The sequence below is a fragment of the Neolamprologus brichardi genome, chromosome 7 (assembly GCF_056152115.1).
Source record: "Neolamprologus brichardi isolate AB-2024 chromosome 7, ASM5615211v1, whole genome shotgun sequence".
NCBI lineage: Eukaryota > Metazoa > Chordata > Actinopteri > Cichliformes > Cichlidae > Neolamprologus > Neolamprologus brichardi.
In genome coordinates this window covers 58,620,214-58,742,298 of record NC_142110.1, presented here as the reverse complement: position 1 = coordinate 58,742,298, position 122,085 = coordinate 58,620,214, and the positions used below count along the sequence as shown (strand labels likewise).

At 39.0% G+C, this 122,085-nt stretch overlaps 5 protein-coding genes across 11 annotated transcripts; 4 read left to right on the top strand and 1 right to left on the bottom strand.

Annotated features, from left to right (window-relative positions):
• Window positions 1–3,119: 3,119 nt before the first annotated feature.
• LOC102786487 (thyrotropin receptor-like) lies at window positions 3,120–26,459 on the top strand. The gene is made up of 14 exons (XM_087842722.1): window positions 3,120–3,283; window positions 3,362–3,433; window positions 6,081–6,155; window positions 6,734–6,808; window positions 6,925–6,999; window positions 7,093–7,170; window positions 8,438–8,506; window positions 8,973–9,050; window positions 9,235–9,423; window positions 10,907–11,990; window positions 12,074–12,229; window positions 17,273–17,367; window positions 25,968–26,144; window positions 26,288–26,459. Exons 1-14 carry the CDS (start codon window positions 3,120–3,122, stop codon window positions 26,457–26,459), a joined length of 2,559 nt encoding a protein of 852 aa, XP_087698848.1.
• Window positions 12,313–27,999, bottom strand: pomk (protein O-mannose kinase). Its single transcript, XM_006797297.3, has 3 exons — window positions 27,921–27,999; window positions 15,333–15,614; window positions 12,313–14,397 (listed from the first exon to the last, which is right to left on the bottom strand). The coding sequence occupies exons 2-3, from the start codon at window positions 15,612–15,614 to the stop codon at window positions 13,627–13,629; spliced, it is 1,053 nt and encodes a 350-aa protein (XP_006797360.1). The 5' UTR covers window positions 27,921–27,999; the 3' UTR covers window positions 12,313–13,626.
• Window positions 28,000–28,212: 213 nt separating this feature from the next.
• pam (peptidylglycine alpha-amidating monooxygenase) lies at window positions 28,213–81,550 on the top strand. Of its 3 annotated transcripts, none has more exons than XM_087843966.1 (25): window positions 28,213–28,295; window positions 35,556–35,680; window positions 35,867–35,987; window positions 42,993–43,050; window positions 43,517–43,604; window positions 46,502–46,593; window positions 46,805–46,888; window positions 52,982–53,030; window positions 53,233–53,300; window positions 54,043–54,123; window positions 54,212–54,288; window positions 55,777–55,880; window positions 56,667–56,860; window positions 57,074–57,130; window positions 58,623–58,752; window positions 59,337–59,453; window positions 59,582–59,654; window positions 59,882–60,092; window positions 60,475–60,678; window positions 61,112–61,227; window positions 69,527–69,623; window positions 69,850–69,900; window positions 77,721–77,960; window positions 78,178–78,237; window positions 78,940–81,550. In XM_087843966.1, the coding sequence occupies exons 2-25, from the start codon at window positions 35,586–35,588 to the stop codon at window positions 79,116–79,118; spliced, it is 2,646 nt and encodes an 881-aa protein (XP_087700092.1). In that variant the 5' UTR covers window positions 28,213–28,295; window positions 35,556–35,585; the 3' UTR covers window positions 79,119–81,550. The 3 variants fall into 3 exon arrangements, with proteins under 3 accessions (XP_087700092.1, XP_087700093.1, XP_087700091.1); XM_087843967.1 differs by having other exon boundaries at window positions 28,214–28,295; window positions 35,500–35,680; window positions 35,909–35,987; XM_087843965.1 differs by having other exon boundaries at window positions 28,214–28,295; window positions 35,500–35,680.
• Window positions 81,551–83,790: 2,240 nt separating this feature from the next.
• Window positions 83,791–96,659, top strand: marveld2a (MARVEL domain containing 2a). Of its 5 annotated transcripts, none has more exons than XM_006797293.3 (9): window positions 83,791–83,866; window positions 85,212–85,270; window positions 86,063–87,025; window positions 88,271–88,491; window positions 89,550–89,585; window positions 89,711–89,874; window positions 92,491–92,662; window positions 93,261–93,311; window positions 94,969–96,659. In XM_006797293.3, the coding sequence occupies exons 3-9, from the start codon at window positions 86,080–86,082 to the stop codon at window positions 95,086–95,088; spliced, it is 1,710 nt and encodes a 569-aa protein (XP_006797356.1). In that variant the 5' UTR covers window positions 83,791–83,866; window positions 85,212–85,270; window positions 86,063–86,079; the 3' UTR covers window positions 95,089–96,659. The 5 variants fall into 5 exon arrangements, with proteins under 5 accessions (XP_006797356.1, XP_035766489.1, XP_087700097.1 ...); XM_035910596.2 differs by having other exon boundaries at window positions 85,212–85,303; XM_087843971.1 differs by adding an exon at window positions 84,999–85,064 and having other exon boundaries at window positions 85,212–87,025.
• Window positions 96,660–100,624: 3,965 nt separating this feature from the next.
• Window positions 100,625–108,513, top strand: oclna (occludin a). The gene is made up of 9 exons (XM_006797291.3): window positions 100,625–100,749; window positions 101,257–101,334; window positions 101,821–102,472; window positions 102,556–102,723; window positions 104,135–104,265; window positions 105,092–105,274; window positions 105,484–105,655; window positions 106,176–106,217; window positions 107,840–108,513. Exons 2-9 carry the CDS (start codon window positions 101,282–101,284, stop codon window positions 107,936–107,938), a joined length of 1,500 nt encoding a protein of 499 aa, XP_006797354.2. The 5' UTR covers window positions 100,625–100,749; window positions 101,257–101,281; the 3' UTR covers window positions 107,939–108,513.
• The last annotated feature ends 13,572 nt before the right edge of the window (window positions 108,514–122,085 follow it).

Here is a 122,085-nt window from a genome sequence, read left to right as displayed (position 1 = left end):
GAGAGTCTCAAAGGTGATAGAGGGTTTTCTGTTTAGAACCAAGGTGTGAACTGCAACTGTAAAAGCCTTTTGTTCTATGACTGTGTTTTAAAAGGGACCTGAACTGTTCATTGTCAGAGACAACTCTCAGTGCCGCCTGACTGACGTCTCTCCTCGTGCATGGGAAATAAAGTGTTGGGTTTTAACTGCTCATCGTGTCTGCAGGCTTTGTTAATAAATTTCCACGACAACACACACATACATAAAGAGAGAGAGAGTATGCATAGTATGCAAACGGTGTCACAAAACGGCCGGAGGCCGAGCACCAAAAATCAAACCCACGTGCAGGAAACCCAAGGCGGAGGCAGAGTAAAGGGTTTAACAAAGGTTTATTAACTAACACCAAAATGACGTTACTGTTACTATTTTTACCATTTATTTTTGGAGCAACTGTATCCTACATAATTTCCTTAGGGATTAATAAAGTATTCTGATTCTGATTGTTTCAGTATACATGACCTGCCATGATCCAATGACACATCTGCTTGCCTGTATCTTTTGCTCATTTCTCCTCCACTTATTTTCTCTATTTTCTAAACTGAGGACCTGACGGCTTTGAACTTTTCTGTCCATCTTAAAAATGTGGTTTCCCAGCTGGACTTTTGTCAAAGCTGGGAAGGCTCCTAAAGAAAGCTCCAGCCAATCCAGGAGAGAAGGACAACCACTGCCCAAGCGAAAACCTGTAGTGATCCCGTATGTATCAGGAGCGTCTCTGTGGCTTTTAAACCCCAAAACACGCTGCGCCAAAAATTGGTCCACGGATCGGGTCCCCCGACACAAACAGAGTAACATAGTGTACGCTGTTAAGTGCCAGGAGGATTGCCAGGATTTATACATCGGGGAAACCAAACAACCTCTGGCAAAGCGGATGGCACAACACAGAAGAGCTACCTCGTCAGGCCAGTACTCTGCAGTCTATTTACACCTACAGGCCAGTGGATACTCTTTCAATGATGAGGATGTACACATTCTGGACAGGGAGGAACGCTGGTTTGAGCGCAGAGTCAAAGAGGCCATTTACGTGAAAAGGGAAAGACCATCTCTGAATCGAGGAGGGCCTAAGGGTACATCTGTCACCATCTTACAATGCTGTGATTGCAGCCATTCCCCAACTCTCTGTGAATGGGACTCATGGCCATTGATCAGTGGGTTTTGGTCAGTGGTTGTTGATCAATGGTCATGAGAATTTGCGTAATTATGATTAAGGAACTGGCCTCACTGCCCATTGTTCCTTCAGGGGGCTGGTTTCAGTCATTATGCAAATGTACTGTTTATAAGATTGGGGAAACCTGCAGTCAGCTGAGACTGAAGAAGTCACTTGGATGAGTGACAAAACATTTCTCCCACAAAACGCTACGTCCAGATGAACAGATTCAACTTTTGGAGATTCCCCCTCCCTAAACAACTAAATGCCATGTTGCCATATCATTTTTTGATTGGTCGACATGGTACATTTTTCAACCAATAGGAAAGGGTGGGTTTTTTTGTTGTCGTTTTTGCTCACAGGCGGAGAGTGCTTTCAAGCGCTTTCCTTATAAAACACAGTTTTTACCGTTTCTTCCCGCAGTAAATATAAACAACGATAGTATCCAGGAAGAAATCCAAACATTGCATATATTTTTATCATAACTTTGGTTTTACAAGGCCTATCAACACAATTTAAAAACTGGTATAAAGTCCACACTTTTTCCGTCAATTGTTCCGTCTGTCCTGCTCACATCTCCAATGGTTGTAAACGTTGTCATTAATGTGGCTTCACTCCACATCAGCCACGCCGCTTTGCTAGCTAAAACACCGGTGTGTGTGACAGGATACTGTCATAGCCTGTCAACGACGTTGATTATCTGCGTATATACGAATGTGAATCGCATTATTGGCTGGACTATGGGATAAGGTGGCATCGTTCTAATGCCATACGGGAGCAGCCAGTCACTTACTGACTAACACTGCAAAACAGAATTGTTAAAGTATTAATTTTAATTTCAATTCAGGTTAGATTTTTTTTGGGCGCAACGCAGATTTTTTTTTGCGCAGAGACCATGCCAGCAGTGCGCAATTGCGCACGCGCGCAGCTAACAGGGAACATTGGTCATGTGTATTATGTTTAGTTCTGCTTCCTCTTTCTTGCCAGTCTGATTATGTTACTCAAGTATGAAACTGCATATCAAGATGCTGAGTTCACCCTGTCACCAGCATCTGATCAGTCACAAATATAGATAATTTTATTAATTTATTAATACATGGGAGAATCTGGTAGTTTATAATCGAATATTTCATTGAATTAATGTTTAAAAGACAGTCTTGTTTTATTTGTTCCACAGTAGCCTCAGTGGTCTTTAAAGGCCTTGGAGTAAGTAAAGAATTAATAATACAAATGTAGGGTTAGGCAGTATTCTCCATATAAAGTCAGCAAGTAGAAATATGTGCTCCATTTTAGAAGCTTTAGTGAAGCTTGTCTCCTTTTCTCTGTGTTTGCACTCCTTGTCCCTAAAACAAAACGTACATTTTTTTTTCCTGTGCGCATTCCTTTGAAGAAACTTTCCTTGCTGTGGTGAGGTAATCAGGGCTCATGATGAAATTTCTGTGGAATGATTTGAACCTGTGGAATAACCCTGTGGTACCGGAACTTTCATAATGCTAATCTTGTGTTTGGATTATTGATTCACGTTCGTGTTTTAAATAAACACCTAAATAAACTTTAGTACTAGAAATAGTATAAGTTCTGCCTGCCTCAGTGGTCCGTTGACAGCAAGTTTTTATTTTAATTTTATTTCAGATGAAATAAGAAATGAACAGCCTAGGTAAAAAAAAAAAAAGTGCCTTTAGGGTTTAATGAAAGTATTAAAAGTATCAAAAGAATAATGATGATAAAAGATTTAATAAGATTTAAACTCTTAATACTGATCAAATATATACCTAACATATTTACTGTATAATCTGCATTATACAAGTAGAAAATTATATTCAAAATCTTATTTTGAAGGGCAGTTGTGGAGCACTTGCAATTGGCCAAAATCCAGGACAGCCCAGTAGCTTTGAAAACTCAAATGAGCAGAGTCTTCACAAGTACTGCTTTTGCAATGAATTCTGTTTTTCATATTACTATTTTAATTTTTATCCTTGTCAAGACTACTATTCATCTGGAGTATTGTCCACCTCATTGCCAGTGTGAGTGGGAAATCCACAGTGTGTCGTGCTTTGGAGTTGAGGTTATTCCTGTTTTCCATTCCAGCACAAAGGAAGTGTAAGTAACCACAGTCCTTAACCGCTGATTTCAGTGACTGTTGTGGTTAGACTGAAATGCCTTCAATTTCTCTTTTAGATGGCTTCTGGGGACAAGAATGTATTCCATTCCTGAGAATGCATTTGCAAACTTGGCCAATATTTCACAAATGTAAGATACTTTTTACAAAACTATCCTCTTTCTTTCAACCTAGTAGATTACTACTCAACAAAATAAATAAACAATATTGACAGTAAACTAGTGCTTAACCAATTACCTTCATGATCTTCTATTGCAAGTACTGACTGAAGACAAAAATTACAGTTATTGTAATAAAAATAAACCTCTTATTATATATTATATTTTATATGAGACTTAAAGGCACTGTTATCTCTTAGTATGTGTTTCCTATATGCTTAATAAAAATGAGACTTTCAACAAAACTTTTAACTATTCTAACTATTAACATTACGGGCATTTTTTTTTCCTTCCCCTCCAGTAAAAGTTAAAGCAGAACTGAAGTATATACTGCCCTGGGTCTTATAGATGACATGATGGTTGATGCAGAAATGAAAATCAGTGTATGTTGCTAATGCATCAGCTGATTGAGGTGGAATGTATGGTTCAGAAGGGGTAGAGTATTCATAGCTCACTGGTCTGGTTAAACGCAGAGAGCTCTGCTTTTGGTAGAAGGAGTTTGCAAAGTATGTAGCCTGTGGACTACTCTTGTTTGTTTTATTTTTGGTCCTCTAGTCAGAGAAATGTATTCCTTAACCAGCTATTGTGGTTTGAACAGCCTTTTAATAGAATATAGAATAGAATAGAATAGAATAGAATAGAATAGAATAGAATAGAATAGAATAGAATAATCCTTTAATTGTCCCACAAGGGGAAATTTGGTTGTAACAGCAGCAAGAAAAACACATATACAAACAAACAGTATACAGGACACAGAACAGAAACATACACTTTTTTTTTTACATATTTACATCAAGGACAATAGTTACCAAAAACAGAGTACTGCACAGTTATTAGTACTGTACCGAATATGTGTTAAAAATGGCATCTAGTGGAACAGGTTATATGTTCAACAACTTACCACTGTGATCAAAAAAAGAGACATCCTTGTCACATTGACATAAACTCTGATTTAAATTCAAAATACCTTACTAACCCATTAGTCTTCTGTTGTGCCTTGCTCTTCTGGACATTTTCATTTCTAAAATGTAGTCTTTCATTTCATAACATCGCTGTCATGTTTAGTAATAACAGCTTCATTTGTGTAGCACATTTCAAAAAACAGAAAACAAAGTGCATCACAGTTTTAATAAAATCCACACATTAAAGATTAGGTTAAAACATATTGAGTTATGGATTCATAATAGACAAAAAATCATCCATACAACCATAGATTCATTCAACTCGAACCTCAGTTTTTGCCGGAATCAGATAAAAGACATTTGAATACATGCAATTGGTTAATTTCAATTCGATTAAATTTAATTAATGCAGTGTCAAATCACAAGAACAGTTGCCTCAGGTTGCTTTATTACTACAGTAGAGAAAAAATCTCAACAATCAAAGAAAAACCCTGAGCCCGTACTTGGTCACGGAGGGAAGGAAAAGCTCAGTTTTAGCAGGAAGAAACCTTTGGAAGAACCAGGCTCAGGGAGAGCCAGCTATTTTCTGTGACTAAAAGAGGAAAGCAATTTATTAAAAGCATACACCTGTTTCTGTCTGAAGTTGTCAACACTATCACTCTTCAGTGATAGTGCGGACCATATAATACACAAGACAAGCTAACTAGAAATAAACTCTAGAATGGTAGAAACTAGACTAAGAAACATAGGTCGCACAGAGAATAAAAATTAATGAATAAACAACATTCAAAAAACACATGGACACAAAACACTTCAGTCAGTGACGCAGGTACCCTGACAGCCTTTGTCAGGGTACCTGACAACGTGGAGCAACCAACTAATTGGTTAAGCCTGTAGCTTAACCAATTAGTTAAGACTTAACTAATTGGTTTCTGTTATCTGCCTTCATGCATAAATAAAGCTGGTATCATCTGCATAGCAGTGAAAATGTATGGTATGTCATCTAATAATATTATCTAAGGAAAGCATGTCTTATTTAAATTGAACTGGTTACTGCATAGAACCCCCTGGAACTTAGCAAATTTTGTGTGGTGAGGAGTATCAGGTGCTGTACTAAGGTGTAGCAGGACAAGCAAACGATGCACTGTCAGAGAACATTAGTAACCTTCACTAGTGCTGTTTCTGTGTTACGATGAACTCTAAATCCTGACTGAAACTCTTCAAATAACCCATTCTTCTGGGAATTATACTGTGCTGTTTTACAACTGTTCTTTCAAGAATGTTTAAAATAAAAAGAAGTTTAGAAATCAGCCTATGATTAGTTAAGATAGCTGAATAGTAATGTATTTTAAGTAAAGGTTCATATGTTGCTGGGAGGTTGCAGTAGAGCTGCAGTGGTGAGTTTTAAGTTTTGGTGAACAAGCCATTTATTGTCTTGTCAATAAATGGCTTCGGCCCATACATCAGAGTTGTGAGTTTCTAGAGCTTTATTATCAGCTATATATTTTTTTTTTCATTCTTATTCATAGTTGTGCTTCTTATCCATCCAGGATCTGTATCTAATAATGTTCTTATCAGAAGATATCAAATTTGATTCAGTGACCATCATTTTTGTCTTTAAAAGTTGTTCAGACAATTAACAGTATTTCTCTCTCTATTTCTTTCTAAATCTCTCAATCTTCAAATCAGAAGTTGTACTTTGTTTGTGTGTTTTTCAGATACATATCTGATGACAGTACATTAAGATATCTTGAAACGCATTCTTTCTACAACCTGTCCAGGGTCACACACATGTATGTAAATTTCATGCACAAAAATTTAACATGTAATTGAAATTAATCATCAAATGAATGGATTTATGCTTCAGTAAATACAAATAAGTCTTGTATCATGTTGCCTCTGTCCTGCAGTAGTACTGGCAAAATGATTTTCAAAGACCTGGCTTTTTTAAATGTTGGAGATGGCTTCGTTAGATGTAAAACATAATTGTACAGTAATGTACAGATTATTTCAGCAGATCATTCAATCCTTACATGGTTCTTCTCAGTTCCTAAATCCCACCAGCTTCTCCTTTCAAGTACAGGGTTACTGTGCTATTAAAACCTTGTCATTAGCTTTGCATTTTTATATAACAAGCCCCAATATGACAAGCCCCCTTTCCTGTCAGATACTCATATACTCAAACACATGTATAACAGGTTGAAAGTGTTACAGCAAATAACTTGTGAAAAGATTTCTATGGATGTTTCTATAATTAAAACAGTTTTGGAGATATCTTAGACTGAAAAACATTTTTAGGCAAAAAAGCATTACATGAAAAAATGCAAATATTTTGTGTTTGTGCCTCTGTGTATGTTTTCATGTCCAACAGACAACTAAATGGCATCAAAACACTGTCATATATTGATCAAGACGCTTTTAAGAATCTGCCTAATTTAAAATATCTGTAAGTATGATTTTATTTGTTTATTTATATTATGACTGTATTGTTTATTTTACAAATAAGCAACATAAAAGTTATGTACATTTATTGGTTCTTGACTCAGCTTTCTTTTAATACAGTGGGATCACAAACACAGGTCTCACCACCTTTCCTGGGCTACAGCATATTCACTCCAGCCAAGACCATTTTATATTGTATGTAGCATTTAGTCATAAATATTCTGCTGCTCGGTGTTCTCTAATAATTTGACTGAAGCCTTTGTGTGTGTGTGTGCTCCTTTTTAACAGAGAGATGGTGGAGAATGTTTTTATCCAAGTCATACCTGCTAATTCCTTTACTGGAATATCTCTGAATACTTTGACTATGTGAGTTTAATTTAATGTCAATGACTAATAATGCAACACATTTTATTTCTTAATTTGCCATGTTAATGGAGCTTGGTGATGGACTCTTCATACTTGCTGGCATATGGTTATTGGTTAGGTCTAGAAAGACGGTCATGGTTTGGGATAAAATTCCTTCCTTCCTTCCTTCCTTCCTTCCTTCCTTCCTTCCTTCCTTCCTTCCTTCCTTCCATGATACGTTATCACTTCAACCTCCTCAAAGCATGGAAAGAGGCTCAAACTGCTTCTCTGGTGAGCTATAGTGATGGAAAGAGATAAGTTGGGGCTGGAGGTGCTAAATTCAACCATTCCCACCTCCCTCCATTGTGATGACCACCTCACAGAGGCCCAGAGAGTGGATGTTACTGCATTGCAACAGTGTTTTGCAGATTTGTTCTCCCCAGTAGCAGCTCGCTCATAGGGCACCATTTTGAAACAGTTCCTCAGATGGATAAGACAACACCCATCGCATCCTGCCTGCCTCCCATGACCAAAAAAAAGGGCAGTTCTTGGGGCTGGCTGGTTATTGCCACTTGTTTATCCTGAACTTTGTGGATCTGACCAGCCCCTTGAAGGATCTCCTTCCAGTGGACGGAGCAGTGCCAGGTGGCATTTGTACAGGTGAAGAAGGCTCTCTGTGAGGAACCCCAGCTTCACACTCCTGACTTTTCCCTCCCCTTTGGTTTTGCAGACCCACGCCTCAAACTGAGGGCTGGGGACCGTTTGTCACAGCAACTGTAAATAGACTTCATGAGTAAATGAGTAATTGGAACTGTAAGCTTACTGTAAGCTTTTTTCCATCCAATCAAACAGACAAACATACAGCAATTGTTTTCTATGACTAAGTGTTTTGTCAAACAGCAGCACACACTCCCACTCAGATGAATGTTTCAAGGACAACTGGGGGTTCAGTATCTTGCCCAAAGATATTACAACATGCAGACTGGAGGAGTTACCACACCTGACCAGAGATTGTAGCCCAGTATATTTAAGAACTCTACCAAATACAATACTTTTGGTTGTACGCCTTATGTTAAAGATGCAGGTTTGCACATCAGTCATATCTTGATGGCTTGATTTAAAATCGTTTTCCAATATGCATACCCTGCAGATTATGACAACAGAATGTATTTAATGTTGTTTCCAATGGCATACATGTCAGTGTGAAACATAGAGATGGAACTAACGTTTAACAACAAATTTAATTATGAAGATTTAAGATTTACAGGGTTTTCTTCCCCTTTTTTAGTGTGCTGAATAGCAATGGTGTGAAAGAGATCCAGGACTATGCTTTCAATGGAACCAAACTGGAGGAAGTGTATGAACTTTTGATTTATTCACTAAACTGATAAGACACAAGATTCAATTCACATCTTGTATTTATTTATTTCTTGTCTATATAGTTTGTGTCTGAACTTTACTAACGTGCTTGATAGATGGGATAAGTCATAGGTAGATTATAGCCTCAAATGAACAAGCAATTTTAATGACTAAAATTTCTGGGCAGGGTCAAATAATGTTGGCCCCTTTGGTACTTGTAGGTATACTGTTTCAGATACTTTAAAATGTTCTAATGTCATTGATTATGGTTTTCAACCTTGTTGTTGTTTAATTCAAAATGGACATGAAACATTGTACAACAGTTCATTTCTTTGTTATTCTTGTCAGTTTCATTTTATTAAACACACTTTTCAGAAAAAAATACATTTTAAAACTGAAGGTTTGGTAAAACTAAATAGTTTTTATCATGTCATTTTGTTCCCCATCTCTTCCCAAATATTCAGGTATCTTGATAGGAATTTGGATTTAGAACAAATAGAAGAATTTGCATTTTATGGTGTGATTCAAGGCCCAACTCACCTGTGAGTACAGAATTCACAAAAGACAAAGTGTTCTTGACAAAAATATCTCTCTCGCTCGCTCTTTTATTCTCTCTCCCACCCTTCCTTTATATAAAGACAGAGAAAGACAGAGAGAGAGAGAGAGGGAGAGAGAGAGCTCTGTAGCCCAATGAATTAATTCTTAACTATTTGTCTGTCAATCCAGAGATCTTTCAGATACCAAAGTACACTCTTTACCATCAAAAGGTATGAAGAACATTGAAAAGCTCCAAGCTAAAAACACATGGGCCTTAAAAATGCTGCCCCCCTTAAGAGCTTTTGTTCACTTACAAAGCGCTGAATTGACCTTCCCAAGCCATTGCTGTGGTCTTAAAATGCTGAAAAGAGGGCAAGGGTAAGTCTTGGGAAAATATTCCCTGTTATTCTTTTACTTGTGTACTCCTTTCTCCTTTCTGTTGTAATGTCCATAGTATTAGGCCTTGGTTATTCTCAAAAGCTGTAACTAGCTACTAGCTAAAAAATTTTAGTGTATGAAAAAATAGTTACTTAGAACATGGCAATAATTTAGCATTTAAACATTTGACAGTTGAAAAAAGATGCACTGTAGATTGCAGCTTTTGTTTTGTCTGTTTCCATCTTTAGCCAAACATTACATATAATTTATACTGACTTAACATTCACTATGCTGTCCTATATAACCTGCTTAATGACTGCTATAAATTTACAGAAACAAAGAAGTGAGCTAATTGTTACATCAAACCCTACATAAGGTCATAACAACTTGCAATGTGCGTTGTTTATATATTGTTGTGATTAATTGCTGTTTTTTGACTATTGCGATTGCTATCACAATGTGGTTATAATACTACATATTATGTTATACTTTTTAAGACTATTTTAGTCTTTAGGTGGAAACTATTGTCGAGTACTGTCTGTATCTCAGACAAGATCCAACACTCTGACATCACAAAGTGACAAGTGAAAACCATTGTGGGTTTTTACTTTTTACACTTTGCATCACATGTAGTAATTCATGGTGTAATAAACACATTTCCAAAAAAGGAAAAAAAATATTATTTGCAACTTTACATTCTATTTAAAATAGTGCAAAGACAACATAATAAATGTTCATATTGATATTCTAATTATAACTTTAAATGTAATACAACAGCAAGTTTAAATTAAAGTGAGTTAAAAAAAAAATTGGAAAAGTTGTATAATGACAAAAATCAGGCTTTATTTCAAATTCATTGCATGACTTCCACAAAAGAAATCATGGACATCACATCCTCTGGCTTAAGAGGAGAGAGACATGTTATTAGTGCACAGTTTAAAAGTCAACATCTATGGGGATTCATTAATGTACATATCTTGTGCATCTCCGTATCCCCATTAATGTTGAGTGTGGCTTTGGAGAAACACATGTTTATTTGAATGATAGCCAAACCAAATTCTGAATGTATAACAACAGTCCAGAGTAAAGCGTGTAGGTGCTAACTTGACCTGCCTGTGTTCCAAACCTCTTAAAAATTCAAAAGATATTTTATGAAATAGAAAAATATGACAAAAATCACAGGAATAGTTAATGTAAAAAGACTTTAATTTACAGTGTTCTTAAAAGAAGAGATAATGAAACTCAGTGGTAAACATAGACTATGTCCTAACTGTTTTAATAGTAACAAAAAAAGCACATATGGTCACTTGCCTTTGCATTTTTAATTAAAAATAGGCTTTAAATTATTTGAAGATTATTGCATTGTTTTTATTTACAATTTAAATGTGGTTAAACAACAACCCACTTTCGTCACAAAATTTGTATTTGAAAATATGCTTGTAATTCATTTCCTGAAAAATAACTCTTTTCATTTCTGTGCAAGACACTCTGAGGCAGTTATCTGCAACCTGACATGGGCTACTTCAGGAAAGCTGCAGCTGTCTTCTGCAATGCTCTCTCAGAGGTATCTGGAGTACAACATCTCACAACATCTGAAATCTAAAAAGTTTGGTATTCCAACTCATGGCAGTGCAAATAGCAATCCCAACAGCCTGATTTGCCCAACCAAGAAGTCTCAGGATGATACTTTGTTCTATGTAAAAACATATTCAGAGCATCTCAGTGAAGTTTTTGACTTTTCGCTGTGTAATGAACTTGACGCAGATGATGGACCCTCATGCACCCCCCTGCCTGATGCTTTGAACCCCTGTGAAGATGTGATGAGTAAAGACATCCTGAGGATATTGGTCTGGGTCATCAGTTTATTTGCCATTTCAGCAAACCTATTAGTGCTCTTCATCCTGTTGACCAGTCGACAGAAAATGTCTGTTACCCGTTTTCTTATAGGTCACCTGGCATTTGCAGATTGCTGTATGGGGTTCTACTTGCTGGTCATTGCATTTGTGGATTTCTACACACGCTCCAATTATCATCACTATGCGATTACCTGGCAAACAGGAAGTGGCTGCAATATAGTAGGAACATTATCTGTGTTTGCCAGTGAGTTATCTGTGTTCACATTAACTCTAATCAGTCTTCAGCGCTGGAATGCCATCTTCTCAGCTATCAGGCCAGACAGAAAAATGAGGTTGCGTCATGCATCTGTGCTAATGCTTGTTGGCTGGTTGTTGTGTGCGTTTCTTGCACTGCTGCCAGTAGTTGGTGTGAGCAGTTACCAGAAAGTAAGCATCTGCTTACCTATAGACACTGGGACAACTGCTGCACGGACATACATTATTTCTGTCTTGATTGTTAATGTCACTGCTTTTATGGTTGTATGCTTATGTTACATCCACATCTATTTTATGGTACACAATCCCAATCATAACTCCAGCAGATACGACGCGAGCATGGCCAAACGCATGGCTGTTATTATTTTCACCAACTTTTTATGTCTGGCTCCCATTTGTTTCTACGGCCTGTCTGCAGCTTTCCACCATCCGATGATAACTGTCACAGATTCCAAGGTATAACTTGACATACTTGTAATATTTAATGCACCCCCCCACCTCCCCCATTTATAATAAGGGTTTTGTCTTTTTCTCCACAGGTGCTGCTTGTTCTTTTCTATCCTCTCAACTCTTGCACCAACCCATTTTTTTATGCTATCTTGACAAAGGCATTTCACAGAGATATCCTGATGATGCTGAGTCAGATGGGTCTTTGTCAACGGCAAGCACACCTCTATCGAAGCCAACTAGTCAGTATTACTCCCTACATATAAAGAAAATGTCTACCCCAAAGCCCAGCATCCATATCCCAAAACAAATAAGACTCAAAAACAAAAAATGGCTTTTTAAATTTGATTAATGTCCATTTCTTATAGTAATAGTCATAAATGGTTACATATTCACAGACCTGATCAATCAATGTATCAATCAGTGTACTATGTCACCTAAACGGAGAAGTAACCATGAGGTTGAATTTCAATATTTAATGTATATGTCTTTGATGCGGTTACAAATAAATAAATAATGTCTGAATATTATACTATTCCAGCCATAAGGTGGAATAAGAAAACAGAACAGTTCAAATCACGAGAAAACAAACATTGCATTTTCTATTTGCTTTTAGAACCAGGTAACAAACCTTGGTCCATATGGAACTTAAATTATCAACCAAAGGGGAAAAATATCTAAACAATGGGAAATGTAAATAGCAGGTTTGTCCTAACTTTTTGTGATCTACCACTTATTCTAAACATTCTAAACTGCTAATTTAAATGAACAACAAGTGAGACCCAGGTAGGCTGCAGATTGTTGGTTATTCTGTATAATTAACTGCTCTTTTCTCTGTAAAAAAAAAAAGAGCTACTTATTAGATTGTTTTAATTTTTTTTATGCTTCTTGCCTTGAAAGCAATGTCTTGTTCACTGATAAAGCCACTGATAAGTGATTATGATCCACTGTAGCAGACTAATTCAACCTCTAATAAATCTATTTATAATCAAACTGGATCCTTGCCATTAGTATATGTAAATAAATAAAATGAAATAAAATAGCTCCATTTGGGACCACATCTTATCTGTTCATCTGGACGTAGCACTTACACATCCTGGATAGTGAGACACACTGGTTTGAGTGTGGAGTCAAGGAGGCTATTTATGTGAAAACGTTTTTTTTCTTGGTTTGTGTTCCAACATGCACTATCAACTATGGGACCTTACACAGACAGGTGTGTACCTTTCCAAATCATGTCTAATCAACTGAAATCACCACAGGTGGACCTCAGTCAAGTTGTAGAAACAGCTGACAAATGATCAATGAAAATAGAATGCAGCTAAAATCAATTTTGATTAATACTGCAAAGGCTGTGAATACTTATACACTCCAAGAATTTCAAGGAAACTTTTTTTTTTTTTTTTTAATAAACTGCCCTTATGGGGTATTATGTATAGAATTTCAAGGTGGAAATTCCATGGTATGCCCTGGTTAATATTATTAAGAACTCCAGCTCTATCATCATTTCTAGACATACAGAAATATTTGCTGAAAGATTGACAGACAGAACAAGTGAAGTGCATTTATTAAAGTACATGAGATAGCCAAACCATAGCTTGGATAGTTCTTGTATATTGATAGTCTCTTCAAATGAGGCATTACTCTACAGCATATCTCTAAACCCAGCACTGTCTCGTACCATGCTGCTGTAGACTGATTTGTAAACCTTCAAAACATCAAAAGCTGAAGGGCGGTCGGTGGGATCCTTCTTCTTGCACTTCTCATGGATCTGAAAAAGATGGAAATGGACTAAATCCCCGCCAGGTACCTTTCCCATAAGGAACCACGTCACATCTGGGATCTTCCAAATATCGGTCTTCTCATCATACTCTGGCATGAGATTGTCTGAAAAAGGCTTTCCATTGTTTCTGAATGGCCATAGCTGCTCTGGGGCAACAAAATCTCCAGTGAGCTCCCGATGGCCACATTTCACTGACAAGTTTCTGGACATATCCACTTCAGGAAGTGCATCAAGGTCATTCACTACTAGATGAAAGTCATTTGTCAGTAGAAATTGGGACAGAGTTTTCTCAAGGCTGTTTGAATCGCACATAACTCGTCGCCCAACTGGGCTGTTATGAAGGTAATGGAGGATGGTGACGTAATCTATAGCTAGCCTCAGCCGCATCTCCCAATTGTTGTGTTGCTGGTGCTGCTCTTTTTCAAGAACATCATCCAGATTAAGCAATGAGCCAAATGGGTGGTGTTCTGTCAAAATGATGTGCTCTTCAAGGCAAAACCCCACCAACTGAACCACCTGGGGGCTCTGCAGGGCCTGTAACATTGACAATCCATGGAGAAAATCCTCCAAGTAATTGAGAGATGATAGCCTTGACAGAGCTACCTTCTGGCCTCTCCACTCTGCCAAATAAACCTGAGGAAAGAAAACCAAATAGATGAGATTCACAAGGTCTACTGACTGTTGCCAATGATAAAAATTAATATTTTTAACAAAATCTGTATTTTTAACTGTACTAACCTGCCATGTATTACTTTATGACATAATCAATTATTTTAGCTTTATTTATGCTTTTTTTCTTCTTCTTTTTGTATGTCCCGTCTGACACTGTAGCAATTAGAATCAGAGTTATTGTCTAAAGGCCAAGAAAAATGCCCAACAGATTTATTTTACCAAGTAGACCATTACGGCTTTTGCTATACTGGTCCACTTGAATGTCATATTTCATTCAATCTTATTGTTATTATCATCAATTTTATTTTATTAATTTACAATAAAATCAAATATTAGCTCCCTTGTTGACCCCCATAGTCACCCTCATTCCCCAGAAGCCATCAAAAGCAGGGGGGCCCAGGCGACTCAGACACGGGCCCACAGCAGTAGCACCACCACCACAGAGCATGGGGCGACCCACCCGACTCCATTGCAGAGGTAAATTACACCCACTCTGGCATTTAGTGAATTCAGTAAAAGACTACATGAGACAATAGACATCCGGGTTGAGTTCATCGTCCACCTCTGCACCTCCTCAAGAGGCACTCTCAAGAGAGATTTTTTTTTTCATGGCAACGAATGTGAATGTTACTATTAAGTTACAAGCAATTTGCCCTAAAACTTTCTTTTTTGAACATTAAACAATGTGGGACCTGTATAACATCAGTGTGCTTTGTATTTTGTTGTGACATGTTGTCCAGTGTCACAACTATGATAAGTTGCTAAAGTTACAATGGGAAATTAACATGGAATCTCTTGACATTACATTTATTTGATACACATACAAACTTAGCCAATACACACACACACACACACACACACACACACACACACATATATATATAAAATCTGTCTACCTTCTTCACTGCTCCCTGGCCAATCAGCTTCAGCTCGTGTACTTCAGTGTTTATTTGTAAACACTGGAGCCAGGCGGTGCAGTCTTTCATGGTTGGCATTTTAAAGTGTTGAGGCACACAGCCCACCAGAGGTGAAACTTGCTGCAAACCAGGCTGATACACAGAGTCCAGATAGAGGTAAATGAAGATATTGGTAAGAAGGAAAGCAGCAGCACATATTCCAACTATTGGAACAATGTAGGCCACAGTAGTCCTGCTGCGCTGACCCACTGTGCTCTGCATCTAAAATAAAAAGAGGAATGACAAAAGGGATATTGTAAGTGTACTAATTACAGGTACAGATATTAAAGAGTAGCACAACACGAGGCTGAAAAGCAGTATTTTCCTGCCTTATTCTCACACCCTTTGGCCATTGTGGTCAGAGGTATATTGTGTGGTCAGCTGTACCTGCTGTGTAGCCTTAACACTGGTGTGTGGTGGTCCTGTGGTACCATCCTGGTTAAAGTAGTAAATGTTGGAAAATAGTTTTTCTTTAAAGATTTTCAGGAAAAATATCCACTAGCCTATCTATTTTCTTATTCTCCCAGTATTAACAAATGTAACGAAGTAACAAATTACTTACTTTAAAATGGTGAACACACCTTCATTCATTTTGGTGTGCTCAACTTTATTACTGGGAATAAATCCAAAACAAATCTATACCAGGGATAAAGGTAATGTTTTTGATAACTGTACATCTACTTTTGTGCCAGCCACTCACAGTCACTATTTTTCAAATCTCAGCTGTGTTTCATCATGAGTGACTGGCTGTCCCTGTCAATTCCTGTCATGTCTTAAAACCAGTGATGGGAATAACGGCGTAACAAGTAATGGCGTTACTAACGACGACTACGTAAGTAATCTGGACGCTACAGCTTTAAGCAGCTGTGTGCGCTCCCGATCACTGTCTAGCACAACAGCTGGAGCTCAGGGGGCAAAACAATCGCATGAGTGCTGCTGTGGTCATGTGATTGGTAAGCCAATCACATGACCACTTAAAGACAAAGCAACAAGGTGATATATACCATTTTTTAAATTGTGTTAGTAGGCCACGAGTCATGATAAACAATATATGCTGCGTTTTTTTCCTGAATAGTTTCGTGACGTTTACCGTCTAACGACTGCACTAGCAAGCACTCTCTGCTTATGAGCAAAAAAACAGGGGACGTTTTAGGAGTGACGGAGGGAGAGAATGAGAGAGAGAGAAAGAGAGAGAGAGTGAGTGAGAAAGACAGCAGAAAAAGAGAGTCAGTGTTGGGAAGGTTACTTCTAAAATGTATTCCATTACAGATTACAGATTACATGCCCCAAAATGTATTCTGTAACGTATTCCGTTACGTTACTCAATGAGAGTAACGTATTCTGAATACTTTGGATTACTTAATATATTATCATGCTGTTTACAACTACATGAATGTACTATTGCTGTGATTTATTACTGTTACTGAAGGTCTGCGGCTCCGAACCGTAGTAAAGGGACCTCTGGCTAATACGGTGGGTTCTGTGTCGGGCTCGTAGCTGAAAACTAGCTTTACTTTGTTGTCTGGGTCAACTTTGCTAGCGAGAGACAGAGAGAGGCGTTGAAAGGCTGCTCCAACTGAACTTATTGTTTCAGAGGAAAACATGAACACGGTGTACAGTCGAGTCTTAATAGCTTACTTACAACTGGGCTCGTCAGGCACTCTTCTTGGCTGCAGTGGTTATTATTATATTTACATGCTTCCAGCTCCCGTTTTTGCTCGATGACAGCTCGTACTTTTCCTTTTTCTCCCTCCCTCGCTCACAGACACATAACGTGTATGGCAGTCCATTCTCCCTGCAGCACGGACTACACTGCCCATGAAGCTACATTCTTTAGAGCTATACCTGTAGCATTCTGCCTATTAGCTTAGCACAACAACAATAAAAAGGCCTCTCTCACCCAGGAAACACGCAGAGAGAGAGCGTCATCCTGTAACCATGGCAACCGTAATGCTGCCGCCTGGAACAACAGAACGTAGCTGTCAAACAAAACCCAAACAGGCCTGACCCGCCACAATATGAAACAGGGAAGTACCGCCGTGTAATCCATTTATTTCAACAAAGTAATTGTATTCTAAATACCACCTTTTTAAATGGTAACTGTAACGGAATACAGTTACTCATATTTTGTATTTTAAATACGTAACGGCGGTACATGTATTCCGTTACTCCCCAACACTGAAGAGAGTGAGTGAGTTTTGAGATGTGAGAGATTTGTGACGTTTAGCGTGTTTGGAGTGTGTAGTTAATGTGTTGTCTTGTGTAGTTAGTAGGGGTGCAACGATACTCGTATCGATATTGAACTGTTCGATACAGTGCTTTCGGTTCGGTACGCATATGTATCGAACAATACAACATTTTTAATTTATTTTATCAACTTTCCTTCTGACAATGTTGTCTGTGTTGAGCGCTCAGTGGATCTGCGCTCGACAGTGCAGCCTAGGCGGAGTAGTCGAACACAGATTCACTGAGCGCAGGGCAAGCTAGCTAGACAGAAGTTAAGCTCGTTGCAACATGGCAAATTGAACCTCCCCCACCCTCATTCAGATCTGGCGTCTGGAACTATTTTGGTCTTCATGTGACGTATGACCCTGAAGGTAAGCGCATCATGGACTAAAGTAAAACAGTATGTCAGATGTGCCACGCAATGCTCAATTACATGAGTGGGAACTAGTGTGTTAGCGCAGTTAGCTCGTTAATGTGTTGATGCTGTCCAGCCCCACACACGGGGCAATCCGCGGTAGCTCGTTAACGGAGATTTGCCGTGTTGTGGCGTTAACCTCATTTCAGATTAAGGCTGACAGCACTAGTGGGAACACAACGAATATGACTGCACATTTACCCGATAGCATCCTAGTGCAAAGACAAGTGGAAGCAGACAAAAACAACAAGCACGCATACAAACTTTACCCGAGTCATTTAGACAGCCGTTAGCACATGATTCTCCTTATGGGGACCTGATATGTTTAATATGCTGCTGAGAATATAGCCCAGAAGAAGCGTATAGTATAGCTTTTATTTTGGAAAGAGACATTTCTCTGTAATAAACTCTCTTTTCCAAAGATGAGTGATTCCTCAATCAGATACAGGGCTCGCAAAATCGCTAGCCCAACGTCCCGGGGCTAGCGATTTTTCCAGTCGGGCTGCCCTGCTCTGCTCGTCGGCCTATCGTAGGAAGGAAAAATATATGTCAATGCTTTTGCATTCTTTCGGAAATGTAGCTGGGTAATTATGTCATTGGCATCGGTGAGCCACTGTCAATATGTGACATAATTGAAATCGTGTTTGAATTTGCGCTTGTTTTTTGCTTTCACTTTGTAATCGCGCGAACTGTGTATAGAGAGCGACAGCACTGATTGGTGAGTGATGATAATTTGCGCACCAATTCCTCTGACATCGTCTTATCAATCGTCAGCTTACTATGCAAACATGACAAGTGAAATCTCCCGCAGCTTAAACATGTGAGAGGTTGATCGCAGAGAATCGCTGAGTGTTATGTGAGTGCGTGTGTAAAAGCAGCAGGATATATATTTTAGTTCTGCTGAGCCAAATAAGACAGGTCAGGGTGAAGAAGTGACAGCCAAAGAAAAGCTTACCACAAAACGGAAAAGTTATGACAAATCAGACTATAAGGCAAAAAGAAAGTGCAGCTTTATGGTTTCATGGACAAAAGAATTTCTGTGGCTGCAATATGATGAGCTAAATAACCAGGTCTACACATAAGTGGTCCGCAGGTGCGCATTCGCTGTCAAAATAAAAAACGCGCACAAGATAAGAAGTTGCAACGCGTGTTTGCATACATAAGATTTTCAGGAGGAGGACAGACATTTGTTTAGAACTCTTAAAGATGTCGAAGAAGCTCCTTTAAGCAATTACTTTGGTGTTCCTCCACCTCCAAAGAAATGTCAGGAGTCCGAACCACAAAAGAAGCGCGTATTCTCGGAAAAGTGGTTGCAGGAGGTGAGCTGGCTTCAAACAAATGATGAACGCACAGAGAGGTGGTGCAGAATGTGCCGTGAAAATTTAATAAATGACAAATTAATAAAAAGGCATGAACATTTTTTTGTGTATCGAAAAAATATCGAACCGTGACACCAAAGTATCGAACCGAACCGAACCGTGAATTTTGTGTATCGTTGCACCCCTAGTAGTTAGTGTGTAGTGTTGTGGATAGTTTTGTTTTGTGTGTCAGAACAATGAGGCGACTGCTGTCTCCAGGTAAAAACAAGAGTGATACACCTGCTGCTGTCAGACCTGCAGGTATCAGCCCGTCATGTTCTCCTGGACAGAAATTATTTTTTTGGAGTGGCACAAATAATTTGTGTGGCATCTTATTGAATGCAGAACAGCTGATTGTTCTGTAAATAGTCTGAAATGGTTATTTAAAAAAATCAAGGTATTTAAAAAAGGTAAATGGATGCAAATAACTTTGTTTGCAAAACTTGTGCATAGGATTTTAAAATTGACAATTTATATTTGCATTTAAAGTTATGAAATATGATTCATTAAACATGTTTGTGGTTGTTACAGTAAAAATATAACTTTTTCTACTCTGATTTTATATTTTTTTGTCTGATTTTAGATCAATTGTGTTAATACAGTATGTCAAAATGAAAACATAAGTGTAAATTCAGACACGTGAGGTTGTGCTGAAAAGGATGATACCAAACAAGGCAAAGTAAATAGTTTTTAAAGGTAAAATGTGGAGGAAAAATCAAAAGTAGTGAACGTCCCGCTGCTGAGAAAATAACAAATAACAAATTTTTACAGTTTAGAGTAAAATATCAATCATGTGTATTTAATCTCTGTAATATTCTGGATATTTATAATTGAGCTATTTGCATACATTAAAGCTATTCCTAATTTTTGTAACTTTGTAATATATTGAATTGTATTTAATTTAGTTCAGTCTGTTACTGTTTTTACTGTCTTGGAGCAACTGTAAGCACATAATTTTCTTGGGGAATAATAAAGTTTTCTGATTCTGATATTGTGTCCTAAATGTTATGTAACCATCTGCCACCAGATGGAGGGTTGTTATTGAGATACACCTGGATCTATTAATCTCTGCTTCATGTTTTTGTGAACACTATTAGTTAGTTCGCAGATACCGGCAGCTGAAATTTTCTCCAAAAGGTGGATGGGCACTCCCTTAGCGACAGGGTGAGGCATTCAGTCATTATGGAGGGGTTCAGAGTAAAACTGCTAGTCCTCCACATCGAATGGAGACGGCTAAGGTGGTTCTCTCCTAAGTAGGGTGTTCCGGCATAGACTCGGGACAACACGGGAGAGATTACATTTATTGGCTGGCCTCGGAAAAGCTTGATGATTCCCTGGATAACTTGGAGGAGGTGGCGAGAGGGAGGCCTGGGCTGCCGCCTCTGGAATTTAGATACGTGGAAGTAAATGGCTGGATGAGTTCTTGTTTTGTTGTTTTAGAATTTTAGTTTTACTGAAGTGGTTGTTATGAATTTTCAAACAGCATGCATCATTCATAATGAACGCCACAATGCACCACACTTTTCCAATGTTAATTTTTCATACTTTAACAGTACATGAACATCTTTTGTAGCAACATGTTTTCATATCATATTTAGCATGGGTTTGTTTTAAGTGTTCTTAGTTGTTGGTTCTGTCTGGAGTATAACGTACAATTTTGATAATGCATGATGCAAGGTGTTGTACAGTTAAGCGGCATGATTCATTTATTGAAGAATGTGATTAATGGTTTAAAAAAACGTTTGTTATTAATTTTTGACTTTTTTTTAAACAGTTCTTAAATTTAACTGAGTGTTTCTTTAGACTTGCCGGTTCGTACAACTTTTTTTTACGGTTAGTCGATTAAGAAATTAGAAATATCGCTAATCTTTGGTATGGATGAAAATGACTAAAATAACTAGTTCTAATAACTACATACTCTAGATTAGTCAAATGGTGCCAGGAGAACAATCTCCTCCTAAACTTCAGCAAGACAAAGGAGCTGATTGTGGACTTCAGTACATAGCAGGCGAGGAATTACGAGCCGCTAAACATCAGTGGTGCGCCAGAGGAGAGAGTGGATAGCTTCCAGTACCTGGGTGTCCACATCACTCAGGACCCGTCATGGTCATGTCACATTAACACCCTGGTTAAGAAAGCCTGTCAGCGTCTCTTCTTCCTCAGAAGATTTAGAGACTTCCATTTCCAGCTGAGGATGCTTAAGAACTTTTACTTCTGCACCATTGAGAGCATCCAAATGGGGAAATATCTGCACCTGGTATGGGAACAGCCCCAAGAAGGACAGACGAGATCTTCAAAAAGTGGTGTGCTTAGCCAAATGCATCATTCGCTATAGGTCTTCCACGATTACTCGGCTAGTCACAATTATGTTGACTATCAAAATCGTCGACGACTAATTTAATAGTCGACGCGTCGTTTGTAGGGGTGGGTTTTTATAATCGATTTATCGATTAAAATCGATTCTGGCTTGGATTACGTAAAATCGATTCATTAAAATCCTGAATCGATTTTTTAATACAAATTTATTTTGCCCGAAATGCCAGAATCTCAGGTGAAATCTCACAAAATTTCAACAACCACCAAACAGCTAAAACAGTAAATGAGAGCAGGAACACGGATTCTGCACAAAGACTTAAACACACAGCGCAGCCCGCGGATCAGAATCAGTTAGATGTCGAATTTCTCACAGTCGGGGCTGAAAGCCGACAGCCCGCTGATTCTGATCTGTCGGCGGGTCCGCGCTTTGTGTTCATGCCCTTTATGCGCTGATTGTAAAGCTGTTAGTTTGATGTCTCTCCAAACAATATTGACCGAACCAGCAGCAAAAGAAGATCCAAACTACGCTTCACATAAACATCGTCATGTATTCACTCTTACTTTTACTGTTTTGCTTCTACCATGATGCACAGCTCTCTCTCTCTCTCTCTCTCTCTCTCTCCCCCTCTCTCTCTCTGTATGGTTTTCTGCATTATTGGCTTGCTTGTTAAGCACAAGTCTACCTTTGTTTACAGCGCTATCGGCCGACTTTTTTTTCTTTCCGTTTTATATACTTCCGAAAAGAAAACCTAATTTCTGCTGTTCAATGCTGAACAAATTTAAACTTTTTAAAATTATGCAAAATGCAAAATGCTTAGCCGTGTCTCTAATAAAACCGCTGTAACTTCAGAGGTAATGTTCATATGTTGATTAATGGTTTTCTTTCGTTTTTGATGTACTGCAGAATATTTTTATAAAATCCCAGGCCAGGAAAAATCGCCTTCATGTGTTTCTGTGTTTTATCTTCAGCTACTTTGACACAAAGGCATCTGCTGTGAGCTTACACCTTTGATAAAGTCTTGCGTGTGTCAGCTTCCTTTTTATAGATACAAAAATATGTAAATGTACTAATCTGAATTATAATATTTCTGACTGTCAAAATTTCCCATATTCAAATAGAAGTAAATCGAATCGTGGATCGAATCGATTCTGGACCTTGTGAATCGGAATTGAATCGATTCTAGAAATCAGTGACGATACCCAGCCCTAGTCGTTTGAAGCTTTGTAAGATCCCAAAAGACGCAGGAATAAGTAGTAGTATTTAAGAGTGTAATAGCAGACTGAAACAGAAGATGGCAGCAATGCATGTACAAGGATGCCAGCTGCCGTTAACCCCCGAGAAGAAGAAGAAGAAGCAGTGTCCGGTATCGTAGTTGTGTCCAAATTCAGAAACCGCATCCTCCTGTGTCCGCATTTGTAGGCCAATTACGTTACAGCGACACGACAAAGACTGTCCAAATTCGAAGACTCCGACAAATGCGGCCGACAAATGCACCCTTTATTTCCCCAGATTTGAAAGATGGGTCGGGTGTATACTTCGTGGCCCAACGTATCCCAGAATTCATAGCGCGGCCCTGCTCAGTTTTCAACAATGGCGGCAGCTAGTTAGTTTTAATATCTCTTTTATTATTCTTTCTGGGTCACAAAATATGTGAAAATATGAAAATGTTAAAATATGTTAAACGTTTGTTTAACATATTTTCAGGCGAGAATGTGGCTGTGTAAACTTGAAATATCTGCTCAGTTTATCAAGACACCACATATTTTCAAAAGCGCTCCAATGTTTTCAGAGACATCTGTTACCCACCAGCTCGATATCTAGCCGGGGTTCAAGGCTCACTAGAGCCGTGAGAACACCAGACTCCCGGCAAATCATTTTCAAACCCACTGCCGTCTTTCGCTATTCAGGTTAAACATGATATATACGTCACTAAGATAACTTAAAAATGTTATTGTTTGGTCTTTTTCAGTATTTTATTTGTTCTTGAGTTGGCTGAGATTAAAGTTATAGTTTTAAAGAGCTGAATAAACGTCAAGCAGACAACTGATTATCAGAAGTATGAGATGCTCGAGAATATACTCCGGTGTCCTGTTATATTTTAGATAGCAAGGAGCAGACGGCTGAGTTTATTAAACTCCATCAAAACAATCTGCAAATTTCATTAAAATTTAATAAACTATCATCTTGGCTTTTTTTTTTAGTTAGCACATACCTTAAACACTTAAAGCTGTAAGATAATGATAGTTATATAAGAGCAGATGCATGCTGGTGCAATAAGCTGTATGTTTTACGTCCAATGGACACATGATCTGTTAAGTCGACTAATCGCAAAAATAATCGGTGACTAGTCAACTATCAAAATAATCGGCAGCCCTAATTTGCTATGAGCTTCCTTACCTTCGGTCCATGTACACTAAGCAGTGCAAGACCAAAGCCAGGAAGATTATGAAGGATCGCTCTCATCTCAACAATGGACTCTTCTCACTTTTGAGTTAATGGGAGCACTTCCACTCCCTCAAGTCCAAAACAGCTCTTCATTACAGAGGAGCTTCTTCCCTCAGGCTATTCGGTCCCTGAACCTTGTGTAGGACTGGACTCTCTCTCTCTCACTACTATACATCAGGAACAATTTATTCCATTGCAAACTGTTACTGTGCACTGTTTGTTTGCACACTCTTTACATGCACACTGTTTATTTGCAAACTTTTATAATTTCTTAAATTTGTTTATCTGCACATTCTATTTTTGTTTTGTTAATTATTTTTAACCTTTCATTTTATTGTACATTTTTTACAGTTAATTTTTAAATTTGTATATTATGTAAATTACTTGCTAGTTAGTTTTATGTTTACTTTTATGTCTACGTTTGGTTCGGCATTGCACAGCAACAAGCATTTCACTGCATGTCGTACTATGTACGATTGTGTATGTGACAAATAAAATTTGAATTTGTATTTCATCCAAACATAAACATGTTTGACTGAGTATTTCAAACAGGCTATTGCAAGCAGAAACTGATGAATATGGGCGTCACCTACTTAGTGAGGAGAAAAGTGGGACTGACCACCAGGGCCCTAAATGTGAGAGAGGCCCTTGCAAGACTGGAACCAAAAGTTTGTTTTTATGGCCGACCTGTCAATACCTCATAAATGTGTTTTGTAGCTGCAATACACTACAGGGAGCTACAGATCTATATTGTCTGCCAAAACTGCTCACAATACTAATGAAGTATGTAGTGTGAACGGCAAAGCAGGAGGACAGAACAAAATGGAAACAGATTTAAAAATATATAAAAACAAAGTTAAATGCAGTCTGTGCAAATCTGTGCTTTTGTTCCAAAACAGCAATAATTCAGTGTACGAGCATTTAAAAGGCTGAAGAAGCTTCTTGAACAAGAAGTAAAACATCTTCAAGAAACTTAAAGAAGTCTGGTCGCTTTTCTTTCCAAGCTTCTTAGATTACCATGAACCTACGCAGACATAAATGCTTGTTAAAACGCAAATTGTTAGGAGCATGAAATTATCCAAAAGGTACTGCTATGCTAAAGCATTAAGAGTTCCATTCAATGGAACCAACACCAGCTCCTGAAAACAACCCTGCACTCTCTTTGCACCCATCTATCTGCTGTTAGTTAAGCAGGGCAGTTTGAGGAAGACGGTACATTGCAGTCTGATAAAATTAGCATAAAACCACACAATGACATTGCTTATTAAACAACAAAACCAAGCAACTAGGTAGCATAGCATATAGAAAGTCACTTATATGACGAGGAATGGTTTACTTTGCATTTATCAGTTCTAATGAAACAGACAAACACACAAGACAATTCAACTGCTGTATATAGTAGGAGAAATAATTTATTCATACCCTGCCAAATTTTTAAGTCTGGTCACTTGTCAACCCTGTATTGCAGATTGACATACTGCAGTTTGCAACATACTGTAGAGTACAATGACTTTATATATTTCAATGAGTTATGTATAAGTAAGTAATTCTTAGAAATGTAATCTTTGTTTTGTTACGCTTATAGAGAAAATGCTCATTATACTGACTATGAAAAGCAGCTGAACATGCTGAAACACTAAAATTACAGTTCCTTAGCCAAATAGGCCCAATAACAGTGTGTTAAAACACTAAAACTTGTTCAATGACATGACATACATAATAGGCATAAAAATAGGCATTTAAAGGTTAGAGAAGGGGGAACTAATTATTTGAGTCTCTTCTGAGCAACAAAAGGCTATAAATTTTTATGGTAGATTCATTTCCATTGAGCAGTGGAAGCCAGAATTCTGGCTCCCGCAGACTTATTCTGACCTCAACCTCCATTCCCACCTCTCCATCTCCATAGACAAAGAGCTGTCAAAGGACGTCAAGGACAAGGTTGTAGACCTGCACAAGGCTGGAAAGGGCTACAAAATCCCCCAAAAAGCTTGGTAACAACTGCTAGCGAGATTGTTTGGAAATGGAAAAAAAGAAAAGAAAATGACCTCGGACTTCGGAACTAGTCTCCTGCAGAAGGGCTAAAATCTGCAATGGGCATTCTGTTATACCCTGAGCATGCTTTGGTTTCTGCTAGTACCATGTGGTTTTTACCAGTGGACAAGAGCGTTCCCTGTGCCTTTGGGACAGGTGACTGTCATTTGTGCTTCTTTGCCTACATTGGCCCACCGGGAGACTTAATGCTTACATTGGCAATGACGGTGATACCGGGAGGGGCGTTATTTGGAGAAACAGCCCGTCTGACCTGAACCCAAGTGTTTTATTATTCAACCTTTGTACAATTCACAATTTGTGAAATGCCTCTGTGTTCCTTTGGATAAGCTGGAAACCTAAACAAAGACTGTTTAGGTTTCTGCTCACACATCGGTCCCGGAAAAGCAGAAGAAAATGGATGGATAAATGGGTGGATTGACCATTCTGAACCATTACATTGTACCCTAGGAAAGCTAATTTTATTTGTTCATTCCTGCAAATAAAATATATCTTTAGTGAAGTATTTTCGCACTATTTTTCTATACCACTGGAATCCTAAATACTTAATAAAAACAAAGAAAATAATGCATTATTTTACTTGGTAAACCAAGAACAACTAATTTAGTCATAAACTTATTGTAGACTATGGTATGTTGACAAACAAGGACTAACATATGGGGAGATTTCAAACCCTGCAGATTTATGGACATAACAAATTTTAATAAATGGTTGGTATATGACCACTATACCACTATAGAGTGTATACAGTTGTCAGATCTATTATGTTTTTATAAATTAATAATAGTAATAAAAAACAAGTAAGAGATATGGATGAAGAATGAAAGGGGACTCAAAGAGAGAGATACTGAATCTGCACCATGTCAACCGTTGACCTGTGTGGATGTTTGAAAACTAATTCTAAAACAGATTAATGCATGTAAAAATGGCATGTTTTTAAAATGTATCTGAACATGTTTGAACCAGAATCCAAAGAGGAGGAAATAGGTGGCACGAACAGTTACAGCTATAAAGATGAGTAAGACTAGAAAAGCATTACATTAACAGCAGTCCACTACATATACTAACAAAAAACTGTGCTCTCTGGACTTATTGGGGGATTTAAAAGTGAAATTTTAAAAACTTTTAAAAACAAGCTATCTTATCTTATTTTACCAAGTTGTAAGGGGTGTATTTGGAAAAAGGTTTTAAAATGTTGACCTAAAATTTGTACTCTCGGGAAATGCTAAATGTGCCAAGTTTAAGTGTCTAAAATCAAACAAACAAACAAACAAACAAACAAAACAAAAAAACCCTAAGACTAAAACAGTTTCTTTACTTGCAGAGGAAACAAACATTTTTGGTAAACACGGTTTAAGTTAAAGTATTTAAAAATGGACACGAGAACTATCATGCTTAAAGTATAATAATAAATCCACACTAAAGATCCCCATGTAATTAAATACCACAGATGGCGGCAGGCATAAAATAGTGGCTTTTGGGCATGCGTAAGACTTTGACTACGTGCATTTCAGCGCGTGATATTCTTCGCACGGTTTTAAAATGGAACAAATGTAAAATAATTTCATGTTAAGTTATATTACAACAATGAGATACAGCTAAATGGTGTCAGGCAGAGCAATCTTACGTTTAGCTAATGTAGAGCAATAACACAAGGAAGCCCACAAAGAGGTGATGAAGCATATCTATTAATTAGCGTTATTTATGAAGATGCCTACCGTAACTAGGGTTCACATGGTGTTATGACTAAGGAGGCACTTTTTGAGGATAGCAACATGTCTGCTACCCCCTCCACCATCAACCGTATCAAGAAAAAAACTTCCTTTCAGATTTCCAGAATAAAAGCACAGTAGTTCACCGAACTAAAAACGACTTACCCAAAATATTCCGTTTTTATTCCCCATATTCAAGTTTCAGGGGTTGCAATAACTACACTGTGATGAAGCCTTTCTGAGTCTATATGAAAATAATAAATAATGAAATGTCGGCTTTTATTCTGAAAAGTGAAAGTGTGGACGCCACTGCTTAGGCTCAAGGAAGCATAGGTTATTACAGTAACAGGCGAGTGGAAGACGCTGAGTGGCAGCGTGCAGGTATCTTTTCACTTTCAAAATTCATATCTTCAGAATCTTTAATCAAGCTCTATAGTACTTTTGCTATTGTAGTGAAACTGATAACCTGACAAAAAACGAACCAGCTTAACAGATGGCGGGCGTTAGCTTATGTGGAAAACCGATATGAAAGTTGCCTTTTTAGTAACCTAATAAGGTAGACTAAGTTGTAGGAAACCCCTAGCTACATTTTTCTTTAGATTTGGCTTGCTTAGATATAAGGTCATGTATATGTATCGATTCGCTAAATCGATGCATTTTCCCTTTCTAGCTTCCGGTCTATGTCCAGGCGTGACATATGTTTAGTCGTCACGCCAGTGCTATTTTTGCATTATTAAAAACAAACGCTCAATCAATCAATCACTCGAATAAATAAATTCTCACGTAATAGCTAGACGCTTGTCGTTATAAGCACCGACCAGCTGTCATGTCATAAAATGTATGAACGTGTCTACCCTTATATTGCAATGATTTTTTTTTTTTTTTTTTTAAAAGATGCTTAATGTTAGTATGTACGTAATAGTATACATGTGAAGATGTTCAGTAAGCCTTGCATTGTTTTTGACGTGTGGGAATAGCCCTGTTTCCATAGTTTCCTCCGTCTCCTGGGTTCTGATGTCAACAGAGCTTCCCCTTCTCACTCCTCCTCTGTTAAAGCCACCCTACTCTGTTATCTGTTAACAGATGATGAGTCACCAAGCAAGCAAAGCATCTCGGTTATTTTTCTTTCGCCATTAATAAGCATTCTCTGGGTTTCAAGTATGTTTCAAGTAGAGGAGAAAAGCAGTTGTTGTTGTTTGGATTTTGCCATAATGATGTTATCATCACATTTACGTCTTTGAGTATTTGAAAAGAAAAAATTTAAAAGACTGTTTCAAAGACTGCTACAAGCTTCATTGAGATAGCATTTTTTACTATTTCTTAAGGACATGACTTTCAAATACTGTTCAGATACTGCTTTCTCTGAAAATCCCCGAAAGGCCTTCAGAAAGCATTTAGAACTATAGCTCTAGATAAATTGCAAGAGAGTCTGACACACACATAAACTTGCCTAAAGGTTTTCCTGATCCACTTCCAGCATATTCTTTTGGCATGTTGAATTTTAAGGCAAATTTGAGACAATATGTGCGTTTTGTCTCAATTAACAGTTATATTTTCATTTTCACTTACTGTATTAACACAATAGACCTAAAATCACACAAAACAAAAAATCTCAGTAGGAAAAATATTTTTTTTACAATGAAAACAGAATTAAAATGCAGAAAATGTCTCAAGCTTTTTTTGTATAACTATTTATAAAATAATAATCATAATCATGTGTTATAATAAGATGCCACACAATTCATTTGTGCCACTCCAAAACTTAGTTCCTGTCCACAATAAGACAGACAATATCTATGTCGTCCCCTCAGCCTCCCTGGGAAAGTCTGTTCCAGGGTGCTGGAAAGTAGGGTGCATCTGTTTGTCGAATCTCAGATACAGGAGGAGCAATGTGGTTTTTGTCCTGGTCGTGGAACACTGGACCAGGTTATTATCCTCTCACGGATACTTGAGGGTGCCTGTGGAAGGTGCTCCAGGAGTATGGGGTGTTTGGCCCATTGCTATGGGCCATTCAATCCTTATACAACCGTTGCATAGCCGGCAGTAAGTTGCCGGCTATGCCAGGGGTTCCCTGGTTCCCTTTTTTCACCAATTCTGTTCACAATTTTTATGGACAGAATTTCTAGCCTAGAGGCGTAGCGGAAGGCTTTCACTTGGTCTCAGAATCTCATCTCAGCTTTGCGCGGAGGATGTGGTTCTTTTGGCTTCATTGGGTGATGGCGTCCAGCTTGCACTGGAATATTTCGCAACTCATTGTGAAGCGGTGGGAATGAGAATCAGCACCTCCAAAACTGAGTCCATGGTCCTTAGCTGGAAAAGGATGGAGGGCCCACTCCAGGTCAGAGGAGTATAAGTATCTCTGGGTTTTGTACATGGGTGATAGGAGAAGAGAGCGGGAGATCGACAGACGGATTGGTGCTGTGGGTGCAGTGATGTGAACCCTGTACCAGTCCGTTGTGGTGAAGAGAGAGCTGTGGGTAGTGACCGAAAGAACGAGATTGCGGACACAAGCGGCAAAAATGAGCTTCCTCCGAAGGGTTGCTGGCCTCTCCCTTAGAGAAAGGGTGAGAGGTTCAGCCATCCGGAAGGGTCTCAGAGTAAAGCCGCTGCTCCTCCACATGAAAAAGAGCCAGTTGAGGTGGTTTGGGCATCTGACAAAGATGCCTCCTGAGGTGCCTCTTGGGTAAAGTGTTCTGGGCATGTCCCACCAGAAGGAGGCCCCAGGGCAGACCCAGGACACGCTGGAGAGATTATATCTCGGCTGGTTTGGGAACGCCTTGGTGTTCCTTCAGACAAGCTGGAGGAGGTGGCTGCTTAGGCTGCTGCCCCCGCGACCAGGCCCCGGAAAAGCAAAAGAAGATGGATGGATGTTAGGGCTGCCACGATTAGTCGATTAGTCGACTAGTCACGATTACGTCGACTATCAAAATCGTCGATGACTAATTTAATAGTCGACGCGTCGTTTGAAGCTTTGTAAGATCCCAAAAGACGCAGGAATAAGTAGTAGTATTTAAGAGTGTAATAACGGACTGAAACAGAAGATGGCAGCACTGCATGTACAAGGATGCCAGCTGCTGTTAAACCCCGAAGAAGAAGAAGCAGTGTCTATGGTGTCCGGTATCGTAGCTCGATACCGGACACCATAGCTCAAGTCTCGATAGAGCCGGTGAGAACACCGGACTCCTGGCAAATTGGTTTCAAGCCCACTGCTGTCTTTTGCTACTCAGGTTAAACATGATATATGAGTCACTTAGATAACTTAAAAATGTTATTGTTTGGTCTTTTTCAGTATTTTATTTGTTCCTGAGTAAATCGGTTTGGCTGAGATTAAAGTTATAGTTTTTACACAGCTGAATACACGTCAAGCAGACAACTGATTATCAGAAGTGTGAGATGGTCGAGAATATACTCCTGTATCCTGTTATATTTTAGATAGCAAGGAGCAGACAGCTGAGTTTATTAAACTCCACCAAAACAATTACAAATTTCATTAAAATTTAATAAACTATCATCTTGGCTTTTTTTTTAGTTAGCACATACCTTAACCTTAAGCCCCAAGGGGGTTTCTGAGCTTCCTGCTCAAAAATGTAATGCCCAAATTTAATTGATTATTTCTCTGCAATTACAAACTCTGTCCTTACAATCCTGGTATAAAAAATATAGCTAACACTTGTGAGATTTCATCAGAGGTGTAAATATTGAAGCAGATATTACTGTGTCACAGTTACTGAGACTGGAACACAGAAAAAGTAAGTATATTTTATCCTCGCCTAATTTTTTATTTTATTTTTAGCATATAACCCTTTTAAAAATATGCCTCAGATCACATTTGGTTCCAGGATTTTAGTAACCAACATATAAACATCATCTGTGCAAAGATTTATGTTTCTAAAGTGAAACAGTGAAAAATTACAGCCCTGTCAATACATGAATATCCAGACGTTGTACAAAAATGTCCAATTTTGGTTGAATTTTTTTGGTATTAAAAAGCAGAAATTAATACATTTTTATTAACAGGCCTAAAAATACTTTTTTTTTAAAATATATTTTTGAAGAATTAACCACACATTTACATGGTGATGGCCCTTTTCTGCAGTGTGCATGAAGCGTTTAATTGGTCTCTGGCCCTTTAAACTCCGAGGGGCTGTAACTTTGGTTTCTTTTGGTCAATTTGCATGATTGACACCTCTTTTTAATCGTTTTAGCCAATAGAATCAAAGTAACGATGCCACGTTCACGTCACTTCAACCAATCAGACGTTACAATGCCAAAATCCACGTGGGCCCAAATTTGCTGCATGTGGCGTCTGTCCAGTCACGTGTCTGTAGGTGGGTCTAAAATGAAGGTTGTTGACGGAAAACGGCTCTGATGCGGCTAGGTAGGCGTGGTAACCTCTGATAATCACGTGGCTACCGGCGAAAATAACGGAGGAAATTGGGACGGTAAGCCAATCTCTGTCTTAGCGCATTTGCGCCACTATGTGTTTTTGTGGTCTTCTTTTGCGGCTCATTCAGTGAATTTTGGTCTGATCGTGGTGAAACTTGGTGTGTGGAGTTAGTGATAGCTCTGGAAGCTAACCAGCCTATCTTTAGCCAATTACATGAAGGCTGGAAAATTTCCGGTTCGATTTTGTTTGTTTAGCGGTCTTCTGCACATTTACGTAACTGCTCTTTTAATCATGGCTTGTTTTCGATGTGTTTGGTGGTTGTAGAAATGGTTTATATGACATTTTAGCTGAGATTCAGAGGTTTCTGTGGATACCAAACATGTCTGGACTTATCATTATTATTATTATTTCTCACCCCGTGTTATAACCGATTAAATGTGATCTCCTCCTTTTTGCCCCCGGTACCGGGGGCGTGGGGCTTAAAGTTGTAAGCTAATAATAGTTATATAAGAGCAGATGCATGCTGGTGCAATAAGCTGTACGTTGTACATCCAATGGATGTTGAAAAGGCTCTGGAGGTCCCTGTAAGCACGTAAACCTGTGACACAAAAATCACCAAACTCGGACCACCACAGACTGTTTTCCATCGTGGTGATGAATAAAATGCTGGGCTAGCATGTAAAAGGGCATTTATTCCCTTCAAGGACCTGAAGCTCCATAAAGCACTCCTCCATTAGCCAAACCCATCTGTTCTCCGACATGACATTGGCCAATCAGATGAAATGAAGAAAAATAGGGTCAAAATTCGTACTTGTAATTTGAAACTTGAGTGCAGTTTCACACGTATTTTTTGGCTAACTCCACACACAAATTCTTTTTACACATACAAATCTTTATTACCCACACACAAATTATTTTTACACATACACATCTTTATTACGCACACACAAATTATTTTTACACATACAAATCCTGATTTACAAGTACAAAATATTTATGACCACAATTTGAGCCCATAGTTTTAAGTCTGCACTTCTGACTTGATGAGAGTGCGTCTTGTGCTATGTCATCTAAAATCTGTCATTTTATTTTGACACATGGCATGCCCATCAACTCTTTTGGGTTAAATATTCAAACAGGTCTTGAAAATGGAACAATATAGCAATTTGGTTACAGTTGCAGTATTCATTTTAGCAGTCAAAATGCCAATCGCCTGATCCCTGCTTGTCTGTGGCAGTCAAGGTATTAGGGATAGGGTTTGGACAGGGGTTAGGGCTTTATATTGGACTATTGATCACACCATGTGGACATAACAACTTTGCCCTGCTAGTCTGCTCACCTGAAATGAACTACTTTTTAATTGCTGTTAATTGTTTTGCTGCATTTGTTGTATGTATGAATAATACTAATAAATTAGTACTTGTGTTGGACCAATGAGGCTATGAGTTAAGCAAGACATTTTGAGGAAGTCAGTGCATTTCAAACTGATGACATGAAAATACCACAATGACACTGGTTCTTAATAAAAAAAAACAAAAAAAACAAACAGGGGCGTGGGGGAGCATTTTAGTTTATCACTTTTGTGGTGATGATTGCATTATTTAGCTTGGAACTTTTGTTAGAGCTCATCAAACAACGTGAGGCAGCACACCCTCATGTTACAAAATCAACCATTATGTCCACAAGACCGTTAGATGTCATATGTGACTTAGAGTGATTTCCCCGATTCAAATTGATTTTAGTTCTTAAATAATGCAATATCGATTCAATAAATCCTGAATTGATTAAATGATCAAAAATATATATGAAATAAACATATATATATACACATATACATTTATGGAGTGCATAAAATGTCATAGTTTCAATAAAGTGACAGTGAAGTGGTCAGTGTTCAGCAGTCTGATGCCCTGATGGAAAAAGCTGTCCCTCAATCTGCTGGTTCCGGACCAGATAGACCAGTACCTCCTGCCTGACGGAAGTAGTTGAACGGTGACTGTGACTGGGGTGACCTGAGTCTTTGATAACCCTTCCCGCTTTCCTCAGGCTGTAGATGTCCTGGAGGGAGGGAAGCTCCCCTCATATAATCATTTCGGAACCCCGCACCGCTCTCTGAAGAGCTTTGCGGTTGTAGGCAGTGCTGTTGCCATACCAAGTAGTGATGCATCCAGCGAGGATGGTCTTAATGGCACTGCGGTGGAAGGTCTTGAGGATGGGGGGGCCCATGCCGAATCTGTTCAGTCTCCTGAGAAAGAATAGGCGCTGCTGTGTCTACTTCACTATTTTGTTTCTGTGAACTGACAATGTGAGATCCTCCGCCAGATGTACACCTGGGAAACTAAAGCTGCTCACTCACAGCAGCACCATTGATGGTACAGGGGAAATTTGCTTCTCTACACCTTCAGAAGTCCACTATCATCTCTTTTGTCTTTGTGACGTTAAGGATGAGATGATTCTCTTCACACCTTGTAAGCTGCCTCATCACCTTTGGTGATAAGAGCTATCACTGTTGTGTTGTCCACAAAACCTGAAACAATGAAATTGGAGCTGCTAGTGGCCGTGCAGTTGTGGTGTAGAGTGAGTACAGGAGAGGGCCCAGTACACACCCCTGTGGAGCACCAGTTTTCATTATGACTGGGGATAAGGTGATGCTGCCCAGTCTGACCACCTGGTGTCTGTCAGACAGGAAGTTAAGGATCCAGCTGCAGAGAGAGCTGCTCAATCCTAGATCCTGCAGTTTCCTGTCCACCCTTTAGGGAACGATGGTATCCTTACTGGATAATAATTAACACACTCTATGAATGGAAAGAGTTGTAGATGTTGTAGTTATAGATGAATCTGAAACCAATTTGGGCCAGCTGAAAAATTCCATTACGATTTAAATTCTAAGACTAGTATAGAAAGTGAATTCCCATCAATTTCCATCTCTACATCTATTCAAAAACAACCTTGACCTTTTCAGTAACGTGAAATGTTGTGATTTCTGTAATATCATGATATTTTATCTCGCATTAAACTTTACTCCCCTTAGCTTTAATATTATATCAAACTCACCAGGTAGATGTGTCAATTAAACAGTGTTTACTGTCTAATGGACACATTTCGTTAACAAAATAATTATATATTGCTGCCTTATTGGGTTCTATATCTGTCACTTTTGCATTTAGCATGTTTTTGTTTTTTGTTTTTGTTCTCCAGGTTTCTGCTCCAGGATTTTTGTTTGACAGTGACAGCATCTATTTTTACATTTTCAGCATAGAGACATTACACTGATAATCACTGGAATGATGGGAGTTCCTGCATCCTGTGTGGTGGTGCTAACATTCATTCTTTACAGCCACAGTTTGAAAATACAAAGTACTCTGCATGTGTCTAAAAGGTAAGAATATACATATTGTTTTATTTTTTGTCTAGCTACAGCCTTACTGGCCTAAAGCAACTTTAATTATAAAAACACAAAAATGTATGGATTGGTATATGATATGGTATGCTGGTTCTTGTTTTGATGTGTTTTTGGTGTAATTGAACATGTTATTAATAATTGATTGTGTCTGTATTACTGAAGTTCTCAGGAAAATGTTCTGAATCCCAGTAAATGTGTATCCAGGACTAATCAGCAGCAGATAATAGCAAATCCATACAACTTCTCTGTGGATCTTCGCATGCCTGGTGTTATCCCAACTGGGGTAAGTCTGTTTCCACTCAATGTTGGTGTGTGTCTATCAGTAGGGCTGTGCGATATGACCAAAATCTCATATCCCAATATAAAACATCTATCGTCCCGATAACGATATAAATCACAAAAATGTAAAATTTTCTGTGAATCTCGGGCAGCTCGACTTGCGTGAAGTGTTTCCAGCTGGGCGTCGAGTACCTGGAGTCTAATGTTTTAACCGATACATGAAACTATACCTTCTCAAACATAAGTTGTAACGGCTGCCGTTTTCTTTGTGAGTATTTATTACACGGCGTGCTGCGGGGAAAAGCCTGTTCTAACATTTGACTCTAAGGTTTATTTTTTAGCACCTGACGGCTCTTTTTTGCGTCTCATCTGTAAACACTCTTCATACTCTTTCACGTGATTCAATTTATTTTGAAAAGTCTCAACAGGATCTTGAGCTTTATTGTGAAAGGTTTATGTGGAAAATAAACAAGCGGACATGCGGTGGTTTTACCGTCGTTGTTGCTAACAGGTGCTTGTCCGTCCGTAGTGTGGTTATATTAAATATAAGAGAAAGAAAGAACTTTAAGAAATTAATATAGCCACTACAGTGACCATCAAAACGATGAAAAAATATTGCCGTAAACAGTTATTTTGTGACACCATGAAGCAAACGATAGCGTAAAATGAAACGATAGATGTTTTTATATCGTCATCCGATATATATTGTTATATCAAACAGCCCTATCTATCAGTTGTTTGTTTCAGAAGTTTATGCGCACTTATCAAGGGTATGAATGGTAATTTGGGGCTTATAATTAGTTCTTTGACCTGTTCTTTTAAGTAAAGTAGAATGATTGTATAGCTTATATATTTAATGACTTTAAAATAAAAGAATTTAGTGCACAAGTTTAATTTTTAAAACATTATTTTTCTTTGTCCACACATATAATACATGCAGGCTCAAATATATTTATATATATGCCCAGTAATATTCAGTGTCCTTAAACAAGTTGTACATTAACCAAATACTTTTGGTAGCCATTAACAAGTTTCTGGCACAACTCTGGATGCATACATGATCACCTTTCTGCTTTTCTGACCTTTGCCAGCGCCATCTTACCGTTCCGACCATACACAAACATCACACGGGGAAGACAGGTCAGAGAGGTATAACAATGGAAAATGCACAACACGAGGAAAGACGAGGATGAAAAATAACTCCCCCCAGACTGAGCTCCAACAGGGAGATCAGTTTGAGAACAGAAAAAAAAAACGTCTCAGCACTAGGGCTGCCACAAGCAATTATTTCGATAGTCGACTAGTCACCGATTATTTTTGCGATTAGTCGACTAATCAGATCATGCATCCATTGGACATAAAACGTACAGCTTATTGCACCAGCACGCATCTGCTCTTATATAACTATCATTAGCTTACAGCTTAGGTATGTGCTAACTAAAAATAAAGACAAGATGATAGTTTATTAAATTTTAATGAAATCTGCAGGTTGTTTCAGTGAAGTTTAATAAACTCAGCCGTCTGCTCCTTGCTATCTAAAATATAACAGGACACGGGAGTATATTCTTGAGCATCTCACACTTCTGATAATCAGTTGTCTGCTTGACGTTTATTCAGCTGTGTAAAAACTATAACTTTATTTCTCAGCCAAACCGATTTACTCAGGAACAAATAAAATACAAAAAAGCCAAACAATAACATTTTTAAGTTATTTAAGTGACTTATATATCATGTTTAACCTGAGTAGCGAAAGACAGCGGTGGGTTTGAAAACGATTTGCCGGGAGTCCGGTGTTCTCACAGGCTCTAATGAGCCTTGAACCCTGGCTAACTATCGAGCTAGTGGGTAACAGACGTCTCCAAAAACGTCAGAGCACTTTTGAAAATATGTGGTGTCTTGATAAACTGAGCAGATATTTGAGGTTTACACAGCTACATTCTCGCCTGAAAATATGTTAAACTTTATTTTGTGACCCAAAAAGAATAATAGGAGTAATATTAAAACTAACTAGCTTCTGCCATTGTTGACTACTGTGCTGGGCCGCGCTATGAATTCTGGTACACAGCTTCTTCTTCTTCGGGGTTTAACGGCAGCTGGCATCCTTGTACATGCAAATACTACTACTTATTCCTGCGTCTTTTGGGATCTTACAAAGCTTCAATTGACGCGTCAACTATTAAATTAGTCATCTGCGATTTTAATAGTCGACGTAATCGTGACTAGTTGACTAATCGTGGCAGCCCTACTCAGCACATAGCACATGAATCATCACATCTCACAACACGGAAGACATAAGCTTTGAAGGCGCTTGGAGGGGGTGGGGAGTGTGTGTGTAGGTCTGTGTCAGTGTACATGTGTGTGTGTGTGTGTGTGTGCGTGTGTGTGTGTGTTCCGTGTTCAGGCGCATTAGAGGAGATGGTAGTTGTTTTGGTTAGTGCGAACAAACTGCTCCCAATTTTACAGTAGTCTAATGTCCGTCACTGGTCACCAGGTCTCTCAATTCCCATTTTTCTTCTTCAAGATGTTATCCAGATTGCAGAGCCATGAGCTTCTCCAAGTACTTATCCAAACAACTACTCCAAAAAAACACAGTCTGAGCACTCACAGCCCTGACCATCGTCTATCATGTCAGCCAGCCTTGTGGGATTTTGAAAAGCTGTATTCGCTTCTCGTTCTTCGATAAGCCAGGTCCGAGACAGCTCCATTCAACCAGAACTCTGTTATCATAGTTCCGAATTGGTAGATCTCATTCAAAGTCCTCCATCGAGAGTGTCACAAGACACACGATGCAACCGACCGTCGAGTATCCGGCAGCAAACGTCTCTGCAGGACAATTAGGCTCTCCCAAGCCTAGGAGTTGTCAGTTTCATTAGGGGACCAGTTGAGCAAATCCATAATTCTTCTTTAGGTTTTTAGAGAACAAGTCTGGGAGACTCTCTTAGGGATAGAGAATACGCGAGACTATACAAAAGACATGAGAAGCCAAGCAGGAAAGATAAGGGAGAGGGGAGAGGGAGAAAGTGCGATTGCCTCCGTCAACAGCCAAGAGAGAAATTTTGCCCCAGAGACAACAGATGTATCCCCTAATGGGATACATCGCTAAAGGTGGTTGAGAATAATGGGGCTAAGGTCCTGAAGGGTTTCCAGACAGACAGATCTGGTTGGCCACCAACCAGACACAGTGTTGGTTGACAAGGAACAGAAGACCACAATTGTGATACATGTGGTAGTCCCAAGGGACAGCAACATCAGCCAAAAGGAACACAAGAAAATGGAGAAGTGCCAGGGGTTGAATGAATAACTGAAGCAGATCTGGAAGGTAAAATCCACAGTGTTCCTTAGTAATAGAAGAATTGAGGGCTCTAACCCCAAAACTGGAAGATTGGCTCAAGCAGATTTCAGGCACAACAAAGGTCATTATCCAGAATTACACAATTAGTACCGCTATGATACTGTGCCAAAGCCTCAAACTTCCAGGCATCTGGTAGAGCACCCATGCTTGAGAAACATATAACCCCCCCCCCCCCCCCCCCCCCAGAGTGAAAGGGTTTTATTTTTTTTAAATACTGATTAAGGCATACTAGATGATACATAGCCACCTGCGATCCATCTACTGAGCTGACGATGTGGCCAGACTAAAAGTAGTCACCCAACCAAGAAAACAACTGCCCCAACTCACTTACAATGTCTCATCAGAGGAGATGTATACAAATGTAAACACTGCGCTATGCACGATCCCTATTAACAGTATCACTGAAACCAGTGAGCGCATATATACCACTGCGACAATAATCCTTGAAATACTTATAAGATATTATGTATAAGATCTATAATGCATTTAAAGGAAGACACCTTTGAAGAAGAAGGCTTAGAATTAAAATAGAATGGAATTGAATAGCTTCTCCGCGAATCGGTACCTGCTGGTGCTGGAGGGGTTTGTGTGTCCCAGGGATCCCAGGGGCTATGTTGTCTGGAGGCCTTTGCCGCTTGGTAGGGTCTCCCATGGCAAATTGGTTCTGGGTGAGGGACCAGACAAAGAGGGATTTAGAACACCCGTATGAGTAGAACATCAAGGAACAGTTCACCCTGCCCCGGATAGGGTGCCCCACCCTGGAGCCAGACCTCATCTCATAAGCAATGCCAGCCCATCCTTATTTAGGCAATCTCAAAGAAGTTCCTCCAGATGTAATGGTCTTCTGGCATGGCCTTTGGTCTATAGTTTACCTCACAGATTTTCACTGGGATTGATTTGAATTCAGTTAAATTCAACTCAATTTTATTTACACAGTTGGTCAACGTTTTAGAACACCCCAATTTTTCCAGTTATTTACTACAATTCAAGTTGTTCTAGTCCAATAAATAGTTTAAAATGATACAAAGGTTAACTGCCACAGGTAAAAAAAAAACCAACAACAACAACAACAACAACAACAACAAACCCCAACAAACCCAAAAGGTAAGGTTACCCAAAAACTTTTTCAGGGAACTCAAAATGGGTTAACAATTTAAAGCTGTTCTGCAACAATGGAGGTTGATCAAGCCTTGAAAGGCTTCGCCCCAAGTCCAGGACCCTGAGACTGCACACTAAGTGGAAAGGAGGCCAAGGACTAGTGAGTGTCAGAGCCATTATCACTATCCAGGGTGAAAAAACAAAATGCATGAGTACATCTGGAAGATGGCTGCAACTCATTGTGTGCTTAGTAAATGCCCCGGGCAACAGAAACCTGAGGAAGAACAGAAACGGCCCTGCACAGCATGCACCACCAATAGACAGAAAAGGTGGCTGATTCAGAAAATTTTTACCAATGGTTGGAGAAGGTTGGACTGAAAGATGGCTCAGACGCATGACTCATGGCAGCAATGGGAACAAGCTCTAAGCACGAGATCTATAGAGACTGGGGTCCACTACACCAGACAGGATCCCCAGATGCAGGGTCAAAGATGACCCTGAAACAATCTGGCATATAAATATAGGGTGCAAGATTGTTTCAGATAGGGCATACAGGAACATCTGTGCTGAGTATGGCTGTGTAAAGGTGGTGAGAATGACAAAAATAAGATCTTGTGAGACCAGATGCAGATGGAGAAACTAGTAGTTGACTAACCAACCAGACATAGCAGTGGTGGATAAGCAGAGGAAAAAGGCCGTAGTGATAGTTACAAAGTGATAGCAACTAGGGCTGGGCCATATTATACTGTTCACAGTAATACCAGTACAATGTTAGGCAACGATAAGAAAATGAAGTATCGCGATGGAATATGGATAAAACGTGCATGCACAGTGCCTTTCTTTTCATACGCACATGGCCGAAAAAGCATAGCGGCAACGGAGAATGAGAAGGGACAAAGCGCATCGTTGAGTGAAACGGATGAGCCAGAATAGGTTTGTAAAAATGGTGCCACTTCAGTGGTGTGGAACTGGTTTGGTGTTTGTCCGTCAGATACCCACCAAAGCACTTTTTTTTTTGGTAGAACGTGCAAGCGGGCCGTCGTTATTGCCGTATTTGTCAGACTAAGGCGTTCGTAAATCTGGGAGTAATCTTGGTCCTAAACTCCATCCCTTTCAAGTCCCAAAGTCAAACGAACACTGCAGCATCACTGAGAGTTAAAAACTGTCTAAATTCTTTCATCTTTAATAAAACGATCAGCATTGCTGCTTTGCCAGGTGTAACTATGAAGTTTAACATCCAGGCATCCAGGAAAACAGAATTTATTACATTTAGCGGAGTTAGAAGTTAGCAGAAAGTTAGCGGAAGTTAGCTCGCTACCTAAGCATGATATAGCATGTTCTGACTGAGAGATTTCTGAAAAAATTCAAATGTACAGCTCTGCTATCACTTCCAACATAAATGAAGACAGAAAACTAAAAAGCAGTGACGTTTGGAAGGTTACTGAAGTTGGGCTAGGTGGTATATAATGATGTGCTGCGTGATCGCTAGCGACACAGCTATGTTAGCATAACATAAACAGTGAAGCTAGAGGATGAACGCTAACACTTTTCCACTCGATAAAAGTTAACGTGAAGGTTCCTGATGGTTAGAGACAAATGCAATCGCATGGCAGGATGCTATAAACGGACCAAACTTCAGTTAGGAGAACAACTGAGATTATTCATCCACAATACAAGGTTAGTCATTAATATACTGCAACAACATGGGAATAGAGCAGCTGTGATAGAATACAGCATTAATGAATCGAAGGTACAGAAGTGGAGGAAACAAGAAGAATGAGTTGAATGAAGTTTGATTTATCTGACTGCTTTGTTTCGCTTAATGTGTCTTATAATCCCGTGCACCTTATAGTCCGAAAAATACATATTTGACTTTTTTATTTGGCACACTGCAGTTTAATGTTGCAAAGCACCTCTTTTTAACTTCAGTGGATATTATACATGGTTATGCTCAGGATATCTCAGCCCATTTCTACTGGAAATGCCTTTTGGTTAAACTTTCAGCAAGGAATTTGCATTCGCACTGTTAAATTTCTATATAGCTTTAATGCATCTAAAAAAACGGCTGCTTGTTTAAGTGAAAATAAGTGGATGGCATTTTTTTGTTGTGGAGTTGTATTTTGTCTCGCATCACTTATATCGTTATCGCAAATTTTCAAATATATATCGTGATAAATATTTTTGGCCATATCGCCCTGCTCTAATAGCAACATCAAGAAGAAGTAACACAAGAAGCTCGAGAGATGTGGAGTGTTAAAACAACATTGGTCCCCATGAGCACAGTGACCTCTGTGGGGCAGTGACCCCCAAACTAGGTGAGTGGCTTCAGCAGACCCCAGAGTGCAGTCCTAGATACTAGTCAGGGTCCTGTCTAGTAGAGGCTCTAAGACTGCGCTTTCCTGGACGGAAATCTTGGATATCCCTCCTGGGATCTGCTGAAGCCAAGGGGTATTAACTAGAGTATGTGTGTGCGTGTGTGTGTGTGTGTGTGTATGGGTTTGTTTATTTGTTTTCTCCATTTAGGACTCATTGATGTCATTGTTTTCCTTAATATTTCAGTCGGACACTTACCTTTGCATGGCATTTCCAGTTCCAACTAGGCAAGATGCATATATTGGTGAGTTTTATCTTTTATTAATTTATTATATATTATAAAACCTACAGTGATTGGCAATTACAAAAAAAAAAATTCTAGCTGACCTATAAGCTGGATACAAAGTAATAATGACAAGTTCAATTTATATCAACAGTTGAAATGGAAATTTTAAAGGCATCATTGCTATCACATGGTGTCACCATGATTACCTTTTGTATATCTCTTGTGTAAATTTATTTTCACAATATAATATTTTATTAATTTCACTAAAAAAAATTTGATAAAATTTCATGTTTTGAAACATTTTTCAGGGAACTAAGTCATTGCTAGCTTTAAATTAATTAGAGGGTGGTGATGATCTTTCTCCGATTGACCAGTCTGATGTATTTTCAAAGAATCAGGCTGTTAGTCGATAAGGCAATTTGTTATGTGTGAACTTCACTGTCAATTTGAAGTGGAAATTTTTAACCAGTGTTTTTCTCTTCAGTGGACTTCATACCTCTTGCCAGTATGGATACAGTCCATCACATGCTGCTGTTTGGCTGTCAGACCCCTGTGTCCACCCACAGCTTTTGGTAATGCCCAACTTTAAATTAATTTTGCTAGTGTTTTTGTTGTTAGGAAAAAAGCCAAGACCCAGGAACAAAAAAAAAGGACCTTGCGTAAGAAGTGCAAGTTAAGCCCCTTTTTTATTATTACCTACTCGAATAGATTTGCCACAGTTCTCCATGCTTTTCAGGGGTTTCTATTAGGTCATAGTACCAGGTACTGAAATACTGTCTGCTCAGCTGGGTTTTTAAAGTGATCAGAGCAGGTACTAAAATGTAATAATGTGCGATACCACTGATTTCCTTTCCGATCTGATACCAAGTAATATTCAGGGTGGTATCGACGATACTGATCCGATACCGATACTTTGTACAAAAACGTATTTTATTTACTGTATCTCAAATTATAGCATCATAATGATTACAGGATATCAGATTACTTGTTCTTATCACTTAATAATGCAGAATTATCATGTAGAAATAAAAAAAAAAAAGTTGTGCGCTATTTGAACACCTTGTCTGCCTGCAGCATAAAGTACTCCGTTAGAGAGTCTGTCTCACCCTAGCAGCACCTGTCCCTCTCCTCCTGTTCAGTTTGCCTCAACATACGCTCGTCATATTCCGTGATATGATTTACTCTGAGGTGTTTGACAAGGTTAATGATGTTTTGCCACAACCATACATGCCAACCCTGCTGATTTTTCTGGGAGAATCCCGAATTTCAGTGCCCCTCCCAAAAATCTCCCGGAGCCACCATTCTCCCGAATTTCTCCCAATTTTCCACCCGGACAACAAAATTGAAAAACCATATCGCAGAATTCAAAGCGCGGCCCAGCCAATTCCAGTTTCCAACAATGGCGGCAGCGCCTTAGTTTTAATATTACTCTTATTTCTCTTTCTGGGTCGCAAAAAAACTTTTAACATATTTTCAGGTGAGAATGTAGCTGTGTAAACTTCAAATATCTGAGCCAACCGACACATCATTTTCAAACCCCCGCGGTCTTTCACTAGTTGGGTTAAACATGATATATAAGTCACTTTGATAACTTAAAAATGTTATTGTTTGGCTTTTTCAGTGTTTTATTTGTTCGTGAGTAAATCGGTTTGGCTGAGAATAAAGTTAATAGATTAGATTAAATTAAAATTAACTTTATTAATCCCTTGGGAGGGTTCCTCCGGGGTTTTCACAAAGCTGAATAAACGTCAAACAGAAAACGAATTAAACAAAGTGTGAGACGGTCGAGAGTTTACGTCAGCACCCGGTTATATTTTAGATAGCAAGGAGCAGACAGCAGAGCTTCACTCCACCGAGGGAGCTCGTGACGTGCTACCCGGCTTTCTTTAGACCACGAAGGCCGGGTCCTCAGGTGGAAGCAGCCTCTGAATTTGGACACCCCCGCTGTTTCCGGGCCGGCCAATAATAACGGTGACATTTAACGTATTTTATCCGATAAATAAACACTGTAAAATGTATTTATCACCCCCCCACCCCCCACCCCCCCAACAGCCCTTTTGAATGTAACCCTAATTCTGAGGTTCTGAGGTGTCAAGGTTGGCAAGTATGGCCACAACACCTCACTTTTTTGCCACATGTATTGCAAACCACGTCTCAGCTGTTTGTGGAGGTAAAAGACGTCCGCACAATTACGCTCAGCCATTGTTGTGAGTTCGCACGCCAGGGGCTGTGAGTTATTATACAGCCGTATTTCACACATGACTATGAAAGGCGGAAGAGAAAGTAGTTCCTTTGAATGTAGACAATCCAAATGTTATAGTTTCTTTCCACTGTGTTCCTGTTAATGATAAACTACAAATTTACCCTAAATTACTAAAATATTGATATTTTAATGTGAGAATCGATTCTAGAACATAAATGATTGGTATCGGAGGAATCGATATTTCAGGATCGATCCGCACATCACTACTAAAATGTGACGTCGTCAGACTGCATGCCACCAATTGGCTGGTCAGTGCTGCCACTTGATGAGTCATGAGAGCATCTCATTCATGAAAAATCAAAACCACCATTTTTGAAACCCAGCAACAGTTGTAATGGAAAAAACTGTAATCTTAGACTATATTCTTATTTAAATACCTAACCATTATTAAAAAATGTGAACATCAGCACAGATCAAATCTAGTTTTGTTTAGTGCACCAATAATAGCTTTTTATTTTAGTTACCCACAACCACTGACTGTGGAAATGTAAATGCAACATAAAAAATGACTTAAGCAAGCATCATCTTCAAATGTAATATGAATCCCAAACTTGCACCTAGCTCTCGCAGGCCTGCCATTTCTCATTGGCACGAGAGTAGTACCCCTTCTAGCTGTATAATGGATTGGATTTATATAGCACTTTTCAAGGTACCCAAAGCGCTTTACAATGCCACTATTCATTCACTCTCACATTCACACACTGGTGGAGCAAGCTACGGTTGTAGCCACAGCTGCCCTGGGGCAGACTGACAGAAGCGAGGCTGCCATATTGCGCCATCAGCCCCTCTGGCCATCACTAGTAGCCAGTAGGGTAGGAGGAGGATATGTAGAAGGTTGGTGTGGGAGGGGGATGCTAGACATATGCCATGATGAGATGGAGCATGGTCATTCACTGTGGCAACCCGAAAGGGTGCAGCTGATGCAACATGGTTCTTTTGATTTGATGCTATACAACTGTAATTTGGCCGTAGAATTGCTCAATGACAAATGGTCAACCTGTCCTTGACTTAGTCTTACTATTGAGTTCTTAATGACAAATATTCTCGTATTGTAATATTTGTAATATTATTTGCTTGTGCGTTTGTCTTTCGTTATGTAAATGCCTCTATATGCTTGCTCCACAGAAAATGGCTAAACTGGAGATAGTTGTTTGTTTTGTTCTGTAACTGCCTTTGGGATTCACTGTTTTGTGGTAATTCATAAAGGGACTGTGGCAGTGTGCAAGGCACTTGTGAGGATGAAGCAGCAATTATGTATGCCTGGGCTCGAAATGCACCACCTACCAAATTACCCAAAGGTACGTCTATGACTTTTTCTGTATTGAACTGCTGCAGTGAAAGAGGGTGGAGTTTTATTTTTGGACATTTATGTTAAAAGAAGAATCTGTAGGTTTTATGTATATTGTTATGTAGTGTATGCTACTCATTTTTTTCCCTCTTCTTCTTTTACTGTTTATATTCATGAGGTCTTATGTCCATTGTTAACCACTATTCTCTGTATTTTATCAGATGTTGGCTTTAAAGTTGGAAGAAGTTCAGGAATGTCCTACTTTGTACTGCAGATTCATTACGGAGATATTAGTGCTTTCAAAGGTGAGTCCTTTTGAAACATAAATATAATGTAATAAAAAAAATATTATGTGCTCAAATTAAGCAGCTCAAATTAAAGCAGCAGTAATTCAGTAAAAATCTGGAAAGATCCAAAGAGTTTGAAAAGTAATTTTAAATACTACACTAAGACCATTCACCTCTGAAATAAAATGTTGCAATCTTTTATACCAAGTGCAATAACTTCGTCTAGTGTAGCAAGTATATATCATTTCTGATATTTCTTTTTTTTCTTTTCTTTTTTTTTTATTGAGCATCAACAATGTAGTACAAAGACATAGATATAGCAAGGCCACAATGCTCCTTTTTATATATTTACTCCACCCCAAGAACATATTGGACACTGATCCAGAAGGAGAAAGAAATTAAAATAAATAAATGAATAAAGTGAATTTAAATGAGATACAAGGAAGTTCACCATTTTTGAAGATGTGCACTTAAAGGGGAATAGTTTACACAAAATGAATCCCAATCACACAGAAAAAAAAAGGATTTACGGCAGCTGTCAAGCATCATTCAGGTGGATATGGTTTTAATTTTCTCTAAATGTTTTAGCAATGTATCCCAAACAGCAAAGAATCTCTCCTTCGACCCCTTGAGAGCGTACTTTATCTTTTCCAACTGTATAAATTGTGTCAGGTCACTAAACCACAAAGCCGCTTTGGGTGGCTTTTTTGACTTCCAATGCAACAGTATCTGTCACAATCAGCAGGGCTGACTGTGTGTAGAGTGAAAGGTGGACCCAAATGCAGACGGAAACAAAATGTGAAACATGACTTGAATAACAGAAAACGAGCCGTTTATTGAGGCTGGCAAAATAACTGTAAACAAAAGGCAAAATGCAAGGCTAACAATAAACTAAACTGGATGAGCTAAATTAACTAAAAACCTACAACAGGAACGTGGACTTGACATGAGGAAACTTGACACAACTTCTTGGCTTGCAAACAAAGCAGACGATCTGACAATGACACACAGAAAACAGAAGACTTAAATACACAAGAGGTGATTAGGGGAAGTGGGAACACATGGAGGAACTGACTGAGGACTGACATGAGCCTAATGACAGGACGGGAAGTGAAACTAAATACAATGAACAAAGAACACACGACTCCTTCAAAATAAAACAGGAAACACTGAAACTAGACATGACAACACAAGCTTAACAGACCTAACACGTGATGAACGATACAAGAACTCAAACATAGAAACCAAGGAAACAATAAATAATAACTGCCTTTCCTTAACTAAAGCTAAATAGGAATGACACATAAACTAATCACAAATCTAAAGTGAGACAAATACAAAATGAACTCAGAGCGCTGGGTCAGAGACCCAGGCTGTGACAGTATCCTTCTGCGTACAAGAAGTGTAGTGAAAGCGATTATGTTTTTATGACTCTTCCTTAGTGTTCTATATCCTCTCTCTGTGACACCAAATATGCCCATAACTGCATTGGGTTGAAGCTCAACATTCAATGCCTCGGACAATGTTTTGAAAATTGTTGACCAGTAGGCTTTTAAAGTTGGACATGACCAAAACATATGTGTTAAATCGGCAGAGGAATTTCTACATCTCTCACAGCTTGCATCTATGTTTGGAAATATTTTGGTTAGTCTTGCCTTGGAGTAATGAATGCGGTGTAGAATCTTGAACTGTATGATGTTTAATTTGGCACAGAAAGTGCTGTTGTTTACTCTTAAAAGGGCGCTCTCCCAGGTCTCCTCCTCCAAAACCATCCCCAGCTCATTCTCCCAGTCTGCTTTGATTTTTGGCATTGTTATATTCTGAAAGGAGGCTATACAATTACTAATTCTTGAGATTAGGCCTTTAGGCTTAAATGTCAGTTTCAACAGATAATCTAGAGCAGTAAGTGGAGTTATATTTGGAAAGTCAGGGTTGTTTTCAAACCCAAAGTTCTTTCGAAATTGAGCCCATATTCTGAGGGTTTTAATAACTATAAGACTGGTGGTGTGCTCCCGTGAGGAGATTGGAAGGCTCGAGGTGACCAAGGCTCTAAGAGAGGTGGCGATGCAAGATGCCGCTTCAATTTGGCACCAGTCTTCATCAGGGGTATTGAGCCAGTATATGATTTTTTGAACATTTGAGGACCAATAGTAATGGCGGAAATTTGGAAGGCCTAAGACGCCTAGGTCTTTAGGCCTCTGTAACCGATCCAGGCATATTCTTGGTTTTTTCCCATCCCATATAAATGAGATGAGAGCTTTATCAATAGATTTAAAAAATGATTTTGTAAGGTAAAGTGGGATACACTGAAAAAGATAAAGAAATTTGGGGAGTATGTTCATTTTTATACAATTTACCTTCCCTGCCAACGACAAATGAAGTGGCTTCCATTTCTTTAAGTCTGATTTGACCTTTTCAAATAACGGACAGAAATTTTCTTCATAGAGATTATGCAGATCTCTTGTTATATTTATGCCTAGGTATTTGAAGCCATTTTTGGCTGTTTTGAAAGGTGCAGCACTATTCTGTATTTGAAGAGCCAGATCGTTAACAGGATAACATTCGCTTTTACTGAAGTTCAGTTTGTACCCAGAGAAGGAGCCAAAGCTGCTTAAGGTGTGAATAATATTGGGGACAGATGAAACAGGATCAGATACATACATTAACAGGTCATCTGCATAAAGGGACCCATCCTATGGATACCCGCAATTGATGGCAAGGTTTTGAGTGTAATAGAGAGGGGCTCTATGGCCAGGGCGAATAACAATGGACTGATTGGACAGCCCTGACGGGTACCCCTTGTCAACTTAAAATAACGTGAACATTTACCATTTATGATTATAGAGGCTTTGGGTGAAGTATATAAAAGTCATTTCTGATATTTCTAACATTAGTTTTCTGTTGTTTTTCAACCAAACACACAGTTGTAGGTTCTCTACATTTAACCTTTGGTGAATCTCTCAAACCTAAATACAGTATTGTACAAAAGTCTTGAGTCACCAGTCATATCTTAATATTTTGCTAGGAAATGGGAAGTAGGTGCACAAAACACTGTTTTGTGCTGCCTGTCTGCTGACGGCCTCCTATAACATGCTTCAGCTTCACTCTACATGGATGCCTTTACCTTTCTGCACGCCTTCCTATCTGAAGAACTATAAAATTTTCCTACTTGTATAGTTAAATAAATATCTACTATATTACCCAAAATGATTTATCATTAGTGGACAATGACAGTAGGTGCAGGATTTTTTTTAGAACCATTCCTTTAGCAAAAGAAGCAAGGAAACACTTCACTACACATAACACTTCATTACTGGCAAATTGTACATAAATTATCAAAAATAAAAATATTATTCTGCACAAAAATGTTCCCCATGGATTAACATTTCTCCTCAACATGTTTAGGACTGAGCTTAAACATTTCATACTTTGTTTAATTTACAGTAAATGCATCAGATTGTATAAAATATGTCATGAGAGGACCACATATCTTTTGGGGGGGAAAATCAGCTGTTAAGAACTTAGAAAAACAGATTTAAAAAAAAGTATTAAAATATACAGTTTATAAAGTTTTTATATCTACAAGAGACAAGGCAAAACTGTTGGTTAAACAGTGCACATTTGCTCAACCAAGTGATTTCTCAGAGATGCTATTCTTAAAGTTTTAGCTGAGCTTCCACTTGCCAGTTTTATCAAACTGGATTTGACACCTTCTCTTCTTTATGAAGGCTTTCCTTGCTAACTTGCTAAAGGAGTTATTACAAACTTTCACGCACTACAGTCCATCTTCTCTATATCACACAAGTTGTATCTAACTTGGGTACCACCTAAATTTGGTAAAAGTGTGTCAACTTTCTTGAACACTGGCCTTCACGTATTAGCCTCTGGCCTTCTAGCCTGGGCTTATCAATTTGAGCTAACCAAGCAAGCCAAGGAAACTGCTGTTCTGTGTCAAATCAAATCAAATCAAATCAATTTATTTATATAGCACTTTTCACAGGATAAAAACCACAAAGTGCTTCACAGTAATATAAAACAGAAATACATAAAATACATTAATAATAAAACACAGCAAAAATCTAATTAAAAGCCAATCTAAATAAATGAGTCTTAAGCTGCTTTTTAAAAGAATAAATACAATCAAGGCAACGTAATGATGTAGGGAGAGCATTCCACAACCTGGGGGCCACCGCTCTAAAAGATCTATCACCTCTGGTCTTAAAACGAGTTCGTGGGACTACCAACAGCCTTTGATTAGAAGATCTCAGGCTGCGAGAGGGAGCGTGGGGTTCTAAAAGATCAGAAATGTAAGCAGGGGCATCACAATTCAAAGCTTTAAAAGTCAGTACCAAGATTTTAAAATGAATTCTGAAATGTACTGGAAGCCAGTGTAATGAACGTAACACTGGTGTAATGTGCTCTCTTTTCCGTGTCTTAGTTAAAAGCCTTGCAGCAGCATTCTGGACTAACTGGAGACGCTCAAGATTCCTTTTGCTCAAACAAAGAAAAAGGCTGTTACAATAATCTAAGTGAGAAGAAATAAAAGCATGAATAACCATTTCTAACTCAGATTTAGACAGCAAAGTTCGCAGTTTGGAGATGTTTCTTAGCTGAAAAAGGCAGTTCCTAATTAACTGGCGAGAGTGTTGTTCTAGGGACATGGCAGAATCAAAGATCACACCAAGGTACCTGAGGCTCAGGTGAACAGATGAGCCAAGAGAACCAAGATGCTGTTTGATTAGAGATATCTGGTTGTCAGGGGCAATAATTAATGTTTCTGACTTCTCAGAGTTCAACTGTAAGTAGTTGTCACCAAGCCACTGTTCAATGGAAGCTAAACATTTAATTAAAGAGGATAGTTTATGGACTTCCATCGGCTTAAAAGAGCAATAGAGCTGAATATCATCAGCATAGAAGTGATAAGACACCTCAGGGAACTGTCTAATTATAAGTCCTAGAGGTAACATGTACAAAAGAAAAAGAATAGGACCCAGAACTGAACCCTGCGGTACCCCACATCTCAGATCTTTAGAATGTGACATAAACCGATTTGCAAGTTTCATTATCACTTGTTCATTGACTTCAATGGGCCAATATTTTTACTTATTAATATTAATAATATTGGCCCATTGATATTATTAATATTAGCTATTTATTGATCCCCCTCTATCAACATTTATAACAACCAATAAATAAAAATTTATAAAGTAAACAAAAGATGGGTGAAATATCCCCCAACCATGTTATAAGTGTTGATTTTGCATATTTGTCCACCAGATGGTGCACTGCAATTTGCCAGTTGCAACACCTGTGTTTGAAATGCCAAAAACACACCAGCTGATATGAGCAGAGTAGTGCAGTGCATGAATGAGTAAATAAAGGACTTCACATAATGACCCATATGGAAAAGATATATATAAATCTTATAAAGTTTGTATCTGTCTTGTATGAAACTTGTATGAAAAGCATACAAGAGTGAAAACACATATACAATCCCTTGAAAAAATATATAATGAAACTTGCATGTTTTGTATACTTACTAAAAAAATATATGAAAGTAATGAAAAAGTGGCCACTTTCATGAGTAAATCATATATGTTTTTACTATTTCTTTTCCATATGGGGAGTGTTTGTCTATCCCATATGGAAAAGAAATAGTAAAAACATATATGACTTACTCATGAAAGTGGCCACTTTCATGAGTAAATCATATATAAATCATATAAGGCTTACATGATTTACTCATGAAAGTGGCCACTTTCTCATTACTTTCATATATTTTTTTAGTAAGTATACAAACATACATACATACAAGTTTCATTATATAATTTTTCAAGGGATCTTATATGTGTTTTGACTCTTGTATGCTTTTCATACAAGTTTCATACAAAACAGATAAAAACTTTATAAGATTTATATATATCTTTTCCATATGGGATGTTTTGTGTTGGAAAGAAAAAGAAATTGTCTGATACATTAGAAGATCAGATTTTTAAAACACCAAATATCAGTATCTTCTCCAAAATCTACATTGGTTAGGCTCTGATCATTTATGTTAATCACAGCGTAACTGTATAAATATCATAGTCCCCTCTTATTTGCCTGTTGCAGATCACCATAGAGATTGCTCAGGACTTACTTTAAGAATGACTTCTAGGCCGTAAGTAATGAGTTAAATATATGAACTTTTCAGTTAATAATGAAACAAAATAAATTAGAAGATGTTTTAACAGTTGTTTCTTCAAGACTGCTTTCTGGTTGAGAACATCAAAGAATATAAACATCAATAACCTGAAAATAAACATTTCCTTCCAATCCACTAACTTTTTTTGTTTTTGTTCTTCTGTTGGACTTCTAAAAAGGCAGCCATTCATTGCTGGCATATATTTGCTCATGTCTGTGGACACAGTTATCCTTCCAGGACAAAGAGGTATGCTATAAGTCTTTTAACATAGCACAGTCCAACCTGCAGTAAATCGTGTGTTTGTGTGTGACAAAGTCTCATTTATGTGTTTATGTACTTTGTCATATAACAAAACTAACTTGGATAGCGTCTTTATTTGTAAGTAACAAATTGAATAGGTTGATTTTGTTCATCTGGACGTAGCGTTTTGAGAAATGTTTCGTCACTCATCCAAGTGACTTCTTCAGCCTCAGCTGACTGCAGGTTTTCCCAACCTTGTAAACAGTACATTGCACATTTTATTTCTGTGATTGCAGCCATTCCATAACTCTCTGTGAATGTTACTCATGGCCATTGATCTATCGTCTATGATCAATGGTTGTTGATCAATGGTCATGAGAATCTCCATATTAATGATCAAGGAACTGACCTCACAGCCCAGTGTTTGTTTAGTGGGCTGGTTTCAGTTATTGTGCAATATACTGTTTATAAGGTTGGGGAAACCTGCAGTCAGCTGAAACTAAAGAGGTCACTTGGATGAGTGACGAAACGTTTCTCCCTTTGAATATGCTATGTCCAGATGAACAGAATGAACCTTTTGGAATTTACTTATCTGGATTATTGAGCATACATCAAGACAAATTGAATAAATATTTAAAAGTAAAGCCAGCTGTTTCAGTCTGTTCACAAATGCTTGATAGAATGCATGAATGGATAAGTCAGAAGAAAAGTGATGCCTGTCCTGACTTGCTTTGCTTTCCTGTGTTAGTTACAGATGCAGATGTCGCATGCGATTATACTTCATATCCAATCTACCCATTTGCCTTCAGGACCCACACACACCACCTTGGTAAGAAAAAACAAATAATTTTCTAACTTTTTCAGGTCATTTTTTTTATCAGTATGAGTGTTCGTATGAATTAGTCTGTTTTTCACAGGTAAAGTGGTCAGTGGCTACAGAATCCGAGATGGGAAGTGGACCCTGATTGGGAGACAATCCCCTCAGCTACCACAGGTAGGTCATCAAATCAAAGGCCCATTTTTGGGAACCACACAGTACTGTGCTTGAGCAAACTCTCATTTCTTTATATACTGCTCAAAAATATGTTTCTAAATCATGGTTGGCTTGGGAATCAAATACATTAAATAAATTGAAGGAACACTTTTAAAGTATAGTATCAAGTCAATTAAACTTCTGGGATACTGATCTGGGCAGTTAAATATTAGAAAGGTTGTTAATCAATTTCAGCTGCTTGATGTTGGTGAAAAGAACAACAGGTACACAAAAGAGGGTCAAGAATGAGACAAGCCCCAAAACGGCAATGGTTTTCCAGGTTGAGGGTACTGACATTTTTTCCATCCTCATATTTCCTGACTGTATACATACTTTATATCCAGGTGATACTTAGACTTTAAAAAATGTTGGATAGGTAGTCCAGTTCCTCTAGGATGGCCCGTTCATATGTGCCATTCGCAAAGGTTTGCTGTGTTTCTCAGCTTATTCTCAAGAGCATGAAGGAGAAAGGCAATTACTTTAGGAGAGCTGGGGAGTAAAAGTTCCGTACCCAATTATAACTGGTATGTGTTCCTTTGTACAAGAAGGAACAGTATGAGCATTGCTAGATCCCTACAAAAAGATCTCCCACAGAGCATTGGTGTGAATGTCTATTACCGGAAAATCAAGCCATCCACATGATGTACTGTAAAAGAAAACATGATTCACCAGACTAGGTCACCTTTTTCCATTGCTCTGTGTTACAGTTCTTATGCTTTATAATGCCCATTGTTTGTGCTTTAGAGGTGCACAGGGTTCAGCATGGGAACCCTGACTGGTCTGCACTGTGTATTCTGATACATTTCTATCAGAACCACACTTTTTTTGGCAGTTTCAGCCACATTCGCTCATCTGTTGGATCAAATCACACAGGCCAGTCTTTGCTCCCTATGTGCATCAGTGATGTACATGGAGTGACACACTTGGCTGCCCATGACCTTGTTGCTGGTCCACCAGTTATGTTTCCTTGGACCACTTCTGATAGATACTGACCACTGCAGAATACACCACAAGAACTGCAGTTTTGGAGCTGCTCTGATCCAATCATGTGCGCATCACAGTTTGGCCCTAGTCAAAATCTTTCAAATCCTTAAGCTCAGCCATTTTTCCTGCTTCTAACACATTAAGATTAAGGACAAAATGTTCACTCATTAACAGAAGCTATGATGAAGAGATTAATCTGTTACGTCAAGACACAACTCTAGCGTCTAGGCACTGTAAGTAGGTGCCATTTTAGGCCTGAATAATGTATACAGCAATTTTAAATACCTTAACAAACAACTAAAAAATTGTCCTAGGTACAAAAACTGCAAGAAACCTAATGTAAAAGCAGGTCCTCTCTTTCTTTCTCTTTAACGCTCTCTCTCTTTCTTGCTCACGTTGTCTGTTTCTTTTCAAGTACAGCTTAGTTTTCTCTTTGCTCACCACTGACTGATTTTTTCTCTTTAGGCTTTCTATCCTGCTAACAAGCAGGTGAATGTGAAATATGGTGATACCCTTGCTGCCAGATGTGTGTTCACTGGTGAGGGTAAAACCTCAAAAACTTACATTGGGTGAGTTCTTCAACCTAATGTAACCTCAGTGAAAAAGTATAAGACTTATATCCATTTACTGTTTTTCTCAATATGGTATGCACTGAAGGCATAAAGAAACCAAGCATTAAGTTTCCAAGCATTAAGATTTAAAAAAAACACTGTGCTAAAATTGTATTGATCTTAATTTAAAAAAATGTCTCGTACCAAACTCTGCCCTGCCTTTCCACATAAGAATGTATCTAGAATGTGGGTTTTTTGTATGTGCCTGGCCCGTAAGGCCAGCTAGTAATTGCACTTGCCTTATTGAAACGAATGAAGGCCCAGTAATGCTAATTTCTTAACATGGACTAAAGCTCTTAAGATGCAACCATCTTATTTCTTTCACATTTTAGTTTTGATTTCATCTGACATTTACAAATTGTAAGATGATTAAAAAAGTTTAGTTCTAAGTGCCCTGTAATGTCCTGCCTCTTGCGCAATGTTAGCTGGGATAGGCTCGCGCTGGCCCGTGACCCCGATAAGGATCCTGTATTTCTTGTGCTGGTAGTTGATATTAATAAATTGTGTCCAACTGTGACAGTTAGTCATTTAAAATAAATATGCTAGTCCTCAATTGTCAGTGATTATTGCTAATTTATAGAGGGATAGCTGCTGAAATATAATACTCTATGTTGAGAAGTTTGTAGACAAGGTCTTAATGTTACACTTACAACATAAAACTATTTACACAAACATTATTTGCATGTTTGCATATACTAACTAAGTGAGAAATCAATACCAGGTATCTGTCTTTTTTTAATACAGCGGTACTTCTGATGATGAAATGTGCAACTTCTATATAATGTATTACATGGAAAGCAGACATGCTATCCCTTACATGAACTGCATGGAGATGGGTTCTGAAGAGCTGTTCCAACATATTCCCCCTGAGGCAAATGTACCCATTAATGTCAGTCCAAGCCATACGAATTCTGTGATGCATCTGGGACAATCCACAGGTACAGCGACATCAAATATTGTTCATACTAACCATCTCTAATCCAAATTGTTAACTTAGCATTTGTTGTTTTTTGTAGAATAAAATCTATGCTAATTTAAGATTTTTAGTCATTTTTCGCAATTCTTTCCATCTGCGGTCCATTGTCTTTTTAAAATTAATTGTATAACTACCATATTTAGTTACCATATTTTGTTTTTTTTCTCTCATAAAGATGATCGTGACCACGCAGTTGTGCTGGATACAAATAAACCAGAAACTGTGGATCAGGGTAAGTTCTAACACTTTGCACTCTCTCTCTCTTTGTCTTGTCTTGCTCTCTCGCTCTCTCGCTCTCTCTCTCCACACACACACACACACACACACACACACACACACACACACACACACACACAAATACTATAAGAATATGGAGCTTTTTGTATTATTGTAGGGTCTTTACCTTACTATATAAAGCACCTTGAGGCAACTATTGTTGTGATTTGTAGCTATATAAATAAAATTGAATTAAAAAATTTGAATTGAATTTAAGCTAAGGATAACAATGTAATAACAATATAATGATGTTTAAATTGAGAAGGTGTAGTGTAGGCACTAATTCCAGTGTAGTCTGCATTCAGGCAAGTGTACGTTTCTTACACCTTGAAAAAAGTATTACAAGCCCAATGTACAGTCACTTACATAAATTTGAAGTATGTAAATATGCATGTATCTTTTTTCTGTTGCCTACATTGTAGAGGGTGACTTTGCCTTTAAACACGAAAACAAGTACGGTCAGGGGTTAAAGTAGGATTTAGGTGGGGGAATCCTGAAATCAGTTGTAATGGCTCATTATGGGGAAAAAAAATCACAACTCAGAAGAATTTTTATTGAGAGCTCCAGTGGATTTTCTTAGTGTACAGGCTGTGATCAGCTGACCTGCTGCTCTTTGTAGATTTACACACCTGAATTCAACCAGATGTCAGCTGATGTTTTGCAAGTTGTTGGCTGATTTACTGCTTATACTAATATTTTACTGGATGTCCTCTGTGCAATTCAACAGTGTTATTTACTTTAAAGCCATCACAGTACAGCAAATAACACAGTTAGTCTACCTCAGTTTGTTTAGCATCACATTTCACAATATGAAAAAACATAATGTCATGTGTACAAACCCAATATCTAATTTAAAAACATGAAATCAGAAATTTTAAGAACATTTAAAAAGTAAAAGTAAAACATCTGGAAAAAAACTACTCAAGTTCAAATGAAAATTCTACTTAAGTAAAGTAACGAAGGATTTCTACTTTACTTGCCATCTCTGTCTGCCATCTCTGTCTGCCATTTATGATTCAGTGGTACTACTAGGGTAGTACCACTGAATCATAAATAACTGCAACTGAAAATGATTGTGAAGCATGAATAAAACAAGTCATACCAACTAGATACTGGGAATGAGATGCAGCTAATTAGGTAATGCAAACATGTGCGCTTTTCTTCCAATGATTACACAAAGCTCTAAATTATCATTGACGGTTGAAACATAAATCACTAGCTGAAATCCAATCTTGCCGTGGTCCCAATTTAATTCTTGAGTGTCATAGCCCAGAATAATCACTGATTTGTATCCAGTCTGCAAATACAGAGCACTAGTTTTGTTACTGATATATTGTATGTGCACTTTACCACACTGTGTACATTTATTTATTATCATCAGATACCAGGTACCACTTTTTGACACTGTGTTGAGCATACCTTAACTTGTGTGTGTGTCTTTGTTATAGACTACCATTTTGAGCAAGTTTCAGCTTGGCCACAGAGTTCACTTCAGCTAGGACAGGTGTCAGGACTTGCTCTTGACTCAGATTCTAACTTGGTCATTTTTCACAGAGGTGACCACCACTGGGGAGCAGAGTAAGTTTGTTTTACTTAAGTTATAACCATTCTTCTCTTAAACAGCTTTTTCAACCAAAAGAACACCAAAAAACCCCTCTCAGTAATGTTGTGTACTCTCAGTCTAATGTAATGCCTTCACCTTACTGGCAAAGAACACAGATCTTGTATTAGCAGTTCAATTTTTATTAATTGTATAACAAAAAATCCAAATAAGTTTTAGTCTTGATGGTTCAAAAAATTACTATTATAGTTAAGAAAAGCATTTAGTGCCTCCTCAGACAGCAACCTTTTTTAGTCTAATAGGATGCCAGTTACCAGTCATGTCTAAGAAATGAAGAATAGGAGGAAAGGAAGCTGAAAAAGTGATTTTACCAGTAGATTGTAGGATGAAAGGATAAGTATGAGATAACACAAAAAAAAGTGCATAATAGAAGTCAGCTCTAATCACTTTTTTGTATAATGTGACGTGGATGACAATTTACTTATTAAATGAAAATACTTTTTGTTGCATTTAACGTCTAGAAAAATCACCACACATTGTTTTTATAAAAATGCAAAAAGACATTCATGGTTTTTTTCTTTGTTTGTTTTTTGTTTTCCAGCTCTTTTAACAATCAGGCAAAATACCAGCAGAGGTCCCTAGGACCAATTCAGCAGTCTGTCATTTTAGTTGTGGATCCATCCAAGGGCAGTATCTTGAAGGCTTCTGGCAGAAACATGTAAGTGATACAGAGCTTTAGTGTTTTTTTGTTATTGTTTTTTTGTGTGTGAATTAGAGCGCCGACAACCAGGCATCTCAAACACAGTCATAATTGTCTTATAATGAAGCATTTCTCTGATGTTGCAGGTTTTTTTTGCCTCATGGAATAACAACAGACAAAGAGAATAATTACTGGGTGACTGATGTGGCTCTTCATCAGGTAAGCTGCTGTTTTTGTAAGGTGCATTCTCAATGAGTATGTATAGATTGCACTTCATATTTGCCAATAAATTAAAAGATGGAGACATTTTGAAATTGTATATTACCTATAAGAATAAGGTTTGAGGATTACGTATTTAAAGCGGATGTTGTATCAATTAACTTAGTTTAAATGACCACAAATGCAAAAGGGAAAGTTTAAGATGCTTCACTTTGTATACTCATCAGGTGTTAAAAGTTAGCAGTGATGGCAAAGACAAAACCTTGATGGCATTAGGAGAGGCCTTTATACCAGGGAGTGACAACAACCATTTCTGCCAGCCCACTGATGTGGCAGTTGACACTGAAAGTGGGAACATCTTTGTCTCTGATGGTTACTGTAATGCCAGGATAATAAAGTTCTCTGCTGATGGCAAATACCTGTCTGAGTGGGGTGCAGGTATCTCACCAGCCACACACACACACACACACACACACACACACAGCAAAGCTTGGATATTAGCCTATTTGCTACAATGCTTAAACCATATGTGTAGTAAGAAGTATTAGACACTAAGGTGACATTAACATCTCATAAAATATAATTTCTTTATTATTCTGCCACACAAGTTTTTGTGGAGATTATAATTACTTATACTTGTGTTAGCTGTGGAGTGTACATGTATCAATTTTAAATGCAAAGCTGTATTTGCAAACCTCGCTGTTTCTTGATTTATGAAACTAACACAAATAGATCCAGAAGGTTAAGAGATTACTGCTACCATAGTGTCTCCAGACACAATTTACATTATTTTAACCTTGTCTTATCTTTTGGACTATAGGCTCATCAGACAGGAGAAGGCGAATACCTTTTCATATTCCCCACAGCCTGGTGTTACTTCCTGATAAAAAGGAAATTTGTGTGGCAGATAGAGAGAATGGACGCATCCAGTGCTTTATAGCAGAAACTGGAGAGTTTGTCAAGGAAATTAAAAAAGATGAATTTGGAGGGGAAGTGTTTGCTATCTCCTACAGCCCTACTGGGGGTAAGTTTACTAACTGAATACTCAGTAGAAGTCAGTAGTCGTATTGTTTCCTCTTAAGCTTGTTTTCTTGCTGCTTACTGCAATAAGCTATTGTAAAATATATTTTTGTGTATATCTTCTGCAGTTTTTTTTTTACTTTTCAGTCTAAGTGGTGTCCTCAATATTTTTTTTAATGTTAATCAATGTTCATCCTTTGTTGTGTTAGGTCACAATGACATCCTCTAGCAAAAACATGTAGATCCAGTGTTTACAAGCTTTATGCGTACTCGGAACTAATATCCAAAATGCATTCATTTTAAGAGTTCTTTTTATTTATTTTATTACTCAACAACTCTCTTTCTGCTTTACATGTATACATGCTTAACAATTTGTGTGTGTGTGTGTGTGTGTGTGCGTGTGTGTGTGTGTGTGTGTGTCTTTCTTCTGTGTGAAGATGGCTTGATTTTTGCAGTAAATGGGGAATCGCTATCTCGTCCAGTTCCAATTAGAGGTTTTGTTATAGATTATTCAACCAAGGATATTTTGGACACCTTTAGCCCTAACAAAAAGGTAAAAACACTTTTTAATACAATCAAAGGTTCTCCCCCCCCAAAATGTTCTAATAACAGGTCTATTGAAATCAAAAGCCTGCCTGCGTCTGCTATTTTAAGATCTCTGTGGAAGTACTTCTATGTCCCCTTGTACCTGTGCCTCTGGTTCTTCTCTCCCAAGTATTCCTTCAACTTGATTTATGTTTTTGTGGGAAGTGTAGGCAGTTGCTGGAAGGCAAATATGGTGAGTGGTCAAAGTGATTGAACATTGTCTAAAAACATTTTAGTGCATTTTGAGCTATCAAGACATCATGCTACAGATCTGACATCAAGAAGGCCGCTGCAAAAAGGAGTGAAACATATTTTCATAAGTATGATTTTTTTTCTTCAGAAAATACTTAACTACAGTTTGCTAATATTATTTTACTTAACTGCATTTCACGTAGATTCAGTTTAGGCCCTATGTTTATAAATACTATACCAGATGTTTCAGCCCTTTTTTTTATAAGATTATAATTCTTATACATAAGTCTTGTTTTTTTTTACTTGCAGCTTGTCCTTTTGATTTTGTTCTTTGCTGTTTCTATATCTGTATGGTTGTGGTGTTGATTATCTATCTAAATATAAAACCTTAATGAAAGTAGCAACAGTTTCCATCGGTACTCATTTAAAAATATAGTGTACTGAGTTTGTGTACGAAAAAACTGACAATGATCAATCTCTTCTGGTATCAGGTTCTTGTGTCATATATTTTTGCCAGAGGTCTTGAATTCTTCTGCATGCATACTGTTTTGGCTATAGATGCACATTCATATGGCACTTTATTGTATAACTTTCATTAGCACTTTCCTTAACCATATATATATATATATATATATATATATATATATATATATATATATATATACAAAAAACACCCAGCACGCCCCTGCGGGCGGTTTATCCTTCAAGCTCGGGTCCTCTACCAGAGGCCTGGGAGCTTGAGGGTCAGTATCTTAGCTGTTCCCAGGACTGCACTCTTCTGGACAGAGATCTCCGATGTTATTCCCGGGATCTGCTGGAGCCACTCGTCTAGCTTGGGAGTCACCGCACCTAGTGCTCCGATTACCACGGAGACCACCATTACCTTCACTCTCCACATCCTCTCGAGCTCTTCTCTGAGCCCTTGGTATTTCTCCAGCTTCTCGTGTTCCTTCTTCCTGATATTGCGATCATTCTGAACCGCTACATCGATCACTACGGCCGTCTTCTTCTGTTTGTCTACCACCACTATGTCCGGTTGGTTAGCCACCACCATTTTGTCCGTCTGTATCTGGAAGTCCCACAGCATCTTAGCTCGGTCATTCTCCACCACCCTTGGGGGCATTTCCCATTTTGACCTCGGGACTTCCAGGTTATACTCGGCACAGATGTTCCTGTACACTATGTCGGCCACTTGGTTATGGCGTTCCATGTATGCCTTGCCTGCTAGCATCTTGCAACCTGCTGCTATGTGCTGGATTATCTCTGGGGCATCTTTACACAGCCTGCACCTGGGGTCTTGCCTGGTGTGATAGACCCCAGCCTCTATGGATCTTGTACTCAGAGCTTGTTCTTGTGCTGCCATGATTAGTGCCTCTGTGCTATCTTTCAGTCCAGCTTTGTCCAGCCACTGGTAGGATTTCTGGATATCAGCCACCTCGTCTATCTGCCGGTGGTACATACCGTGCAGGGGCCTGTCCTTCCATGATGGTTCCTCGTCTCCCTCCTCTTTCTTGGGTTTCTGCTGCCTGAGGTATTCACTGAGCACGCTGTCAGTTGGGGCCATCTTCGTGATGTATTCTTGGATGTTCGTTGTCTCATCCTGGACTGTGGTGCTGACACTCACCAGTCCCCGGCCCCCTTCCTTCCGCTTAGCGTACAGCCTCAGGGTGCTGGACTTGGGGTGAAACCCTCCATGCATGGTAAGGAGCTTTCTTGTCTTTATGTCAGTGGCTTCTATCTCCTCCTTTGGCCAGCCTATTACCCCAGCAGGGTACCTGATCACGGGCAGGGCGTACGTGTTGATGGCCCGATTCTTGTTCTTACCGTTCAACTGACTCCTCAGGACTTGCCTGACCCTCTGCAGGTACTTGGTGGTTGCAGCTTTCCTAGCGGCCTCTTCATGGTTCCCATTCGCCTGCGGGATCCCCAGGTACTTGTAACTGTCCTCTATGTCTGCAATGTTGCCTTCTGGTAGTTCAATCCCTTCAGTTCTGACTACCTTCCCTCTCTTTGTTACCATCCGACTACACTTCTCCAGCCCGAACGACATTCCAATGTCATTGCTGTATAGCCTGGTAGTGTGGATCAGTGAATCGATGTCTCGTTCACTCTTGGCATACAGCTTGATGTCATCCATGTACAGGAGGTGGCTGACAACTGCTCCGTTCCGTAGTCGGTATCCGTAGCCAGTCTTGTTAATGATCTCACTGAGGGGGTTCAGGCCTATGCAGAACAGCAGTGGGGACAGAGCATCTCCTTGGTAGATCCCGCACTTGATGGTGACTTGTGCTATGGGCTTGGAGTTGGCCTCTAGTGTTGTACGCCACATCCCCATTGAGTTCCTGATGAAGGCTCTTAGGGTCCCATTGATCTTGTACAATTCTAGGCATTCCAGTATCCAGCTGTGGGGCATTGAGTCATAGGCCTTCTTGTAATCAATCCAGGCAGTGCACAGGTTGGTCAGTCTGGTCTTGCAGTCTCGGCTGACTGTTCTGTCTACCAGTAGCTGGTGTTTTGTACCTATTCTTGCCAATTCCTTTCTGTGTCCCGCTCATGTATTGACCCATGTGCCTGTTCATCTTAGCCGATATGATGCCTGACAGGAGCTTCCATGTAGTACTGAGGCAGGTTATTGGTCGGTAGTTGGAGGGGACCGGTCCCTTCTTGGGGTCCTTGGGGATCAGGACCCTCCGACCTTCGGTTAGCCATTCCGGGTGTCCCTCGTTAACTAGCAGCTGGTTCATTTGTGCTGCCAGACACTCGTGGAGTGCAGTCAGCTTCTTTAGCCAGTAGGCGTGAACCATGTCGGGCCCTGGTCCTGTCCAACTCTTCATACTGGAGACCCTTTCTTGGCTATCTGCCAAGTAGTAGTCTAACCACTACGCTATCCAGCTGCGCATATATATATATATATATATATATATATATATATATATATATATATATATATATATATATATATATATATATATATATATATATAAGGGGTGCAACGATACACAAAATTCTCGGTTCGGTTCGATACTTTGGTGTCACGGTTTGATATTTTTTCTATACAAAAAAAAATGTTCATGCCCTTTTATTAATTTGTCATTTATTAAATTTTCACGGCACATTCTGCACCACATCTCTGTGCGTTCATCATTTGTTTGAAGCACTTTTCTGAGAATACGTGCTTCTTTTGTGGTTCGGACTCCTTCTAACATTTCTTTGGAGGTGGAGGAACACCAAAGTAATTGCTTAAAGGAGCTTCTTCGACATCTTTAAGAGTTCTAAACAAATGTCTGTCCTCCTCCAGAAAATCTTATGTATGCAAACACGCGTTGCAACTTCTTATCTTGTGCGCATTTTTTATTTTGACAGCGAATGCGCACCTGCGGACCACTTATGTGCAGCCCTGGTTATTTCTTTTGTCCATGAAACCATAAAGCTGCACTTTCTTTTTGCCTTATAGTCTGATTTGTCATAACTTTTCCGTTTTGTGGTAAGCTTTTCTTTTGCTGTCACTTCTTCACCTTGACCTGTCTTATTTGGCTCAGCAGAACTAAAATATATATCCTGCTGCTTTTACACACGCACTCACATAACGCGCTGAGCGATCAACCTCTCACATGTTTAAGCTTGCTGCGGAGATTTCACTTGTCATGTTTGCATAGTAAGCTAACAATTGATAAGACGATGTCAGAGGAATTGGTGCGCAAATTATCATCACTCACCAATCAGTGCTGTCGCTCTCTATACACAGTTTGCGCGATTGCAAAGTGAAAGCAAAAAACAAGCGCAAATTCAAACGCGATTTCAATATGTCACATATTGACAGTGGCTCACCGATGCCAATGACATAATTACCCAGCTACATTTCCGAAAGAATGCAAAAGCATTGACATATATTTTTCCTTCCTATGATAGGCCGACGGGCAGGGCAGGGCAGCCCGACTGGAAAAATCGCTAGCCCCGGGACGTCGGGCTAGCGATTTTGCGAGCCCTGTATCTGATTGAGGAATCACTCATCTTTGGAAAAGAGAGTTTATTACAGAGAAATGGCTCTTTCCAAAATAAAAGCTATACTATACGCTTCTTCTGGGCTATATTCTCAGCAGCATATTAAACATATCAGGTCCCCATAAGAAGAATCATGTGCTAACGGCTGTTAGCTTGCTTGTTGTTTTTGTCTGCTTCCACTTGTCTTTGCACTAGGATGATGTCGGCGTAAATGTGCAGTCATATTCGTTGTGTTCCCACTAGTGCTGTCAGCGTTAATCTGAAATGAGGTTAACGCCACAACACGGCAAATCTCCGTTAACGAGCTACTGCGGATTGCCCCGTGTGTGGGGCTGGACGGCCAACACGTTAACGAGCTAACTGCGCTAACACACTAGTTCCCACCCATGTAATTGAGCATTGCGTGGCACATCCAACATACTGTTTTACTTTTGTCCATGATGCGCTTACCTTCAGGGTCATACGTCACATGAAAACCAAAATAGTTCGAAACGCCAGATCTGTAGCCACTCGCCTAGTTTGGGAGTCACTGCACCTAGTGCTCCGATTACCACTGGGACCACTGTTACCTTCACCCTCCACATTTTCTTGAGCTCTTCTCTGAGCCTTTGGTATTTTCTTGAGCTTCTCGTGTTCCTTCTTTCTGATGTTGCTTTCATTGGGAACTGCTACATCTATCACTATGGCCATCTTCTTCTGTATGTCTACCACCACTATGTCCGGTTGGTTAGCCACCACCATTTTGTCCGTCTGTATCTGGAAGTCCCACAGGATCTTAGCACTACATGACGATATTACTGCTTCTCCAACCTTTTGGAAGGAAATTTTATTCAGCCGCTCCACCAACCTGTGAGTCTGAAGGTGGTAGGCACTGGTCCAAACAGATTTAATGCCCTGTAATTCCTACAGCTCCTTTAGTGTGCGAGACATGTGCCCTGTGTGCCCTGTTCAGTCAATATCTCTTTCGGGATACCGACTCAGGAGATTACCTGAAAGAGCAACTGCACGGCCTCAAGACATTGTGTTGCATAATTCATCAGAACTAATACAAAGCCATAGCCGCATGCACTCCAGTGAAATGGCCCAATGAGGTCCATGCAAGTACACTCGAACATTGACCTCCATCAATAGTAACGAGAGCAAAGGGGGTTTTGGAATGGCGGGATTTTTAACTATCTGACGCTCCAGGTAGGATGCACACCACCGGCACAAATTCACCTGGATGCCTGGCCAATAAAATCAGGACATTATTCACCCCCAAGTTTTGTCATTACCCATATGCGAGTGTCACGACTTACTCGAGAAATTATTTAATACAAAGCATGTGTCTACATGGCTTCAGGGCGCACAAAGTTACCATCAATTTCAATCCCTTGGTCAAAGGCTCAGGTGTAGGGTGTCGTCACAAGCCTGCTCTAGTGGAAAATCTTCCGTGGGGTGAATCATCCTACTCTTCCCCGGAGTTGGTTTCGGACAACTCTGCATTTGTGGCTTGCAAAAGTATTCGGCCCCCTTGAACTTTTCCACATTTTGTCACATTACAGCCACAAACATGAATCAATTTTATTGAAATTCCACGTGAAAGACCAATACAAAGTGGTGTACACGTGAGAAGTGGAACGAAAATCATACATGATTCCAAACATTTTTTACAAATAAATAACTGAAAAGTGGGGTGTGCGTAATTATTCAGCCCCCTCAGTCAATACTTTGTACAACCACCTTTTGCTGCAATTACAGCTGCCAGTCTTTTAGGGTATGTGTCTACCAGCTTTGCACATCTAGAGACTGAAATCCTTGCTCATTCTTCTTTGCTAAACAGCTCCAGCTCAGTCAGATTAGATGGACAGCGTTTGTGAACAGCAGTTTTCAGATCTTGCCACAGATTCTCGATTGGATTTAGATCTGGACTTTGACTGGGCCATTCTAACACATGGATATGTTTTGTTTTAAACCATTCCATTGTTGCCCTGGCTTTATGTTTAGGGTCGTTGTCCTGCTGGAAGGTGAACCTCCACCCCAGTCTCAAGTCTTTTGCAGACTCCAAGAGGTTTTCTTCCAAGATTGCCCTGTATTTGGCTCCATCCATCTTCCCATCAACTCTGACCAGCTTCCCTGCCCCTGCTGAAGAGAAGCACCCACAGAGCATGATGCTGCCACACCATATTTGACAGTGGGGATGGTGTGTTCAGAGTGATGTGCAGTGTTAGTTTTCCACCACACATGGCGTTTTGCATTTTGGCCAAAAAGTTCCATTTTTGTCTCATCTGACCTTCTCCCACATGTTTGCTGTGTCCCCCACTTGGCTTGTGGCAAACTGCAAACGGGACTTCTTATGGCTTTCTGTTAACAATGGCTTTCTTCTTGCCACTCTTCCATAAAGGCCAATTTTGTGCAGTGCAGGACTAATAGTTGTCCTATGGACAGATTCCCCCACCTGAGCTGTAGATCTCTGCAGCTCGTCCAGAGTCACCATGGGCCTCTTGGCTGCATTTCTGATCAGCGCTCTCCTTGTTTGGCCTGTGAGTTTAGGTGGACGGCCTTGTCTTGGTAGGTTTACAGTTGTGCCATACTCCTTCCGTTTCTGAGTGATCACTTAAACAGTGCTCAGTGTGATGTTCAAGGCTTGGAAAATCTTTTTGTAGCCTAAGGCTGCTTTAAATTTCTCAATAACTTTATCCCTGACCTGTGTGTTCTTTGGACTTCATGGTGTTGTTGCTCCCAATATTCTCTTAGACAACCTCTGAGGCCGTCACAGAGCAGCTGTATTTGTACTGATATTACATTACACACAGGTGCACTCTATTTAGTCATTAGCACTCATCAGGCAATGTCTATGGGCAACTGACTGCACTCAGACCAAAGGGGGCTGAATAATTACTCACACCCCACTTTGCAGTTATTTATGTGTAAAAAATGTTTGGAATCATGTATGATTTTCGTTCCACTTCTCACATGTACACCACTTTGTATTGGTCTTTCATGTGGAATTCCAATAAAATTGATTTGTGTTTGTGGCTGTAATGTGGAAAAGTTCAAAGGGGCCGAATACTTTTGCAAGCCACAGAAAATACACAGAAGGATAATGAGAAAAGTGAGAACACACGGGGGACACAGCTGACAAGAATTAACATGACACCACAGGGAAATGTAAGGCCTGCATGACAAAACAGGAAACTGAGGAACATGACACGGGAGTGGAGGAGAGGCAGACGAGAGGAAGCAAGGGAACACGAAAGAGCACGAGGGAGTGTGAGAGGAGACGAGAGAGACATGACAGACTGGGGAAACATTGATAAACATCACAAGCAGGGGGATGATAGAATTAAACATGAGAAGGGAAGGGAAACCAGACACAAGAACTCAGACAAAATATACAAAGACTGACACACAGAGAGAGACATAAAGGACAAAGACACAAGAGGCAATCTATAATCAAAAAGCTAAACAAAACAACGTAGACACTACAGAATAAACTCAAGACTAATCAAGTGGAGCTAAACATAAATAACAATACAAAATCAAAACACAAGAAAACTCAAAACACTGGGTCAAATGACCCAGGACCATGACAGTGCAGACACTACACCGTCATGGTCTTATTGTCACATAATGGCCCAACAGGTTATTAAACCCAGGCCAGTTCTCGGAATCAGGAAATGCAATAGGTGCGAACTAACTGCAGCCTTCACTCTATGCATTTTGCCCTTAAATTTAATAAGCAATGGCACTGTAGGATACTACAGATAACATCCCCGTGAACACACCTAACCTTGAACCACTCTGCCTCCAACAATGCCCCGGGGCCACAATATCATTGAAAGAGTGAACAAGAGTGAGTTTGTTGAAGAAAACCTGGAAATGAGCAGATTCAGTTCAGCTTCTATTACCATGATAAGACTTTAAGTTAATGCTTTTTCTGCAATAAAAAACTCTTGAGTTTCCGTCATCCCAATGTCCAAAGTATTGCGTACATTCTGAACCACACAGTAATGTACTATACTAAGAAGTGTAATGGTGCGTCATTATGTTGTCTAGAATTTAAGTGACTTGTATTTCTCTTTCAATTGCAGGAGTTCAAAATGCCTCACGATATAGCTGAAACTAGGGATGGCAGTGTTTTTGTTGGGGATGCCAGCAGCAAATCCGTCTACAAGTTTACAGCAGAGAGTAAGTTTATCTTCATCAAAATAATTCTGCCAACTTTTAATTGTTCTAGCAAAATCTATCATACAGTGTGTTTGGGTATTAAGTCCAATTTTGATTGATTAATTTATTTCAGACTTATAAGACTTGAATTATGGTTGCTTCTTTGTTGGCTTTGCAGATGAACAGTAGTACTAGGTTGTATACATCAATGATTTTTTTGTTTTAATTATTACCTTTTATTTTCAAGAGTTGCATCATTCTGTCAAGAAAGCTGGAATTGAAGTTCAAGAACTTGAAGGTCAGTAATTGGATACCTGGAGGCAGCAGGTACATAATCTTTGAATCCATAAGGGGCAGGCAGCTATTCATAACAGTGAGTCACAGACATTTAAGATGTGACTTCTAGTGATGCCTGATGGAATAAATAGTGATTTGAAAAGAAAAAGGTTTCAAATTAAAAGTTTCCTAACTTTGAGGCAACCACTTGAATTGAGACCTAATGAGATCAAAGGAAAATGTTGACTGACACTGTTGGCATAGGAAACTGGAATGTGTACTAGCAACCAATGCAAGCAATGTGCAACGAGTGAATCATATCACTCGCTTACATATCACAATCATAGTGTATAGATGGCACTTAAGGGGGGTGGCTGTAAGCTCAGGCGGTAGAGCAGGTCACCGACTAACCTGAAGGTTGGTGGTTCAATCCTAGTCTGCTCCAGTCTGCATGCCAAATATCCTTTGGCAAGATATTAACCCCAGGTTGCTCTCTCTTTGAGTGGAGCTCAGAGTAGAAAAGCACTATATACGAACCAATCCATTTGCCATGCCTTAGCGCAAAGGGTAATGTCTTCTAAGGTATATAATCCCATTTATTCATCCATCCATCCATTCGCTTCCGCTTATCCTTTTTAGGGTCGCGGGGGGCGCTGGAGCCTATCCCAGCTGTCATAGGGCGAGAGGCGGGGTATACCCTGGACAGGTCGCCAGTCTGTCGCAGGTCTAACACACAGAAAGAGACAACCATTCACGCTCCCCATACAAACACGGGGAGAACATGCAAACTTCACACAGAAAGAGTTGAACTCAGGACATTCTTGCTGTGCAGCAACAGTGCTAACCGCCATGCCACCATGCTGCCTATAATCGCATATAATACAAAATTCATTGCCTATATGGGATATTTTTGAATATTAACGTCAGATTAAGGTCACCATGTACCATTGCTACAACCTTTGAAGAATTCCACAGCATGACATGACTGCTTTTGGACATTCTGAAACAGTGTTAAGGTGATATCCATCACACTTACAAGAAAGGAAGTTTAAGAATTCCAAATAGTGAAATTTTCAGGGAAGGCTACAAGGCAATCACAGAAAAACTGTGAAATTGCTTTCCTTCACCTATAGGGATGGGTATTGATAAGATTTTCACGATTCCGATTCCATTTTCGATTCTGTTTAACGATTAGATTCTTTATCAATTCTTTTTAAAAAAGGAGAACACTAAGGTCTAATAGCTTAGAACTTTGTTTTATATCTTCTCTTTGAACAAGATAGAAATTTAGGAGTAACATGGCCTTACAAACCCAACAGTGAGATCTTAAGAGATCCACAGCCTACGGCTCTTCAATGGGGTGTCACAGGGTCCCCAGGAAAAAAAAATTGTAAATGTAAAATAATAAAATAAATATTCTTCTGTAGCAATAACAAAGTATAACATCAATTATTCTGTAGCAATTACACAAGTATAACCAGTAATGTCCCTGCCTACAATTAAACACATTCACTTACCGAAAATCATCTGTTGTGGCAAATGGGTGCAAACCTTTGACCACAAACTTAGTCACTGCTCGGTGACTTTCGTCTATCCTGGCCTGAAAGGAGACGCTACCGGTAGACTGCAGTGAGAACTGCCAGCATCTGAGCCAGACTCTGTCTCTCTCATCATGGTCACCTAAATGCACAGTAATGGCAGGTTTTGTAATAAGGCAGATCGCGCTAACATAATATGCACTGTTAGTTGATTATTTACCTGCCGCATTAACGGGAGAGGACGTGCAAACGTTACCGCTGCTGCTGGGTTGAGATTCACGAGTCCGGAGCAGAATTAAAAACACGACATTCATTTAAGGTCATCGTGTGTTTTGTGAGCAAATGCTTTTGTATATTTGTAGTGTTTCCTCCCTTAAATGAAATATCTACTTTGCAAGTATTGCAAGTTGCCCTGTTGTCATCCGTTCTCGTAAAGCAAAACCAAACTTTTGAGCGTTTGAGCCGCTTAGGCGCCGTGTTTCCTGCCAGGTAAATGACGCTCCGCAACGTGGTGACGTCATTCGGGGCGACTGGAATCGATAAGGGAATCGTTTGCAAAAATGGCAAACAATTCCAAGGAATTGAAACACTGGGAACCGGTTCTCAACAAGAACCGGTTTTCGATACCCATCCCTATTCACCTATGTCTTGCGTTTTCCATTAACTAGGATGCCCCTCTTTCTTTCAACAGCTATATACCATTTTTTAGACCTGAAATATTTATATATATGGCAAGTATTTTTTTAAGGAATCAAGGAATTTTTCAATCCAGTTCAATTCTATTTATATCACACCAGATCAGATTAGTATTTGTGGCTTTTATTGTTTTATTTATTTAAAAGGGACTGTGCAGTTTAACATAGTCCAAGTACAAAACATGAAACTGATGTAACACACATAAGTTTATAGCTATTGCTATCCTAGTAACAACCATTGTCCCTTGTTGGTCTTACAATCACAATAAATACATTTTACAATAAAACATATATTTTCATAAAACCAAAATACATCATAAATACAACTACAATTAATAGACAATAAATGAAAAAACAACAAAAACAATAACAAAAATCATTAAGTAGTTGGAAGCAGTGTTGGGCAAGTCACTTTGAAAAAGTAATTAATTATAGTTACTAGTTACTTCTTCAAAAAAGTAACTGAGTTAGTAACTTAGTTACAATATTCTAAAAGTAATTAATTACTATTGTGTTACTTTAAAAAAAAAAAAACGTTTAACCCTCTGGGGTCCAGGGTATAATTGGCCATTTTGAACCACATTTTACCTTTAAAAACTATTTACTTTGCCTTGTTTGGTATCATCCTTGTCAGCACAACCTCACATGTCTGAATTTACAGCTATGTTTTCATTTTGACATACTGTATTAACACAATTGATCTAAAATCAGACAAAAAACATAAAATCAGAGTAGAAAAGGTTATATTTTTACTCTAACAACCATGAACATGTTTATTGAATCATATTTCATGACCTTAAATGCAAATATAAATTGTCAATTTTAAAATCCTATGCACAAGTTTTGCAAACAACAAAGTTATTTGCATCCATTTACCTTTCACCTTGATTTTTTAAATAACCATTTCAAACTATTTACAGAACAATCAGCTGTTCTGCATTCAATAAGATGCCACACAAATTATTTGTGCCACTCCCAAAAAAATAATTTCTGTCCACATAAAGGAGAACATCGCAGGTGCAGGTCTAACAGCAGCAGGTGTATCACCCCTTTTTCTACCTGGAGACAGCAGTCGCCTCATTGTTCTGACACACAACACAAAACTATCCACAACACTACACACACAAGACAACACACTAACTACACAAGACAACACATTAACTACACACTCCAAACATGCTAAACATCACAAATAAAACTCGCTCTCTCTCTTTTTCTGCTGTCTTTCTCTCTCTCTCTCTCTCTCTCCGTCACTCCTAAAACTTCCCCTGTTTTTTTGGTTTTTGTTTTGTCATAAGCAGAGAGTGCTTGCTAGCGCTGTCCTTAGACAGTAAACGTGACGAAACTATTGAGGAAAAAACGCCGCGTATATATTGTTTATCATGACTCGTGGCCTATCAACACAATTTAAAAACTGGTATATATCATCTTCTTGCTTTGTCTTTAAGTGGTCATGTGATTGGCTTACCACGACTACTTTATTCTTCCTCAGTCAAACAACAGCACTCATGCGATTGTTTTGCCCCCTGAGCTCCAGCTGTTGTGCTAGACAGTGATCGTGATTACCGTCCGTGGGAGTGCACGCGTCCAGATTACTTACAAAGTCAGCTACTTCCGTGCAACTGATATAAGATGTGGTAAGCTGAACACAGCTTCAATCGTCTGTTTGTTGAAAAATAGTAACGGACTGCATTTTCTTGTTAGTAACTGTAACGGCGTTGTAACGATAGGAATAGTAATTAGTTAGATTACTCGTTACTGAAAAAAGTAACGCCGTTACTTGTAACACCATTATTCCCATCACTGGTTGGAAGTGTGTTCCACAGATGGCAAGCCTCTATTGAAAATGCTGAATGAACAAATTTAGATCTGCAATATGATATCTTGCAGTTGCTGTTCACCATGCTCCTAGTAATACAATTACTATCTTGTCTTTGTGTGTATCTATTAAGACACTCTGGGGCCAGCCTATTTATACATTAAAAAATTTATTTAAGAAAACACAAATGATTAAAACTCTTAAAACTAAGTAGATTATATTTCTTTAAAATGTGACAATGATGCCACCAAACAGATTATTTATACATTATTTTTAAAGATTGATTATATAAGGATATCACACTGAATTGTAGATGGTGCTGCTTGGTCCAAACTGTCATATAATATGAAAAATGGGATAATACAATAGAATACATAAATAACTGAGCTGCTGAAGTAGGTATATAATGCCGAATTAACTTAAAACAATTCAGATTAGCCTTAACCGTCTTTGAAATCTTCTTTACATGCTTATAAAATTTAGAATGTGAATCTAAAATTATTCCTAAAACCTTAAAATCTTTAGCCTTTTTTATTTCTTCATTCCTTAACTTGATTTTAAAATCATCAGATAAACTTTGTTTCCTAATAGAAAAACAGATAGAAACTGTTTTTTAAAAATTCAATACAAGATGATTATGTTCCAGCCATTGTTGGACATCATTCAGATGTGCCGTTAAAGTGTCTGCTCCCTCACAAGGTGATTTAGCTGGTATATCTGCATTATCTGCATAAAGCTAGCAGCTAGCTTTTGGACAGTGTTGGGTAAGTTACTATAAATGAGTAACTTAGTTACATTACTAGTTACTTCTATCAAAAGTAACTCAGTTACTTCAAGTTACTCGTTACTTTCAAAGTAACTAGCTACTAGGGAAAGTAACTTTGGTTTTACCCAGAATTCTCTTGTTAATGTGTTGCTTCCCTAACTGGATACCCAGCAAGATTGCCAGTCTTCTAGCTTGCTTACTTGTCACAAGCGCACTGTGCCACCTACCAATAGAAAGGAAAAAATAATGTACATATTTCCAGGAGAGAAATCCCATGGCTGGACCATCATTGACTGCTGCCATGATTCTAGCCTACGTCACAGCGTCATGTGCGCTTTTTACATCCAACACAAAAACTGCAGTCGTGGTGCTTTCGATTGTACTCAGAACTCGGAAATTGCCTACATCTTCCTAGATGTAGGCAACACCAGACTGCAGATGAGCTGCATACAGGGCTGCACTGGGACAAAAAATCGGCCCATTTTGACTAGAGACCGGCCCGCCATTATAGCAAAAATCATAAAGCCTTTGAATGAAAACAAACGCTGTTGTGACAGTGGTGTACACTGTTTTGATGGTATATATGCATCAATCCATCAATCGTTTGTTGTAAGATTCAGATAATTATTTTTTAAAAGCTAGATATTTTAAATGAGAATAAGAAAGAAAAGTATTTCCTTGTGCCCCCCTCTCCTTGTTAATGCCCTACCTGGCCCCCCTGGCAAAACTTTGCTAGAGCCGCCCCTGCACAGTTACCAGCTGTCAGCTACGTAAAAAAAGGATCCTGGTGTTATTTGTCTCTCAGAAACAGTTCATAACTTACCTTCAACTCATTCATGTCACCTAAAAGGTAAACCTGTTTCTCCATCACCTGTTCAGCTCTGATGATTCAGTAAGGACATCTCCTGGCTTCATCTTCATGTCTCCCTCTCACCACATATCCAAACCGACATCATGACCAGCAGCTTTTACAGCTGTGGCTCCAGCAAACATCAGCTGATACTAGAAATTAATATTAAATAAATTCTAACAACAGCTGATCAAGCTTAAATGTGCTGCTGTTGTTTAACGCGACATCAGCTGGTTTCCTCTTTCTGGCGCAAAGTGGGAGATAAACAAACAAGAGAGAAAAGCCGATCAGCTGATCATTGATCAGTTTCGTGACTGAAGTAGAAACAGGAGAGGAAGGAGGAGAGAATGAGAGAAGAAGAGGCAGCTGTGCAGCTCCAGCTTTGTGTCTTTTTTATTGTAGCTGAAGTACGGGACAAACTGTGCTCCTTTTCACCTCAAAACGAAACGTGTGATATTTTCTCTGAATACGAGACGATTCTGTTTTTTACGGGACGGTTGGCAACTCTAATAATTAACCTTATGAACAAAATAAGCTGTATAGAAACTCCGTCATGCTAGCTAGTACGCAGTACGGAAAAAGTCAGCATAACGAAAATAAACTCCACCTAAACTTGGTTTATATCCCAGAGAGACTGCAGGTCATAACTTCTTACCTGAAGTTCAGTTCACACTCGGCCCGTCGGCCGCCTCAGGTCTCTGCTCCTCCTGCGTCCCCTTTCCCTCATCCACCTGCTGGCCTCCACCACTTGCTAATGTTACTGAATCTGTGGAAGCTCCGCATAGCCACCACACAAAGTAATGAACAATGACCCTATCTAAATCCCAGTAACGACTAACGCGTTCCTGATTTTGGCATAATAACTAGTTACCGTGCTCATTACCACAATAATGATGTAGTTAATAACGCGTTAGTCCCAACACTGCTTTTGGACAACTGGCAGGCAAATCATTTATAAACAAACTAAACAGCAATGGGCCAGGAACAGATCCTTGAGGAATACCCATTCTATTTTCCAACATGGATGACTTTCCTTTATCAACCCTCACACTCTGCTCTCTTTTGAAGAAGATACGACTCAAACCAATCATCTGCTTGCTTTAAAAAAGCTAATTTAGTAAATTTAATCATCTATTTTTATAAGATGATCCCAATTGCAATTTGCAAACCCCTGTTCAAGTTTTACAATTTCAGACTTGGGATTAAACGTCTTTACATGGCCAGGGTTGTTTGTACTAAAATACTGCAGTTGTTTTTTAGTCAATTTCCTAACAGTTAAAATCATATAATGATCAGACAGACCAGTTAATAGATTATTGTATCCTACTGAGAAAACCCCAGCAATCAGATGACCCGCTTTGAGCAAGCACTTTGGCAATAGTGGAAAGGAAAAACTCCCTTTTTTTTTAAAGAGGAGAGGCAGCCATCTGCCGCGATCGGTTGGTGGTGAGAGGAAGAATGAGGAGGAACAAAAAAAAGCTGTGTGAAGAAAGCCAGAGATGAATAATAACTAAGGATTAAATGTGGTGTATAAACGCCTCTCAATATTCAATTCAATCATAGCGCTGAACTGATGTTTTTGACCATTATTACATGGAGTGCCAACTCTTAATGGTCACAATTCGCAAAATGTATATAAAAATCACAAAAACAGCTTTACTTAATCATTTTATTCCTAACAGTAAGCACATTGTGAGTGAAACAAATGAGTGAATAAGAAACACTCGTCATCGGAAGCCCCCAGCAGCCTAGACCTAGGAATCAAAGGTTTGCTTCAGCTGGCATCACAAAGGAAGTAACGTCACAGTTGCCTGTGATAAAAACACCTTTGTTATTGGACTGATTCTTATATAGTGCTTTTCTACTCTCTCACATTTACCCAATTACACCCATTCTCACAAGCACTGTCTCCAAACTGAGTGCTGTCTAACCACATTCACACTCCGATGGATGCATCGGAGAGCAACTTGGGGTTAGTATCTTGCCCAAGGATACTTGGCATGCAGACTGGAGGAGCTTGGGATTGAACCACCAACCTTCTGATCAGTAGGTGACCTGCTCTACCTCCTGAGCTACAGCCACACACTTATCAGTTGTGGTTGCTGGGATCTTTGAGGCTTTACAGAACTGGTGTAAAAGGAACACTGATAACTAGAATATGTCTCTCACTATAGAAATGGACGCCGTTGTCCAAACTAAGGTAAAGCAAGACACATCAAAGACCGCAGCCATCCAAGAGAAGCAAACTGTGGTCCAAAAAACTCAACCACAGTTAGAGGCAGACAAAGAGAGGAAGAGTCCAGCTAAGCTTAACAAAGGAGAGCGTGTACTCCCAGTCATCATCACCACCCTGCTGCTCATTCCTCTGGTTGTTGTGATCTCCATAGGAGTCTTCATTTCCTGGAGGAAAAAAAGTATGTATGAAAACACCCATGGGAGTCTGTGCAGAAAATCCATTCGTTTTTAATATTGAACAACAAATGAGATAGAAATTAGGCCATTTTAACTACTGTTGACTGCACTGTCTTCTTGCTATAGTCAGTGCACATTGTTCTGCTCTGTTTCCTCTCTTGTCTTTGGTCATCTTAACAGTCAGTGAACATTAAAGGTAATACTGTTGAACATTTGCAGATCAACGTGAGGTCAAAGCTGAACCCAGCTCAGTGAGAGGCATTTTGGGAAAAATAAGGGGTATGTTGTTTACTTTACATTAAATATTTAATAAATACCAGACTTCGTTTTTATTTAATATAAGGTTTAAGATACTTCATGTATTTTTTTCATTTGTCAGATATACTAACTACCGAATATATTCAGCTGGATTTCCAGTAGTATGCTCATACTGTAAAGTTCAGCTGTCACAAAAAAACAACAGTTCTGCAGTACCAACAGGCTATGAGAGAAGATCATTTATTGATTTTGTTTTAGCTAAGACCCGTTTACTTGTAACCAACACAAATTTAGGTTATCACTCTTCCTTCTTTCTTCTCTTTTGTCTTCTTTAAAAAAATGTTTTGATACTAAACCATTATTAAGGAAAAATATTGTAAAATGTCAGTCATATATAAAAACTTTTAACATTTAACCCCCTTCTGCCCCTTCCTTTACCACATTATGTCTAAAGCAGTGTTCATTCATCTTCATTAGTGTCTGTTGAAGGCATGACCAGGCTAGAAAACATTTCAGAAAATGAAAATAGATCCTCTCTTATGTCATCATCTTATTGACCATAGCTTTACACAGGGATGAATGAATATCCTCAATATAATGCACTGCCAGTGTGTAAACTGAAGCCATCATTCTAAGTTGAGAATTATTTCTCTTAAATCTGTAGATTTTTATCGTCATATTGACATCTTCATTTCCTCCTCTCTGGTATTTAACCTTTACTAGGTAAAGCAGTGGGCAGTCTGAATCTGGGAAACTTCTTTCCATCCCATAAGGGTTATAGTCGTCAGGGCTTTGACCAGCTGAGTACTGAAGGCAGTGACCAAGAGAGAAATGATGAGGACAGCAGCGACTCTGAAAATGAGGAGTACTCTGCTCTGCCGCCGCCTCAGTCCTCCTCTTAGATGTTCTGGGGCCAACTGCAAACCTTCCACCAACCTTCTGCTAAAATCGCTGATGTAGTTATTCATCACATGTGTAACTGTTGTACCAGCTGCCAATGTGTGTGTGTGTGTTATTGTATGTGAAACATATTTTGATAAGTTATTTATTTAATTCAGCTATGGTATTCATACAGCCTTTTCTGGCATAATCTACTCATGTCACAGTGTCACTCATTTCATTTCCCCAAATCAAACCTGCTTTTACTGAGATTATTAACAATATTTTGAAAAATCTGGAGTTGGTTTTGGCCTTAAAATAACAATGCAAATCTGTTAAAAGAATGAGATCATTTCCCCTTTAGCTGTTAAAGGCTGATGTTGGATTGCTGTCCGCCTTCAAAGTCAGTGTTTTTTTTAACATGCATTCCCTTTGTTTTATTAACAAAGGATTCATCTTGATGGTGACTAATCAGCCTCCAACTGTCCTGCACCATAATGTAGCTCTCACTCTAGTCATTATGGACTTGGCTTCCTCGTCAGCTATATTCTTGCTGTTCATGGCGAAAAAATACTCTGATGAATTCTGTCATTTTTCTGTTTGTCAAGTTTTTAGCAAAAGTGGCATTTCATGTGATATTGTGTGATTTGAATTGTGAAATAGAGAAATATTGTCAATTCATTTTTTTCAGTTTTATTTATACAGCACCAAATCACAACAACAGTTGATGAAGTGTTTGTAATAATATGCAAGACCAGACAGAGACTACACAGGATGCATTTAAATATCACACTCACTTGAATAAAAATTGCTTGTGTGGTGAAACCCACTGCATATGAGATTTGATGAGAAAAAAAAATTTAATCCTGTATTTGGGAAATTCTTTTTTTTTACAGCCACTGAAATGACTAACTATAATTATAATAATGTATGGTAGCTTTTATATGCCATCTCCCTCTATAGAGAGATGGCATATAAAAGATTTCCTATATCTGTTTTTGTAGCAGCAGAGCTAAATCTGTTTGTTAGAGTAGCTGGTCAGGATTATCCATAATGGACAATGGTGACAACCTGTCCACCAATGCTTCAAATGTGTCCAGTTTGCAGCCAATCACACAGCCAGCCTCTCTAATCAGTTTATTCAATCTGTTGGTCACTATATTATGATTTGATAATATCCCTTAATAAATTACTTGTTCATAAAAGATTGCTTTCTCTGGGAAAGTTTCCCAAATTTAAAACATCTGATCTTGTTTGCAGTTTCAGTTATTGTGTTATCTATATGGTAACCTACTTACTGCCACTTTTGCTGGTCATTGTGCTTGTTGCATTGAAAAGGAAATGTAGGGGGCGGCGCAAACACTGTTATTGTCACCATGACCTAATATGGTTACTTCTACCCTTAAACGCAATGATTTTACACCGTTTCATTATCATTTCAATTTTTCACTTAATCTTAAGTTGGATCAGTTTTTTTTTTACACGTGATTCTGTGCCTCTTTGCATCTGTCTTGCCTTTTGTTTTAATCACGTGCCATAACAACACATACCATTCATGGGATGAAAATTGCTGCCAGTAGAGCTTGTATCATAGTGATTTTATTTCCCTTCAGAAAATTTTATAGTGTATAAATTCATATATGCCTGAATCTCTGTGCACTAATCATTCTTTAGAACAGGGGTAGGGAACGTTAGTCCTCGAGAGCCGGTGTCCTGCAGGTTTTAGATCTCACCCTGGGTCACGACACCTGACTCAAATGATTAGGTCATTACCAGGCCTATGGAGAACTTCAAGAAATGTTGAGGAGGTAATTTAGCTATTTAAATCAGCTGTGTTGGATCAAGGACACATCTAAAACCTGCAGGCCTCTCGAGGCCTGGAGTTCCCTACCCCTGCTTTAGAAGAACCACTTCTCAAGCTTCATAACGCTAAACCCAGCTTATAAATATATATACACAAAATATATATGGTTTTGTTTTGTCTTGTCCTACCCAGCAGCCTAAACCAACTGGGTGTTCTGACTTAATCAATAAAAGCATTTATATGTAAAAATCAATAAAGACATATTCAGTCTGATGGCAGCAGTGCGGAACAAGTGAAGTCCAAATTAATGTGTATTAATTAATTAATTAATTAAGGAAAATTCACTGAACACACTTCATGCACATACTGGAAGCTCAAAGATAGTGGAAGAAGACTTTTGTTTATTCAAAATATTCAAGTTTGTTCAGGATTCTGAGGTTTAGTTACAGTTACTCTTTTTTCCTTTTTTATGTAGTCTGCACCACTTCTTTTTGTATTTATCCTCAATATATCATAATGTTTAAATGATTTCCTAACACGGTGCCATGTTTTACATGTGAATGCTGTAATATTAGTTGTGACACACTGGTTTTGCTGCAAGAGTACTATTTTCAGTAACTGTTATTTGTGTAATAAAGTGTTTGCAAAGCATTGTGGAAATCATGGTTGTTGTGGGATCAGAACACTTGTTATGTGGTTCAAACTGATACAAGAGATACTGAGATGCAAACTGAATGACTACTGCGTTTGCACAATTAGTGACTACATTTGGAAAACCTTTAGGATATGACAAATATCTTGCACTCTTCAAACTCTCAAGCAGCTTTAAGCAGTCTGCACAGTTCTTCCATTAAAAAACAAACAACAAGACAAAACAGAATATAAAATGTTTTTATTACTTAGTTTTTAATATAAAGGTTTAAAATATTTTTATAACAGAAAAGGAAAACAACAAACAAACAAAAAAAACAAGCAGTTGACTGAAAAACACAGCTTTTTCCCTACAAAGCAGTTCTGGCAATGAGAACATGACATTATTTTCATGAATTGACAACATATATACAGATGTATGAGCAGCCTAGGAGAGGCCTGCAGAAGTTTATATAGCTGTGAGTAGGCGCAAACAGGAAAGGAAAAAAAAGGTGTGTGTGAGGGAGGGGGAGAGAGAAAAAGACCCATACTCATTTCGGATAGATTACACCATCTTGTGGTATAAATATTAGCTTGCAACCTTAACCAAAAGGTAAGTTTTTCCATTTTATGAATCTCCTCAACAACGCTCAACCAGTCATCCAGAACAGTGGGGTCAGTACATTAATTAATTAATTCTTCGGGTAAGTCTCCTAAATAAAATGTTATGACGGACCGTTGTTTTGATTTAAAGCCTATAGTCTATTCTATCTTTGACATCTCCCCAAAATTTAGAGAGTTTTCGACAAGACCAGAATATGTTGGTATAGTTTGCAACAGTTTCCCACAGCTCCCCCAGCATGAGGAATTTCCCCCTGTTTGTTGTTTTGGTGTTATGAAAAATCATACCAAGTTTTTCCAACTAAATTTTTGCCAGTTGGCAGAAGATGAGGTTGAAGTAGCAGTCTCACACATATTGTCCCATTGTTCAGAAGATATAACAGTGGACAACTCTTTCCCCCATCTTTTTTTAATATAATCTGTTGATGTTCCCCTACTTTTTAATATACTCTGGTAGAGTTTAGAGATTATTGACTTACATCCCTTAAAGTATGTTTGCAAAATCAGATTCATTATTTCATTAGGTTGTGTATTAATTTCTTTAGTCACTTTTGAGGACAAATATTGCTGTAATTGTAGGAATCTGAAAAAGTCACTTTTTCCTAGCTCATATATTTTTTTTAATATTTGAAAACTTTGAAGGCCAATCTTATCCATAATTTCACAATATACATTAATCCCTTTATGTGACCAGTTTTTAAATTTTAAATCCATTTGGTTTGGTTTAAACTCAGATTCATAAGCCACCTACTTAAGTACCTGAAAATGTGGTTCCTTAGGTTTATTTCTTTTACTCGCTCAAACCAAATAAGCAATGTAAAAGATGCCAAGGGGTTCAGTTCTTTCTGACAAGCTGTTGTCAGTTTCTGATCTCCTATCAGGGCTTGTACTGGAATGACCCCACACATATTCTATATTTTTTTCCATTGGGCCTCACAAGTATCATGTCACCATTGTATAACTATTTTGAGTTGAGCAGCAAAGTTGCAATCTCGGAGACTTGTGTGAGAGAAGCCGCCTTTATCTTTACGAATTAATAATATGATATATTTAATTCTAGGTTTGCACCCCCTCGACAAAATATTAATTTTTACAGTACAAAATAAATAAAATAATCATTTAAGTGTGTATTATTGTGACGTTGTTTTGTCACTGACGTGTTCTATTAACCATTCTGTCTTCGTTGTGAAAATTATGTCTCTGTGTAGGTATACTGGATCTCTCTGTTGTCATACGTGTCTTTTTAGCTGTCTTTGAGAACTTTGTCATACTTTGTCCTTGATCATTTACTTTTCTTTGTACATCTAAGGAGAAATGTCAACAGTTCAAATTCCGCGCAGTTCATAAAGCTGCCAGCTAGGACCAGTTCTCTCTGTTATTGTTGTGTTATTAGCGTGGTATTCAGTGACCTTAATGAAAGCGCAGTATGTCTTATATTTGATTACTGTCCAGACAGCAGCAGCAGTGACACTTTATTATTATATTGCAGATTAAAGTGGTAACGTGGATGAAGATCTAAATGAGTCAGCGTCAGTTTGTGGTGGCGTCGGGTGAGCTGCTGCTGAACTTCTCTTTTTTCCAACCAGGTAAACTGCTCCTCTGTGTAGTGACGTCAAAGGGATGGGCGAGTCACGTGCTTGCCTTCGAGTGAAACCTGTGGTTAACGTTACTGAAATGGGAGAGAGAAGAACGGGAAAAGGAAGGAAAGCGAATAAGGTAAGCGACCTCCAACGCGATGGTTCCACTACACAGAGCGCGGAGTTATGTGTTTCGCAGAATAATAGAAGGAGTCGGTTGGTGTGTCGGAATAAAAGTTTTTATGTCGAAAAGTAGGCGGTAAACAGAAGGCTGAGTCAAATTGTTGAGTCCTCGAGTGAAATTTACCTCCTGTTCACTCAGCCAAACATGTGAAAACAGCTGTGTTCGGAAGAAAAACTCATATCGCGGTCTCCAAACTACGTTGAAAACGATATTAGCTTAACATAGAGTCAGACCAGAATATTGGGCTGACCTGTTCTCTTGCCCGAACCCTCTGGCTGTGTGCCAGCTCAAACTATGAAGTCCACAGGTCCAGGCCTCTTTCCATGCGCGCAGTGATATCATTTGATACGGACTACAAAGTGATCCTATTTTCTCGTTACCTGTTTATTATTAAAGCAAGTGATAAACTGGTGATAAAGTCAAAAGTGAACTAACAGTCCTCGTCGTGAGCCGCTACTCTACAGTTTAGTCACAGCTGAAGAATTCAGGTCCTTTACTCCAGCTATGAATATCATACTAGAATTTAAAATACTACTCTACGGCTGATGATAATAATCTGTTAAATAAATTAATAAGACGGTTATTTTCATTATTGACCCTTTATGTGATATTAAAAGAAAATTTCTCCTTGCATTGACCAGTTGTGATAAGCCTGAACCAAAGGACTCGTTTGATTGGTCAATACTCTGAGAAAGCTTAAAGTGAACCTGTTACACTTTTTATATTCTTTTTCACAATGGTGAAATTAGTTGAACATTAACTAGTTAATGTGACTTCTTCCCCATTACTTATGTTGTTGCAGGGCAGAGTCAACATCTTCCCAGTGATATTGAAAATGGTATCGAATAGCAAGTATTTTCCTGGGTATGGGTATAGAGTTTGAAATTCTAGTGATGTGACAACTCTAGAGCTATGTCCACCCCAGTGTTCTTTAAGGTCCTGTACCTTGGATAGTTCTCATTGTACAACAGTAAAATTTTGATTGTTTGATAGCTTCATTAAGCATAATTAGGTCATACAAAAAACAGCCGATTCTGAGATGGTCAGGTGAAAGGCACTCACTGACTGGCAACTCAATTCATGTTAGTTTTGGCTGGAGAGGCGAGAGGGAACAGAAGTAGCTGGTTAGCAGAGACTAAACTTTCAAACTAAGGTAAGGTTAATGTGCTTGTGTGAGAAACATTGCCAGCTTTCGCCAGTTTAGCTTCAGCATAAGTACAGTGCATTAAATGATAAGACAGTTGATCAAAGCATGGAGTTTACAACTCATCTTCATATCTTCCCTTGTCTGTCTCTACAGGTGATTCATCTGTACACTGTATAGTCATACAAGGTTTGCATTCTGACCAGCAAGCCAATGTAAGTCGTGTTGAGTGACTGCGTGTAAACGAGGTATTCAAGCATACTTTTTTTTAACCTCTCAAGATCAAATCTGCTACAAGAAACTGTCTTTCAAAGGCTCATTAGTTAGTAAGAATGTATTTTTGTGCTGTCTGCAGTAGCAGCTTGCAGTAAGTAAAGCATTCCTGAATAGCTTATTGAGGCAACAGGGGAATTCATGCTCCATACTTGTTTGCAGCACAAAAATACAGTCTTTATTCAGCTTGCATGGAGGAAGCTTGGATAACATCTTCAATCACAAGGGCTTTTTGTATGAAGAGGGGTTTTGCTGGTGACTTCTGGTACTCTGGGGCTTATCTTTTTTTAGTTTGGTGTACTTTTTCCTCCTCGTGAATGTTGGGCTTGAGTATCATTTATGAGATCATCATCAATCTGAGACTTAATTTGATTTTTTTCTTCCTTTTTTCTTTCTCCTTTTTTTCTTTCTTCTGTTATTTAAGTTGATAATAAGAATGAAGCTAAAACAAATGCACACTTCATAATTACTTGATGGATCACACTTCATTGAATACTTAATTAGGGAGTGTTTAGTCAACCAGTCAACTATGTTTCAAGTCTCAAAAATTAATGGACTTGCTCAGTGATGAATTGTTAAGAGAAGTTACAATTAACAGGATCAGAAGGTGCTGTCTGTTAGGGACCATGTATGTTTAAATAGTACGTATATATATATATATATATATATATATATATCTTACAGTACACCAAATACTTAGTTATAATAACTTATAAACATGTCTGTGCATTTAGGGACCATCACCATCCTCATGTCCTATGGAGGAGGCTCTTACGGACGCACTGAGCGTGTCCGCCATGCGCCCCACTATGACCAGGTACCCAGCTCTTTACTAGACTCCTATGATCAACAGCCCCTGAGAGAGCAGAGAGCTCCTCATCTTGCTCAGAGCACCGACCCTCTTCCACCTCCGCCTTTGCCTGCTCAGCCTCCTGTTGGCCCTGAGTTTGACCCCAGTGGAAGTGAAGACAACACTGATCCAGAGCCTGATCCTGCCATTGACATCAAACCAGTCCACCGCTTTATCCCCAACTCATGGAAGAACTTCTTCAGAGGAAGCAATCGCAGTAGTAAAAAGACGTGGTCCATGCCTACGTCTTCAAGCAATAACAACAGCACAACAGACGGAGTTCGCTGCTCCCCCCCACACTCCCCCTCTCTTCCTGCGTCATTCCAAGATAAATATGGCGGATCAGGCGGCAGCTACAATTCACGCAAAGAGCTTCTGGAAGCAAGGGATGGGCATGACTCTGTGTCTGGGCACACCTACCATACAGGTCTGACCTACAGTGAGCGAGTGCAGGAGTACCATCAGCGCTATGCCTACATGAAGTCCTGGGCTGGACTGCTGAGGATTCTGGGCTGTGTGGAGCTGCTGCTGGGAGCAGGTGTATTTGCCTGTGTCTGTGCTTATATCCACAAAGACAATGAGTGGTTCAACATGTTTGGATATTCGTCTCCTGGTGGAGCTTATGGAGCAGGTTACTATGGTGGCAGCATAGACGGGACCTACTACTACACAGGCCCCAAAACCCCTTTTGTGTTGGTAGTGGCAGGGCTGGCATGGGTGGTAACTGTGATCATGTTAGTACTCGGGATGACCATGTACTACCGCACCATCCTGCTGGACTCCTCCTGGTGGCCTTTGACTGAGTTTATCATAAACTTGGCCTTGGCATTGCTGTACATGGCAGCAGGTAGGAAACATAGCTGTATCTTGTCAGTGAAGACAGTTCAGTGGATTATTCAGAGAATCTGTTGTTTAAAATAATATTTTTAAATAGTTTTTTTCAGCGTGGTAGACATCTTCAATGTAATTTCATTGAAAACTCTACAGCAAGGGTAATAGAAAGTACCCAGACATCACCATAGACTGCCGTTCTAAAATCTTGGAATTTTACTGTTTTGTTTGTTTTTACTCAACCTGATAAATTTTGTTAAAGCAATTCTAGGTGTAGTTACTTGGATTTTTACCCAGACAGCTGTATGTTCTTGAAATTAGAAGAAAGTTGAACTCTTTACAGTGTGTTCTGTGGCTTGCTAACCAAGTTTGCCAAGACTCCTTTGACAACTAAGGACTTAAAAATTATGCATTAATTTCAAAATGCATAGTCTAGAAGTCAGTGGGTCACTTTTCAATGCCTACATTCATCTTTTATATACACTATATGAAAGTTGTTCAGGGGACCTAAAAAACATCTTGTTTTGTGCAGACAGTGAACTGAGAAATGCATCATGGCCCAGTATGAATGATTATTTTAAACTGCGAATCATAGAAATCTTCTTTAATAGAGTCCAGAAATAAACAATATCAAGCTAGAAATTGGCACAGTACTCCCTCTTAATTAAAGCTTAAGCGGTTATGATGCATGATAGAAAACTCATTAACAGGCGAGTCCTGTATTTCAAACCCAGTTATTGGTGGAATGCAGTTAAAAATGTAAAAGAGAAAACAATTTTCAGTTCAACTATTTTGCCATTGTAGCAAGGTTGAAGTGAAGCTATTCGGTATACTTGGGTTAATGACAACTTGGTTCTCAATATATATGTGGAGCCAGTCTGAGTTAATCACTAACCCAAGGGTGTGTGAAAATTGACAAAGGAAAGAGAAAGATAAAGGCTGTGATTTGGGGTTCTGGGTCATGTCATATACTTCTCATACTCTCTATAGAACCAAACACTGAATTGCAAATATAAAGAAGTCAGATATGTTAATATTAACTACAACTCTGATTAATTTGCTGTGCTTAGAAATACAGTATTGCAGGGATTGAAGCATCAAGTAAAAAAAATAGATTCAGGTAAAACTGAGGTAATTCCAGTGCATAACTTTGTCTGGTGGTATAATGTAATGATTTTAAAATTAAAATGAATTAAACATTCAGTCTCTTTTTAAATCAGTTTTTGAACTGCATATATAATAGAATATTTTTATTCTCCAGGCATTGTCTATGTTCGAGACACAAATCGTGGAGGTCTCTGCTCCTACCCAATGTTCAACAATGGTATTAACGGAGCGTTCTGCAGAACGGAAGCAGGCCAGATTGCTGCCATTATCTTCCTCTTTGTCACAATGCTCGTGTATCTGATTGGAGCCATTGTGTGCCTCAAGCTGTGGAGACACGAAGCTGCACGTAAATACCGGGAGAGGTACAGCCAGGAGGTAAGCTTGCTTTGTTTAGGTTTGCTCTGTTTATGAAATTGGGTCTAGCGATTCCTTACATTCAGTCAAGAGTTCTTCACTTTGATAACTTAAAAACAGTCTCAAACATGTCCACACAGGCAGACGCAGACTGCACTGCAACAACAAACCACATAATTTGCACACAAGCTCCAGGGGAGGGAGTGAGTGGGTGGGGTCTGCCAGTCCTGCCCATGTGTTGCCAAAAGGGGTACACATAGTTCACTCTAGTTTTGCCTTGTATTCTTTCTCTTTTATTAATTGTGCAACATGCAAGTGACCGTTTTTAATTCGGAGATTTAAAGGAGATGATTTATGCCACTGGTCATAACTACACTAGTCATTTTGCCTAGTTATGCACTAAAATTGGAAGCACTGTTAACCTACTGAAATTGTAATTGTGAGGGACAGTTTGTGTAGGTACTCTGTGCGCACATAGTGGGTGAAAAGAGAGAGGGAGACACTAGGGAGTTTATTTCTTAAGTCATTTGCAAGTAAGCGCCTAATCACAGTTAACATTGTTCACATGTAGCAAAGAACAATTAAGCCTTCCATAATTATTGTTTACAAGTGGAAGGATATCAGACAAATAGGTATTAATGTAGTTTAATTGGTTATTAATTATTTTTTAAGTTTCTTTATGGTATTTTTGTAATGGCTAATGGCAACAGTTGGTTAATAGTACAGATTAGCTGGCTTATAGTTGTAGCTTTAGTATCCTTGCTTGCAAAACCCTGAATGAGGGTTAAATACATGTGTGCTGGATGTATAGTCCTGCTTTTCACACTAAGCCAGTGGGCTTGTGGTCCATTTTAGGGGTTTATATAAAAATAAAATAAACATATTTGGCGTCAATTCAAGACATATGAGCTCAGTAGGCACACAAGACAACATTTTAAAAATAACAGAGCAAAAACAAAATTTACAAACTCCTATTGTTATTGTAGGGTTTAATGGCAGCTCAAAAGTCAAACATAGAGATGTAAAAAATATAAATCACATGTTAATGAATTATATTTTTATATATCTTACATGTGCAGATGCAGCCATCAAACATACGAGCTGTGCAGTCATTGGTAAGGATTCTGTAAGAAAAGATTTCACACATTAAAGATGGAATGCAGAAAGAATAAAGGCTTGTTTGATGATTTCTCTGTAAGTATTACAGTAATCCAGTAAACATGTTGCTGTGTCTCTGCAGATGGTAACAGATTCTGCTCCTGCTCCCACAATTCCAGAAAAGGTCCAGGGCTCTTCAGTGGTTCCCATCCATACTGCACCAAAAGCAGTTCCTGCAAAGGTTTTGCAGGGAGCTATACCTTCGGGGCACATTCCTAAACCTGTTATAGTGCCAGACTACATTGCGTAAGTGTTACCTAGAAAATAGGAAAGTCAAGAGAGTCAGACAAAAGTAGATACAGTACACAGTCAATCTGCAGTTGTTCCTTTCAAATGTTAAATAAAAAGGCTCAGACATCACAGAAGACGAGGGAAAATCACACCTGCACACACTTAAACATAAACATATCTATTCAATTAAATTAAATTTTATTTATATAGCACCAAATCACAACAAAAGTCGCCTCAAGTAGATACAGATCATATGACCCCCTATGAGCAAGCACTTTGGCGACAGTGGGAAGGAAAAACTCCCTTTTAACAGGAAAAAACCTCCGGCAGAACCAGGCTCAGGGAGGGGCGGCAATCTGCTGCGACCGGTTGGGGTGAGAGAAGGAAAACAGGATAAAGACATGCTGTGGAAGAGAGACAGAGATTAATAACAGATATGATTCAATGCAGAGAGGTCTATTAACACAGTGAGTGAGAAAGGTGACTGGAAAGGAAAAACTCAATGCATCATGGGAATCCCGAGCAGCCTACATCTATTGCAGCATAACTAAGGGAGGATTCAGGGTCACCTGGTCCAGCCCTAACTATATGCTTTAGCAAAAAGGAAAGTTTTAAGCCTAATCTTAAAAGTAGAGATAGTTATAGCATATTAAAAGCTTTTCTAATTTGTCTATTTACCATTTATTTAAACACTTATGAAACTTTAAATCTTTCTCATATTTCAGACAAAAAAAATACTTATTTCATTTAATGAAATAAATGAATAGTAAAACACTATAAATAGTAAACACAACCATGATAGCATACAAGGCTCGCAAAATTTCAAAATCTCTGGTAGCCCTTCGGGCAGGCATTCTTCAGTTTTTGGTAGCCCAAAATAAATTTAAGTAGCCCGAATAAAAAAATAATTTTTTTTTACGTTTTGTTTCCTTTAATGTATAATATTGTAAAGTATAATATTGTAACGGAAACAAAAATTAATCAAAAAATTGTTAAAATACAAATCACAACAACTGTATAAAAATTAAAACCATCAACTCAAATACTTGGTTCTAATTGAACAGAAATTTCTATGAACTTGTAAGAACTGTGTAGAACATGAATCAGTCTGTGTCAGATCCTGAATCTGAAATTTTCACTGAAGTCACAGGTAAGAAGTAAGTGGAACCAAGATCTAGGCCATTTGCTTTTTGAAGTTTGCAAAGACTGCTAAATTCTGCCAATGGTAGCTCACTCTTTGCAATATAGCACGCTGTTTTAAACAGCTTTTTCAGGAGTTCTTGTTGTGCTTGGTTTATTTGTAGTATGTTTTTTTGCAATTGGTGTTTGTTCTGGGAAACATACTGCAGACTGGGCAATAATGCATTTCTTGCATTTCTCATGGGTTCTGATGGGGTCTTTCTTAAAATGACTGGTCCCAGTAACAAAGGCGCTTGTCGACTTAGAAATCAAATGAAACTCACAACACACCTGGCAGAACATCATGATATTTAGCTCGTCATATTCCAGCCACAGAAATTCTTTTGTCCATGAAACCAAAAAAGCTGCGCTTTCTTTTTGCCTCATAGTCTGATTTGTCCAACACGTTCTCACTCCCAAAGCGTGACATTTTAGGCTAGGTGACAAATCGTCAACATATTATGTTTTCGGCTACCCACCACATTCCTAAATGACGACCTCGGAAAAATGAGGAAATGTGAGAACCGTATGGACTCAATCTACACATGTTCGCTCTTTTCCTTCAAATAGCTTAGAAACACGCTATTTAACATCATTTAAGTCCTGTTTAAGGTGAGGAAAAAGGTTATGGTTAGGGCTAGGGATAAGGTTAGGTTTAGGGCTGGAATACAGGGCTGGAACGTTGATTACCGCGGGTGCGAAAGTCTCCTTTCGCGTTCCTCAGGAACGCCGCCGGACGTGACAAAACGTCGCCATGTTACGCCTCGGGAGTGAGAACGGGCTCGATTTGTCATATCTTTTCCGTTTTGTGATCGGCTTTTCTTTGGCTGCCCCTTCTTCACCCTGACCTGTCTTATTTGGCTCTGCAGAACTAAAATACCAGCGTAAATCCTGCTGCTTTTACACACGTACTTACATAATGATCAGCGATTCTTTGCGCGATCAACCTCTCACATGTTTAAGCTTGCTGAGAGAGATTTCACTTGTCGCGTTTGAATAGTAATGAGTGATAAGACGATGTCAGAGGAATTGGTGCGCAATTAATCGTCACTCACCAATCAGTGCTGCCGCTCTCTATACACCGTTCGCGCGATCGCAAAATGAAAGTGAAAGCAAAAAGCAAGCGCAAATTCAAACGCGATTTCAATATGTCACATATTGACAGTGGCTCATCGATGCCAATGACATAATTACTCAGCTACATTGGCGAAAGAATGCGAAAGCACTGACATATATTTTCCTATGATAGCCCGACGGGCAGGGCTGAGTTAGATTTTGGTAGCCCGACTGGAAAAATCGCTAGCCCCGGGACGTCGGGCTAGCGATTTTGCGAGCCCTGGCATATTGGATCTTTATCTCCACTATCGCCATGTATAACTTAAATATGGTTAGGAAAAGATAAAACATCTTGTGACATTAAAACTGTGCTCTTTGTATTCCTGTTTCCTACAGTAAGTACCCAGTGATCCGGTCAGATGAGGAGCGGGACCAGTACCGGGCCGTGTTTAACGACCAGTACGCAGAGTACAAAGAGCTCCACTCAGAGGTGCAGGCAACCCTCAAGAAGTTTAATGAGATGGACGCTATGATGGGCAGTTTACCTCAGCACCCTACCAACCAGATGGTGATTTCTTATATACACCTCTTAAATTTAATTTAATAAGAACTGATGTTGGTTTGCTTAGCACAGCTTCACATTAAGCGTAAACTACCCAATGAGACCTTTTTGGATGTGTTTAGATGTCTACAAGACTGAGTTAGCCACCGTGAAAAAGTTCTGTTTGTACTGTTATATCTACATTGACTCCCTTAAATTTTGCTTGTTGCATTTGGCATAAATACAGTAATTATTTTAAAAATAAAAGGCACTAATAGGTTACACTGAAACGAATAAAATGAAACTAAAATTAAACATTTTAAACTATAAAAGCTAAACTAAAACAAGCAAACCCACTCAGGAATCAAATGAAACTAAATGGAATAAGGATGCATTTTGATTGCATGTTTGGAATATTACACTCTGTCTTTTTGTTTTGAAATTGTACCTCATTTCCTCATCCCGTAACTTCCCCTGTTTGGACTTCCTGTTCCCTCTGCATTTCCCCTCCACCCTGAAATTCCTCACTCTCATCAGAAAGCTGCTGGTACTGCGTCACTGCAACTCATTTTCATACTGAGTTTCAGTGTTTGAGTTAACTATGCCTCTCTTCCTGTTCTTGTAGGAGGTGGATCGCATTAACAGAATCCTCCAGGAGTACCAGAGGAAGAAAAATGTGAGCTTATTGTCTTGTTACTGTTTTATACAATGGGGGAAGTAATTCTTTCCCTACTAAATTTGTGATTTTCTTCACTAACAAAAGTATAAACAGTCTCTACTTCTTCTTAGTTTCATTTTAATGGAGAAGAGACAGATTGTCGACCAAAAAATTCCATAAAAACACATTACAGAAGTTACAAATTGATTTCCTTGTCACTGAGTGAACTAAATATTGAAACCCCTACAACCCAGCCAAAATTTTGGCGCTCACATATTAATAGTGTCCCTCTTTCGCATTGATTACAGTCAGTCAGTCATTTAAAGATATTCCTGATCTGAACTCATCATGTGTAGAAAGCACACCTGTCCACTTTCTGCTAATGGTGATGGCTTAACTTACATGGGGAGCAGCTATGTGCTTTAAAATGGATGAGAACCATAGTTATAGATGGGTCTTTTAGCAGAATAGTGACCCGAAACTTTCCATAAAAATTAAATTACCATAAAACGCTTTTCCTTTCTTTGAAACTGTGCAACAGCAACATTAACCATAAACAAGGGAGGAGCAAAAAAAAAAAACCCCAAAGAAAACATTACAGATCATCAACAAGGATTGCATGACAAAGACAGTTTGTCTGTGACACTGCCCCCTGGTGACAGTAAACAGTTGCAACATGTAGACAATCTTTCCTTCCCACTGCTGCTATGTGCTTTTTTTTGTTTTCTCAAGGGTTTTCACTCTTACATTGTAGGGTTTTTATGAAACACCTTGAGGGGACTTTTCTTGATTAGGTGCTATGTAAATAAAGTTTAATTAAACTGAATGGAAATGTTCTCAGGTCCACAGCCCTCTGATACTTTTTTATACCTTTATAAAGTCTTTATTGATTAAACATGGTGTAATTTTACAGACATATCTTTTATTGCTCTTCCATATTTTTTTATTGCTCCATAAATGATCAGGTTTAACGGAGCTTTGAAGGGCTAAAGGTCGACAAAGGTCCTCGGAAAAAAACTGGAAGCTCTTTCTATGTCAAATACAGCTGGAAAAAAGTCCAGAGAAACAAAAGTGAGCCAAAACCTGTAGACAGAAGAACTTTTTTAAGAGTTTGCAGGAAAAGCACAGGATTCTTATCATTCCTTCAAAAAGTGACCCTCTGCAACAATTTTTTTTGTTCAGTTATTTTGAAGCTAAATTAACTTTAGTTTAGTTTCAATGGTCACTGGGATATGATAACCTGTCAAATTTATAATCAAAATCAAAAAGATTTGCTGTCTCTGCTGTAATGTATCAGGTGTTAATGCTGGCCTGATTCCTTTTGGGAGAGGATCCACTGACATAGTATATTGTAACTTCAGCCATCATTAATTCCACATGTGCTTTTTTTGCATTTATAAGTCAAGAGGTCTGTTATGAAAAGGTCTACTAATCTCCACGGATATTGTGTAATTTTAGAATGTAGTTATTGTTATGTTGAGTATTTGGGATAGCAGGACTATCTATGGAGTCATCGAAAACCACAGTGTTGTAATGAAGCAACATGTTGCCTATTGCAACAGCATTGCACAATGTTTTTGATGGACAGCAATGTCAGATTTAGGAGTTTATCATTTGGCTTTGTCTTTTGGTGGTAGACTATAATCTGATCGCTGTTTCTGCCTTACCTTTACAGGATCCCACTTTCCTAGAAAAGAAAGAGCGTTGTGAGTATCTGAAGAACAAGCTATCACACATCAAACAGAAGATCCAAGAATATGATAAAGTCATGGAATGGAATGACGGCTACAGCTGAAAACCTCTGAGAAATTCCTGTACTGCAGCACAAATACTGAACTGCTGTCGCTATCTCTACATCACCAGTGCTGAAAGTTGCAAGTTGATGCTGAATGCAGTCAAAACCATGAGCTTATCAAGCTTTCCCCACCTCTTGAAATCTGTTCAGCGACAATAACTGGAAGAAAACACATCTGTCAACAGTTTCTCTTTTGAATTTGTGGTTTCTTAAAGCTTTAAAGTCCAAAGCAAATGACCACAATGTTTCATCTTTAACAGGAATACCATATTTCATTTTGTAAGGGGGAGTTAGATTAAAATGTCATCTCACTGGTGTATTCACTTACCTAAATCCTTGGTCACGCGGCCCAGAGTCCGGTCACCAAAAATAAATGCGTATTCCCTAACCAGTTAGCAACTGGTTTGCTGGAAGTTGCTGGCTGTTGCTAGGTGTCACTAATCAGAATCAGAATACTTTATTGATCCCTAGAGGAAATTATTTTGGTTACAGTGCTCCAGTGTAAGAAATAGCACTCTATTACTATAGCTCAGCAAATTGCAAGTCTGTATCATCCACGCAACCCCCCCCCCAAAAAACAAGCTATTTTATATACATATATGTGTGTGTGTGTATATATATATATATATATATATATATATATATATATATATATATATATATAAATATATATAAATAGAGAATGTTTGCTTTCAGAGTGAAAGTTGTCCCTGACTTCTACAACCAACACATTTCAAAATCTGCAATTTATACTTTGAAGGTGAATTGTCTACATTTCTGGTTTGCTACTGCTTAGTGAGTAGTTTTGTGAGTGATTGCAGACAAGTTAGTGTCTTCAATGTAAACTACTAGCACACTTAGATCAATGCTAGCAACTGAAGCAATTGCAAGTTTTCCGGTGCTGCACCATATACCCTTATGCAACCAATGTCATGCTAACAATTGTCAGCAATTTCTAGCAACTACTTTCCAACCGGTTAAGAGTGTACACTTTTCCCTAGTGAATAGAGGTTGACAGTGTGTCATTAACATGTCTTTAGGCCTTAGTGAATAATTCTTTAGCAGTTGATTTCACAGTGACTGCCAGCAATCTTCATCACCCATGCCAATTAGTCTCACATTGCTATATGAGTGCTCACCACTCCCTAGGCTACACTCTTAAATTTGGGTGATTAGCTTAGCTGGATATTAAGGAACTAGGATAAGTAGCACGGCTAACTTTAATAAATCCCTGAATAAAAATAAAAATCCCTTTAATAAAAAACCCAAATACCCCTCTCCCCAGCCAGACCACAGTTCTGTCTATGTACCGCCCTTTAAGCTGGCTGTCACTTTGCTGTAGCTTTATAATTTGATTGAATGCAAGCCAAAAAATTCTAATTTAAAATGAATAAATACACATATGTGTGTGTGATGCTTTGACTAAAAATGTAGCTGAGGCTGTCCATTTAATTTCATATCTGACAATAGTTTCAAGTGAATGTCTGTGTATAATTATTGATAATGCTGTCAAAGGAGCTTGCAAAGAAAAGCGTCTGGACTTCTTTAAGTTGCTTGAAGACGTTTCACCTTCATCCGAGAAGCTTCTTCAGTTCTAAGGTCAAATGGTGGAGAGTCCCAGATATAAACCTAGTGGGAGTATCCCCCCACAGAGGGACAAAAGGACCCCCTGATGATCCTCTAATCGCCTGAGCCAAGGTGTGAAACTGGGTGTGGGTCCCAATCAGCCAGAGTTTCGTGTGAGTTCATTGTGAAACCTGGCCCCACCTTATCATGCGAATTCCTGAGGTCAGATGGCCCAGGATGTGAGTGGGCGTTAAGGCGTCTGGGAAGGGATCTCAAAACTGGATTATAGATGGCAGAGAGTTGGTGTCGTAAACCACCGCCTCTGTTCAAAGATGGTCGCTCACAGTGGACATAGATGGCTTCTTTCACTCCTCTTTCAAACCATCAAGGCGATTAGAGGATCATCAGGGGGTCCTTTTGTCCTTCTGTGGGGGGACACTCCCACCAGGTTTATATCTGGGATTCTCCACCATTTGACCTTAGAACTGAAGAAGCTTCTCGGATGAGAGGTGAAACGTCTTCAAGTAACTTAAAGAAGTCCAGACGCTTTTCTTTGCAAGCTCCTTTGACTACGATGACCTGGATGACTGAGAACCTTCACAGACATATTGATAATGCTGCATTATTTCTGTCAGGGTTTAATCCGTTGTTGTTTTTTTGTCAGTTGTCTGTGTAATTTATTTTTTATTACTTTTAACCTCATGAAAACCACTGTTTATATAGCTCTTTTAAGTGCACATTTTCAGAATCATTGAGTCTTTATTTATCCCCAAGGGGAAAATAGGATACATTACATAAGGATACATTTTTATGTTGCGGTGTCTGAATCTGAAAATAAGGAATTGTAGCTGTTTGCTATGTGTATTTTGGACGCAACTTGCACAGACTTTGAGTGAAAAAAACAACATTTTGTACATTATAGTCACGTAACTGCCTAAAAATCTCAATTTATTTGCTTTATAACACTGTGAACCTTTTCACTGAACAGAAAATATTTTCCAAGGTTGTTTTTTCTCTTTATTGCTGTAAATGTGCATAATTCTTTCATAATTTCATGCTTTCTGTTCTCCAAATACAGTTCTGCTTATTGGACAATGGTGTAGTTATATACTTTGTTAATCAGCAGCCAGCCATTTTGCTTTGTGGCGAAAAGTAATAAAATATTGATGGGCAAGAACACCAAAGAAAACAAAAGGCTGGATGGGAGATGAAAGAAGTGACTGAGTAATCAACTGATTAAACAAATTTTATCGTTTGAGTTGCTTTCCCAGTAATACTTTTTCTGGCTTTTGGACTTTTATAGTGCAAATGAGCCCATTGAAATACTTTTTTTTAAAATATAAATATTAAAGAAGCTCTTGCTTTAGATGTAGTGTTAACTTAAAAAAACATTTTGTAGACAAAAATAAGACAATTCTTTAATTAACAGTAAAAATATTAGTTGATGCAAATCTGGACTTAATCATAACATGAAAATCCTGACTCTAAAGTTAAATGTTTAACCAATTAGGTAGATCAACATCTGGTCACCTACCAATTAGAAGGTAAGTGGTTCGATCCCATCTCCTCCTCTCTGCATGCCAAATATCCATAGACAAGGTGCATCCATGTGTGTAACTGTCAGAATGAAAAAAGCTCTGATGTGAATGAGAAAAGTTGTGTTAAGTGTTTTTAGTAGAAAAGCGCTATATAAGACCCAGTCCATTTACCATTATTAAAAACATTTTGCACTGGGTTGTGTGCGAACATTAACAGAAAATCAAAGCTCAGAATACATTCAAACTTGTTTCTTGTCATTTTATTCAGTTCATGTTAATTAGTCTTCTCTTGCTTACTTGTGTACGGGGGATACGTTTGTTGGAGTGACACTCAAAGATTGGCGAACTTCTTTATAATGTCACTCATATTTAGGGTTGCCAACTCTTCACCCTTCCCAGTGTGTTGAATTTTTCAGCTCTTTTTTTGTGTGTGAAATTATTTTTTTAACCATTTGACTTGAATTTGATTTAAGTAGATGCCTATTCTTTGTGATATCAACACATGGGAAACAAAAATCATTTAGCCATTTATTTTTAGCTCAAAATGACAACATTAACACAATAAAACAGGTCTCTTTCTTAAACAGAAGTCTGTCATGCTTAACTTTTGAGAATAAAAGTAAATCTTTCTTTAAAAGAACTCTGTCCTGCTTAACTTAAAATTATATAAATTAATAGAAAACAATAGAAAGAAAAATATTCTTGTAACAGTGCACATTTAGTGCATTTAGTGCAATTGGCTTCAGTAGAGGCATTATTTCAGCTTTTGCTCCCACTTGTTCCCATGATTACGCATCATAACTCATCATCATTATTCATCTATGTATTACTTTTATGTATTACTCATCTATTTGTTGTAATCATCTATCCTTGCAGTTGTTTATTATACAAAATAAATTATATTATCACACTTCTGGCCACATAGCGCTGATATTCACTGAACATGCCCATTTTAACCTTAACCAGAAGGTTTAAAAACAAACAAACCAGTGTTTACCATATCTGCTTCTGCCGTGGCCTGGTGGACAAAAATTGGTTAAGGGTTCCCCGAGCTTTCACGGCCCTCATGTTCTTCATGTGCCCACCATTAGAAGCATGCCTATGGAAAAAGTGCGCCGGCACACAGTGCAGTGCGCTTTTCCAGCCAGGTGTTTTCCTTTTCCCATTCTTCCCTGTACTTTTGCAGCCTTTTTTTCTTTCTCTGAGAGGAACAAACATTGCTGGTCTAATGCTGGGCTTACACTGTGCGATTTGTGGCCCATTTTGAGCCGATTTTTGAGTCGTGCGACCAATTTGGTGATCGGCCCGATTTTGGCCTTCATCGTGCATCGTGTAGTATACGTGGGGTAACGAGAAGCGATTAACACCTCACGACCAGCTCCCGATCGTCAATCGCTCGTGAGGGCGTCACCGCAGCCGCGCACACTGCTCACGCGCAAACACGTAAACGTCGGTGAAAAAGACGGAGCAGCACGGCAGTGCAGCGTGTGATCTGGACACAAGCGATGGAGGCACAACTTGTAGAACTTTGGAAAGCTCATCCGAGCCTTTTCCATGTGGCCTCACAAAATTATCACGACCACAACAACCGTGAAAATAGTTGGATTTACATTGCTGCTCAATCACAGCTGCCTGATCATGTTTTTTATTAGCAATTTAGCAAAGTTGATGGTGGTGTGTGTCTGTGTGAGTGAAAGACAGAGAGGGAGAGCGAGCGACAGATTTTCTGTTATAACCTTCATTTTATGGAGGCACAGTGTGACTCAGGTCGCATCAGAGCATCGGGCGGTATAGTGTGAGACCCTGCACCTACGAACTTATAACCCATGCGAGCCAATCGTGCAGTTTGAAAATCGCACAGTGTTTGCCCAGCTTCAGGTGTACTGTCGTCTGAGACTTGCACCGCAAGTCGGAGTTTGTTTCCCTGTTGGCCATGCTTTTTGTTGTGGTCATCTGTTGTCTTCCGGTATTTTCTCCGCAAGCGACCTTTCCTCAACCAATGAGATGAGCGGTAATCTGAATTGTCATAAGTGTGCTGTCAGCTCATTGGTCACAAAGCAGGAGCGGGGCTGGGAATTATGTTTTCAAACAAAGCGTTAATTACATTAAAACTTATAGACTACTTTTGATTCTCACTGTATTACGAGACAAAGTGCGTCCCTTTTCAGCTCAATACGGGACGTGTACTTTTGTTTCTAAATACGCGACGATTCCGTTTTTTAAGGGACGGTTGGCAACCCTACTCATATTAGTTTCCTTCTTTGCCAGGCGAAATAGGTTTGCACGTAAGTTGTTGGACACGTTTGTTAAAATACATTGGTTTAACATTTGTAAGAGACATGCACAACCAACTTAAAGTATTTATAGAAACGTTTTGTTTTTTAATTCAGAGGGAAAAGGCTGACTTCCGCTCATGTTCCGTAATGTGACCTCTGTGAGGCGGGGCGTGCTGTTACCGAGCGAGAGACGAACCTGTCTGGGTGTGGTCAGAATGTTTTTATTGGAAGTCGCAGTTTCACTTGAGCTGTTTCAGCTGAGGACTCTTACAAAGTAGCAGGTTAGTGTATCGATTTGAAATTGTGGGACTATCAGCAGAGGCTTCTTTCATTTTAAAATAACGATCTAAAGATAAGTGTGTTGTTGGATACTCCTCAAATCAATTATCCTATTAACCCTATTATCTCTTCTATGAAGCAAAATTGCTAGATGGTTTGTCATGCTAGCAATTGTAATCTTGGGTTTTTGTCGCTGCATACTAGCACGGTTATGCTGTGGGGAATAAGTCTCTGAAAATGTCTTACAAATATCTTACTATGTAGGTCTGATGTTTGCAGCAGAGTAATTAATAGAGTCAATAATTGTAAATAAAATAAATGTTCGGTTCCACTTTTTAGTTGAAATGTTGCCTTTTTTTCTTGGTGAATGTCATAATAAAGTCAGCAGATCCATGGACCTTAGGAAGACTTCAGTTATCACCATTTAACAATGATGATACTTAATAGCTATGACAACACTTATGAACCCTAAATGAGATCTGTTTTAACCATAAATGTTCTTGTTTCAGATCAGCACCAAGTGGATCAGAAGTTATGTCTTCCAGTCCAGTAGGAAGCCCTCCTCCTTACGAGGCAGATAATGACCAGTGAGTGTTTTTCAATTAATATTTCTACTGCTGATCATTTTGTATTGTAAGTGTTCATCAGAATGTTCAAGATGATAGTATAGAGTATTACTTTTTTCTTTCTGACTTTTTAGTTTGTCTTCATTTGGGTTGAAATCAGTTTTGTTAAGATTTTTGTTATAGCTTTCATTTACCTTACATGCAAATAAAAAAGGTATATAATTAAAAAATATTTACAAACTTTGACAAATCTAGGTAGAAATGTTGTTTATCTTATTAAATAATCTCGTTGAAAAAATGAAATTTTACTGTTAAATTAATTTTTTTTTAAAAATTTTAATTCAGCCATGGTTCGCATTGCACTTGTATCACATCATCGTAGTAGATGTAGTAGATATATAGTTGTCACAGGCACATACTAGAACTTTATTGATCATCTATCTATCTATATATATATATATATATATATATAAAACACTGTCTCTTTTGTCTCTCCCCCCCACACAGTAAAATCATTCCGCAGCCTGCCTATTCTTACTACCCAGATGATGAGTTCCAGCATTTCTACCGCTTGACGTCTCCACCAGGCATCCTCAAAATCATGGCTGTCATTTGCACTTTTTTGTGCTTGCTTATATTTGCTTGCGTTGCCTCCACACTGGCTTATGACTCTCAGGGAGCATTGTCTGGTTTTGGAGGCATTGGCGGCTATGGTGGCGGCTATGGTGGCAGCTATGGTGGCAGCTATGGTGGCAGCTATGGCGGTGGCTTTGGCGGTGGCTATGGCGGTGGCTATGGATATGGAGGATATGGTTACAGTTATGTTGAACCACGTTCAGGCAAAGGGTTTATGATCGCCATGTCAGCCATTGTGTTCATCTTCGTACTCACGGTCTTCATCGTCATTGTATCCCGTCAAAGCCTATCAGAGAGCAGGAGGTTCTACCTGGCTGTGGTGATCATCTCTGCCATCCTAGCCCTGTTTATGCTTATAGCCACCATAGTATACTTGGTGGCAGTGAACCCATCGGCACAGTCATATGGAACGCTTCAAGGCAACACCCTTACTGCATTGTGTGCTCCCTACCAACAACCGCAGACCTCAGCACTATTTGTTAATGAATACCTTTACCGTTACTGTGTATTTGAGCCACAAGAGGTGAGGGCACAGATTTGATTTATGTCCATTTCTGTCTTTAACTTTTTTCTGTTTCTAATGTGGTGGTTTATTTCCCATTCCAGGCCATTGCCGTTGTGTTTGGCTTCCTGGTGACAGCAGCTCTGATTATAATGCTGGTTTTTGCACTGAAGACGCGGCAGAAAATCCAAAATTTTGGCAAAAGCAACATTTTGTGGAAGAAAGTGAAAGTCATCGATGACTTGGCACCACCTCAGGATGTAGAGGCATGGGTGAGTGACAGCTTTATATGGGCTTTTGTAAAGATACATTTTCGCAAAAACATTTGTTATTGCAATGACATAAAAACAGCTATTTTTTGACAAGGACAGTGCATTTGAAGCCTTTATTTCATTATTTTCCAATTTTACATTGAGTAATCAGTTCAATTTCTTAAGATCCATTGTTAGGCCTTTATGTTTCCTGTTAATTCCACCCAGCAGTCCAAAGCATTTAGTTTACAATGATTGTTTTGTGGTATCACATATGAACACATATGATAAAGACTGCTGGGGATTGGAGCATTTTTGCCATTTTCTATAACTTCTCTTTTTGCCAAGAGAAGTTATAGCCCAGAACTGTCTTTGTGATCTGATGTCATGCAGCAGTAGAGGACTGGTAAAACCAGTTTGATGGTAGTCACTTGTTTATCAGCAGAGAAGGTGAAATGTGGACCAATGAGCTCTTTCTGTCTAGCACTGTATTTTTGGTTTCAAGGTGTGGCGTGCTCTCAGATAACAGTTTCAGTCTCACTCAGGCATGTCTTTAGTCGCATGCTGGCATGTCATTTAGTAAGGAAGGAATTTACACAGCATGAACCAGAGCTTATTATTGTTACTATGTTCAAGCATTAAAACAAAGGTATTTACATTTCACAATGAATGATGTAAAACGAGTTTCATTGGGGTTTTGCAATATATCCTAGTGAGTAGCAACGAGACAGTGTGTCATTTTGAAAGTCATGATGATATTCACTACAGCCAAGTCCTTGCTGTACACTTCACTTTACAGTAGTGAACAGGAAAAGCAGGTTCTACTGGTACTTTGAATTGTATTTATTAAAAAAAAGAACGAAAGAAAGAAAAAGTCATCAGTTAGCCCATGCGTAACTCCACATAAACAAGTTGATTCTTAGAAAGTATTTACTTTACTGGAGCTTATGGGAACTTGCCTGAAAGTGCTGAGGCAGTGTGAGTGCAGCACACACAGTACATGTAGACAGTTAAAGTGTATCTCATTTGTGATATATAGTTAGATTTAGCTAACTAAAATGCATATCAAATGGTGAGAGAAAGTATCTGAAAGAAGAAAATGAATAGTTGGCTAAACTAAAGCTAGCTGGTGAATGGAAAAAGTGATGGGGTTTAATAGTTAATGATTTTGCTCAAACTTGCAAATGACCAGTGAGTTTTGGCTAGATGTTGGCACTGTAACCTTTACACATTCACTTGACAAATGAAAGGTTACTGCTTTCCTGCCAGAGACACTAGTCCCCTTTGGGGTCACATCAGGAAAAGCATCTGGCGTAAATGTGCCAAATCAAGCATGAAAGTAGCTACTTGCTGATGTGCAGTAAAAGTTTTGGATATGGGTTTTATATATTATTTAAAAATATGTTGCTAATTTGTTTACATTTTTGTGAAGGTGAACCATGTGTCTGCTGCGCCTGGAGAAGTTCCCATTTCAGACTACCCAGAAAAACTAAGGAGCTCCAGGAGTTATCTGGATGATGAAAGCACAAACTACGACAAACCACCATACAGCTACAGCCCTCAGTGAGTATGCGCCCTGATACAAGTGCAGGTGTTTATTTCTCAATCCTAATTCAACACTGAATCTCATTTTGTAAGACTGAGGACAGCACCCCAAGACCACTGAGATGTCACAGATACGCATCACAGTTTTCCTCCCAGAATCAGTACTGAAGTCTTGATTCTGGGAGTCTAATTATCCATGTGTTTGCAGCCATGCTAGCAGTCACTGCGGTTACTGCATATAACCGTAGAGTATATAAAAAATGGACATAATGTCTGGGTTTGAAAAGTGAAGCCAGTGAGGAAGAAAGCGGGAAACCTGCTTTTTTCATAACGGCCTGCGGTTATGATTCCCCTGGCTCCAAAAGATTTCCAGTTGTGTAGACGTCTGTGGGGAAACTGGCCCTGCTCCTAGGTCACAGTGCTATCAGTACAATCTGTATGACATTGGTCTGCTGCAGTGTATTGCAGACTCAGCTTGAGCCTTGTTTATGCAACCTTGTTTTGCTCCTCGAAACTGATTGAAATTTTTTCTCATGACCCAGACCTAAGCAGAATGAGCTGATTTTTATATTATTATACAATATAAAGAAAACATGTGAGTGCTGGCCTGGTATTGATGAGGTAACACACCAAGCTATAAGGAATCAGGAAGTTATTAAAGGTTGTCTCATACAGTATGAATTTGCAGGTTATTTATGGCGGTGTTTTACTTCCTCCTACATTAGTAGAAGTTTCCTGACACTCGCCTTACATAAAATCTTCCATTGTCAAAATCTTCTGTTAATGTACTAACCTTTGTCATCGATTTTTAAAGAAATTATTGTATTATTGTATTGTCACACAGGCCTGTTGTCCAGGAACTGCCACTGCAAAGCAGGCCTCCCTACAGCAGTATCTCAGAAGTGGCAAGTTCAGCCGGATATTCCAGAACGAGACGACCAGGTCGGCCTCGCCACGTAGACGGACAAGACTACGACACAGATTACAACTCATCTGGAGACGAGCTGGATGACAACGACTTTGACAGGTAAGACATAAGTTTTAATCCTCATAACCAGACCGCTGGAACTGATCATCTTTGAAACATTATTACACCTCAAGTCAAGTCTATCATATATCGGTCTTTTTTTCTTTTTTCTTTTAATTTTTAAGAATGTTTTCACATATGATCTTCTAATATTATTATCATTATTTTCATTCTTTTCTCTTCTCTTTCTTCCCATTTCCTTCCTCCAGTGAATTTCCTCCAATAGCAAATGAGCAAGAACGCAATGACTACAAGCGTGAATTTGACCACGACCATCGGGAGTACAAAGATCTGCAGGCAGAGCTTGATGCAATTAACCAGAGCCTTTCAGCAGTGGACAGAGAGCTGGATCAACTGGAGGAGGGAAGCCCACAGCACCTGGTGAGATTTTAAAATGTTTCTAGTATTTCTGACATTGATAATCTGAAAACCCAAGTTGCAGTTATGTTGATGGATAAATGTTGGATATTGGATGCGTGATGATGAAAAAGTGCTTTTTCACTAAATTAAAGCTTTTCTAAACAAAAAAGAAAAAGTAATAAATCAGTAATAAATTGACTGCTACTTATGTAGCACCATTTTTCTCGGTTTTTAGCACTCAAAGCATTTTCTACTGCAAGTTTCATTCACCCATGATGTCCATGGTGTTATACACACACACACACACAGTAATGCAGTACTTTTATCTAACATTCACACACTCGCACTCCGATAAATGCATCGGGTGCAAGTATTTTGTATCAGTATCAAGGATGCTTCAACACATGGAAGGAGAGACAAGAGGCCGAGCCTTCCAGTTGGTAGACGCCCGGTCTACCACCTGTCACCCAATCAATGAAAGTTAAATGTGAGACTTTAGTAATCTGACTAAACTTGAAATGTTTGTCTGCCCTTTCAACAGGATGCTTTGGATGAGTACAACAAGATAAAGAATATGAAAAAGGTATGTGGGGAATATTTAATCTATACTTGTCAGTTTTCATTTATTTTTTTATCTATGTCCTGTCACTGTGATACATGTGACTGGACATTAATTTATCATGCTGGTGTCTTGTTAGAATCCATATCAGCTATAGACACATTCTTGTAATAACTTAGCGCTGATGCATAGTAGGGCTGCTACGATTAGTCGACTAGTCACGATTACGTCGACTATCAAAATCGCGTCGTTTGAAGCTTTATAAGATCCCTAAAGACGCAGGAATAAGTAGTAGGATTTAAGAGTGTAATAATGGACTGAAACAGAAGATGGCAGCACTGCATGTACAAGGATGCCAGCTGTCGTTAAACCCCGAAGAAGCAGTGTCCAGTATCGTAGCTGTGTCCAAATTCAGGAACCGCATCCTCCTGTGCCCGCATTAGTAGGCCAATTACGTTACAGCGACACAACGAAGATTGTCCAAATTCGAAGACTCTGACAAATGCCGCCGACAAATGCGTCCTTTATTTCCCCAGATTTGAAGGATGGGTCGGGCATATACTTCGTGGCCCAACCTATCCCAGAATTCATAGCGCAGCCCAGCTCAATTTCCAACAATGGCGGCAGCTAGTTAGTTTTAATATTACTCTTATTATTCTTTCTGGGTCACAACATAAACGTTTAACATATTTTCAGGCGAGAATGTAGCTGTGTAAACTTCAAATATCTGCTCAGTTTATCAAGACACCACATATTTTCAAAAGCGCTCCGACGTTTTCGGAGATGTCTGTTACCCACCAGCTCGATAGCTAGCCGGGGTTCAAGGCTCACTAGAGCCGAAGAGAACACCGGACTCCCGGCAAATCATTTTCAAACCCCCCCCCCGTCTTTCGCTACTCATGTTAAACATGATATATAAGTCACTTAGATAACTTAAAAATGTTATTGTTTGGCTTTTTTCAGTATTTTATTTGTTCCTAAGTAAATCGGTTTGGCTGAGATTAAAGTTATAGTTTTTAGACAGCTGAATAAACGTCAAGCAGACGGCTGATTATCAGAAGTGTGAGATGCTCGTGAATATCCTCCGGTGTCCTGTTATATTTTAGATAGCAAGGAGCAGACAGCTGAGTTTATTAAACTCCACCAAAACAATCTGCAAATTTCATTAAAATTTAATAAACTATCATCTTGGCTTTTTTTTTTAGTTAGCACATACCTTAAACACTTAAAGCTGTAAGATAATGATAGTTATATAAGAGCAGATGCATGCTGGTGCAATAAGCTGTAAGTTTTACGTCCAATGGATGCATGATCTGATTAGTCAACTATTCGCAAAAATAATCAGTGACTAGTCGACTATCAAAATAATCGTTTGTGGCAGCCCTAATGGATAGCAGAAACGTTATAGACAAAATGGTGACTCTCTAAACTGACCATACGTGTGACTGTAAAAAGTTTTCTCTGGACAGATTGGTCATCTGTCCAGGGTGCACACTGCCTCTACCCTATGACAGCTGGAATAGGCCCCACCCCCACCTGCCCATACCCATCCTGAATTGGAAAAGAAAATAGTTGGATAGACGTAAGATATATAGGTGCCTCCTGCTGTATGTATAATTTACACACTTCACCTTTTTTATCCACAGTCTTCAGATTATCAGGTGAAGAAGCGCAGGTGTAAATATCTGAAGTCCAAACTGAACCATATCAAGAAGATGGTCAGTGATTACGACCGCAGGACCTGAAATAAAAATGTGTGAGGACTGTATGCCTGTCTGAGACTGGATCGAGTCACTCTGGGATTAACGGCTGGATAAATCTACAGTGACTTACACTGAAAGAGATAAAACTGCCTAGCTGTTCATATTTTAGCAGAAAAAATCAACAACAACAAAAACCCCAAATTGTATTTCTGTCTTGTATTTTGTGCTACTGTTTGTATTGGTATAAGTAAGGACTTTCATTGATTATATTGTATGTGTTTATTTAGCCCCATTTGATCAGTCCTACTACGTGGCTATAGACTGTTGAGCACAAAATCACACACAATTCCAAGTTTGAATGTTTTTTGCTCACAGTAACTTGCTTTTACTGTCTCTGAAGTTTTAAGTCCATTCTACTTTTACACGATAAACAAAAACATGTAAATATGTAGCAAACAATGTTTTTAGCAGTTTGTGGTAATAAGTGACCTTATGTGTTAAAGTCTGTTAATTGATGACAGAATAGACATTTTGACTAAGTATCATTTAATGCATAATGATGTGTTTTTAACAGTGGTTTGTGGTACATTTTTAATATAATAAAATCATTTTTTTCCTTCCAATTCAGTGTCCTTTCCAGCTGACAGTTTTTTAACTGATGTATAATTGAAACAAGCGTAACATTCAAAGTGGTTGATTTACCTGCAGGGAGCTATCAGCTAATTTGGCATGTCACAGATACCTTATATAAACATATGTTACCTTACATTTGCCAATAAATATGTTTTGCATAATAAACCAAGCATAATATAAACTAGAAAAATTTGCATTTCCTGCGAAAATGCTGTGTGGATGCCTTAACGCTGAAGATGTCTTGTGAAAAAAGTTGAAAAGTTGCAAAAAGTTGTATGGCGGTGAAGAAACTGAAAATTCTGCTTAAAACAGGTGAAGAAGCAGAAATGTTTTGCTGAAAAGTGGTGAAAAGCAAAAAATTCTACTGAAAGGGGTAAAGACGGAGAAATTTTTGCTCAACAGTGGTGAAAAAAAACATTGCCGTAAGCAGGATTTGAACCTGGTCCTCCTGGTCTCAAGGCAGCTACTCATCTCACTAAGCCAAACTCATTTTCACAAAGACTAGGTGGAGAGACTGACAATTCTGCTGAAATGAGCAGAAGCTGCTGAGAATTATGCTGATAAGAGGTGAAATGGTTGAAGATTTGGCAGAAAAGAGGTAAATCAGCAGAATTTCATCTCATACTCATCTCACTGAGCCAAACTGGTTCTCATATAACTGAAAAAGGTGAAAAAGCTGAAAATTCTTATTAAAAACAGCAGAAGAGGCTGAGAAAACACTGAACTTTCTGGTGAAAAGAGGCAGAACAACCTGGTTCTGCTCAATTTCAGTCCACCAATCAGAGGTACTGCTTCTGTCTGCTTCATCAGGCTGTGTACTTGTATGTATTTCTGCCATGGACTGTTAACAAGAATCTGAGGTCCATATTAGAAAAGCTGCTAAAATCATAAAACGTTGCAGAATTGTAATAAATCATCAATATGAATTACAGGTCTGTGATAGTGTATCAATTTGTAGTGAAAAAAAAAAGTTGAACAAGGTGGAATCGAACCCACGACCTTCGGTCTGAAGATCTGTTTCATTACCAATCGCGCCACTGGCAAAGAGAGCGGGCGCCTGGAAAACAGGGTGATGAGCAGTCAGAATTAGATCGCGGTGAGAGGCGAAAAACGCCGTTTTTTGGAGTTACAAAACGTCGTGTAACTCAAAAACTAGGTGGACTATAAGCATAATTCTTATACTGGGTGAATCAGCGGACTTTGGTGTACTTTGACTGCGATTTTCATTGCTCTTTGTACAACCGTCGCGGAGATATGACGAGAAAAGAAACTGCTTCATTTTCAGAGTTTGAAAAATGAGAGGAGGACAGATTTCCACCCCTCAAACAAACGTAATTTATCGCTCAACGGTAAGATGACTGTAAAAACTGCTCCGACCGTGAGTGTCAGCAGTGTCTGAAGATGTATTGGCACAAGCCTCATGTCTTAACTTTGCTTTGTTAAGGAGATATGACGATTTGAAAATGCGTCTCATTGGAGAGTCCCAGCGCTGATTTTGAACAGACTCCCCATTGACTTTCTATGGAGAGTTTTAAGACTTTGTGTTGCTCTGAGGCGATTTGATAAAAATCTGTAACTTCCACAACAGTGATAGTGACATTTTCTGAAAGCCAGCAAAAATACCTACGTTTTGATGTATAATTTGTGGAGGTTGAGTGAAAATTGAGTGAGTAGCAAGAAGTTGTTCGGACATGAAGAGAAACTTCAGGAAGCACCAGCTCTCACTCGGAGTTAATTGCATAGCAACCATAACAACGCATGTATTTTCTGAAAAATCACAAAGCTGCAACTGAAAACTTAAAGAGGCATTAAATGAAAACGGTAACAGATATGAAAAAGCTGAATCACACAGGAAAAGCCCAATCATTTGAGAACATTTTAAAGTTTGAATGGAGTTCCTAGGTGAAAGTATGAGGAAGTAGTTAAGTTTGAAAAACAAGCGACAAGTTTTAGCAGAATTGTGGAAGTTTTCCATTCATTTCAATGGGACAAAAAAAAGGAAAAAAGTGTAATATTTTAAAAAGTATAATAGTAATAAACACCAAAAGATATAGCTGGAATTAGCAGAAATAGCAGAACAGTTTAGAGTTTGAACGGAGAAAATCGGCTGAAAACTGACGGAGTAGTTAAGTGCCGAAAAACGCGAGCAACTTGAAAAAGAACTAGAAAAATTTGCATTTCCTGCGAAAATGCTGTGTGGATGCCTTAACGCTGAAGATGTCTGCTGAAAAAAGCTGAAAAAGTTGAAAAGTTGCAAAAAGTTGTATGGCGGTGAAGAACTGAAAATTCTGCTGAAAACAGGTGAAGAAACAGAAATTTTTTGCTTAAAAGTGGTGAAAAGCCAAAAATTCTACTGAAAGGGGTAAAGACGGAGAATTTTTTGCTGAAAAGTGGTGGAAAAAAAACATTGCCCTGAGCAGGATTCGAAACTGCCCCTTTTGGTCTCAAGTAGGCTATTCATCTCACTGAGCCAAAGTCATTCTCACAAAGAAGAAGTGGAGAGACTGGCAATTCTGCTGAAATGAGCAGAAGTGGCTGAGAATTGTGCTGATAGGAGGTGAAAAGGCTGAAAACTTTGCAGAAAAGAGGTGAATCAGCAGAATTTCTGCTGAAAAGAGGTAAAGAAGCAGAAAGTTGCGCTGAAAAGAGATGAATCAGCAGAATATCTGCTCAAAAGAGTTTTTTCTGAAAACAGCTGAGATTTGTTCTAATAAGAGGTGAAAAGGCCGAAATTTTTGCAGAAGAGGTGAATAAGAAGAATTTGCGCATGCAAGCAGGGAACATGTGCGGCAACTGTCACAGGTAGGATTCGAACCTCCGGGTCTCACGGCAGCTGCTCAACCCTCTGAGCCAAATGAGTTCTGGTCACAAGCAAAGATATGATAAGAAGAAAAATGTGCACTGTGGAGCAGAAGCTTAAATTAGCAGAAAAGAGGTGAAGAGGAAGAACTACTTTGTTGTGAAATGAGGTAAAGAGACTGAAATTTGTGCTTAAAACAAGTGAAAAAGCTGAACTCTGAAATTCTGACATTTTTCAGCTACTCATTGAGCCAAACTGGTTCTCACGTAACAGAAAAACTGTGAAAAAGCTTCAAATTCTAATAAAAACAGCAGAAGAGGCTGAGATTTGTGCTGATAAGAGGTGAAAATGCTGAACCAATCAGAGGTACTGCTTCTGTCTGCTTCATCAGGCTGTGTACTTGTATGTATTTCTGCCATGGAGCGTTAACAAGAATCTGAGGTCCATATTAGAAAAGCTGCCAAAATCATAAAACGTTGCAGAATTGTAATAAATTATCAATATGAATTACAGGTCTGTGATAGTGTATCAATTTGTAGTGAAAAAAAAAAGTTGAACAAGGTGGAATCGAACCCACGACCTTCGGTTTGAAGAGCCGTTTCATTACCAATTGCGCAACTGGCAAAGAGAGCAGGTGCATGGAAAATAGGGTGATGAGCAGTCAGAATTAGATCGCGGTGAGAGGCGAAAAACGCCGTTTTTTGGAGTTACAAAACGTCGTGTAACTCAAAAACTAGGTGGGATAGAAGCATAATTCTTGCACTGGGTGAATCAAAAAAGTATGAGTTTGAAAAACAAGCAAGTTTTAGCAGAATTGTGGAAGTTTTCCATTCATTTCAATGGGACAAAAAAAAGGAAAAAAGTGTAATATTTTAAAAAGTATAATAGTAATAAAAACCAAAAGATATAGCTGGAATTAGCAGAAATAGCAGAACAGTTTAGAGTTTGAATGGAGAAAATCGGCTGAAAACTGAAGGAGTAGTTAAGTGCCGAAAAACGCGAGCAACTTGAAAAAAACAGGAACTCAATAGTGTGGATGCCTTTGAGGGCATCCACACAATAAAGAAAGGATAAAGAATAAAGAGAAACAGGAACTCAATAGTGTGGATGCCCTTTCAGGCATCCACACAATAATGCTTTGCTGTTAGAAAATTGTAACATCACACAACCTATAAAACAGTGTGTCTCCAATTCTAATCTACAGGGTGGGTCATTTATATGGATACACCGTAATAAAATGGGAATGGTTGGTGATATTAAAGTCCTATTTGTGGCACATTAGTATATGTGAGGGGGGAAACTACTCAAGATGGGTGGTGACCATAGTGGCCATTTAGAAGTCGGCCATCTTGGATACAACTTTTGTTTTTTCAATAGGAAGAGGGCCATGTGACACATCAAACTTATTGGTAATGTCACAAGAAAAACAATGGTGTGCTTGGTTTCAACGTAACTTTATTCTTTCATGAGTTATTTACAAGTTTCTCTTTGTTCACAGCCACTGACATGTCAAAGAGGTTAACACGTGAGGAGCGGATTTGTGTTGTGTTGATTTGAAATTGAAATTGTGTTGATATCTGGTGAACGCCGTAACCGGGTCATTGCAGCAGATTTCAATGCAAGACACCCTACGAGACCACCCATCTCCCATGCTAGTTAGCAAACTGCTAAGTTTCGTGAAACTGGTTCAGTGTTGGATTTGCCAAAATGTGGACACAAGAAAACTGTCACTAATGAAGAAACATCAGTGGCTGTCCTAGCTTCATTCAGCAAGAGCCCACAGCGTAGCACTCACCGCATGTCACTGGAGAGTGGCATCAGTCAAACATCCCTTCGGCGGATATTAGCTACTCACAAATGGCACCCTTACAAACTCTCAACAAGGATGACCCAGATCGGCGCACAGAATTTGTAGAATGGGCAAAACAAAAATTGGAACAGGACCCTCAGTTCACGCAGAAGATTTTGTTCAGTGATGAGGCAAACTTTTATGTGAATGGTAAAGTTAACAAACAAAACCACCGCTATTGGTCTGACACCAACCCACATTGGATGGATCCCTCCAAGACTGTTGGAACAACAAAAGTGATGGTTTGGTGTGATATATGGGGTACAAAGATAGTGGGTCCATTCTTCATCAATGGTAACCTCAAGGCCACTGGATATTTGAAATTGCTATATGATGATGTGTTTCCCTCTTTATGCACTGAAGCTGGCACGTTCTCTGAGTTTTTCCAGCAAGATGGTGCACCACCACATTATGGGTGCCAGGTCCGAGCATTCCTAGATGAACAGTTTCCTGGAAAGTGGATTGGTCGTCGTGGGCCAGTTGAATGGCCCCCAAGGTCTCCCGATCTGACCCCCTTAGACTTTTATCTTTGGGGTCATCTGAAGGCAATTTTCTATGGTGTGAAGATACGAGATGTGCAGCACCTGAAACTACGGATACTGGATGCCTGTGCTGGCATTTCTCCTGCGGTGTTGCTATCAGTGTGTGAAGAGTGGGAGAAGAGGGTTGCATTGACAATCCAACACAATGGGTAGCATTGAACACATTTTATAAGTGATGAGAAACTTGTAAATAACTCATGAAAGAATAAAGTTACGTTGAAACCAAGCACACCATTGTTTTTCTTGTGACATTACCAATAAGTTTGATGTGTCACATGGCCCTCTTCCTATTGAAAAAGCCCAGCCGACTTCTAAATGGCCACTATGGTCACCACCAGAGATGGGCAGTAACGCGTTACTGTAATCTGATTACTTGTTTAAAGTAACGAGTAAAGTAAGGGATTACTATCGCAAAAACGGTAATTAGATTACCGTTACTTTCCTGTAGGAACGCTGCGTTACTGCATTACTAAAACCGTGATTTTTTTGCGAGAATGTCTCATGACAATGACGTAAGCGAGTGCGACGTTTGTGACAACAGCTGTGTGCAGATCAACAATGGATAATATATCGAGTACGGGAGAGAGTATGAGCGTGCAGCGTTTAAAGCGTGGAAGTACTGACCTTACTTTGAGTTTGATTCCATAAAAAGTGAGAAAAACATTAGTGTCCGTTGTGCGTGGGAAGAAAACTTATTTTTACAGTGAAAAAAAACCCCTAAACTTCCAAGCAAGCACCGAGTGCGCTACGATGTAATGGGAAATTCACAGAGAAACTTGCGGATTCTTCCACTGACTGCTGCGGCTCGCCTGCACCAGGGCAAACCTCTGCCTACCCTACTCCTGCTTTACAGGTGAAAATAGAGCAAAAGGACCGCTAGTCTTTGACTTTATTTATTTTCTGCTGTGTTTTACTTGCATCTATTTGAAAGACTGAGTGTAAACACAAAAAATATTTTATTTTATGTGCTGGAATGTGCAGAAAATAGGTTTAAATGTTAAACTAATTTATTCAAGTCAGAGAATGGTGCATATAATTTAATATTTACTTGATGCATAAAGTTAAAAAATTAAAACTAATAAAACAAGTTAAAAAAAAATAGACTTTTCCATTTGATTACATTTTGTTTGATGGATTATGCAGAAAAAGTAGAATTGGGCTGAAAGACCTATCGCTTTATCACCTATTCAGGTTGTAAATCGCGTTTTTGAAAAGTAACTAAGTAACTAACTAACTAAGTAATTAATTACTTTTGAAAATAAGTAATCAGTAAAGTAATGGGATTACTTTTTTGGGAAGTAATCAGTAATTAGTTACTGATTACTTTTTTCAAGTAACTTGACCAACACTGGTCAACACCCATCTTGAGGAGTTTGCCCCCTCACATATACTAATGTGCCACAAACAGGACTTAAATATCACCAACCATTCCCATTTTATTACGGTGTATCCATATAAATGGCCCACCCTGTATATAATGCACCATCTGCAGCACATGAACACATTGCAGCTGAGAAGAATGTTGGATCATTTCATTGGACTTTTTTGTGAAATGTAATGAAATAAAAGTGAAACTATAATTGTTGGGTCTGTCTAGCACAGGCCCACCGCTGGAACGAGACAATTTAAAAACACAGCAAAAGCATTGAACACCAAGTAGGCAAAGTTCTTCGTGTTACTCATGCATGAGGGAGACCTGCCTGGAGCCAAGTGTCGTTCCACCACTTGACCTCCGTCAGACTCTCAGCCAGGTTCCCCATAGCACTCCTTTTATTGTAGTAACATGAATATGCATAGGGTCATTAACTTATAACATCTTACATAGGTATACATGTGAACAAAGGATTGTGTGTGTGTGTGTGTGTGTGTGTGTGTGTGTGTGTGTGTGTGGTCAGAGTGTGACCCCATAAAGACTTCCCTAAACCTGCTGGTCTGGAAGTCCAGCAGTCCATCTAAACAAAAGGCACTTAGCCTACAACAGATATAGCCACGTTTATCCTACCATAAAACAATAAGAGAAGGTACGACCTCTCCCATGCTCCCAGAGTGTGGGTGTGGATGCCAGAACACTCTGGAATGCACACAAAGCCTTTGCAGACTATTAAGGATCACACATCCTATCACTACACAATCGATTATACACCTCTACCAATCTAAAACTAATTATAAAACTCTAAGCATATATAAGTAGATATTTCTAAGCATAAATGACAATCAACAATACAAAACCTAACATTCCCCCCTTTTTGACCTTTATGCTAGAAAAGTCCCCAGTTATGAACACCTCATGTCTGACAGTGTCAATGCAAACATTTTTATACTCAGCATATGTCAATCACCCTAAATTACTGTAAAAGTACACAGTTTAACAAATGTATTAGCAGTTATCCCATTCCTCATTGATCTCATCCAATGGCAAACTGCATCCTACGAGCAAACAAATGAATTGTTAATTTAATAGTTAAAATAAGAAAGTAACATTTTCAAAAACATCCCAGCTCTGCGGTGATCACCCATCATCTGCGCAGAGTGGTTTTAGTTTGGCAGGGCGTCATGAATGTCTCTTCCACTTGTTTCCATCACTGTCCATAGGACCAGAGTCCAAATGTATGTAGAATAGACATTCAAACATACCAGTTGGTTTTGTTGTTTGTCAACATGGGTCTCAGTTATCTTGAAAGCTGCAGACCTCTTCAGCACTCTAGTTTTATGGCCTCTACCAACCCCCATCACCTCACTTCAGGCCTTCGTCCTGCGAGGGGGATACTTATGACTCCTCTACTGTCCATCCTCTGCAGAAAAACCCCTCTGTGGAAAGGGTGCTGGGTCCAGTTATCTTACTGCTGTTATGATCCCAGCAGTCTTCAGTGTGTCATCGTATGCACAGTACAGTGACACAGCGTTAGGTGATGTTCATAGGAAACTGCTGTCATCACCACCATAGCTTCTGGTTCATGTGCTTTTCATAGAATCATGATGCCATCCTTGGACTCCCTCTGCACTGTCGATGGAGCTTGGCACACTCCCCTTATCCTTCAGGTGCCCGTCTATCGTCCACAGTTTCCTCTGTTGGCCTCTGGAAAGCCCCCTTGGCACAGCTCTCATTCCAACGCAGCTTCATGGTCCTTGCTGTTGCTCCGAAATCTGATCTCATAATGGGCTCCAAGCAGCTCGTCCTTTGACCTCAACCACTGCCTGGGCTGTCAGCTATGCCTGGAATGGTTCTTGCTTCTCACTGGGCCTCTGAAGATTTCTCAGGAGATTACTGCTGCACCTGTATTTCCTTGCTAGGAGGAAAAACTTCTATTTGGAAAGCATGTCAACAATCATCAAACCACATTCTTTAGTTCAGTGAACTTCACTTATAGGCCATCAAAGCCTCATCTGAACATGGATGCACCACTTGCATAGGTTTAATACCCATAAATGAACTGTTAATCACACAAATTACTGCAACAATCATAAAAAACATTGTTTCATGTTAATCCTGGACCCCTCCTCTTGACGCATGGACACTCCCATGAGTCAACTCATCAAACCTAGATTCCTGTCTTAAAGAAAAAGGTTAGCTAGATCATGTCCCAGGCAACATCAGGGCATCTCCGCCGGAGTAGCTCCGTAACCCTGCAATAAAATATGTCAGTCGGTTTTGCATATTAAGTTTGCTTAAAACTTGGCTCTGCCAGGAGCCTGCATACACACCATCATGGCCTGGAAAACAAGATCTGGAAGTGAAATCAAACTTCACGCTTATAAACAATTGTATCATAAGAGTAATAAGTATTCAGCACCAGCAAGACAAGTGTCATGTGCAGGTTTTCTCAAATCAGTAAACTACAATTATTTCCATAATTTGCCTCAGACATGGATCATCCCATGTACTCAGTCAACATTAATGTAATCGGTGACTTCCCTTAAGCAAAGTCACTCAACTCATCAATCACTGGGAGCTCAATAGTGGCCAGCTAATGAGCCCCATATTAAACTATTCCATAAACACTGCATCTCTTATTTGTTTTTCTCATGTCACTTGTCCGCTTCTGCTGAATCCTCTACATGCACTCTTAGAAAAACAAACATTAGCAACACACATAGATCATCCTGGTGACCAGGCGCAGGTCGACAGGTTCCAGAGGTGCAATAAAAAGACCATAAAGTTAACCATCCATAGCTGTGGAAAGAAGTGACACTAGTTTCAACAAAGGAAACATCTCACATGTTATTCACATTGTCAAAGTAACCTTCACATTTTCTCAAAAACACAGTGTAACAGCATCACTAACTCATAACCTGTAAACACAGTTTTCTTCACACATAAACCCAGAAATCCTGTAGTAGAAAAACATTAACTAGTTGTGTAATGAACCGCTGATCTGTACCATAAGTCATCCTTGCGGGGGTTGTCGGAACTATATGCGCAGTCGCACTAAGGACAGATGTGCTCAGAGGCATGCCCCGTAACATGTATGGAGCGGTCTATCGCGGCAGGAATAAGTTGTACAAAGTCCATGTAAGTTACGATAATACTTTGATAAGTATGATAAGTGTGTTTCTAATGTAAGGTATGTTGCTGCGTTTGTATTGTGAGCTATCTGAAAACCTTTTATTCTTTACTTACGTTACTTACTTATGTGCTATTTTTTAGCTAGACATGTGTGTCATGCAAGCTAGCAGCACCCCATGAGAAACGGGCCGAAGTGTTTAAGTGTTTACCGGAGTTTGCACCCTTGGCAAGCAGACTGAGGTATGTGATGAGAGGTGATCTGTTGTTATATTTTATTTAACCGAACTGTGTAACCCCTTTTGTTTTATTTAATCTGTGACTGTATATCTCAGAATTACTTGTTTGAACTTACCTGAATTGACTTAAGCTCATTGTTGTTATTACTCATTGTTATAGTTCAAAAGGACTGTACGGTTATCAATTTTTTCTTATTTTATAGTTTTCACGGTGCTCAATGTCCAGAGAATGAGCCGTATGTGGTGAGGAAATAAATGGCTGCACCCGTTAGAGACTCTTCTGTCGTTCTTGATGCCAAGGGCTGCTACAGTGAAAACTCATCGCTGCCTTGCAGCCATCTACACTCATCTTATTCTTTCGTCGAACTGTGAGTAAAGGAGTGTATCGCATCACCCAGAGACTGCTGGATCAGTAAAGGACTCAAAATATGGACATTATAAATACAATGTCATGCACATCTGCATCTTGTAAGCTGTGTGAGCAAATGACCTTCAACATGGCAGTCTAAAGTAATGCAAGAAAGAAAGACCTCTTCTGTATTTAACACAGTAGCATGTAAACTTGTGATGCTGAATATCCCACATTTCTTGCATCAGAATGTCTAAGACTGAATCTGGGCTTTATGCTATCAGTTGTACTTCTGTAAAAACTTAAGTGGCAAATTGTCTGATTTGAGGGCATCATCAGTATTATTATGTGTTAAATTATTTGGGTTTTGTTGCCAGTCTGTGAGGTTAAAGGTGTAAATATCTAAGTTGAGTGTTAATAAGTCTGAAACCACCACTCAACCCATTTAAGTTCAGATATATACACTTAAAAGGGCAGGTGCAACAAGCCAAAAATAAAATTAATAATAATGTTGTCCCCCGTTGAAGAAATAGACAAATCTACAGAGGCACAACAGGCCAGGTCCAGCTCCAGAGAGCGAAGACTAACAGAAAAGGGGCAGGAGATGCATGAACAGGAAGCCAAGAAAAATGAAAGGTCATTTAGCAAGGCATATGAGTCCTGGAAGGAGTTAGCAAGAGGAGTTAGAACAAAGCTGAAAGGTTTCTGCTCAAACGAAGACCTTGTTAGAACACAAACAGACATTAAGGCTAAAGAAGCATTAGTGCATGAACTGTATGAGCCTATCCGACGTAATCATACTTCTACTCCAGATGTTGTCAAGAAAATGGATGCATGTGTTGCCCTAACAACAGAAATTTGTGATCTCATTAGTAAACGACTAGAAGATATAGATAAGATTTTTAATGACAGGCTCGAGAAGGAGCGTGTAAGGATGATATTAAGTAAGGAGGAGTATGGATCTGTTTTTGGGAAAACTGAAACAGAAACAGTTATTTCAGAGCATTCAAAGGGCTCAGATTCATACTCCAGAGCCACCTCTACGACTTCTAGCAAACGTGTGGATGCCGAAGCTGACCTTGCAGCTAAACTAGAACAGGCGAAGGCAATGCAACGAATACATGAACAGCAAGCCAAGTTGAGTAGCCTAGAGCATGAGTGGAAAATCAAGGAAGCACAAATGATTGCAGAAATGACAGCAAAGCTAGAGGAAGAGAGAACTAAACTGCAACAGCTACAGGCAGAAAATGAGGTAAAAGTAGCAGGAGCCAGAGTGAGAGCTTACAACAACTACGACGGATTGGAAAGCCTTAAGTATGAACCAGATGACAAATCACAACTTGATAGCCAAATCATTGAATCTCAGAATCCATTGAATCCACAGGCTGAATCATTTCGACCTCAGTGTGCACCACCTGAGATTTTGCAAAAGCAACAGGAGGTCAGCTTAACACAGGAGCTTGCAAGCTTGTTTGTCTCCAACTGTCTGCCTGCACCTGAACCCACAGTGTTCACTGGTAACCCTTTAAAGTTTATAGACTGGAAAATATCCTTCATGGCATTGATTGGCCACAAACCCCTCCCCGCAGGTGAAAAAATGTTGTACTTGAAAAGTTATCTTGCAGGTGAGGCACGGAAAGCGGTCGAAGGATTCTTCTATCGAAACTCAGAAGATGCATATCAGGGTGCCTGGGAGATTCTTCAGGAGAGGTATGGAAGTTCATTTGTCGTCCAAAAGGCTTTCAGGGATAAACTGATGAAATGGCCAAAAATAGCTCCCAATGACCCAGTAGCCCTCAGAGAGTTTTCAGATTTCCTTCAAAGTTGCACTGAGGCCATCCCTCATGTTAAAGGGCTGGCAATTCTAAATGATTGCGAAGAAAATCATAAACTTCTCAAAAAACTGCCCGAATGGCTGGTACGCAGATGGGGTCGCGTTGTTGTGGATGAACTAGACAGATGTCAAGAGTATCCACCATTTGCTCATTTCACCAGATTTCTACAAAGGGAAGCTAGAATAGCCTGCAACCCCATTGCTTCTCCCTTCTTATTAACCACTAAAGTAACAGATGAAAGGCTTCCTAAGAGGACCAGGGCACTCAGCACCAATGCTCAAGCTAAGCACTCTGCAGGTAAACCAGGGACCTTAATTTCAAAGCCAAGACCACCATGCTTCGTCTGCAACGATGAAACACACGGTGTTGCAAAGTGCACAACCTTTGCCACAAGGCTTCCTGATGAAAAGAGAGCTTTCATTCGTGAAAACCGTCTTTGCTTCGGCTGTTTAAGAAAGGGTCACACTAGTAAAAAATGCAAAAGAAGGCACACATGCACTACATGTGGTCGAAATCATCCAACTTGCTTGCACATAGAGAGAATTGAGGGAGCCAGTGAAATGTTAAACAGTGACTCACCATCTGCAGGAAATGAGACAAAGGAAGTCCGCAATGTCATGTCACACACATTGACAAGATACTCCTCAGCTACGTCTAGCATTGTTCCAGTTTTTGTGTCATTGGCAGAAGACCCCCACAGTGAGATTCTCACATATGCTCTGCTCGACACACAGAGCGATTCAACTTTCATCTTGGGAGATCTGGTCTCTGCACTAGATGTGAAGACTCAGCCTGTGCAATTAAAGCTCAGTACAATGACAGCAGTAGACACAGTCATAGCTAGTAAAGTGGCTTGTGGATTGCAAGTTCGTGGGCTCCATAGTGAGTCGCATGTTCAGCTACACCAGGCATACACAAGGGATTTCATCCCAGTCGATAAGTCTCACATTCCTACAAAGGACACCGCACTTCAGTGGCCACATCTGAGGCAATTGGCAAACAAGCTGCAGCCACTTCAAGACTGTGAAGTGGGATTGCTGATTGGCTATGATTGCCCATCAGCACTGGCCCCTCTAGAAGTCATTGTAGGGTCAGAAAACCATCCATTCACTCAAAGAACCGTGCTTGGCTGGAGCATCATAGGATCAGCAAATCCATATCTTGATAGAAAGGAACATCAGAGCTTTGCGCACAGAGTGGCAGTAAAGGAAATGCCATTGCCTCCGGTCAATGATGTGTTAAAGGTCCTAGAAATGGATTTCAGTGAAAGACACTATCAAGATAAATATGTTTCTCAAGATGATGTTCATTTTGTAAAACTCCTCGGCAGCACGATCACAAAAAGGAAGGATGGACACTATGAGATGCCACTTCCTTTCAAGGGCAGCTCTCCACCCATGCTGCCAAACAACAAGCGACTGGCTGAAGCTCGTTTGCAACA

Bases quoted from the DNA above. Each gene is read 5' to 3' on its own strand.
- marveld2a (XM_035910595.2), top strand. From the start codon at position 86,047: ATGTCTGTGCATTTAGGGACCATCACCATCCTCATGTCCTATGGAGGA. The intron at 89,586-89,710 runs GTAAGGATTCTG...GTGTCTCTGCAG, and splicing joins TACGAGCTGTGCAGTCATTG to ATGGTAACAGATTCTGCTCC. The intron at 89,875-92,490 runs GTAAGTGTTACC...TGTTTCCTACAG, and splicing joins ATAGTGCCAGACTACATTGC to TAAGTACCCAGTGATCCGGT.
- pomk (XM_006797297.3), bottom strand. From the start codon at position 15,614: ATGCAGAGCACAGTGGGTCAGCGCAGCAGGACTACTGTGGCCTACATT. The intron at 14,398-15,332 runs GTAGACAGATTT...TTCTTTCCTCAG, and splicing joins GCCAGGGAGCAGTGAAGAAG to GTTTATTTGGCAGAGTGGAG.
- oclna (XM_006797291.3), top strand. From the start codon at position 101,282: ATGTCTTCCAGTCCAGTAGGAAGCCCTCCTCCTTACGAGGCAGATAAT. The intron at 102,724-104,134 runs GTGAGTGACAGC...ATTTTTGTGAAG, and splicing joins CTCAGGATGTAGAGGCATGG to GTGAACCATGTGTCTGCTGC. The intron at 106,218-107,839 runs GTATGTGGGGAA...TTTTATCCACAG, and splicing joins AGATAAAGAATATGAAAAAG to TCTTCAGATTATCAGGTGAA.
- pam (XM_087843966.1), top strand. From the start codon at position 35,586: ATGATGGGAGTTCCTGCATCCTGTGTGGTGGTGCTAACATTCATTCTT. The intron at 54,289-55,776 runs GTAGGTCATCAA...TTTTCTCTTTAG, and splicing joins AATCCCCTCAGCTACCACAG to GCTTTCTATCCTGCTAACAA. The intron at 77,961-78,177 runs GTATGTATGAAA...GAACATTTGCAG, and splicing joins CATTTCCTGGAGGAAAAAAA to ATCAACGTGAGGTCAAAGCT.
- LOC102786487 (XM_087842722.1), top strand. From the start codon at position 3,120: ATGAATTCTGTTTTTCATATTACTATTTTAATTTTTATCCTTGTCAAG. The intron at 3,434-6,080 runs GTAAGATACTTT...TGTGTTTTTCAG, and splicing joins TTGGCCAATATTTCACAAAT to ATACATATCTGATGACAGTA. The intron at 26,145-26,287 runs GTAACAACTGCT...GGTTTCTGCTAG, and splicing joins AAAATCCCCCAAAAAGCTTG to TACCATGTGGTTTTTACCAG.